Raw genomic sequence first — 142,538 nt, 5'->3', positions numbered from 1 at the left:
CAAAGTAAGGGTTTTTCTCCTGTGGGGTGAGAGCTGTCCCTTGCTTTTGTCCCATCATCATCATCATCATCATCATCATCATCATCATCATCATCATCATCATCGTCATCCCTTCTTTCTTAGCCAAGATGATGTTAATGATGCTTTTTGTTGTTGTTGTTGTTGTTGTGCTGGTTATTTCCTTTCCACTTCCATTTCTTTCGATGTGTATCTGAATAGATCTAGAATAAAGTCTGGTTTTTCCCACCAACAAGGGAAATTAATTCCCACTGGCTTTCTAACATTTAAACTGGATTGTGTTCTGAAGCTCTTTTTATCTGGGTAGCCTTCCTTCCTTCCTTCCTTCCTTCCTTCCTTCCTTCCTTCCTTCCTTCCTTCCTTCCTTCCTTACTTCCTTCCCTCCCTCCCTCCCTCCCTCCCTCCCTTATTTTCTCCCTCCCTCCCTCCCTTCTTTCTTTTCTTCCTCCCTCCCTTCATTTTCTTCCTTCCTTATTTCTTTTCTCCCTCCCTCCCTCCCTTCATTTTCTCCTTCCCTGCTTCCTCCCTCCCTCCCTTCTTTCTTTTCTCCCTCCCTCCCTTCTATTCTCCCTCCCTCTCTTCATTTTCTCCCTCCCTCCCTTATTTCTTTTCTCCCTCCTTCCCTCCCTCCCTTCCGTCCTTCCTTCTTTTCAGAATTTAATTATTGTTTCATGTTTTACTGCAATTGGCAGTGCTGAACAATACAGGCAGACCTCAATTTACAGTCGTTTCTTCACTGAACATTCGGAGTTATGACAACACCAATAAAAGCGACTTACAACCGGTCCTTGCCCTTACAACTGTTGTAGCATTCCCACCGCCACATGTTCAAAATTTGGATGCCTGCCTGGTTACTGGCACGTATTTATAACGGCTGCAGTCTCTCGAGAGCACGAGATCAATGCTTGCAACCTTCCCAACTGGCTTCTGACATACCAGATCAATGAGAGAAGCTGGATTTGCTTAACAGTTGCACGGTTCACTTAAGAACTTCAGTGCTTTGCTTAACAAGCATGGGAAAAAGGTCAACAGCAGCATGTGGTTCCTAGAACTTTCCCTCTCCATCAGTAGTGGGTTTCAATTTTGGCCACTACCAGGGGGGTGCAGGAGGCCAAGTGCTGCTTGTCACACCCCTGGCCACACCCACCATGGACACGCCCACCCAGCCCCGTCATTAGGGCAGAGAACCAGTTGTTAAATTATTTGAATCCCACCACGGCTCTCCCCTCCAGCTGCCCAGGACCACAAACCCACGTGGTTCTCCTTCCTCAATTAAACCATCTTCCCAATCAGCCTCCGTGTTTCCAGTGTCTTTCTCTGCACTTGGAACTGAAACCCAGACAGATGAATATTTCTTTCTTTCTTTTTTTTTTCACGAAACCAGAGGCGATTTTATTTCCCAGACAGCTGCTCGTAGAGTTTGGGCACGTAATCGTCCCACTCGGCTTGGTAGCAGGTGCCCGCGATGGGGGAACCCAGCTTGTATTTCTTGCGGAAGGTCGCTATTTTGAAGTTGCCACGTTTGTCCCCCGAATGGTTGCTCAGGATGGGCTCGTTGCAACTCAGCTGCTGGGGCTGCTCGTAAACCAGCCAGACGTAGCGGTGAAGGCCTGTTCCTTTGGGAGGCCCAGATCCAACATAGTCAGACAAAACCTGCCCACTTGTGATATCATTTCCTCTCATGTTGGTCACCAAAAAGTGGTGCCACTCCCTGAATTTGGGGGTTTTCCTGCTGGGTGCATCAGGATCTGTAAGAGCCAAAGTGTAGAATTTATCCGGGCTGCAATTCTCCCACTCGATCAGGGTCGGCCGATTCTTAACCTGGGTGAGTGTAAGCACTTGACCGAGCTCCTCGATTTCCACCGTCCCGTAGCGGACCCGCAGAGGTTGCATCGGCTTGTCTTCCACCTCGGGGAGGTTTAATGAGCCTCCCCAGCCACTCAAATCTACCGGCATAGTTGCACCAAAGGGACGAACGCCCAAGAGGTTCTTCCCAGCTCGCTGCACCAAGCAAAAACCACAGATGAATATTTCTTCCGACACCAAGAAAGCGATGGGATGATAGTCAAGTCTGCAAACAGGGGAAACGTGAAGGGTACACCGAAGGAAAACAATCCCTCCCTTCTCTCTCTCTCTCTCCCTCCCTCTCTCTCTCTCTCTCTCTCTCTTTTATTTAATATTTTTATTAAACAGTTTAAAAACAAAAAAAAAGATATTAACATTTTCTTCTTTTCAACAGTTTCGCGGCGGTAATCCATACTTATACATTTTCTCTCTCTTATCTTAGTATATCTTTTATACAGTACATATACTTCTAATATATCATATCTATACCATTATAATGTATTATATTATTCTAATTGTTTTATTTACATTTGACAGGAGCCTTGGTAGTACAGTGGTCTAAAGCACCCTGTTATTAAGACCAGCTGCCTGCAATTACTGCAGGTTCGAATCTCGCCAGGCTCAAGGTTGACTCGGCCTTCCATCCTTTCTAAGGTGGGTAAAATGAGGACCCGGTTTGTGGGGGCAATAAGCTGACTTTGTATAAATATACAAAAGGATGAAGGCTATTGCTTAGCACATTGTAAGCAATAGCTGGAGAAGGGCGGCATATAAATCAAATTAAAAAACAAACCAAAAAAAAAAAACCCATAAAGGTGTATCCAATTTCCTTTCCAAAATTTTTATTTCTTCCTATATTTCTCCACCTAATTCAACCGTTATTTAGTCTTCCCTCCCTTCTCTTTTGAGGAAACAATTATGGACGCCTACAGTATCTTTAGAGCTATTGATTAATAAGTAACCATCATAGGAGAAACTCAGCCGTTGTCCAGTATATGGCATCTTTCCAAGGACAGAGAATTCTTCCAATTAAACTCTCTTCTTCCCCCTCCCTCTCTTGGCCCACCCAGACTGTTTATTCTGTCCTTTCTCTGTCCACCCACCCACCCCCTCCTTCAGCACTATTATTTTCTTCAAGGTCTGATGGGCAATTTATTCTGGAGCGCTTGAAAATAATCTCAGGCTATCAAGAGGCCATATCTGTCCATTAGTTCCCATTGATGAAACATCAGCTGACCATTGTGGACCATTACTCGGCAATCAGCTTGTTAAAAAAAAAAGAAGGGAAAAAAAGAGCTGATCTGTCAACAGCCATAAATATATATTTATATTTATATTTATGGTATAAGTGCTTGGGTTGATTGCTGAGAGGCCCAAGAACATGGCAGACGTTTGAAGAAGATTAAAAAAAATAAAAAAAAGCAAGCGACGGAAAGGCCGAGCTAAGCAATTTAGGCTCTATAAATGCATTCCATATTCTCCGATAATGATGGGAAGAGATTCTGAGCTTGTTATGATCAGAACTTCCTGGCAACCATCTTATTTTTAGGAAAAAGCTAGAATTAATTATCTAGACCAGCGATGGCGAACCTTTTAAGCACAGAGTGAACAATCCGGAAGGCGCCTGCATGCGTATGCATATGCCAGAGCACTGAAAACCCAACGACCAGCTGGTTGGTGTGCATGTGTGCCTTGGAAACCCAACGACCAGCTGGTTGGTGTGCATGTGTGCCTTGGAAACCCAACGACCAGCTGGTTGGTGTGCATGTGTGCCTTGGAAACCCAACAACCAGCTGGTTGGTGTGCATGTGTGCCTTGGAAACCCAACAACCAGCTGGCTGAGCTGCGGTGACAGCATGAGTGCCCACAGAGAGGGCTCTGCATGCCACCTCTGGCACACATGCCATAGGTTGGCCATCACAGATCTAGACTAAGAGGCCCATGGAAATAGAGTCACCCTTTCTGTAAAGTCTAAAACAACAGTGGGATCCTTCCCTATTGTTAGCTGTGTTGGAAGAAATATCCATCTGGTTCAATTCAAGCGGGGAGAAAGAAACTGGAAACATGGAGGCTGATTGGAAAGATGGTTTATTGATGAAGTAGAACCACCAAGCATATGGTTCTGGAAAGCTGACCACATGGAGTGGACAGTGAGGGTTATTTATACCCTCTCTTGGGCCTTGCCCTTGAGCTTCCTGTTCCTGTGCAAGAAATGTATTCTATTGGCTGTAGTCAGACTCTCATGGGGCCATGTAGAGGTCATGTTTGTCTGAGCTAAGTTTGGTTGAAGTTTGGAGGGTGATGCAATGTCCCCAGGTGATTGTGCCATGTTGTGAGCTCTGCTGATAGATAATCCTATTATGTCCAGAGTGATGGGATTAAGAGGGTCATGTCTTAATCCCATCACTCTGGAGCTGAAGGTCTTTTGTCTTGTAGATAGGCTGGCCCAGTCCTGCTGGGGCTAGTAAGAAAGGTGGGGGCCTGCTTTCCAACAGCACGTTTCTCCTTTAGGAAAATATAATATTCTGCCTTTTTAATATTTCTCAAATATTTCATTCTTCTAGGCGAGGGGTGGGTGCTAACTTTCTACAGCTGATTGCTATTGATGTCAAATTTGGTTTCCAGTATGTATATAAATTTCCTTCTCACCTTTATGGCTGGTCTGTGTCTTCCTCAATCTCAGGTCCTCTACTAGGAGCCTGGGAGTTTGAGGGTTCTTAGGGCAGGAGCTTAGATGTTCCTAACATCATGTTCTTCTGAAAAACAGAGTCTCGATGTTGCTTCTGGGATCTCCCAGTTTAGGAATCACAACCTTGAGTTCTACTACCATTAGGATCACTTTGGCCTTGACTTTCCACAACCTCTGCAGTTCCTCCTTCCATCTCTGGTCCTTCTCCAGCTTCTCCTCCCCCTTCTTCCTGATGCTGTTGTTTGGCACCGCTACATCTATCCCCACCACTGGCTTCTGGTCATTGTCTATGAATAACTGGCAGGAATCTTGGTAGCGGCTCAAGAGGAAGCCTCTGGCTGTCCACTCACACCCCTGTACGCCATGTTGGGAACTCCACTCCTTGAGTATTGCTTCCATGTAGCTTTAAATACATGGAGAAAATGATGAAGGGTGTCCCCCACCAGGATCTTCTATAATCATACTTTTAGTACCTGTCTCAGGTGTGGGATGAAGGCAGGGGTGGGATTCAAAAATTTTAGCAACTGGTTCTCTGCCCAGTTGCTGGATGGGTGTGGCCATGGGGGGCGTGGCCTACTTGCCTCCTGCACTATGGCGGGGGGGGGGGAGTTTTCACCCTCCCTAAGCTCCAGAGGCCCTGCACTAACCTGGCATCCAAAATGGGCCACATGGAGACTCCTGGGAGGGGAGGGGCGGGGCAGGGTGGGGCAGGCAGGGTCAGCCAGTCCTTGCAATTACCGGTTCAGTGAACCAGATATAAAGTTAGCAAACAGTTCTCCCAAACCATTCTGAACCGGCTGAATCCCACTCCTGGATGAAGGCTCTAAGAGGCATGAGTAGGGAGAGAGGAGAGTTGGATATTGTTTAAACTCCTCGGAGGAAAGATGCGATCTACCTCTAATGTGATAAATAAAAATGTATCGCCAGCTTGTTCTTTACCAACCCAGGGCTATAATTGAGAACATCATGTGCAGGTCATGCTTGGCTTGTATTTGTGTTCCAAGAACAGGGAGTTCAAAAGAAGGAAAGAGTCAACATATATACTATCTGCCAAGAGTATTATTCGAAGACCCTGAATAATTTGAAGAGTCTTGAAGTTTGGTTGATGCTTACTTGGGAGTTCTGGTTCAGAGGAACTCAGCAAAATCTAAATATACAGTAAATAGATGACCGGACTTAAATTTTCTTTGTTGACTCTTCAAGAGTTGACTCTTCAAATTTAATAATAATAATAAAAAAAGATGGAATATCAAGGTCACCCAGTAGGTTCTGTGGGAATGGAAGTGGGAAAGAAGTATAGAAAGCCATGGCTGATTGCAAGAACAAGATCTGACCAACTCTGGAGAGATGATATAATCAAAAGCAAAATGGTTCTGCTGGAGGCTAAAACATATGACGAATGGTTGCAGGAACTGGGTATATCTAGTTTAATGAAGAGAAGGACTAGGGGAGACATGATAGCAGTCTTCCAATATCTCAGGGGCTGCCCCAAAGAAGAGGGAGTCAAGCTATTCTCCAAAGCACCTCAGGGCAGGACAAGAAGCAATGGGTGGAAACTCATCAAAGAGAGAAGCAACTTAGAACTAAGGAGAAAATTCCTGACAGTGAGAACAATTAATCAGTGGAACAACTTGCCTCCAGAAGTTGTGAATGCTCCAACACTGGAGGTTTTTAAGAAGATGTTGGATAACCATTTGTCTGATAATGGTGTAGGGTTTCCTGCCTAAGCAGGGGGTTAGACTAGAAGACCTCCAAGATCCCTTCCATTCTATTGTCTACTTCTCTTCTTCCTCTCCTCTTCAAGAGGGTACTATTATGCATTCCCAGGAAGCTAGAAAAGGGGGGTTGAAAAGGAAGGATATGTTCTTGTTTGCAAACTATGTTTCTGTCACTCTCCTCCTCCTCCTTCTCCTCCTTCCTCTGCTATTGCCCTCATGCCTGAGCTGGAGAAACTCTGCTTGGGGACCCATGAGGTTGGCATGCTCAGTGATTCTCTCCCTCTTTTTGGAGAGAGGAGTGCTCATTACACAACCATCGTCCTTGTGTTTCTGTTTCTTTTGAAGCCAGTCTCTACCTACAATTGGTTGGGAGGACCCAGAGGGATAAGAAAGAGCAGGAACACAGAAATAACAGATCTTTATGTCACGTGTTGAGAAGACAGCCTTCAGTTCACTGCTGCTTTTTCTTCTAGGATGTGGTGGGATCAACAAACGGCAAGGAATAAAACTGGAGATGAAGAGGGGCCATGTGGGGTCATGGGGTCACTTTTTGCAACCTTCCCAGCTAGCTCCCACCAAGCAAAATCAACGGGGGGGAAGCCAGATTCACTTTATAACCAAAAGATTCTCTTAATCTTCGGGGGTGTGATGGCTCAGTGGTTAAAGACACTGACATGGTCAGCTGGAAAGCTGACAGCCCGGGTTTAAGACCCAAGCACTGTGCAACAGGGTTGAGCTCCTGTTCCACGCTCCAGCTCCTGCCCACCTAGCAGTTCAAAAGCATGTAAACGCGAGTAGATAAATAGGTACCACTTTGGTAGGAAGGGAACAGCATTCCATGCACCTTTGGCATATAGCCTTGCTGGCCACATGTCCACTGAAAAGGTCTCTGGACAGCGCTGGCCCCCTCAGCCATGAAACCAAGAGTCAGATACAACCTGGACAGGGAAACTTTTATCTTTACCTCTCTTTTTTTGTTAAACACTTGTAGCAGTAAGTTTAACCACCGTGGCAAAATAAAGAAATATAATGGGACATAAAATCAGGCACAACTCACTTAACAATTGACTTGCTTAGCAATGGAAATTCTGGTCCAATCTATGGTCAAAATTCAAGGACTAACTGTATTTCGCGCTACGGAATCAGGATGCTGTGATGGCATATGTTCAGGTTATGCTCAGGTTACAACTGGAGGGTAGCAAATCAATATTAAATACTAAATCCATTGTCACTGGCGTATATTGTGCCTCGGCAGGAAAACAGGGGCTTGCCAGAAATTATCAGCCTTGCTGGGATGAATAAACCAGTTTTCTAAGGTTGGGAAGGATTAGAAGCAGAATATCATGATCTCTCTCTCTCTCTCTCTCTCTCTCTCTCTCTCTCTCTCTCTCTCTCTCTCTCTCTCTGTGTGTGTGTGTGTGTGTGTGTGTGTGTGTAGCGGGAGAGAAAGCTCAGCAGGGAAGATGGCAAGAAAATCACCAGTAGACAAATCTCTCCAGAATTCCACAGAACAGTAGAAGTATTATGAAAAAATATCCCCTTGATTAACATGTTGATGGAATAAACACTTTCCCGTGAAGGCCAAGCCATAAATCACATCCCATTTTGCCTTTACAAAGGGAAAGAAATAAATCTAAGGGAGGTTTAGCGGCAGCGATGTTCCACAGCTATGAATTCAAACCGTACTGCCTGGGGAAGGGGTGCTAGTCCCCTGTGGATTTTGAAAATAAGGGATGGAGGGAGAGAGGATATAATGTCTAAATACACAGCCGAGAGAGGCTACTCAGGTCCTCCGTCTTATCTCCCAAGTCCCTGAAGAAGAGAATTGCCCCATGACTATGTAGGACAGATGGGGAGGAAGCTAATCATCAAATTGCAAGAACACAAGTGAGAGGTCTGACGAGGAGACCCGAACTCATTGGTAGCCTCACACTGCCATGAACAAGGACATGCATTCAATTTTGCAGTTGCTAAGATTGTTGGATGAGCAGGCACAAAAACAGCCAGGGAATGGATTGAAGCCTGTGAAACAGGAATGCTGATTTACCACCATCTTATCAAGTAATTAAAAGGGACGCGATGGTTCTATGGCTAAGACGCTGAGCTTGTCAATCGAAAGGTCGGCAGTTCAGCGGTTCGAATCCCTAGTGCCGCATAACGGGGTGAGCTCCCATTACTTGTCCCAGCTTCTGCCAACCAAGCAGTTCGAAAACACGTACAAATTGCAAGTAGAAAAATAGGGACCACTTTTGGTGGGAAAGTAAGAGTGTTCCATGCGCCTTTGGCATTGAACCAGTGGCAACCTGCAGAGGATTTCACCACTGGCCCACCTCTCTTCGATTGCGTTCCGATCGAGACTGGCTTCCTCTGCCTTCCACAAACTCAACGCAACAGTCCCACCTAAGGCTTCTTCTCTTCTCCGAAAAGCTTGAGCCCAAATAGAAGTTGAATATCTATGGCTTTTTCTTTTGTTACCTGTTTAGCCTTTTGGCATTTTCCAGGAACCGCTGGCAGACTCTTTCTTTTCCCCCCGCTTGTTATTCTGAACTGCTCTGAAAAGAAGGTTGTTGTTCTTAGCATTCATCTCTAAACTTAGCTCATCCTGACCTTTCGTTTCTCAACACCGTCTCTACAAATCCAAGTTACTCGAATGTACTTACATGTGGCGAGTTAACCTTCTTCCTTCCTCTTCCCCCCCCCCCCCCCCAATATTATTTTCAGGTTTTCGTTGCATTTGTGTTTTTTGCAGGTTCGGTTGACTTCTCCCTACAGACAATTGTTTGCAATTTTTGCTTGGTCTTTCTCCTTTTGAAAGAATTCCTCATAATCCTGAGGTGGTTTTTTTTTTCTTCCCGAGATTGTTCCTATCCACTTTCTCTCCAAAGGACTGGACACATTCTTTTTATCTTGTGTATCAGGGTCAGATTTGAAAGAGGGTGTTTATATATATATATATATCTGAAAGAAAAGGTCTGCCAAGTTTCAAAAGAATCCTTTGCTTGGACTGGCTTTCCATTGATGGATCTTGTTTTGCAAACCGATGCACTCTCTTGATCTGGGTTTTTTCCCCCCCTTTTTTTCTTTTCCAGATTTAAAGGCTGGAGAGAATGTGTAGAAATGAATAAGTTAACACTTGCAATGAAAGGCCACACTTGGAATATGGCAGTGTTTCTCAACCTTGGTAGCTTGAAGATGGGTGGACTTCAACTCCCAGAATCCCCCAGCCAGCAGCGGTCGCCACGATGTTACAATACACTGATAATACTCCCTAGTTAGGTCATGAAACATCTGCAACAAAACAGCCAAGCTCAGAGGATTCCGTAATCCTCCTCCTTCTCTTCCGCCTCCTCCTCCTCCTCTCCACAACCCCATTCCCTTCTACCACTGATGATATTCCCTAGTTGGGTCCTGAAACATCTGGAAAAAAAAAAGAAAAAAAAAACAGCCAAGTTCGGAGACCCCCATAATCGGATCATTCTCCAAGAAGGCTTGCATGAAACCAATGCTATGCAAAACACAGATAATGGAATTTGGAAGACAACAGATTCTTCTTTTCTCACTTTGTTATTGTTATTATTGGTGAATCTTTAGTGAGATTCACAGCCTTTGAGGCTGGTTAATAGCTCAGCAGCTCGAGTCCTAACCAAGGACCTAGGAACTGTTAAGGTATCGTCGGAGGATGTAAACTGTTCCGAGTAAGGTGGTTTTTTGTAGAGTCAAAATGTTCAAGTCCGGCAAATTTAGAATTTCTAAATAGCGGGGTAGCCCTTTGGGTATTGCTCTGAGGGCTCCAATTACAATCGGGACAACACACGATTTCTTTTTCCACAGTCGCTCAACTTCATTATTATTATTATTATTATTATTATTATTATTATTATTATTATTACTATTATTATTTAGAACAGCCTTTCCTCTCTGCTGGATGAATGCTACTAAAGGGAGAGGAAGATGCGTCTGGCATGCATGGCGTTTGCACAACAACTTCCTTTCATTTGGCTCTAACACAAAGCACGTGTAACGTTGGAGTGCAACACGATTCACTTGAGATTCGATGGCATTTGCAGAAAGAATGGCTGAAGCATAATAGCCCTGCCTTAATAGCATCAGGCACAAAAGCGAGAGTTTTTTTTTTTTTTTTTAAGAAAAGATGGGAACAATAATCCCAAATTAACTGCAGGGATTGTGCCTTTGATGAGGTAGAGGTTCTCCTTGAACTGACAGAGAGTAACTAGCAGTCTCATTCCCACACCTCATTTCACTGTGTGCGTATGTGTGTGTTTTTAAAAAGCACCAACCCGTGTAAAAGAGCCATGACATCCGGACAAAAAAATAAAAATAATAGTCCCCACCAGTGGTGGGTTGCCCCCAGTTCGGACCGGTTCACAAGAACAGGTAGTAAAACCGGCAGGAGGCTCCGCCCACTGACCCGTGTTTCATGGTGCATGAAACTCGGTTACCATCCCACTGAAGTGGTACCTATTTATCTACTCGCATTTTCATGCTTTCGAACTGTTAGACTGGCAGCAGCTGAAGCCAAGAACGGGGACTTACCCTGTCGCATGGTGTCAGGTCTCAAACCTGAGCTGCCGGCTTTCCAGCTGAAAAGCTCAGTGTCTTTAACCATTGAGCCATCATGCCCCCTTTTTGATGGGGAATACAAAATAGAAAACACAGAGATTGGCTGGGAGTGATCCCTGAGAAACGGTAGCCCACCCGTACACTTGGCGTGGGGCAAAGTTGGATGAGAAAAATATATTCAAACCCCAGATCAGACTCATCAGTCATTGAGGATGACTTTATTTCTGTGCTATACAGGGAATCCTTGACTTATGACTGATCGCTTAGTGACTGAAGCAGTGGTGGGTTGCCCCCGGTTCGGACCGGTTCGCAAGAACCGGTAGTAAAACCAGCAGGAGGCTCCTCCTACTGACCCAGACGTCATCATAGGTGATCTGCGCGTAGGTGATTGCGGGCACGATGCGAACCAGTAGTAAAGGTAAGTAGCACCCATCCATGACCCAAATGGTTATATAAATTGTATTTAGGGTGCTCAGCCTGCATTTATGACGTTTTGCAACATCTCACAGTCATGAGGCCATGCTTTACGATGTTTATATTCATAAATTGGTGTTTGCTTCCAGTTTCGGTCAAAAAACACCCATTATGGACAATGGATTAACTTAATGACTGCCACAAAAAAACCTGGTAAAATAAGGTAAGGGCATGCAGTGACCCACTTAATGACCAGCATGACTTAATGACTGTAATTCTGGGCTTAATTACAGTCATCAGTTGAGGACTACCTGTATGTGCCAGAGAGAGAGAGAGGGAGGGAGGGAGGGAGGGAGGGAGAGATACTGTATTTTTCAGAGTATAAGACGCACCTTAATTTTTGGGGAGGAAAATAAGAAAAAAGTTGATTGGCAGGTGGATCGGCCTCCCGGAATACCCCCAATCAGCTGTTCCCAGAGGTGAATTTTAGCAACAGGTTTCTTGGTTGTGAGCTCTGTGCCTTGCTTTTTTTTTGCTTTTTTTTCCTGCCTCTGAAAGCCTCGGAAACAGAGCTTCAGGAAAAAAAAAAAGCCTCTGAAACTCTGTTCGGGGGCTTCTCTTCTGAAGCTTCTTTTCTGATGCTTTTTTCAGCCTCTGAAACCTCCGTTTGAGAAGCTGGGCGGGGCTACATTCGGAGTATAAGACGCACCCAGATTTTCACCCTCTTTTTTTGTGGGAGGGGAAAGGTGTGTCTTATACTCTGAAAAATACAGTATTTTTCAATTGATCAGGGTGACCATTGTAGATGGGATAATTTCGGCTTTGCATTGCTTGGTGGCTTGGTCAACAAACCTGAATGAAAGCAGCAAATTCTGGATTTTAAACCCTCATGACTAACATTCACATTTCTTAAATTGGGGGCGGGGAGAAGCACGTTGAAAATCTACACAGTTTGGACCCCTGTAGATTCCAAGCCGAATCACGGTTCTAAGGATCCCTTGGCAGTGAATTACAATATGCTAGATAGTTCCGGTATAAAACTGAAATTTATAGTACACATTTAAAGAGAATTTGGAAAGAGGCTGGGTCCTAATTACGCCACAGGGAGGCCAATTAGACATTTTTACCTTTATTAAAACTCGACTTCCTACGTTTCTTTGTTGGCGAAACAAAATACAAAATACTTCCCTAATGGGACTTGTCACCTGCGAATATTTGTGCTTGAAATGTTGGGAATGTGGCGTTCGGCAGGGGTAAATCTTTTCCACGTGGAGAGAAACTATCAGCACAGGAGTATTAAATCAGAATCATAAATGCAATGCTACAAATGGCAGAAAACTCTTTTTTCTTTTTTTTTCGAACCGTTTTTAGTTTTCTTTAATAGAATCCCTAGATAACATTGTCAACTTGCAAAGCTTTCAAGTTGCCATGAGCAGGAGGGAGGGAGAACTGAAGTGCATTCCATACATTCTTCCTGACCGCAATCAGAAGGAGGGTGTTAGGTTTCACAGCCAGCCAAAGTGGTTAATTGGAGAATGTGATTTATGACATGGCCAGAGAGGAGGGGAGAGACAGGGTCATAGGGGAACGTAAATCTACGTAGGATCAGTCCTAACTGCATCCGAGTATTGCCGGAATGTTGCTCCTAATAAATGAATATATTTCCTTTGAAGTTTGGATCATGGCTCATGAATTAATTAGGGCATCTTTCGGAAACTTGACAAACATATTGAGTACCAAGGTATAAAGTTCCTTTTTTTCTCTTTTACTTCCAGTGTCTATGTTAGATAGCAAAGATATTCCTCCGTTTGGTCAAGTTTACCCATACTTGTTGAGATGTTATAATAGTCCAGAAATTGGATGCATATCATATCATATCCTGAGAAGAAATGATACACAGAGCATCCCTTAGCAAGTAGACTGGCTAATTTTATTATGCATCGGAATCCAGATTGAATTCATATATTGTTTGTAACACATTTATCAGTTGACTGATTGGAAGCCGAGCTCCTAGAATAGAAGTTCATTTTAGTTCAATTTAGAATAAGACACGGTTATTTCCCTTTGGGGCGTAGGTAGGAGGAGCTTAGATATTATTCATCTTTCAGATTTGATTCACAATCTGACAGGGTTCCACCGCTATCAACTAAGGCAGGGGTCTGCAAACTTAAACACTCAAAGAGCCATTTGGACCCATTTCCCTTTGACTGCTGTAGGTAACCCAGGGATACAGCCTTGAGGGAGATAAGCTTGGAATGTGCATCTGTTTTTGGCTGCTGTGCAGTTTCGCCAGTTTCCCATCCCTCCTGGCCTATGGCAACTTGAGAGCAGGCCAGGGAGGGATACTTTGCAAGTTGACACGGAATCCTTATACCATCCCAGACAAATAAATGATTGCCCAATCTTTTTTTGGGGGGGGGGGGGGAAACTTCAAACCCCACCAGATGAGTTCCCTGGTGGTTCTAGTTTTCTCTCTTGATCTCCTTCTCAAGCTTGGATTTTTGTGCTTTTTCTGGAAGCATCTGTTCATCTACCTTCTCCTGGTTTCTTTTTTGTTTCCCCCCCCCTCTCCTCACAGCAGAATGCGACGTTTCATAAAAAAGGCGAGGCAACAATATGGGGGGGGGGGGTGGAAACTGAGAAACACAATACAGCTTGACAAACAGAAGGAAATGAGTGTCTTTATGAAGATGGAACTGGAGAGAAAGAGAGAGATCGAGTCTGCTTGCTAAAGTCGCTAAAAATACTTGGGTTGGATACAAACCTGCCAATCATTCCTTAATAATATCTTTGAATGAGTGTGAGAAGCCGGGCAGTTTTAGCCTGGCAGAAGAGCTCATTTTTGAATGAGTGATAAAATTTCATACTCCCTGAAAGGGCATCTGCTGAGACACATGAAACGAAGAGCGGGGTGTTATTTTGCTCAAGCTTGGAGTAGCTATCCATCATCTACGTGTAAAGCTTAATTTAGAGGAAGGGTTAAATGAAGGGCTGGTGGTCACACACACACACACACAAAATCACTCCAGTCAGTCACTCTCCTTAAATTTCAGAAGGTTTGAAGGGAGCTGAGAAGGGAATGCATTGTTCCAACAGCTGCTAGAAACAGCACTACGGATTCTTTGATGTGGTCTTGGGAGATCACCGTTGATCGTGATTTAGGATGCAACTTAGGATGCAGTTGCGCCAATTTCTTCTTCCTTCCTTCCTTCCTTCCTTCCTTCCTTCCTTCCTTCCTTCCTTCCTTCCTTTCTTTTTCCTTCCTTCCTTCCTTCCTTCCTTCCTTCCTTCCTTACTTACTTACTTACTTACTTACTTACTTACTTACTTACTTACCACATTTCTTTTCATGGTTTAATTAATGTTTCTTGTTTCACTACAGTCAGTAGTAGTGAGTACTACAGACAGACCTTGATCTGCACCCATTTTTAGTGATTGTCTGGAGTTGCAACAGCACTGGAAAAAGTGACTTACAACCACTCCTCCCACTTACAACTGTTACAGCTTTCCCACTGTCAAGTGATCAAATTTGGCTTCCTTCCTTCCCTCCCTCCCTCCCTCCTTCCCTCCTTCCTCCCTCTCTCCCTCTCTCCCTCCCTCTTTCTTTTTTTCCTTCCTTCCTTCCTTCCTTCCTTCCTTCCTTCCTTCCTTCCCTCCCTCCCCCCTCCCTCCCTCTTTCCCTCCCTCCTTCCTTCCTTCCTTCCTTCCTTCCTTCCTTCCTTCCTTCCTTCCTTCCTTCCTTCCTTCCTTCCTTCCCAGTGCATGCATAAAAAGTAAAAGACTGGAAGAATATCCTGAGGCATAGTTTGCTGAATTTCAAAAGTTTCTCACACTGAAGGAGTAGCACAATAACTCTTACTCAGTTCATCAAGTTTGGGGTTTGTTCAAGATACTCAAACAGAAATCAAACAGTGAACACAGCACCCTAAGGAATAAACCAACACTTAGCCAAGATTGACCCAATTAACGTGTTGCATGAACCCAGCTCCATAAGAAAAAAGATGTGCTCTCCAAAACATGACTCCTTTTAATCATTGGGGGTTTCTTCAATCCCCTGAAGGAAGGGGAGAAGAGGACCCCATAAGTTTCTGACCAAGAGGCCCATCACAGAACATCGGTTCATTCTTCTCATATTGCCCTGAAGGCTGAAAGACTCCTGGCTCTGCAGGGCTACACCGTATGGGATTCAGTGTCAGTTTTCTGGCTTCACACTTGTGCTGTCAATTTATGACAGAATCATCAACATGGCTGTTTTTACCCAAGCCCCCAGTTTGAACTATGATGCCTATAAAAAAGTTGGTGCCACTGCAAGGAAACAGGAACAAGGAAAGAAGACGGAGGACACACTTGGTGATGAAGTGCCATAAAGGCAGATGGAAATGTCATTTGTAACAAAAGATTTTATTCTGGTCCACAAATCCCTTTTTTCCCTGCTTTTTCTGGGGGGTCCTTTCCTTTCCTTTCCTTTCCTTTCCTTTCCTTTCCTTTCCTTTCCTTTCCTTTCCTTTCCTAGTTTGCTTTAGTTTCCTGTCCGAAACCAAGATTCATAATTTCTTCGGAACTAGCAATCCACCGAATGACATTATTTTCCAAAACATAATTCATTTATTCTTACCGTAGGATGTATAGATGTTTCAACCCATGCCAGTTCTACATATATGCGTTCACACACCAATCCATACCATCCTTTTATGAAACACTTTGCATTTCCCCCCCCCCTTTTTTTTCCCCTTAAAAAAAGGGACATGACAACATGGTTTAGATGTGTCCCCAGAGGGACAGCTTGTTCTGTTGCAACGCAGAGTTTTGTGGCTCTTTCAAGACTGACAAAATGGTTTCAGCATTCATTTTTTATGCCGTGCAGGCCACTCTTAATGAAGTAGATTTCAGTACATAAAAGCTGACCTTGCAATGCATTTGTGAAGTTTTCCTTTAAAAAAAAAAAATATTTAGTTAGTTAGTTAGTGTAGGAGAAGAGCTGGCAGAGCTGGAAGGTGGAGTTAAAGGTGTCATCAGCTCAGAGTCACACCAGCGCTCCAAATCCAGTCACCCCTTGAATTCTATTGACCCTTATCTGGCGCCATTTTAGTGTTGAACTTTAGTTAACCAGATTCTTGTGTGTAGGTGTGTAAAACTTGTGTGTAAATCTTACATATATTACAACCTTACGAATACTCCTGTTCCTTTCTGCCTTTACAGCCAGAGACTAATTGAGTTTATTCAATTTGCTAAGCCAGAACTATGCCTTTCATGATTAGGGGACTGGAGGCTCAAACATACGATGAACTGTTGCAGGAACTGGGCATGGCTAGTCTAGTGAAGAGAAGGACCAGGGGAGACAGGAGAGCAGTCTTCCAATATTTGAGGAGCTGCCACAGAGAAGAGGCGATCAAGCTATTTTCCAAAGCATCTGAAGGCCAGACAAGGACCAATGGATGGAAACTGAACAAGGAGAGATTCAACCTGGAAATAAGGAGAAATTTTCTGACAGTGGGAACAATCAACCCATGGAACAGATGTTGCCTACGGAAGTTGTGGGAGCTTCATCCCTGGAGGCTTTCAAGAAGAGACTGGACTGCCATCTGTCAGAAATGGTGTAGGGTCTCCTGCTTGGGTGGGGAGATGGACTAGATGACAAATTCCCTTCCAACTCTGCTAATCTAATCTAATCTAATCTAATCTAATCTAATCTAATCCAATCCAATTGAACCCAACTCAACTGAACCCAACTCAACCGAACCCAACCCAGCCCAACCCAACCCAACCCAACCCAACCCAACCCAACCCAACCCAACCCAACCTAATCTAATCTAATCTAATCTAATCTAATCTAATCTAATCTAATCTAATCTAATGTTATGGTTTAGTATGACACCTAAATCTAGACATGCAGTCTAGAACATACCCTGTCTCCACCTTTATAATATCTCCTTTGTTATTATTTTTTTATGCTTACCATTTATTTGCCCTGCTTCTAATTTCACATCTCTGCTTTACAAACCAGATGCTTGTTAGCAATCTTTGCCATTTGAAACCCATTTCCTTTCAATCAGGTCTGTGTGGGACTCATACGGCCCAAACCGAATTTTCTAGCTAACCGAGAGAACCAAGTTGCTATGGGAATAGCAGCAATTACAAATTTGAAGTATTTTGGGGGGTGGGGTGGGGTGGGGGAGAGAGGAAATATTCGTTAGAATAGTGCTGTTGTTCAAGGAAACCCAGTTCCTAGAATACAATCCAAGATAAATAAATTCAACAGGCTGTCGAAGGCTGAGGAAAGCAGATGCCCGTGTAAATATTCTAGCAAATTCCAGAGTTCTGATTAAAACATACCCACCAACGGTTGAAAAGCTTTTTAAAAACTCAATGAAGAGGTTTTAGGGAAGGATCTGTTGCCAAATCAAAAACTGCCAAGTTGTCTCCCATGAGAAAACAGATAAGCCTATGTTAAATAACTGCTAAATGAGAATAATAATATAAAAGGAGATATAAAACTGTCAAATAAGAGAAATTAAATGATTTGTAAATTTTGGATTTGGGATTCAGCACAAAAGAATCTTAACCGATCGACACGCTTTCTGTGATTGTATTGAATGATGGTTGTTTTTATGTTTTGTTATGTTCAAAAATAAAAAAACAAAATTCAAAAAAAAAACCAAAACCAACAACTGCCAAGGTGTCAGGTGCAAGTAATCAGGGCCATACATTAAGTTGCAGCTAAGATTTATTCCTCAAACCGATACATAAGAATCTAATCAACTAATCAAAATGATGGTCGCAGAATTATAAAATGACAATGTCAACAGCATATAAGGAAAATTTGTATAAGATGTTTTACAGGTGGCATTTACCCCTGGCAAGAATAGCCAGAATGTACAAGAATAAATCAGAGAAATGTTGGAAGTGTCATCTGACTCCGGGCTCATATTACCATATGTGGTGGACATGTGCAGAAGCTAAAAGATATTGGACTAAAATCCACAACAAATGGTTGGAAAAAATGACAAAGAAACATATTGACTTTAAACCAGAGATATTTTTATTGGGGATTTTACCAGAAATATACAATAGAGAAATGAGATATTTAATTGTGAATGTTTTAACTGCGGCTAGAATTGTATTTGCTAGAAACTGGAAAGGTGAGAAGATACCCACGGATGACGACGTTATCAGGAAAATTTTGGAGTGTGCTGAAATGAGTAAATTGACATTTGAAATTAGGGAACAAGAAGATAAACAATATTATTTGATATGGGATTTATTTTATCAATGGTTAGACAAGAAAGAATGGAAATGAAATATGAAATGTGAAATGGATAAGTTAAATAATTGGTAAATGAGAATAATAATGTAATAAACTGTTAAATGAGAAAATGTTGGATAGAGGATTAAGCACAAAAGGTACGTAACTGATCAATACACTTTCTGTAATTGTAATGGATGATAATTTTTTTTTATGTTTTAAGTTTTGTTTAAAAATAAAAAAAATTCCCCCCCCCCCAAAAAAAAGAATCTAATCAACCCACGTTCAATACTAAATTGGTGCCAGATATAGATCGACAGAATTCAAGAGAGGCTGGAGTTAGACTGTTTGTGGGAACGTAATGATTCTAGGCTGGTGACTTACTTAACTCCACCACCACCTCAGCTTTATTGGCTCTTCTCTTACGCAACCTGAGACCAAGGTGATGCCACACAGGCTTAAAAATAAAAGCTGGGCGCCTAATTCTAGAGCCGTGTTTCTCAATCTTGGCAATTTTAAGATGGATGGGCTTCATTATGGCTTACCTTCCACCTAGCATCACCTGCCTGAGGCAGTTGCCTTATTTTGTCCAATGGTAAGACGTATTATGGGAAGACCAAGTTCTCTGGAGAAGGCTCTAATGCTGGGAAAGGTGGAAGGAAGTAGAAGAGGATGTCCAGCTTCAAGGGGAATGGAGCCAGTCACAGTGTTAATGGGGGCATCATTGGAAGACCTGAAGAACCAGGTTAGGCACAGATCTTCATGGCGAAGGTCTACCTATGTGGTCACTAAGAGTCAATAACAACTTGATGGCACATACTCAACCGAAGAGATGACCTTGCCTAGCCTGTCTTACAGATCTCACTATCTGACTTCAAGCACTTTTAGTCACTAGATTCATGACAACAGTCACTCCATCGGTCATGATAGGTAGGACTTATCTACTGAACCTATACAGATGGTCCTTGACTTACGACCACAATTGAGCCCACAATTTCTGCTGTTAAGTGAGACATTTGTTAAGTGAGTTTTGCTCCATTTTACGGCCTTTCTTGCCACGGTTGTTAAGCGAATCACTGCGATTGATAAGTTAGTCACCCGGTTGTTAAGCGAATCCGGCTTCCCCGTTGATTTTGCTTGTTCAGATAGTCACTAAAGGGGATCGCATGACCTTGGGACACAGCAATGGTCGTAAGTATGAACCGGTTGCTGGGCATTTGATGGAGATGCTAAAGGTAAGGTAAAGATAAAAGTTCCCCTCTCACATATGTGCTAGTCGTTCCCGACTCTAGGGGACAGTGCTCATCTTCGTTTCAAAGCCGAAGAATCAGCGCTGTCCGAAGACGTCTCCGTGGTCACGTGGCCAGCATGAATAAACGCCAAAGGCACACAGAACGCTGTTCCCTTCCCACCAAAGGTGGTCCCTATTTTTCTACTTGCATTTTTTACGTGCTTTCGAACTTCTAGGTTGGTAGAAGCTGAGACAAATCACGGGAGCTCACCCCGTTATGCGGCACTAGGGATTCTAACCACTGAACTGCTGACCTTTCGATCAACAAGCTCAGTGTCTAAGCCCCTGAGCCACCGCGTCCCTTCTGGAGATGCTATGAAGATCCTAACTGTGAAAAACAGTCCTAAGTCTCTTCTTTCGGTGCTGTTCTAGCTTTGAACAGTCACTAAATAAACTGTTGTAAATCAAGGACTACCTGTAGAAAGGGAAGAAGCCAGGCAACCTTCTTTAGCAGGCCAAACACTTAACGTTGGGCTCCGAGATGAGAAATGAATAAAACGGCCATTCTTTGCACAAGGTGAACATCAGCACAATATGTAGAAGAGAACTTACCTCGCCCTCACCCCCCTCCACCCCACAAAGCAATTAGCTTGGCATCTGATTTATCTCGGGGAGCAGGAGTGCTGTTAGTGCAACTCCCCAAATAATGCTTTGCCAAACGGTGCATGTAGTTATTATTAAAACAATATTGAGCACTAAAAATATACCGTTCCAGGGAGAATCCATGCTGATAGAGACAATCAATCATTTATTGCCCACCCAGGAGTTGTGCCAGTCATCATACCAACTGGAAGGAGAATGGCAAAGGCGGCTGGCGGTTCAGGACAAAGCCATCAGGAGGACAGAAAAGAGGAGGTCGTGGTGGGGGGGTGATTATTCAGAGGAAATGTCCTACCAGTAGAGTTGACAATTAGGTCATAAGACAGGACAGGAGTTGCTGGATAGGGATGATCTATCTCAGCGGTCCCCAACCTTTCCAGCTTGGGGGGGAAGGGATGGTTGTGTGAGAGCGGCAGTTCACGCAAGTGGAACTCAGAGGTGGTATTCAGCAGGTTCTGACAGGTTCTGGTGAACCGGTAGCTGAATTTTTGAGTAGTTCGGAGAACCGGCAAATACCACCTCTGGTTGGCCCTGCCCCTGCCTGCCCCTTCCAGGAGTCCCCACGCACCCTGTTTTGGCTCCCAGGGGACTACAGGGAGGCCTAGCCTGTAAGGCTGGGGCACCCAATCGATCTATACGCTGCTTTCCAGCCTCCCAGCTGATTGCTGTGGTCGGTCTATTGCTGCCTCCCAGCTGATCAGCGTGGTCGGTCTATTGCTGCCCTGCACAGAAGAACGGAGCTGGAAAGCAGGTTAGCGGGGAATGGGGATTTTGCACTATCCTTCCTCCAGGAGTGGGGTGGGAATGGAGATTTTGCAGTATCCTTCCCCTGGAGTGGGGAGGGAATGGGGATTTTGCAGTATCCTTCCCCTGCCACGCCCATCAAGCCAAACCCACCAAGCCATACCCACAGAACCAGTGGTAAAAAAATTTTGGTTCCCACCACTGGTGGAACTGTTGTCAACTCTGAAGCGAACCTGGCTGAGGCCATCTTTGAGGCCTAAGGGCTGCCACAAGGATGAAGAAGGGACAGGGAAGGGGGAGATAAAGAGCTGGGTTTGGGGTTGTAGTCAAAACAAAAAAGCTTTCCTGTGGGAACCAAGGACATTCCAACAGGTGGCTGGGGAGAGGAGGAGTGGAGTAACCAAGCAACCAGCCAGCACCTCCATTGGACCATGTGACAGATAACTTGGGGGAAGGGGAAACTTTCACTTTTAACCTGGTGAAAACTGCGGGAACTTTCAGAGTCGGTTTTCACCAGTTGTGCCAATATGATGCAACCAATAAATCTTGAGGAATCTACCCGCCTCGGAGTTCTGCGTTCTTTGGGTGCATTACTTGGAACGCTGGCAGCTGTGTGCGCACACATGCTCGCCTGCTACTTGCACGGCCTGCTTCCAAATGGCCAATGGACTAGTAGTGGGCCACAGCCTGGGGGTTGGGGATGCCTGGTCTATCTGAAGGACAGTTCCCCCACCACCACCACCATTGTTTCAGCCTGTCTGGTAAGATCCAGCCCAAAGCAGCATGCTTCTGGTCTCATTATCAAAAGTGTATCATCAGATGGCTCCTAAAGGGTGTGATTTTACTGTTGCAACAGCTACCCTCTGGAATTGTACCTCCCCCCCCCCCTGCCACGAGTGTGTGAGTCATCCCGATTCTGCTCTCCTTAAAACGAGCCTTGAATATCTGCCTTTCCCTCCAGTGTGCTCACTGCAGGAATTTTATGAATGTGTCACTATTTTAATCCCTGGGCTATCGCTTCCTTTTGGTTTTACAAGGCTGGAGTTTTCATCTTGCACACCACACAAAGACTTCGACATCAGGGGTCTCCAACCTTAGCGACTTTTAAGACTTGTGGACTTCAACTCCCAGAATTCCTCGGCCAGCAAAGCTGCGTGGTAGTGCCTGTGGTGTACCTGCACACAAAGCATGTGTTTGGCACGCCCTGCACATGCGTGTGTGCAGTGAATCGGTAGCAGACCTCGGAGTATTTCACCCTACTGTAAGAGTAGGTGAATTGGGCATTAGTGAAGGAGAAGGAGGGGGCAGAGTTAAAAGAGCGATCAGCCTAGAATCCCTACGTAGCTACAAGCGGACTAAATCTCTCAAGCAGGGGTGAAATCCAGCAGGTTCTAGCCGGTTCTGGAGAACCGGTAGCGGAAATTTTGAGCAGTTCAGAGAACCAGTAGCAGAAACTTTGAGTAGTTCGGAGAATCGGCAAATACCACCTCTGGCTGGCCCCAGAGTGGGTGGGAATGGGGATTTTGCAGTATCTTTCCCCTGGAGTAGGGTGGGAATGGAGATTTTGCAGTCTCCTTCCCCTGCCACGCCCACCAAACCATGCCCACAGAACCGATCATAAAAAAAAAAATTGGATTTCACTACTGCTCTCAAGTAATGGTTAACACCAGCTTGGAAGTCAAGAGAGTCAACAGAATTCAAAGGGAATTAGACTTGGTCCACTTGTGGCTACGTAGGGATTCTAGGCTGATTCCTGTTTTGATTCTGCCCCCACGTTCTGCCACTTCCCTCTCCTACCATTAATTCTCCTGATCTCTAAAAGATATGAAGGGTGACTCCCTGGGAATTAAGGAAGATTCACCCCACAAGGCAAAACAACGATGAGCTCAGATTAATTGCCTCTTTCTCTGATCTCTTTTTTATTAGCTTGTTCCTCTCACTTTCAAGCGTAATTAACACTTCCCTGATCAAAGACTCAGCATAAGCCAAGAGTGAACAATCCTCGTTTTATTGCATCCACCTATTAAAATGTGAATTGTAGCATTCAGTGCAGGAGAGAAATGGGAACTGATATAATTATGGAACTGGTAGTAGTAGCGGCTCGGGAAAATCAATTATAAAAGGAAGGCCTTTTGGTTTTTTTTAATTTTAGACTCAAGAATAACACGGGCTAGGAGGGGCTGTTTCTTTCAGCCTTGGTCTCTGTCCTCGTAGCTGAACGGAAAGTATCATTAATCACCTACAGTTTCCACATTCGTTTCTTAGATTCAAGTCCAGCTGGGAAATATTTCTCTGTTTTAGAATAAGGACGGTGTAGGACCGTGATGGCACGCATGCCAGAGGTGGCACACAGAGCCCCGTCTTGTTGGCATGTGCCCTGTCGCCAGCTGGTCTTTGGATTTCCGGTGCTCCAGCATGTACATGGACACCAGCCAGCTGGTATTTGAGTTTCCAGTGCTCCGGCATGGGAATGCAGACATACCAACTGGTCTTCGGGTTTCCAGAGCTATGGTGCGTGCAAAGACCAGCTGGTTGGCATGTATGCACACGCCCGAAACCCAAAAACCAGGTGCGTGCCAGCCAGCTAGTTTTTGGGTTTCCGGTGCTCCAACATGCGCATGCAGACCTACCAGCTGATCTTTGGGTTTCCGGAGCTATGGTGCGTGCAAAGACCAGCTGGTCAGCGCGTATGCACACGCCCGAAACCCAAAAACCAGGTGCGTGCCAGCCAGCTAGTTTTTGGATTTCCGGTGCTCCAACATGCGCATGCAGACCTACCAACTGGTCTTCGGGTTTCCGGAGCTATGGTGCATGCAAAGACCAGCTGGTCAGCGCGTATGCACACGCCTGAAACCCAAAGACCAGGTGCGCGCCAGCCAGCTAGTTTTTGGGTTTCCGGTGCTCCAACATGCGCATGCAGACCTACCAGCTGGTCTTCAGGTTTCCCGGGCTCCAGGGCAACATTCCAATTTGGGCCCTCGGTGCCGAAAAGGTTCGCCATCACTGGTGTAGGAGATGAGCAGGCTGAGCCTGAGAGTGGGGTCAAGGATGTTATTAGTTTGGAATCATTATGCCCCTGTAACAAACCCGAAGTCCAGCCCCTCTTAAAGACCTTTGATTTTTATCCGACATCAATTTGCTTCAACCGTCAGTAGATCAGATTCTTGGCACAAGTAGCCTGAAATAAACTTGTAGTGCTTTCGAACTCGATCCCGGCTACTGATTTCTTGCACCTGGCAGCGGTTGCAATGTTAAAACTAAGCAAAGAGTAGCTTTTTGCCTTTTTTTTCTTTTTATCTGCTCAGTTCTTATTTGTGCGACTATCAAACCTACTGTAGTTCTCCCCACAATATTTCGTTTTGCAATAAACCCCCCCTTGTTGAACTCTAAATCTTGCTTTGAACTGCTGGAGTGTTAGGATAAGACCAGGCAGAAAATAATACCCTACACTGCAAGCAGTGCTCAACTTCGATTCCATTTAGTGACCATTCAAACTTAAAATGGCACTTAAGAAAGCAAATTATGGCCGTTTTTCACACTTATGACCATTGCACCATGCCCACGATCACGCGATTAAAATTTTTGGGCGCTTGGCAACTGGCATGCACTTATGACCGTTGCAGAGTCCTCCTGGGGTCAGGCAATCACCATTTGTAACTTTCCCAGCCCGGCTTCCGACAAGCCAAGTCAATGGGGGAAGCCAGATTCATGGAACGACTGCGTGACTCATTTAATGACGTGGCAAAAATGGTCTTAAAATGGGGCAACTGCCTTGTGGTCAGTTCTCCTTTCTTTTGAACGAAAGAGAGTTTGCTTTCCAAATGGCTTTGCGAGGAGAAATGGTGAGATGGCCATGCAAGGAGGGTCATATTCTTATATTTATCGCCCGTGCTTGCATTGCAGCTGGGCTTATTAACTTATTTATTTATTAATCACATTTATACGGCCGCCCATCTCACAGAAGTGACTCTGGGCAGTGTAGAACCATCCATAAAACTGACAAAGATACGCAAACCATCGTTATAAAAAGATATAAAGTCATGATTAAAAATGAAAAAAAAAAACCCACTATAAAGACTTTAAAATATGCAAAGCTCTCGGAAGGGAGTAAAAGATTCACCACAATGGAGACATCTAACAATGACCGGTTCCCTGGACATCAGGGGTGGAATTCTACCGGTTCAGACCAGTTCAGGAGAACTGCTTGTTAAACCGAAGCGTGAAATTACCGAACCAGTTGTTAAACAGGTAGAATCCCACCACTGCTGGACATCCCCCCCCCCTCAGGCTTGATGACCTTATGGTGATGGGCATAGTGGTGATTTAGCAAAATAACAGAGTTGGAAGGGACTTTGGACAGGGGTGAAATGCTCCCGGTTCAGACCGGATCGACTGATCCGGTAGCGATGGTGGCGGGTGGTTCGGAGAACCGGTAGCAAAAATCCTTGCCCCCCCCCCACCCCATGCCCAGCTGAGCCGCGCAATCATCAGAGGCTTTTTTTTTTTTTTTTACTTTTAAAAGCATTTTTTCTACAACCTCTTCGGTCGAAAAAATGCTTTTAAAAGTAAAAAAAAAAAAAGAGCCTTTGATGATCGCGCGGCTCAGTTGGGATCGTCAGAGGCTTCTAAAAGCATTTTTTCTACAACCTCTTTGGCCGAAAAAATGCTTTTAAAAGTAAAAAAAAAAAAAAAAGCCTTTGATGATTGCAGGGCTCAGCTGGGATCGTCAGAGGCTTCTAAAAGCATTTTTTCTACACCTCTTTGGCCGAAAAAATGCTTTTAAAAGTAAAAAAAAAAAGCCTTTGATGATTGCAGGGCTCAGCTGGGATCGTCAGAGGCTTCTAAAAGCATTTTTTTCTGCAACCTAAAAAAAATGCTTTTAAAAGTAAAAAAAAAAAAAGTTGGCCACGCCCCCCCAGTCACATTACCCCACACACACACCAAGCCACGCCCACAGAACTGGTAATAACAAATTTTACATTTCATCCCTGACTTTGGAGGTCTTCTAGTCCAATCCCTTGCTTATGCAGGAAACCATTTCAGACAAATGGTTATCCAATCTCGTCTTCAAAACCTCCAGTGTCGGAGGTTTATAAGAAGAGATTATTAGCGTTTTCTCCAAAAGTGGTACGGTGGCCTAGAGGTGGAGCTCTCACCTCACAATCAGGAGGCTGTGAGTTTGAGCCTAGGTAGAGGCAGATATTTCTGTCTCTGGGCACACTGAGAATATAGGGTATCTGCTGAGCAAAACTCCACATTGGCGACAGCAAGGGCATCCAGCCAGTAAATGCTCTGCTAACTCCATTCAGTTGCCCAGACTCCACCCCGCAAGGGATTATTGTGGTCATTAAAAGACAATGATGAGCGTTTTCTCCAATGATGACTATCATTAAGTGTTGTGATTCTTGATGAATGTATCTTTTCTTTTATGTACACCGAGAGCATATGCACCAAGACAAATTCCTTGTGTGTCCAATCACACTTGGCTAATAAAGAATTCTATTCTATTCTATTCTATTCTATTCTATTCTATTCTATTCTATTCTATTCTATTCTATTCTATTCTATTCTATTCTACTCTACTCTACTCTATTCTATTTCTATTCCATTCCATTCCATTCCATTCCATTCCATTCCATTCTATGATTCTTGATGAACGTATCTTTTCTTTTATGTACACTGAGAGCGTATGCACCAAAGACAAATTCCTTGTGTGTCCAATCACACTTGGCCAATAAAGAATTCTATTCTATTCTATTCTATTCTATTCTATTCTATTCTATTCTATTCTATTCTATTCTATTCTATTCTATTCTATTCTTATCTTTTCTTTTATGTACACTGAGAGCGTATGCACCAAGACAAATTCCTTGTGTGTCCAATCACACTTGGCTAATAAAGAATTCTATTCTATTCTATTGTAGCCAAAACATAGCATTTTCCTGTGGGAACCAAGGCCATTTCAACAGGTGGCTGGAAGAAGGAGGAGTAGAGTAACCAATCAACCAATCAGCACCTCTATAGGACCATGTGATGGATGACTTGGGGGAAAGGGGGAACTTTCACTTTTAACTGGTTGAAAACTGCAGGAACTCTCAGAGTCGGTTTTCACCAGTTGTGCCAATACGATCTATCCAATAAATTGTTCTTTGAGGAATCTACCTGCCTTGGAGTCCTGCTTTCTATGGGTGCATTATTTGGAACACTGACACTGTAGACATTTGGGTTCAGTTGTGGCTGTAAATCAAGGACAACCTATAGCCTACAGCCTACTTGGGACGCGGTGGCTCAGTGGCTAAGATGCTGAGCCTGTTGATCGAAAGTTCGGCAGTTCAGCGGTTCAAATCTCTAGTGCCGCGTAACGGGGTGAGCTCCCGTGACTTGTCCCAGCTTCTGCCAACATAGCAGTTTGAAAGCACATAAAAATTGCAAGTAGGAAAATAGGGACCACCTTTGGTGGGAAAGTAAGAGCGTTCCGTGAGCCTTTGGCATTGAGTCATGCGGGCCACATGACCACGGAGACGTCTTCGGACAGCGCTGGCTCTTCGGCTTTGAAACGGAGATGAGCCCTGCCCCCTAGAGTCGGGAACGATTAGCACATATGTGTGAGGGGAACCTTTACCTTTACCTTCTAGCCTACAGAAAGTCCTCAATTGAAAACTGTAAGGAAGTCTGCCCATTACAGTAGGTGTATGTGCTCTATGAAACCAAAAAAGCTGTCCTCCTGCATCCCAAAAGTAAATAAGCAAACTTTCTATGTCCCAATTAGCCCGTTCCTTCTTGTAGGTCACTGATGGAGATCCTTGACGTTCCACTGAACTGTCTGACTCTGGCCTCAAGGCCAGGGATTAAGGGAGTTGGAGTCCGGCAACCTCTAAAGTTCACAGTTTCTCTAGCCTTTCGATCAGTGGTCAAAACTGACACCGGGATGCCGAGCATAGATGATAATTAAGTGATAAATACGCTGCCGAATCTACCGAAGGTGATACGACGAAATGGAAATTGCCACTGCCTCCTCAGAGAGAAAAAATGGATTTACAGAATGCTCCAAATATGCTCAATTACCCCGTTTAATTGACTTTGAAATGGTACACAGAAAATTAATAATTGTCAGATAAAGTGATCTCTTTCATCCAATATCAGAAGAAGCATCTGGCACTGCCAGGAAGGCCAGTTCAACTGTTTTTTAATTGAATTCTTTGTGCAAAGGAGAGTTTCTCTTTCCCAAGGCGGCGGTGGGGGAATCAAATAAATCTATTCCGACGACAACGAACATATACATTTATTATGTGGCGCTCCGCTCCGCTCTTCAATCACGTTCAGCGGAAGGAAGGACATAACGATGTAAGAGGAACTGCGCTGTACGGAATACAAGTCCATTAGCCAATGTGTTGGTTTCCCAGGCAGGATTTCCAAAACATCCTGGACTCTATTCAAGAACAGTGACTAGTATGTCCATATATAGTAGTGTCCATATATATATATATTTATATATATATATCTTTGGTTATTCGGGTTTTCTCCCGCGTAAAATTGGAGGTTTCTTGGCAATGTTTCGACGAAGTCTCATTCGTTATCTTCAGGCTGGTGTTCTCGGCTTCGTGCTTCACATTGCTCCTAGAAGCACGAAGCCGAGAACACCAGCCTGAAGATGACGAATGAGACTTCGTCGAAACGTTGCCAAGAAACCTCCAATTTTACGCGGGAGAAAACCCGAATAACCAAAGACCTACATACAAACACCCGCGAAAACCTCAGAAAATATATATATATATAAAATTTATATTTATATTTCGTGAATACGACTGCTTGAGGGCTCCTGGATTGGAGCTGAAAGGCGAAAGGGATGCAGTATGCTCCCTCTCACATGGGTAGACCAGGTGTCTCAATTGAAAAACACTATATATATGTGTGTGTTTTCTGAGGTTTTCGCGGGTATGTAGGTCTTTGGTTATTCGGGTTTTCTCCCGTGTAAAATTGGAGGTGTCTTGGCAACGTTTCGATGAAGTCTCATTCGTCATCTTCAGGCTGGTGTTTTCGGCTTCGTGCTCTTGCTCCTAGAAGCACGGCTAGTTCTGTCCGGTTCTTGCAAACCGGTAGTAAAAGCAGTGGAAGGCTCCGCCCACCCGCCCGGATGTCCTAATGGATGATCTGCACATGCGCAGAAGCTTCTGCGCATGCGCAGAAGCGCACAAGCTCCCATTGCGAATAGGTAGTAAAAGTAAGTAGAACCCATCCCTGATATATATATATCAAAGAAGGGTGACTAGTATGTGTATACTCAGGATGTATTCACCCTGAGCCCTGATTTCGGCGAGAATTAAATCAGTTAAAAAATGTTTTCCCTGTGCCCCCAGAATCGCCAAGTAAAATGGTGCCACCTTGTTTTGCTAGCTGATCCATGATCATTTGGTATGCTTTTTTCTGATCTTGATTTAGAAGTGGCTTCTTGTCCGCGATATATGCACTAAGCTGTTGGACATTGTGTGAAGTACGTCATGCTGGTCTTGTAGTGTAGTGGTTCGGCCGAAGAAAAAATGCTTTTAAAAAGCCTCTGATGATCGCGTGCCTCAGCTGGGCATGGGGGGCGGGCAGGGATTGCTACCAGATCAGGTGTTCCGGTCCAAACCGGGAGCATTTCACCCCTGCTCCCAGCCCATTTCCAACCAGCAAAGCCAAGGAGGGAAGCCAGATTCTCTTAATGACCAACAGTTCATTTAACGCAGTGATTCGCTTCAAATCAAACTGTGTCACGAAAATTCGTAAAATGAAGCAAAATTCACTTAACTGTCTTGCTTAACCATTGAACTGTTGGCTCAGTTGGAACTTGTAAGTCAAGTTTACAATACCTGTATTGGGGGAGACCCAGATTACACAGAGGTTTCTGGGAAATTGGAAAGGAGATTTGCTGTGCTTACTGGAATTATCAAGAAACATATGGTCCTCTTATGGGAGGTGCTAAATAACCATCATTAGTAACTACTGATAGGCTTATCACGAAGGCATTTAAATCTATTTTAAAAGCCTTTAAGCTGTCAATGAGGTCTATAAGCCAAGAACATCCGAAGTTAGAACTCTTAGTATAATAAGGCATGTTCTCAACAACCCCGTAGCCATGTTATCAAAATTCGGCACTTGGGATGTATTTACTACCATTCCAAGATCCCGGAGTTGTTTATTACAATTCTAAGATCCCATTTGTGACCTTCCCAGCTGGCTTTCAACGAAGTCAGTGGGGGAAGCTGGATTCCGTGGTGATCCAACTGTGGCCATAAAGGTCATAAAATCAGGAATGACTGACTTTACCCCCACCGTGCTTAGCAATGAAAATTCTGGCCCAAATTGTGGTCTTAAGACCAAGGCTAGCCGTACACAAAAGCAAACGCACTTGAAGCTTAAGATAAATGTATTAATGGCACGGTCAATTCAACAGTAGAAACAATGACCAAGGTGTTAGTAGGGACGCTTGATTGATTGATTGATTGATTGATTGATTGATTGATTGATTGATTCGATTTATATGCCGCCCTTTTCCAGAGACTCAGGGCGGCTTACAATGCGTTAAGCAATAGCCTTCATACTTTTGTATATACCTGCTTAGTAGGGTTTTTGGCCCCCCCTAAGTGGTGTTCTTTTTTATACAAAGTCAGCTTATTGCCCCCACAATCTGGGTCCTCATTTTACCTACCTCAAAGGGGTGGAAGGCTGAGTCAACCTTGAGCCTGGTGAGATTTGAACTCGCAGTAATTGCAGGCAGCTGGTGCTACTTAACAGCACTTTAGTCTGCTGCGCCACCAAGGCTCTTGATCCTTCACTGAACGGTGCAAACAATGGGTTGGATAGGCATTGTTTATGGATGCCTGGAAAAGGGATGCGGTGGCTCAGTGGCTAAGACGCTGAGCTTGTCGATCAAAAAGGTCGGCAGTTCAGTGGTTCAAATCCCTAGTGCCACGTAACGGGGTGAGCTCCTGTGACTTGTCCCAGCTTCTGCCAACCTAGCAGTTTGAAAGCATGTAAAAAATGCAAGTAGAAAAATAGGGGCCACCTCTTGTGGGAAGGTAACAGCGTTCCGTGCGCCTTTGGTGTTGAGTCATGCCGGCCACATGACCACGGAGATGTCTTAGGACAGCGCTGGCTCTTTGGCTTTGAAACGGAGATGAGCACCGCCCCCTAGAGTCAGGAATGACTAGCACATATGTGCGAGGGGAACCTTTACCTTATGGATGCCTGGAAGATGATTATTGCACGGAGCAGAAGGTTGCCTGCAATGGCATCAGTGGTTCCTTCCACCCAGAGATTTGTGCGGGAGAAAGAGGGTTAAGACAGCGCCTGCCTTGTAGTTCCCAGAGTCTATGTGTAAAAGTGGAAGTAGTCTGCTTTAGCTTGGCAAGATTCTGTCTACAGGTGAGGAACAATAGAAACTGCTTAGAATTATCTCCACGTATCTTCCTTAATCTTTGGAACCTGACATCAGCTCTCTGTCTCTGTGAAACAAATAAGTATCTCTGAACCCTGACAATTTCCAGGGTTCAGAAACACTTATATATATATATTCAGAAATTGCAGTTCCAGCTTTCCAGGTTTTTCCCAGGATCAGAGACTAAATCTGGTGACTCCCTCCAAGTATAACAGGTGGTCAGAGCTTGGACTGAGTTACAACGTGCCCCTTGCTGCTAAAATACTCAGGAGTCACTCATGGTAATGTCGAATCCATTTCGACCGCACATAAAACAGTTTATTGTCACTTAAAGCAAGAGTTTATTTTAGGAGGCTCCAGAGAGTTTTTCTACTGCTCTAAAATGGAGGAAATTACTCCCAAACTCTGCCCGAAATTTGGAAAGACTGACCTGTAGCAGGATAGTATCCAAGGGAGATGGGCTGTGAAAAGAGATACAGCTTTCTTTGCATATCTTCCAAGTAAATCTGACGTGAAATTTAATTCAAAGTCTCTAGATTATATTTCACATCCACAATTTGAGGGTTTTTTCACGTAGGGAGTTCATCCTTCAGTCTCGTAGGACCTTGAAAGCGGAGCAGATCTTGAGTTTTGATTCAATCTACGGAAAGTGTAGAGTGTTATGTGTGATTTATACGGTGTTGATTGTCATTCTTGATGTTTATCCATGCTTAAAGCTCAAGAGTGGGTTTTTTTCTCATTTAAAGTGGCACATTCAGTCATTCATGATTTACTAACGGTATCTCCGAACGTCCTTGATGGGTTTTTTTTAGATCACTTGTTTACTCATTTCTGCTTCATTCTTTTAGTTGGTTGATTTCTTTTTGTTTGTTTGTTTTCTGTTTGTGTTTGTACAGTTTGTCCCAAAAATTAAATTGAAGAAAATCGGACTAGCGGTAGTGGTGAAATTCAATTTTTTTAACTACCGGTTGTTTGGGTGTGGCTTGGTGGGTATGGCAGGGGAAGGATACTGCAAAAACTCCATTCCCTCCCCAGTCCAGGGGAAGGATACTGCAAAATCCCCATTCCCTCCCCACTCCAGGGGAAGGATACTGCAAAATCCCCATTCCCTCCCCACTCCAGGGGAAGGATACTGCAAAATCCCCATTCCCTCCCCACTCCAGGGGAAGGATACTGCAAAATCCCCATTCCCTCCCCAGTCCAGGGGAAGGATACTGCAAAATCCCCATTCCCTCCCCACTCCAGGGGAAGGATACTGCAAAATCCCCATTCCCTCCCCAGTCCAGGGGGAAGGATATTACAAAATCTCCATTCCCATCCCACTCTGGGGCCAGCCAGAGGTGGCATTTGCTGGTTCTCTGAACTACTCAAAATTTCCACTACCGGTTCTCCAGAACCTGTTAGAACCTGCTGGATTTCACCCCGACTAGCGGTGACATGATAGCAGTGTTCCAATATGTAAGGAACTGCCACGAAGAAGAGGGGGTCAACCTATCCAAAGCACCTGAAGGCAGGACACATTTCAAACATTTGAACCTGTACCCATGCAACTACCAATCGGTCAACTGTCTTCAGAAACTCTGGTTCCTCTTCGCTGCTTACAGTATACATCTGTTCAATCTTGTCAATCAAACTCTTCACGTATATAATCAGCCCCAACAATAACTAGTTGGAAAAGAAGGACTAGGGATGGCATGATAGCAGTCTTCCAATATCTAAGGGGCTGCCCCAAAGAAGATGGAGTCAAGCTATTCCCCAAAGCACCTGAGGGCAGGACAAGAAGCAATGGGTGGAAATTAAGCAAGGAGAGGAGCAACCTGGAATTAAGGAGAAATTTCATGACAGTGAGAACAATTAATCAGTGGAACGACTTGCCTCCAGAAGTTGTGAATGTTCCAACACTGTAGGTTTTTAAGAAGAGATTGGACAACCATTTGTCTGAAGTGGTGTAGGGTTTCCTGCCTAAGCAGGGGGTTGGACGAGAAGACCTCCAAGATCCCTTCCAACTCTGTTATTCTGATTTGATCCTCAACTGACTTCTGCTTTGTCTACATCCTTGTGTTAATCCTTGTGATAATCCTTGTGATAATCCAAGCAACCTGCTGTTTATCAATTTGCAAATACCCAAAGCTCATCAGGGTCCTTCTGCCCCTGTGAATATTCAGCTCTGCTCACATGAATTAATAAAAACCACTGACAAAAATGCATCTCTTGTCTAGCCATAAAATACTCATCCATCTGACTGTAGTATTTATAGCTTCTCGGGCATTACAGTGTGATTCCAAAATAAAATGATAAAATTAGAGGAGGAGGAGGAGGAGGAAGAGGAGGAAGAGGAAGAGGAGAAAGGAAGGAAAGATTTCAATCGTAGGAGTAGAGCACCATCTACCCAGAGCATGATTTAATCTTCCCCCAGAACATGCTTTGGTTTCAAATATAACCTGAAGTCTCATCTAGGTGGGCTCTTGTTATGAGTCACATACCTGCAGGCTGCTCTCAGCTGAATTCAGATGCCTTCTAGCCTTATTTCTCTCTTTTGCTAAAAAAAAAATGGTAGGAAAACAAAATACTTGGACAAGCCCAGGCTGTTCTTTCTCTATGCAACCTGTTAGAATACAAGAATAATTCCTGGATGAAAAAAAAAACGTAAAGCCGCCATGGAGTTTTCCAGAGTCATGCAGCTGTCCTCTCTAAGGTGCAAAATGAGACAACTCGCCATGGTCCATTCACCCTGGCTGAATCTCCCCAGCCATCTCCTCGTGGTCACCTCACTCCAGCCAATTTGTTCTGGCCAACACACTACAGAAGCAATTCACCATGGGAGAGTTCAATGGGGGGTAACTCAAGAGACAGACAAGTAGAATTGCAACTCACACCATTCTGGAGAACATCTAACTTGAGAAGGTTCAATCCTTAAAGCAAGACAAAGCCCAATGCAATTCACTTGTCAGAGTAGAGTAGAGTAGAGTAGAGTAGAGTAGAGTAGAGTAGAGTAGAGTAGAGTAGAGAAAATAGACTAGACTAGACTAGACTAGACTAGACTAGACTAGACTAGACTAGACTAGACTAGAATAGAATAGAATAACAGAGTTGGAAGGGACCTTGGAGGTCTTCTAGTCCACCCCCCTGCTTAGGTAGGAAACGCTATAACATTTCAGACAAATGATTATCCAACATCTTCTTAAAAACTTCCAGTGTTGGAGCATTCACAACTTCTGGAGGCAAGTTGTTCCACTGATGAATTGTTCTAACTGTCAGGAAATTTCTCCTTAGTTCTAAGTTGCTTCTCTCCTTGATTAGTTTCCACCCATTGCTTCTTGTCCTGCCTTCAGGTGCTTTGGAGAATAGCTTGGCCCCCTCTTCTTTGTGGCAGCTCCTGAGATATTGGAAGACTGCTATCCTGTCTCCCCTGGTCCTTCTCTTCACTAGATTAGACAAACCCAGTTCCTGCAACTGTTCTTCATATGTTTTAGCCTCCAGTCCCCTAATTATCTTGGTGGCTCTTCTCTGCACTCTTTCTAGAGTCTCTACATCTTTTTTTTTACATTGTGGCGACCAAAACTGGATTCAGGATTCCAAGTGTGACCATTTTGGTTGTAACTCCAGGGCTGCCTGCAGTTTTATAGATGGCGGAAATAAAGTCTCTGGGTCTTTACGGATCGAGCTGAGCATGTTTTCGGAGCGCTGCCAATGTATTCCAAGATAATGTTCTTTTGTTTCTTTCCCTGCCTCGTAATCTCTTAAAGTTGAGAGAGAGAGAGGTTGGCACTTCCTTCAGCACTAGGGATGATATCATCTCCTTCAGAGCCCGGGTGATTGATTGACCTGTTTTGTTCAGCCAAGGGAATGAGATGATAATGATGCTTTCGCTTTGCTACTGATGTCGAGGATCAATGGGGAGAATGGGAGGAATAATCAAAGCAGGCCCCCTCTCATTTTCTTCGGGATGGCATCCATTTCATGCTAGCCAGTTGGAAATGAAAGCTCTTAGTAGCAAGAGGGGAGGGGGGCTCCTTTATAAACTGAAAGGAAAGCATTGTGACACTTCTGGATGGAGAAGATCCTGACGCACATCCAAGAATTTGTTGAGTTCCGCGTTCAGAGTTAGTCCAGATAATCATGGATAGATCCTGAAGCTTGGATTGATCTCAAGAATTGGGATAAATGTCAACCTGTCCTTCTGAACTCTCGCTGGGGAGCAGAAGTATGGATTCCCTTTGATGGCATGGTGGTAGGATAGATCATAGTGAGTTACTCCCAGGTAATCATGGATATAGATCTTGAAGCTCTGTTGATCTCAAGAATTGGAATCGGTCATGGTATAAACATCAACCTGCCCTTCTGAATTCTCACTGGGGAGCAGAAATACGGATTCCCTTTGATGGCATGGTGGTAGGGAAGATCATAGTGAGTTGAAGTCCTTCAAAACTTACCAATGCATTCCCAGAAAGAGAAAAATCAGGAGCAGCTCCCTTTGAGTAGAAAGGGCTTCAAAAAGCCCGTGAGCTTTTAATTCACGCCCATGCAGGAATCGCACTTTCCTTACCAAAATGTCTTTGTCTCCCCAGAAACTTTGCTTACTCAGAGTTTAAAATTTATATGCTGAGAGTGATGCTGGTAGAGTCTTTTGTGAATCAGCAGTGGCGCTTCCCAGCTGCTCTCTCTCTCTCCCTCTCCCTCCCTCCCTCCCTCCCTCCCTCCCTCCCTCCCTCTCTCTCTCTCTCTCTCTCTCTCCATGTCCCAAGAGTTTCCTCTTCTTCCCTCCTTGTCTTTGAGTCCCGAGTTTAAAGCCTAGCTTTTGATTGCGGATAGTGAAACTCTGCAAGCTGCTTAAGGATGCACAATCTGGCATGAATGCAGTCTGAGTTACCAAGGGGGGGGGAGGAGGTAGTGGGTGGGGGAAGCAGCATTGGTGCCAAGAAGCTTCCTTCTCCCTAAGAAAATGGAGGACTTAATGGGGCCTGGAAGATCAGTAATGCGTCTTGCAATCTTTCCCTTCCTTGGCTCGGATGGGCATCGGGAGGAGAGTATCGATCCGATCCAGGGATGTGACCGGCTTGGCAATGATCTTCTGGCAAAGTCAGACACGGTGGCTCTCTTGCATTATAACGGAGCTGGACGAGAGTTTGGTCCCAGAGAAACAGTCAGGAAGGAACACAATGCGGGAAATTTGGCTGACGTTGAGCAGCAGGACTCCAATGACAGGTAGTCCCCGATGTATGACCCTAATGGAGCCCAACATTTCTGTCGCTAAGTGAGACCTTGGTTAAGTGAGCTTCATCCCAGTTTATGACCTTTTCTTGCTGCCCTTGTTAAGTGAGTCGTTGCAGCTGTTGAGTTAGGAAGACGGTGGCTAAGTGAATCTGGCTTCCCCATGCCAGATTCCCCATGGTCATAAATAGAGGCCGGTTTTCTAGCAGCCAAATTTTGACCATGTGAATGTGAGGGACGCTGAAACAATGGTTAAGTGGGAGGACCAGTCGTAAGTAATTTGTTGCAGTCACTTTGCCTGTCAAGCCATCCTTAAAGGAGGCTATTTGCAGCTCAGGGTTGACATGAGGGGTCCTTGGTGCTCTCTGAGCTTGCTTGTTTTCATGGAGACGTTTCATCACCAAACTAGGTAACAACATCAGTGCTAGAAGGGAGTGGGATTTGTGGAGATGAGGAGGAGGAGGAGGAGGAAGAGGAGGAAGAGGAGGAGGAGGAAGAGGAGGAAGAGGAGGAGGAGGAGGAGGAGGAGGAGGAGGAGGAGGAGGAGGAGGAGGATGGTGATGACTGTAGGGTCCTTAGGTGCTCTCTGAGCTTGCTTGTTTTCATGGAGACGTTTCATCACCCAACTAGGGAACACCATCAGTGCTAGTAGGGAGTGGGGCAGGGGTGAAATCCAGCAGTTTCTGACAGGTTCTGGAGAACCGGTAGCGGAAATTTTGAGCAGTTTGGAGAACCGACAAATACCACCTCTGGCTGGCCCCAGAATGGGGTGGGAATGGGGATTTTGCAGTATCCTGCCACGCCTACCAAGCCATGCCCACAGAATCAGTAGTAAAAAAAAAATGGATTTCACCACTGGAGTGGGGTTTATGGAGAAGAGGAGGAGGAGGAGGAGGAGGAGGAGGAGGAGGGGGAGGAGGAGAACTGTGGGGTCCTTGGTGTCCTCTGAGCTTGGTTGCTTTCTTACAGATGTTTCATGACCCAAACTAGGTAACCTCATCAGTGCTAATGACTATGCTAGCACTGATGAGGTTACCTAGATGGGTCATGAAACGTCTCCAAGAAAACAACCAAGCTCAGAGAGCACCAAGGACCCCTCAAATCATCGTTTCCAGATTTTTTTCAAAAACCTTAAAATATTTGCAATCTGGCCTAAACCCTGATCAACATTCATTTCTCCCCCTCCCCCTCCCTCTCTTTTACTTGACCTGGGAAGGCGATTCTGTAATTCCACAAGCCATTTTCTAAACCTGCTTTCGGTGCAATCATGGCCTCTCGCCTTAATGCCACTTTCAAATTCCTCTCAGCCTCCTCACAACCCACACCGCAATTCTGCTTTTCATGTTTTACACGCTTTCAACTACAGCCTGGAGGAGAAAAAACAAGCTTGCCGGCAAGAAACTCCCGAAGCCCAATATATTGTGATTTAAACTTATCATAGAGAAGGTTAAGTGATACCATAATTACAGTATGCAGCACTCATCAAATGTAAATGGCTTGGAATATTCCCAGCTTTGGGGGTGGAGTGTGGGGGGGGGCGATGTGGAGACATAGAGTAAAGCTAAAGGAACGCTCAAACGGTAAGGAGAATGGAAATGTCCCCATTTCCTTTTTCATAGAAGCCGTTGAAGTGAGAGAAGAACCAATCTAAGTGAACTCTCTAAGTTCACTTAGCTGAACTTAATTCGCTTGTCATTGTCAACTTGCAAAGCTTTCAAGTTGCCATGAGCAGGAGGGAGGGAGAACTGAAGTGCATTCCATACATTCTTCCTGACTGCAATCAGAAGGAGGGTGTTAGGTTTCACAGCCAGCCAAAGTAGTTAATTGGAGAATGTGATTTATAACATGGCCAGAGAGGAGGGGAGAGACAGGGTCATAGGGGAACATAAATCTATGTACGATTAGTCCTAACTGCATCCGAGTATTGCCGGAATGGTGCTCCTAATAAATGAATATATTTTCTTTGAAGTTTGGATCATGGCTCATGAATTAATTAGGGCATCTTTCGGAAACTTGATAGTCATATTTCGAAGCGCTGCCTGAGTAGGTATCTTCCCGGCATCCCTTCAAGTGAATGTAGACTGAAGCTCCCTTTATTTTGGTGGGAGAAGAAGAAGAGCTGTGTTCCAGTGGTGGACATGGCCAAATTAAAATGGAAAGAGAGCAACCAATAAAGCAGAAAGCGAACCGGTTCGTCCCAATGTTCAGATGGGCCCTCCCGCCCGCGCTATTATCTGACCTTTATCTTCTCAGCTGATTCGCGTGGTAGAGCAGATTGCTGTGTGAATCAGCTGTGTTACTCCTCCGAAGAAACCAGGAAGTGAAGATTTCTTCAAACTGCGCACCCGCACGGAGCGTGCGATCACCGAACCAGTTCTTAAATCGGGAGGATCCCACCAGTGTACCAAGTAGCAGACGTTCTAGAGTGGAAATTACTAAGGATTTCCCTGTCCAGTTGTGTCCAATTCCAGGGGGCAGTGCTGATCTGTTTTTTAGCCGAGGGAGCCAGCATTGTCTGAAGATGCTTCCATAGTTGTGTGGCCAGCATTGACTATTCATCAAAGTGCACAGAACTCTTTATAGCTTCCCTCCAAAGTGGTACCAATTTATCTACTTGCGTTTGCATGTTTTCAAATTGCTAGGTTGGCATGAGCTGGAGCAAGGAACAGGACCTCACCCCATTTCATGGTGCTCGGGTCTTGAACCCAGGCTGTCAGCTTTTTCCCTCTGACAAGCTCAGCATCTTTAACAGCTGAGCCATTGTGCCTCCTGGAAAACACTAAAATAAGCTTAAAAGAGTCATAAAACATAAAGAAGGGGGGGGGAGTCTGTTGTTTCCCCCAGAAAATCCCAGTCTTGCCTGCCTGCAGGACATGTGACTTCATCCATTTTGCATCGTTGACCGATCTGCAGAGGTCTTTCCTCCCCCAACCACTACATCCCCAAAGCTTTCCAAAGATTTCTTCTGCTATATGAATAATACATTTATTCCTGCTATCAATCCCCTTCCAGAGAATCAGATTAAAAAAAAAATTGGACGAGGGGCATTTTCCGAAGCCCTCACCTTGACCAAGAAATCCATTTTGTGCTTTTCTGAGTGGAGGTTTTTTTCCCAAAGGGTTGGAACTGGGAAGGAATGAAATATTTTGAAAAACGGTAGCACTCCTGCCAGGGGTGGGATTAAAAATTTTTAACAACCAGATCTCTGCCTGGTTGCTGGGTGGGTGTGGCCATGGAGGGCATGGCCTACTCGGCCTCCTGCACTATGGCAGCAGTGGGGGGGGGGCTTTTCACCCTCCCCAGGCTCTGGAGGCTATCCTTGAGCCTCTGGTAGGGCGAAAACGGTCTCCCCAGGCTCCAGAGGCCTTCCGGAGGCTGGAAATGGGCCCATTTATGGACTTCCAGAACTTCCGGGAGGCCCATTTTTTCACCCTCCCAGAGCCTCAGCTTGGGTGCTGCACTTACCTGGCATCCAAAACAGGCCGCTTGGAGATTCCTAGGGGGGGTGTGGTGGGTGGGCGCAGTCAGCCAGTCCTTGGAACTATCGGTTCGGTGAACCAGATTAAAATTAACATCCGGTTCACCCAAACCGGTCTGAACTGGCTGAATCCCACCTCTGATTCCTGCTTGAGAAAAGACTCCCACCCTGGGCCGCAAGAAGGGGAAAGTTTAGCTCGCTTTCTGCATCTGTCAAAAGAACCCAATTCATTTCAGGTCACCTGGCTTTCCAAAATCCAGGTCTATTTTTAGAGCCATTTCGACAAGTCCCCAGAAGCAATTTCTGTATTTTATTTTATTTTTTATTTTTTTTGCCTATGCTGGCATAATTTTCCCAAGGGACCTTTCATGCCCTTTCGGTTTGGTTTGGACCAGAATCCAGCCCTGGAAGAGTCAAGAATTCATTGAGGTTCTTTAAAGGAACCATTTAAAAACAACAACAACAACAATAGCCGTGGATAATGAGGACTATAAGGATGGGCCAACAGGTCAAAGCTAATATCAAGAAACCCCCGTCACTCTCAAAGATGTCTATTTCTTGAGGAAGCTGGCATGCGGAGGGGGCAATCTGCGTGTCACTTAAAAAGAAATTGGCCTCCTCACCGAGTCCCTGGAACAAAAATTGTGCTGGCTGCCAGACAACAAGACAATTCGTATCTCCTGACTTTGCACTCCTTGACAGCTGATAACTAAGCTCCCTAACACCCCGGTTGGCATGGGCACTAAGGGGAAAGACAAGGAGGACCACCAGTGAAGATCCAGGCAGCCAGAAGAGAGTCTACATACATTTAGGGTTATCCCAGGTCTCCCTCAGAATTGGATCTGAAGTTACAGAGTCCAAAGTTGGTTTCCCAACCCCTCCCAAGTTCCCTGGGATAGGACCAGGGGTGGGTTTTACTTACCTTTACTACCGGTTTGCAACGGGGCCATGCACGCGCGCTCTTCTGCGCAAGCACAGAAGCTTCTGTGCATATGCAAAAGCATTTTGATGACATCAGGATCAGTGGGCGGAGCCTCCCACCAGTTTTACTACCGGTTCTATAGAACCGGTGCGAACCGGGTGCAACTGGACAGGACCTCTGGGTGAAGCCACAGGTAAGGAGGAAGTAAATAAGTAAGGAGGAACAGAAAAGACCGAGCTTTCTTTCAGAGGTGGGATTCACAAATTTACCTACCGGTTCACCCAGCACTGAAAATGTGAGTGCTCGCATAGGATAGGACAGCATAGAGCTGGGGTGGGCGGGCCCACCTGCGATTTCCGCTACCTGTTCGCTTGAACTGGTCCGAACTGGCTGAATACCATCTCTGCTTTCTTTGCAAAGTAAGCTGAGGTAGATGAGGAGTTTGTTATGTATTTGGGTGCTTCATTCATATTTGGGTGTGAGTATCTAGAAACCCATGGGCCAGGTCTTCCATAATCCATCCTATTCGATGTTTGCACCCTTCTTCATTGAGAGGCAAGAGCACATGTGTTCTCCAATCAGAGAAATGGAATTATACCTGTAAAGAATATAGCCTAAGTGAGTCCATATTTACCCTTCATATAACCTGAGCTAACCCTGAACTATTTAGCTGTGTAAGACACTTAGAAAGGGGAAGTATGTATGTATACTACCTAGTCTGGGAGAGATGGTATGAATGGTTGGAGGAAAAGGGAAAAAAGACAAGGGAAGAGCCTTGGTAGTACAGTGGTCTAAAGCACCCTGTTATTAAGACCAGCTGCCTGCAATTACTGCAGGTTCGAACCTCGCCAGGCTCAAGGTTGACTCAGCTTTCCATCCTTTCTAAGGTAGGTAAATTGAGGACCCAGTTGTGAGGGCAATAAGCTGACTTTGTATAAATATACAAAAGGATGAAGGCTATTGCTTAGCACATTGTAAGCCGCCCTGAGTCTCCAGAGAAGGGCGGCATATAAATCAAATTTTAAAAAAATAAAAATAATAATGGTTGAATTAGAAGGAGAAATACTGTATAGAAACAAATGGGAAGAAATAAAAATAGTGGGTACACGTTTATGTCAAATGTAAATAAAACAATTAGAATAATATAATACATTATAATGGTATATATATATATATATATATATATATATATATATATATATATATATATATATATATATATATATATATATATATACCATTATATATCAATTTTCTAATATATATGATATATTAGAAATATATGTATAAAGGTTGCAACTACCGGTTTACCTGAATTGGTCAAAACTGGCTGAATCACACCACTGGACCAAACGGATTGTTGTTTTCGCCTTCTGCAAATCAGGTGGGAGAAGAGGACACCAGAAGACAGTGCCTTCACGTAACTGAAGCTGCGCCATCAAAACTCACCTCTGCAAAGTCACCTGAGGGCGCAGTGGTGAAAGAACAGTCTCGCAGGCTCACTCTGCCCGCAGCCTGGAGTTCGATCCCGACCAGCTCAAGATTGACTCAGCCTTCCGTCCTTCCGAGGTTGGTAAAATGAGGACCCAGGTTGTTGGGGGGGAGAAGGGGCAATGTGCAAATAATGCTTACATTGTAAACCACTAGACAGTGCTGTAAAATAACCGGTTGCCCCCGATTCGAACCGGTTCGCAAGAACCGGAGGCCCCACCCAACACCCCGGATGTCATCATCAGCAATCTGCGCATGCGCAATCCCATTGCGAACCAGTACTAAAGGTAAGTAGAACCCACTCCTGGTATATACATCTAAATGCGGTTGTGATTGCTATTCCGTCTTTATCAAGAAATCCAAGGGGAGCCATCGTTCCCTGTCACAAAGAATGCCTTTTTAGACCACCCTTCTCGATACACAAACACACCCGCAAGGAGGACCAAGTTGAGAACTACAAAAATAAAGCTCTGGCTTAGAAAATACCTTCTCAACTTCTTCTAGCCCCTGGGCCTCTAGCTTCAAAGGGCAATGAAGAGTTTGGAAACGATCCTTAATTTCATCGGCTGCGAAAAACCCATTAGGAGCCTACTCAAGCCTGTCTAAAATATTCCTCTGCAAAATATTTTTATGCAAAACTGACTCTATCTCCGAAAAGCAACTACTAAATTTTACATCAGCGTTTAAATTCCTTTCCTCCCCCCGCTCCGCCCCACCTACCTTCAACCTTGATACGTATAAAACGGAAGATTTGCAGGGCAAAAAGAAAAAAAAACCCTCAGACAACCTATATTCTACATTTAGAAAGGTGATTATCCTGGATTTGATAACTGGGGGCTTAAATCATCATTGAAGAGGATGCCCATGTTCAACACGAGGACGATTACAGGCACTGCCAGGTTTACAGTCTGCGTGAGACATTTTCCTAACTAAGTAACTGTGAAATCTTCCCATTAGAAAGAGGAATAGCCTTTTTCAAAACTCAGAGTGAGTCACTAGACTAAAACACAGGTGGATATAGATTCCAATCACCAACTAGGGATGACTTTGGGGGGTGGAAGTCTACGACCTTGGGCCCAGCTCTTTTTAACAGATCATGGCTATAATCCCAAAAGTGCTTTTTCCAAAGGCAACTGGACTTTGGGGGTTTTTTCCCCCCTTTGAAGATGTTTTGCTTCTCATCCAAGAAGCTTCTTCAGTTCTGCAGAGAGGCAGTTCTTCAGAACGGAAGAAGCTTCTTGGATGAGAAGCGAAAGGTCTTCAAGAAAAAAAAACAAAGTCCAGTTGCTTTTGGGGGAGAAAAGCACTCTGGGGACAACCCAGGGGTGAAATCCAGCAGGTTCTGACAGGTTCTGGAGAACCGGTAGCAGAAATTTTGAGCAGTTTGGAGAACCGGTAGCGGAAATTTTGAGTAGTTCGGAGAACCGGCAAATACCACCTCTGGCTGGCCCCAGGAGTGGGGTGGGAATGGAGATTTTGCAATATCCTTCCCCAGGAGTGGGGAGGGAATGGGGATTTTGCAGTATCCTTCCCCCGGAGTGGGGTGGGAATGGAGATTTTGCAGGATTTGGATTGGCTAGTCTAGAGAGAGAAGAAGGACTAAGGATGACATGATAGCAGCGTTCCAATTAGGGGTGAGATCCAACAGGTTCTGATCGATTCTAGAGAACTGGTATCAGAAATTTTGAGTAGTTCGGAGAACCAGTAGCAGAAATTTTGAGTAGTTCGGAGAACTGGCAAATATCACCTCTGGCTGGCCCCAAAGTGGGGTGGGAATGGAGATCTTGCAATATCCTTCCCCCTGGAATGGGGAGGGAATGGGGATTTTGCAGAGTCCTTCCCCCAGGAGAATATATGCACCAAGACAAATTCCTTGTGTGTCCAATAACACTTGGCCAATAAAGAATTCTATTCTATTCTATTCTATTCTATTCTATTCTATTCTATTCTATTCTATTCTATTCTATTCTATTCTATTCTATTCTATTCTATTCTATTCTATTCTATTCTACTCTACTCTACTCTACTCTACTCTACTCTACTCTACTCTATTCCTTGTTCTGTTCTACTCTACTCTACTCTACTCTACTCTACTCTACTCTACTCTACTCTACTCTACTCTATTCTATTCTATTCTATTCTATTCTATTCTATTCTATTCTATTCTATTCTATTTTATTCCTAGGTCCCAGATACAGTCATGACTTTGAAAACCCATCAGGTTTAGCTCAATGTTGTCCAGAAGATATTTTTCAACATTTGCATGGGGTAGGAAAAGAAGAATAGTCTCGGGCAACCTTGATTCACTTGCCACATCTATAATTTTTCATGGCTTCTGTGATCCAAAAATCTGCTTCTACCGTGGCAGCTAATGCATACTCCTGGGATAATCTGGAAAAAGGCCTGCAGCCGAAATGTAATTAAATTTAAATTAAATTTAACTTTCTTTTGCTGCGATATTATTTGTACAGTGTGTCCATGTACTATAGCAAGCATTGTGCAGAGAATATAAAGTCTCCAGCTCTGACTGAACAGCTGAAAGATATCAGAGGCATCAAAAGCGTCAAGCATGATTAATAGAGACTCTTTCCTCCTGCGGAAGAGAATCGAGATATTATAGAGTTGGAAGAAAGATGCAGCAGGAGGGCAGAGAACAGCTCCAAAGCACCTGAAGGCAAGAAGCAATGGATGGAAACCTATTAAGGAGAGAACCTAGAACCAAGGAGAAATTCCCTGACAGTGAGAACAATTAACCAGTAGAACAGCTTGCCTCCAGAAATTGTGAAAGCTCCAATCCTGATGGTTTTTAAGAAGAGACTGGACAGTCATTTGTCTGAAATGATACAGGGTCTCCTACTGTTGAACGAGAAGACCTCCAAGGTCCCTTCCGTTATTCTTGCAGGAACTGGGTATGTCTAGTTTAATGAAAAGAAGGAGTAGGGGAGACATGATAGCAGTCTTCCAATATCTCAGGGGCTGCCCCAAAGAAGAAGGGAGTCAACCTATTCTCCAAAGCACCCAAGGGCAGGACAAGAAGCAATGGGTGGAAACTAATCAAGGAGAGAAGCAACCTAGAACTAAGGAGAAATTTCCTGACAGTTAGAACAATTCATCAGTGGAACAACTTGCCACCAGAAGTTGCGAATGCTCCAACACTGGAAGTTTTTAAGAAGATGTTGGATCACCATTTGTCAGAAATGCTATAGGGTTTCCTGCCTAAGCAGGGTGGTGGACTAGAAGACCTCCAAGATCCCTTTCAACTCTGTTTTTCTATTCTATTCTGTTCTGTTCTGTTCTGTTCTTCTGCTTCTCAACTTTTAAAGGTGTGGACTTCAACTCCCAGAATTCTCTTAAAGTTGTCAAGGTTGACAAACATCTACTCTGATCCTGTACTTGCAAGATCAACCAATCTTCTTTGACAGATGACCTGGTAGCCTTGAACTGAAGACCTCTGTCTGAAGGAGATCATTACTGATTCTGTTCTCAGATCGATGCGTTTCCCAAAATGCAACCAAAAAACAGATATAAACCTAGAAATATGGCTATCTTCAGTAATATTAAGGAACAACTGTTGGTGAGCAACCGTCCCAATCAGGAGGAGGAGTCAAATAGGGAATTAGCGTGGATTCATTACGTAAACACAAGTGGGTGAGGTCTGATTCCCTCTGAATTCTTTTGAGTCTTATCTAGACTTTCTCAAGCAAATCTTCCAATCTGGGAAGATTCCTGTGAAATTGGCAGAGAACAATGAAGTAACGAGTCTGAACTCTACACATGTGGGCATCAAATTCTAAGTACACTTAGGCTGTTACAACGATTATCGCTTCTCAGCTTGCCAACGAACCAGAGGGGAGGGGAGGGGGAGATGGAATGTAGGTTTTAGACATCAATAAGACAGTCATGAGAGCCAAGGACACTTCAGCAGGTGTTTGCCAAAGCCAAAGCCTTTTTCTCATAACAGTACAATGAGGCTCAATTGGGCAATGTTGTGAAGTTTCCGAAAGACCTGCTCTAATAGGAGGAGGGAGAATCCTATACTTTGAATACCGTATGTGGGTTTGCGCAGGAATTAGCTAGATCTGGTTTTGCTCTCATCAGTGCCGAAATGATGCACTCAATAAAGTTTTGCATTCAGAGGTTGGATCATCCCGGCTGTGCTTGCTTTGGTTGGATTCATCAGTCGGAACATTGACAGTGTGTTTAATAGTTTGTGTCTGGCAACCACAGCCCTATCCTGCGACTATGACATTCTGTTGAATGGCGTAGAGATGATCATGTTGTCTTCTCGTGTCCTCAAAACCTGGCCAAGGTAGGGATGCTGCCCCAACGCCAACTCCCTGCTGCCCTTCCCCATTCCCCGTGCTGCATAACGCACAAAAATGCACAAATGCTAGGCTGTAACTCTCTTGCTTTGCACCAACTGTCTCTGCCTTCCAACTGTGACAAAACAGCTCCCACACCATCAAAGGCTGGGCAAAGCTGTGATTAGCAAGCATGAGCTGGAGTTTATTGATGTGTTCCAGCTAATGAGGGAATGATGATGATAAATACGTTTGGCACCGGCGGACAGAGGTAGTGGGGGTGGAAAAGATCATACCAGACACTTGTTTTAAAAAAAGAACCAGCAAAACCTGTGGGAAACCACTCAGGGGAAGGGCTGATGTGAGCTAAGTACAGACTCCCTACGCAGAACTTCTAAAGCAGTTATGAGATTGAAGGCAAAGCCAGAAAGCAAGAGCTTCACTTCCGTAGATGTTCTCAGCCCAAAAGTTCTGTTTGCCAAAGAGATGGGCTTTAATTACTCAATTGTTACAGAGTTCAGAACCGGTGTGAACCGGGGGCAACCCACCACTGCTATTGACCTCTTCCTTCTGTGCATCAGATTTAACCAGCATGGTCCTTGAATTGAACTTCTGCTCGTGTCCTTGAGTACAGTGGGAAACAGGAGCAGGCAACCCTATAAGGTAAATTTATCCAGACTAGCTTCTTCTGGCTGCTCTGGTCAGACACCTCAACTCAACTCCTCTGCATGCAGACCAACGTGGGATTCCCTTGACCTTAGACAGCATGTCCTGTACTATCTGAAAGGCCAACCAGGCTCGTATCTGCCTCCAGAGACCCCCTTCGGAGCTGTGCAAGAGTTGTTACATTTTTAACAAGGCGGAAGAGGCCAAAGGACTCAACCCAGCGTCAGACTGCCCGCGTTTTCCATCCTTCATTTTAATTACGTTGGAAATATATCCAAACTGCATGTTGTAGGATTGCTCCTACCCTTGCCCAACTGCCGTAGGAAGGCCAGGCCACTCCAAGGCCATCAGCCCTCTGTTTACCAGCGGCTGGCAAGGAAATCGGTTTCATCTGCCGCCTATCTAGCTTTTTTACATGCTATTAAAACGCTCCTGTCTGTTTGTCACCTTTAATTAGCTGAAACGGAGCATCACAGGACAACAATTTTTTTTGAATCAAGCTACTTCAAATGGTCTCATTTAAAGAACGTGTACAAGCTTCCAGGGCCCACTGCTCCTGTGGAATTGAAATTTCAAGGACTTTCAGTCTAGTTTTATAGGGAAAGTTATGGCCGCTGCACAGGGGTGGGTTCTACTTACCTTTACTACCGGTTTGCAACGGGGCCGCACGCACTTCTGTGCATGCGCAGAAGCTTCCTGAGGATGTCTGGGTCAGTGGGCGGAGACTCCTGCCTGTTTTACTACTGGTTCTTGCGAACCGGTCTGAACCAGGGACAACCCACCACTGCCACTGCAGTGCCACCACACTGCTTTGGTCAACCATGGTTGCACGGTCCAAGTCTCCTTTCCAACTTCCAAGTCTTTCTTCCAATTTCCAAGTCTCCCTTCCAACTTCCCCTAAGCAAAGTCAATAGGGAAGCCAGCAGGAAGTTGGAAATCCCGTCCCTCTGCTCCCGCCCTCTCCCATTCATGGTCATTCTGTTTATCCCTTTGTTGTTGTTTTAGCCATTTAGCTGTGTCTCTCTCTCTCTCTTGGTGACTTTATAGGCAAGTGTTCTCCGTGCTACCTGATCTGTCCCCGTCCACACACACACACAAACACAGCCAGCCAAGGGTTAAGGAAACACTTTGGCACACACCCAGGTCTTTATCTCCAACTTGGCAGCGATATACACACCGTCTGCCAAGTGCATTTATTTCCACAAAACAGAAAGATAAGATACTTAGTGTACAAAAGTCCAATCAGAATAATATTTCTCTCAGCAGTTTCCGGAAGAGGCTTTAGTGACTATCCAAGGTTTACTTTTGTTCGTCACAGGGATCACTGACCACCACCCTCTATTATATAGTCTCTGGGGTGTGGTCCAGTGACTCAGTTCTAATCCCTAGCACGCCTCCTGAGCTGCTGCAATCGTTTATCATGCCTTCGGAGGCGTGTGTCCAGGAATGATGTCTCTCCTTCACTCTCATCCGAGACACCTGTCTCCTCTCCCTCGGCCGGCACCTGAGACAGTGCCAAAGGGGAGGGGCCTGGAGAGGGAGGCCTGGCTGACTCCTCTTCCTCATGCTCGGAGCGTTCTTCCTCCGATGGGACAGGCTCAGAGGGCGGGGCCACAACACTACCCTGTCAATCACAGTGTCTTTCACCCAGCAGTGGGATTCACTTACCTTCCCTACCGGTTTGCAAATGTGAGTGCGCAGGCATCTCCTCATCTGCGCATGTGCATGGCCTTCTGCGCATGCACAGTGCTTGTGCATTACGTCTGGGTATGTGGGTAGAGCCTCTTGCAGTTGCCGCTACACGTTCGCCCGATCTGGAAAGAACCGGCTGAATCCCACCACTGCCAGATTTGGAAACCATATTAGCCCCGGAAGCTTCCACGCTGCCACTTTCTCGTGTGTGGGAAAGTAGGAAGGGGGGGGGGAATTTAGTAGAGGAAGTGTAGTTAGAGAAAATAACATTCTTCCTTTTGGTCAAGGTCAGGACGATCCTGCCTCTGGAGAAGGAGTGGTCGGAGTCAGTGGTGGGTTGCCCCCGGTTCAGACCGGTTCTATAGAACCGGTAGTAAAACCAGCAGGAGGCTCCACCCACTGACCCTGACGTCACCAGAAGCGATCTGTGCATGCGAAGCGAGCACACGTGTGCGATCCCATGGCGAATAAACAACAAATTTTAATATCTGTATTGTGTGTTTTTAATTTTGGCTGTTCACCGCCCCGAGTCCTTCGGGAGATGGGGTGGTATAAAAATTTAAAAAATAAATGAATAAATAAATTTAATAAACAACAATCTGTAGTAAAGGTAAGTAGATGTCTTGAGATGGGATGGATGGCAATGGGAGCATGTGTTCAACTGAGGAGTGAGGGGATGGTTTGGGCGGGTTTTGATTTACTGAAGGAAAACCCAGAACTCTCAGATTCGGGTTTTCCCAGATGTGCCAGTATACCTACTCTAATAAATGGAACTTTGAGAAAATGCCTGCCTCTGAGTTTTTATTTGGAGTTGGGGACTTTCTGGAACGCTGAGAACCACTCCTTTCACCGCTGTTCAACTTCGCATCCGATTTGATGTCCTGAAGCCGGCGAGTTCTTTATTTGCCCCTTCTTCTTGTTCCACTAACCATTCCCAGCATCCCAAAGGTGTTTTTTTCAAAAGGACTTTGGTTTTCCTTGAAGATGTTTCGCTTCTCCTCCGAGAAGCTGAACTGAAGAAGAGAGAACTGAAAACAGCTTCCTGGATGAGAAGCGAAACGTCTTCAAGGAAAACCAACGGAAGTCCAGTTGCCTCTTGGAAATAAAAAAACCACCTTTGGGACAACCATGACCCGGAGGACTGAGAATCTTCAAAGACCTTCCTAGTTCCCTGTTGCCTTCTCCAGTGAATTTGCACGCGGGACGCGGCCAAAGTAAATCCCACATCGCCTTATGATTTTAGCTTCTAGCGATGTGTCTGGTTTTTCCAGTTTATCTCTTTAGGTAAGTAAATATTGACAAGTGATGACCTGATGGGTCGTAGCCTGTCTGGTTTCACTTAAAAATGAACAGATCCCCATGGAGAAGCCGGGAATTTCATTTGCAGAGATGAAGCTGTGAAGCCAGGATGGCCAAGAGGTTGAAAGAGATATGTACGTTGGGTTTAATTTATTTATTTTAATCCAAATTGCCTTCCGGCTAGGACAGGGGTCTGCGACCTTAAACACTCAAAGAGCCATTTTGACCCGTTTCCCACAGAAAAGAAAACACCGGGAGCCACAAAACCCTTCCTGTGCCTGACTATTTCTTGAAACTAGCATATGTCGTTGAATTAAATGTTCTGTTTTCTTCTGAAACTTTTCTTTTCTTGGATTTATCCAGGGTTGGTCTACCGGGGGTTGAAAAGCTCAATAAATCATGTGCCAGTTCGGCGGTTGTGACACATATTTTGAGTGACAGGGAGCCACAGCAGAGGGGTGAAAGAGCCACATGCGGCTCCAGAGCCGCAGATTGCTGACCCCTGAGCTAGGAACTAACTAGTGTTGGCCCAGATACGTTTTTTTCCCCCCTCCATGCCCAGAGTTTTCAAGGACCAAAACTCCATCAAACAAGATCTCTGGCAAGAATTTGAGCTTCACGCAGCGGGGTGATTAATAGAGCTTCTTGCTAAAACAAAAGGCCATTAAGAGCTTTTAATATTTGCTCTCTTTCCTCTCTGCATACTTCATTTCATAGTTCAATGCAAATTCTATGTGTTTTTCCCTCGGTGAAGAATTAATAAGTGAGGGAAAGGGATGTTGATTTTGGATATCGTCCCTTTTGTATTTCGTAATATTAGCATTCCCGGAATTTGGGCTGAGAGTCGCGCAGCTGTAGGAGATGGCAGAAGTCTTGCCTGCTGTCACAGGTGAGACCTCACAGTCACCCTACCGAGTGCCTTTACCTGCTTTGCCAGGTAAAATATTTTCTTTTCTCCTGAGGGGGGAAAAATATCTTTTATCTCAGGATTCAAAGATAGAGAAGCAACCTAGAACGAAGGAGAAATTTCCAGACAGTGAGAACCCATCTTCCCATCTTCCCTCTCTCCCTCCCTTCATCATGCTCTAGCCCTTCCTTCCTTCCTTCCTTCCTTCCTTCCTTCCTTCCTTCCTTCCTTCCTTCCTTCTTTCTTTCTTTCTTTCTTTCCTTCCTTCCTTTCTTCCTTCCTTCCCTCCCTCCCTCCCATATGGAATTTAAAAAGCATTTTTGCCAAAACGAACTTTAATAAATTCTGGGAAGGCAGAACTTCAACAGAAAATTCAGCAAATGGGAAAAGACAAGACAGTAACTACCGTGTCAAGCTTTCCAGTCCCATAAAGCTCAATAGAACTTTGTTCTGATCTGGCAACCTAAAGACACCACTAAGTTTGGGATTGTCACATAAATGTAGGAATTGCTGAACAAGCCCATTCGTATCACGTGGAATTAAGATGCTCAGAGGCCCAGCTGCAGGAATCTGTTGTGCTCCTGAAGCTGAAATTGAAGTAGGTATGTCTACGCTTCCACATTTTTCAAAGATAATCTTCTGGGACTGAAGATTTGACAAATTCACGATAGAGTGACTGGCGTTGAAATATAAAATACGAAAGGGAGAGAGAAAGAGAGCAAAGAAATATATCACTCAACAAATAATTGTGTTTAATTAGAAATTATGCCTACTCTAGTAACAGGTGGCAAAAGAATATGCACAAGATTACACAGTGATGCATCAAGCACCACGAAAAAGGGAACGACAGCTGTGAAAGAAAGAGTACACCAGTATCCATCTTAAAAATACTGCTACTTTCAAGCATCTGTCTATTTTTTACTCTTTGTTGTGGAGATCAGAAGGATTCCTTCTGATCTCCTCATGGCTTTTGAATTAGTGTCCTCTAATGGCTGGAGATCTAAGGTCTAAATCAGGGGTTTCCAAACCTGGCAACTTTAAGACTTGTGGACTTCAATTCCCAGAATTCCTCAGACAGCCATGTTGCCAAGTTCACTAGTCTAAATCAACGTCTCATCAACCAATGGATCAACCAAACGTGGGATGCTTAATGGGACCTCATGAGTGCTTTAGCTTGTCTTCTCCAGTGGTTACCAAGCTCCCAAATTGAGCTCCACCACTACTGGAAATGAAAGGATGGAAGCTAACAACACGTACGAAGGATGGTTGGAGGATCTCGGTATGTTTACCCAACTGACTAGGCAACCAAAAAGAGATGTGCTACCAGTCTTCAAATATTGGAATGGCTGTCATGCTGAAGATGGACTGGACCCAGTTTCTATTTCCTTGGGGAGCACCAGAATGGATGAAAATCACAGGGAAGATGTTTCAGACTCCAGTGAGGAAGCACCCACAGCTTCTGAAGGTGTTGTGGCCCGCCAGCGGCCTGCGCAGATTGTGGCTGATCTCAACAACGAGGAGGCTGGTGTGGGGTCGCGCCAGCAGCCTGTGCAGCCGGCGCTCACATCGGACAGCGAGGAGGCTGAAGAGGATGTGGTGCCAGAAGCAGAGACTCAGCCAGGGCCTTCAGAACCTCCAGAGGCTCCTTCAAGTGGAGAGAGCGAAGTGGAGGAGCCTCTCCTCAATGCTCGAGCACGCAGGGCTGCCAAAAGGCAGGAGTGGCTATTCAGGAGGAGGAGGTCTCCTCGACAGTAAGGTTTGAGGATAATTGGCCACTCCCTTAGCCTATTTAAATCGCATGCAGTTAGTAATTTCTTGCTGGAAACAACGTGTAATTATTACAGAGCATTTTGGAGAGTGAGTATCTTGTTTTCTGGGCTGGTTGCCAACCTTTGCCGGACTTTGTTTATTCTTGGTACGTTATAACTTTGATAAGGACCGTTGGTGTGTGTCACAATCCTTGCGGATCCGGAGCTGGGGCAGAACAGAAGGCAAGTTGTTCCATTGGTTAATCAGTCCTCACTGTTAGGACATTTCTCCTTAATCCGAGGTTGCTTCTCTCCTTGATTAGTTTCCATCCATTGTTTCTTGTCCTGCCTTCAGGTGCTTTGGAAAATAAGTTGACCCCCTATTCTTTGTGGCAGCCCCTCATATATTGGAACCAGTGGTGAAATCCAATTTTTTTTACCACCAGTTCTATTGGCGTGGCTTGGTGGGCATGGCAGGGGAAGGATACTGCAAAATCTTCATTCCCACCCCACTCCAGGGAAAGGATATTGCAAAATCCCCATTCTCTCCCCACTCCTGGGGGAAGGATATTGCAAAATCTCCATTCCCACCCCACTCTGGGGCCAGCCAGAGGTGGTATTTGCCGGTTCTTCGAACTACTCAAAATTTCTGCTACCGGTTCTCTAAACTGCTCAAAATTTCCGCTACCAGTTCTCTAGAACCTGCTGGATCTCACCCCTGATTGGAACGCTGCTATCATGTCATCCTTAGTCTTTCTTCTCTCTAGACTAGCCAAACCCAAATCCTGCAACCGTTCTTCATATGTTTTTGTCTCCAGCCCTTTAATCATCTTAGTTGCTCTTCTTTGCACTACTTCCATGTGGCCCGGTTGACAATAGGCCATGGCCCATACTAGATTGGGGAACCCTGCCGTAAAGTCTCAGTCAACATCTTTTTTGTAATGTGATGACCAAAACTGTGGTGCCTTGGTGGCGCAGCAGATTAAAGTGCTGTTCAGTAACACCAGCTGCCTGCAATTACTGCAAGTTCGAATCTCACCAGGCTCAAGGTTGACTCAGCCTTCCATCCTTCCGAGGCAGGTAAAATGAGGAGCCGAATTGTGGGGGCAATAAGCTGACTTTGTATAAAAAAGAACACCACTTAGGGGGTGGCCGAAAGCCCTACTAAGCAGGTATATACAAAAAAAGTATGAAGGCTATTGCTTAACGCTTTGTAAGCCGCCTGAGTCTCCGGAGAAGGGCGGCATATAAATTGAACCAATAAATAAATAAATAAATAAAGGTGGATGCAGTATTCCAGATGTGGTCTTACTAAAGTTTTACAAGTCAACATAACACAACTGTCTTTGTGCCATAAGGCACTGGTCCCCAACCTTTGTGGCTTGGCAGCCCAGCTGGGGCGGGAAGGGGAGAGGAGAACCAGGCCACGCGAGCCTTCCAAAATTCATGATCTTTAATAGGCTTAGACAGGACAAATTTGGAATCGTATTAGTTGAGTTCTATATGTGTACACAGATACACACTCAAGCAGGCAGGCAAGCATTAATGCTATTGACAGCCATACAAATTGTTCCGTATTTTTGAAGCAAAGTCATTTGCTAATAGTATCCCAGTTCTAAGTCATCAAAAATCACCGGGACTCCATAAATAGCAACAGAATAAGGACACTAACTGAGGTTTCGGGAGGGCTAATTGCCAACTTTCTTTTTTTAACCGACGGAACCCAAGAACAGCTCTCCAGCACAATGCGTTTGAATTACGAGCGGCGTAAGAGTCCTCCCCTTTGCTGAAGACAATGCCATATTAAACAAACAGCTCTGATCAGGAACCCCCTAGAGACGATTTACGTTCCATTTTGGGGATTCTACAATGGAACTCGAGGCAGCTTACAGTCAAAACAGCAGCCAAATAAGCCAAGATAATCTTAGGCGGCATTAACAAAGGGATAGAATCAAGATCACATGAAGTATTATGTGGCCTGGCCTAAATCTTCCCCCTTTTAAATGTGGAAATTTTAAATGTGGAAATTTTAAATTTTAAATTTGTCTTATTTATAGGGTCATGGGGAAGGCGTTTTAAATTGGGGAGCCATTTTGGATTTAATTCTGTTTTAAACGTATTTTAATGTTTATATTGTATGTTTTTAATTTTGGCTGTTCACCACCCCGAGTCCTTCGGGAGAGGGGGCGGTATAAAAATCTAATAAATAAATAAATAAATAAATAAATAAATAAATAAATAAATAAATAAATAAATAAATAAATAAATACCGTTTTATAAAGCTTTAGTGAGACCAAACTTAGAATACTGCATCCAGTTTTGGTCGCCACAATATAAAAAGATGTGGAGACTCTAGAAAGAGTGCAGAGAAGAGCCACAAAGATGATGAGGGGACTGGAGGTTAAAACGTATGAAGAACGGTTGCAGGAACTGGGCAAGTCTCGTTTAATGAAAAGAAGGACCAGGGGAGACATGAGAGCAGGGTTCCGATATCTCAGGGGTTGCGACAAAGAAGACAGGATCTACCAATTCTCCAAAGGACCTGAAGGCAGGACAAGAAGCAATGGATGGAAACTAATCAAGGAGAGAAGCAACCTAGAACTTAGGAGAAGTTTCCTGACAGTGAGAACAATAAACCACTGGGACAGCTTGCTTTCAGAAGTTGTGGATGCTCCATCACTGGAGGATTTTAAGAAGAGATTGGACAGTCATAGGTCCTCCTGCTTAGATTGGACTAAATGACCCCCAATATCCTTTCCATCTCTGTTATTCTGCCTTGCCTTCCATTGGCATGGTTCTTGATAAAATGAGTTGGTTCTGTTCATATTATCCCAGAAAATTTGAACCATCAAATTAACAAAGATGATCAACCATGAATTGTTCATCAGAGGATGTGATTCCTTCCTTCCTTCCTTCCTCCCTCTCTCCCTCCCTTCTTTCCTTCCTTCCTTCCTTCCTTTCTCTCCCTTCCCTCCTTCTTTCCTCTCTCCCTTTCACCCTCTTCCCTCCCTCCCTCCCTCTCTCCCTCCCTCCCTCCCTCCCTCCTTTCTTTCCTTCCTTCCTTCCTTCCTTCCTTCCTTCCTTCCTTCCTTCCTTCCTTCCTTCCTTCCTTCCTTCCTTCCTTCCCAGTGGTTAGAATGCAGTATTCAATAACAGTCTGGAGTTCCTTCCTTCCTTCCTTCCTCCCCTTCCCCTTCCCCTTCCCCTTCCCCTTCCCCTTCCCCTTCCCCTTCCCCTTCCCCTTCCTTCCTTCCTTCCTTCCTTCCTTCCTTCCTTCCTTCCTTCCTTCCTCTCCCTTCCCTCCTTCTTTCCTCTCTCCCTTTCTCCCTCCTCCCTCCCTCCCTCCCTCTCTCCCTTCCTCTCTCCCTCCCTTCTTTCCTTCCTTCCTTCCTTCCTTCCTTGCCTCCTCTCTCCCTTCCTTCCTTCCTCTCCCTTCCCTCCTTCTTTCCTCTCTCCCTTTCTCCCTCCTCCCTCTCTCCCTCCCTTCTTTCCTTCCTTCCTTCCTTCCTTCCTTCTTCCTTCCTTCCTTCTTCTATGCTTTCTTCCTTCCCCCACCTAAGTCTTTTGCAAACGATCAAATTTGGTAACTAAGCACAGAAACTGACATTTAAAAACATCCCCGCTCTGGCATGGATGTTTATTTATTAGACAAAATATAAAGATCACAGCCATTTAGAAACAAAAGGGCATTGAAGAGTCGGTGAACCAATCACACAAAGCCATCTCATCTACCACTCTATTTAGCATAGACGTGGGGTGAGGATTCCGAAAAAGTCCTCTAATGAGTACTCTCCATCAAGTGCTCTGAGTCTCTGAACATGAAATAGTCATGCTGACACCGAACAGAAGAGTGATACGGATATTGCTATACCCCTCTCAGCATTAAACATGTATTACTGAAATGTTTGTTCAAAATGCCTTTGAGAAGACTCCTGTGAGTCCCTTGGACTGCAAGACAATCCAACCAGTCAGTCCTAGAGGAGATCAACCCTGACTGCTCTTTAGAAGGTCAGATCCTGAAGATGAAACTCAAATCCTTTGGCCACCTCATGAGAAGGAAGGGCTCCCTGGAGAAGAGCCTAATGCTGGGAAGGATTGAGGGCAAAAGAAGAATGGGTTGAGGGCAAAAGAAGAGCCTAATACTGGGAAGGATTGAGGGCAAAAGAAAAGAACAAGGTGGCTGGATGGAGTCACTGAAGCAGTCAGTGTGAGTTAAATGGACTCCAGAGGATGGTAGAGGACAGGTGTCAGCGTTTCAACGCTGGCATAGAGAGCAGAGGAGAGCGAGAGATAAACTCTGAAACTTTTGCCTGCTAAATCCCTTTGAAGCCGGGTTGTCGTGGAAATGAGGGGAGGGGGCACATTCCTGGGAGATGACGAGAAAAGGAGTCTGAAGAATGACTTGGAAGATAGCCAATGAGAAGCAGAGATTTGGGGATCGGAAAGGGAGGGATTGGGGGGCAAAAGGTCAGTCTTGTCCGCGCGGAGTCATGATCCGGTGGCTGTGCTCAATTAAAGAAAGATTTCCTTAATGATTGGCAGTTTGGAAATTCATTTAATTTTGAGATAGCATCGTAGTCTGACAACAGGAAGGCCTGGAGGAACATTGTCCATGGGGTCGCAATGGGTTGGACACAACTTCGCAACTAACAACAACAACTGAAATGTGCTCTTATACCTTACACTCTCTGAAACTTCAAGGTTGTAATGGCTCAATTCGAGATAAATTGTAGACAGCTAGGCTGACACACAACCAACGGTGCCTCCACGCTAGATCTAGAGCAGGGGTATCAAACTCAAGGGCCAGGGCCAGGTTCGGCCCACAGGATACTTAGATCTGGCCCACGGGACCACCCTGGAAACAGTGAAGGACTGGCCCGCAGTGCTTCTGCCAGCAAAAACAGGCTCCCCAGCTCCTTTTTCACTGGCAGAGAGCTGTAGGAGGCCATGGCAGCCGAAAACGGAGCCTGTTTTCGCTGGCAGAGCACTTGGGCCACCACAAGCGCCCCCGACAGGAGTGATGTCAAGTTGGCCATGCCCATCCTAGCCATGTTCCACCCCCCCCCAGCCCCCTCTGAGGTCAAACACAACCCTGATGCAGCCCTCAATGAAATCGAGTTTGACACCCCTGATCTAGGGGACAGCTCAGAACTAAGGATTGAACCATCTGATGTGACATTTACCAAGCCACCGTTATGGACCTGGGATGTGTGTGTGTGGGGGGTGGGTGGGCTTCAAGAGAGGCCTTCCAAGCTTCCTACTTCACCAAATGACATCACCAGATGACGACTCCCCCTCCCTCACTGTCACCAGTCGCTCCAAGCAGAATGCAGAAACCAAGGTTGAACTTCAATCCCGCAGGACTGTAGGACTCCGAAGGAAAGGAACTCTGGAAGGACAGCGAAGTTTTCGTTTCCAGCAGCTCCAGTCAGAACAGGAGAGTGGCAGGGGATGGTCAGAATTATTCTTCTCTCACAATATCTGCAGAGCTGTAGCATCCCACCGCAGTCCTCTGTTGCAAATTTTTTTAGTCCTCTTAAAATATTAAAATATTTTAGTCCTCTGTTGCAAAATATTTTAGTCCTCTGTTGCAAAATATTTTAGTCCTCTTAAAATATTAAAATATTTTAGTCCTCTGTACCAAAATATGTTAGTCCTCTGTACCAAAATATTTTAGTTCTCTTAAAATATTAAAATATTTTAGTCCTCTGTTGCAAAATATTCTCAAATACAGCTCATCTGTCTGGAACTCGCACTGCATATCGGACATTAATACAATTGAGCGAGTCCAGAGGTATTTCACGAGAAGAGTCCTCCACTCCTCTGCTCGCAACAGAATCCCTTATGCCACCAGGCTCGAAATTTTGGGCTTAGACAACTTAGAACTACCTCGCCTTCAGTCTGACCTAAGCGTAGTACACAAAATTGTCTGCCACAATGTCCCACCTGTCAATGACTACTTCAGCTTCAACCGCAATAATGCACAAGCACATGATAGATACAAACTCAAGGTAAACCGCTTCAAACTCGATTGCAGAAAATACGACTTCAGCAACAGAGTGGTCAATGCCTGGAATGCACTACCTGACTCTGTGGTTTCATCAGAAACCCCCAAAACTTTAACCTTAGACTGTCTACTGTTTTTTTTTTTGTTTGTTTGTTTGTTTGTTTTTTTAATTTGATTTATATGCCGCCCTTCTCCGGAGACTCAGGGTGGCTTACAATGCGTTAAGCAATAGCCTTCATTCTTTTGTATATTTTATACAAACTCAGCTTATTGCCCCCACAAACTGGGTCCTCATTTCACCTACCTTAGAAAGGATGGAAGGCTGAGTCAACCTTGAGCCTGATGAGATTCGAACTTACAGTAATTGCAGACAGCTGGTGTTAATCACAATGCTTTCAGTCTGCTGAGCCACCAGGCCCTCCCTCTTTCCCTCCCTCCCTCCCTTCTTTCTTTCCTTCTTTCTTTTTCCTCCCTCCCTCCCTTCTTTTTCTTTCTTTCTTTCTTTCTTTCTTTCTTTCTTTCTTTCTTTCTTTCTTTCTTTCTTTCTTTCTTTCTCTCTCTCTCTCTCTTTCTTTCTTTCTTTTTTTTAATTTGATTTATATGCCGCCCTTCTCCGGAGACTCAGGGCGGCTTACAGTGCATTAAGCAATAGCCTTCATTCTTTTGTATATTTTATACAAACTCAGTTTATTGCCCCCACAAACTGGGTCCTCATTTCACCTACCTTAGAAAGGATGGAAGGCTGAGTCAACCTTGAGCCTTGGAGAGATTCGAACCAGCAGTAAATTGCAGGCAGCTGTGTTAATAACAGGGTGCGTAGACCACTGTACTATCAAGGCTCTTGACCTCACCCCATTCCTAAGAGGTCTGTAAGGGGCGTGCATAAGCGCACCAGCGTGCTTACCAACCCTGTCCTAATGTTCCCTTTTATTCGTATCCATCTCATGTATTCATAACTATGTCTATACTTATATCTGTTATCTAATACATGCTTGACAAAATAAAATAAATAAAATAAAATAAAAAGCTGGCCGAACCCGATCCTCTGCATCACACCTTGTTTACAACTGCACCTATATTAAGCAAAGTGACTTCACCTTGATCCACCTGTTACCGTTTTAATGGTTTATACACACAATTAACTGTATCTATCGTTCCTTGTTTTGCACCAGCTGTCACTTTCAATACCCGCTCGGCAGGCAAGAAGCTTTGCTGAATCAAGACAGATGCAATTCCATAATACTTTTTTTTCAAATGTCTCTCTACCCCTCCCCCTTTTACCATCACAGTTTCAATATTGTGGATTTTATTGCTCTTTTTTTTTTTTTTTTCTAGAAGGAGAGACAAAAATAGCAAACTAACAACCAGCTCGCTGCCTTGTCTAAACTCACCTGTAGCTTAGCCTGGCTGAGCAATTAATGGGTCCGATAATTTCATCCTGACACAGCCATCTTCTACTATAGGACTCCCTTTGTTATCTAAAAACGTCCACACCTGTCTTGGCTTCTTCTTTCTTCTTCTTCTTCTTCTTTTTTTTTTTATCGTACTGCATGGCTAAATACCTTGCATGTCTTATTTATTTCTTATTTATTTAAATCAATCGCCGGTTCCCATTTTCATTCATTTCTCATCCGTCAGAATGCTTCCTGTCGGCTCCATTATTTGAAATTAATTTTGCACTCAGCAGATTATCGATTGATTAATTTGCTGCGTGGGTGTTTGGCTATGAAACCTTCAGAGAAGGCAATGGTACTGAATTAAAATAATTAACCATGTTCACAGGTCCCTCAAATTGGTCTGTCTGTCTGTCTGTGTGTCTATATCCATCCATCCATCCATCCATCCTCCATCTATCTATCTATCTATCTATCTATCTATCTATCTATCTATCTATCTATCTTCTATCTATCATCTATCTATCTATCTATCTATCTATCTATCTATCTATCTATCTATCTATCATCTATCTATCGTCTATCTGTGACTGTCTGTCTGTCTGTCTGTCTGTCTATCTATCTATCTATCTATCTATCTATCTATCTATCTATCTATCTATCTATCTACTGTGTTTCCCTGAAAATAAGACCCTGTCTTATATTTTTTTGAACCCTGAAATAAGCGCTTGGCCTTATTGCCATGCGCTCAAAAGCCCGATTGGGCTTATTAACAGGGGATATCTTATTTTGGGGAAAACAGGGTATCTATCTATCTCTATCCATGTGTCTATTAGTCTGTCTATCTATTAGTCTGTCTGTTTGTCTATCTATCTATCTATCATTATGATCATCATGATCATCAACTTAATAATTTTAATTGGGGTATTTTAAATGTTTGGGGTTTTAAATCGGCCAAATCTATGTAATTATTTTAATTTTTAATTATTGTTGTGTCTTGTGTTTTTAAATTGGCTGTACACCGCCCTGAGTCCTTCGGGAGAAGGGCGGTATAGAAATAAAATTATTTATTTATTTATTTATTTATCATCAATCTATTTCTATCTATCCATCTATCCATCCATTCATTCATCTATCTATTCATCCATCCATCCATCCATCCACCCATCTATCCATCATCTCAAATTGATCAAGTAGAATAAACAAATGGTTGCAGGCCAAAGGACTACCTGGGACGTCCCTCTTCTTAGTCCACAAAGGTTAGCTTGATGTTTCTTCAGCAGCTCAAACTTAAGGAAGCAACATCCTGATAGCTGAAGATCTCTTCAAAGGACTTGGGTTGGATGCCATCCTACAGCTTCGGGATTAGGATACCTATATAGGAGAAGGTCAGATGAGTTCTTGAGATTCTGTGGCAGGGAAGCTCTGGAGAGACAGAAAGGAGGGCAAGAATTTATCTCTGCTAACGCTAGAACCTGCCTCTGCTTATCTTCCCTCAAGAGCAAAGTGCCCAATGAATCATATTCTAACAAAAAATAAAATAAAATCATAAACAAACATGGAAAGAAGATAGAGAGGGGGAGAGGAAGAGAGAGTGTGGTGAGAGGACATAGAAATGAAACTCCCCAAACAATTTTGGGTGATTAATCCTTCCGTGGTTCCTAGTCATCAGTTCTGAAAGTGCAGCCTACACTACAGAATAATAAAGACTCAAATCTACTTTTTCAGCACTGCACATTGATGTGATCCTTCTCTTAGGAATACAAATTGGATGAGCACAAATATCAGATTACGGTACCTGTCCTGGTTTTCAGAGCATCTTCTAAGGCCAGACCCAGCCTGGTTTTTCATAACCTCCAGTAACAGATGAAAACTCGGGGGAGGCATATGAACATCACATCCCAAATCCCACCTCCCATAAATTGGTTTTTGAAGGCTGCAGCTCCCTGTTTCCGAATTGATTAATACAGAGACAGCCTTTCCTCATCTGGTCAAGGAGGTGTTGTAACACACAAACACACACACCCAACACACCCAACACACACACACACACACACACACACACACATACTGTCTTACACATTGGCAAAAAAAAAAATCAGAACACAAAATACAAGCTGGAAGGATACGACCTAACAGACGACCCTCACTCTGTCAAAGACCTTGGAGTATTCATCTCAAATGATCTAAGCACCAGAGCTCACTGTAATAGCATTGCTAAAAGAGCATTAAGAGTTGTTAACCTAATCTTGCGTAGCTTCTTCTCCGGTAATATTGAACTGCAAACTAGGGCATACAAAACTTTTGCCAGATCCAATTCTCGAATACAGCTCATCTGTCTGGAATCCGCACTGCATATCGGACATTAATACAATCGAACGAGTCCGGAGATCAGTGGTGGGTTTCAAATTTTTTTACTACCGGTTCTATGGGTGTGTCTTGGTGGGCGTGGCATGGCTTGGTGGGCATAGCTTGGTAGGCGTGGCAGGGGAAGGATACTTATTTATTTTTTATTTATTTTACTTCGAATTTATATACCGCCCTTCTTCCTGGGAACTCAGGGCGGTGTACAGCCAGATAAAAACACATAATATAAACATTAAGAACAAATTAAAAGGAAATATCTCAATTTGGCCAAAAAAATTAAGAAACATATAAATTTAAAATCATATTAAAAGGCATTGTTAGGCCAGCCCGGCTTGTTGGAAAAGGAAAGTTTTAAGGGAACGGCGGAAGGCACGGGGGTCTTGGATTCTCCTGTAAAATCTCCATTCCCTCCCCAATTCAGGGGAAGGTTACTGCAAAATCCCCATTTCCTCCCGATCAGCTGGGACTCAGGAGGCAGAGAATAGATGGGGGCGGGGCCAGTCAGAGGTGGTATTTACCGTTTCTCTGAACTACTCAAAATTTCCGCTACCAGTTCTCCAAACTACTCAAAATTTCTACTACCGGTTCTCCAGAACTCGTCAGTACCTGCTGAAACCCACCTCTGCTGGAGATATTTCACAAGAAGAGTCTTCCTCTCCTCTGCTTGCAACAGAATACCTTATGCCGCCAGACTCAAAATTTTGGGCTTAGACAATTTAGAACTTCGTCATCTTCGGTCTGACCTAAGCATAGTACATAAAATCATCTGTTACAATGTCCTACCAGCCAATGAATACTTCAGCTTCAACCAAAACAATACAAGAGCACACAATAGATACAAACTCAACGTAAACCACTCCAAACTAGGCTGCAGAAAATACGACTTCAGTAACAGAGTGGTCAACGCCTGGAATGCACTACCTGACTCTGTGGTTTCTTCCCCAAATCCCCAAAACTTTCACCTTAGACTGTCTACCGTAGACCTCACCCCATTCCTAAGAGGTCTGTAAGGGGCGTGCATAAGCGCACCAACATACCTACCCTCGCTGTCCTAATGTTTTCTTTTATTCGTATCCATTTCATGTATTTATAATTATGTTTACCCTTGCATCTGTCATAAAATACATGCTTGACGAAATAAATAAATACAAATAATACAAATACTGTCTCCAAATATCCTGTGATCGACAGTTATAAAAAGCAGAAAACCTTCTAGATGTGTTCCTATGGAGTTCCTGTAGGGTTTTTCGGGAGGAGGAAGAGGAAGAGGAAGAAGAGGAGAGTAAAAGGAAGGGAATGAGTGAAAGGTCTTTCATCTCTTCTCTGGCAAATCAATGTCTGCATGGACATCCCAGAATTTCTGACAGGCTGTTATTCCGAGTTCTCCCATTTCTAAAGCAACATGACAAGGAACTGCAATGGTGATAATTACGGGAAATTGGAATCAAATATATAGACAGATAGAATCATATTATTAAGGACAGACACCTTAATCTTTATCGAGCATAAGGCCAAGTATCTCTGGATATTCCAGCAGATGTACAGTAGTGGCCAAAATTGTGGAAACCTTTTGGGGAAAGTGTATTTTTGAGGTTTGATGGCTAATAACCTCCACCCCTTTTTGGGGGGGGTGGGAATCAAGATAAACCTATTCCACTGCTGGAATAGCCTGGGAATAGCCCAGACCTTCACCCAATTGAAAATCTATGGAGCCGGCTAAAGAAAGTTGTTCATCAGAAACGACCCAGCAATAAAACCCAGTTAATAGAAGCTATCATTCAATCTCGGTTTCACATGATAACAGCTGCAGAACTAAAAGATTTGGTTCACTCCATGGGAAGACGTGATAAGGCCGTCATTCATGCTGAAGGTTACCCAACTAAGTATTCACTGACACGGTGATAATTTTTGCCTATCTCGTTTCACTTTTCTTCTTTATACTATAACTGCTATTCTAATAGCAAATCCTTCATAAAAGGTATTGCATTACATTCTGGATTAAATTATCTTTCCATTGATATATAATTTTATGGTGCTAAAAAAAAAAAGAAGTGGTGTTATTAGCTAGTTTCAGAAAATGCACTTTTCCCAAAAGGTATCCACAATTTTGGCCACTACTGTATTCATACCTGAATGAACTTCAGGAATTAGCTTTTTCTTTTTCTTTTCTTCTCTTTTGCTTGACGAGAGCAAAGAAGACAAAAGATTGTATTATATTCCCTTTCCTACTTTTCCGTTCCATCAGTGATATAACGCTAGGATGGATTTGTGGGATTCAGATGTGCCTGAAATCTAAATCCCAAGATTCCTCACCATTGACCATGCTTTCTACGACAGCTAGAGATTCAGCAACATCTGGGGTGCCACCTCCAGGTGCCGGTACCTGGCCTTGCACTCCCACAGGTCTTCCCTCTGCTTGGAAAGCCTATGCTCATAGTCCTCAATGAGTTGCTTCTGCTGAGCCTCCTTCTCCATCAGATCCTATTTGAACTGAGCTATGTTGCCAACTCTTTCTCGTGATGGCTGCTTAGTGCCAACAACTACTTCCTGTTGGGGCCCTAAGGAGCCCGGACGGGCAGGCAAGGAATGGCTGGGAGGGGAGGGGCGAGTAGAGGCCGGTGAGGCGCCCTTCGACATGAGTGACATTAAGTTGGCCACGCCCACCCAGTCACATGACCACCTAGCCACGTCCACCCAGCTGGTCATTAGGCAGATCAATGATGAATTAGTGGTCCGCGTGATTTAAAATTATGAATTTAGTGGTCCCTGAGGTCCGAAAGGTTGGGGACCCCTGCTCTAAGGAAGAAGCTACAAAAAGTGGCCTTGAGTAGGGGGGGCTGGACTAGATGCTCTCCAAAGATTCTCTCCTCCCACCCTTGCAAACTGCAGCTCTACAATTCTATTAGCATACATACCGTTGGCCAGAGATCTATTCCAACTGTACCTTTCCTAGCTACATTTGTAATTAGCTTTTTTTTAAAAAAACAACAACAACAACAAAAACCCAGGGAAGGTTGAGGGGGGAGGGGGTGATTTCCTCTGCTTGCAACTAACAGCTGGGATGCAGGAGATTCTGGCCCTTTAAATCCCCCTGTACCACCAAGGCCCTGCCTCCTTTTCTGACACAGCACCAGCTTAGCATCTCGGAGCTGAGCAATCGCCTTCAAGCTGGCAGACTGTGAGGATGTCAGGAGGGAGGGGGAAAGCCTCCAGTGCAGTTTTTTCCACCGCTCGCTAGCAGGAGAGGAGGAGGAGGAGGAGGAGGAGGAAGAGGAGGAGGAGGAAGAGGAGGAGGAGGAGGGGTGTCGGGCAGCTGCTGGGGCCGAATGCAAGATGCTCAGGCGGACTTCAGGAGACCCGAGTGGGAAGAAGACCAGGGCGAAAGTGGTCAGCATCTGCTTCGTTGCTTTCTAGCTGGCCCTCCAAGCATCGGAATCTGGATGCTGGACTTGCCTGTCACTCAAAGTCTGGGAGCTTTAAAGAAGACGTGTATTCTTTCTCCCTCTCTCTCTCTTTCTCTTTCTCCATCTCTCCATCTCTCCCCCCCTCTCTCTGTCTCTCTGTCTCCCTCTCTCTCCAGCTTTGCTCAAATCCCTTCTTCTTCTTACCATGATGCAAGCCATGGTCTCCAAGAGCATCCATTGAGGGCTCCACAAGAAACATCTCCGTTTCTCCATCCCTTGCTTGGCCCTTCCAAGTTGCTTCCAGTTGCTGTTGGGAGACCCACCCGACCCTTGGCGTCCAACACGTTCAGGACACGAATGGGCTCCGAGACCCTCTTGTCTTGTCCCAAGCTGGGAACCATGGCGGTCACCTGTGGACTCAAGGCCTGGGGTCGCTGAAGTGATGGGATCGCAACCTCCTGCTCTGCAGATGGCACGGCTGCCAAGCCAGAGTTTCTGAATGGGAATAGATTACTTTCTCCAGCTGGTTGCAAAGAGGCAGGGTGAAAATTCTTCACGTCTCCCCACCTTGCTTAAAGGAAAATCAGAAAGCAATAATTCAGATGTGTCCTCAAGAGCCAAAGGGTTAACCTGAGAAACTGTGGGGTAAGGGTTGTTGTCCGTGTTTCTTTTTTTAAAAAAATCTTCTAATTTTTTTTATTGGATGTATCTGATGCCTCACCAGCAACGTCCACGGTCGGCTTGGTCTTGGAGAACAGGAATGGGATCTGAGGATCTGGTTGGCATCCAAAGGTGCTGCTGGAAGGAAGAGCAAGAGATCCATTTGGTAGGAAGTGTGTTCCTGACCAGCTGCTGTGGTTGTAAGTTGCCGCTTTTTAAGTTGTCTTAGTGGAATGAAAAGGGAGCTGATCTTTTCTTGGACTTCTAAAATAAAATAATAAAATAAAATTGGTTGGATTCACAGGACCTCTGCTAGGTCAGGGGGGCCCCAGAGGGAGAGAGGAGGTCTAAAAGTTTCGGTTGGCTGGTGTGTAGAAATCAGCACACTCACAGGTTGGGGGTGGCTGAGTGTTACACATGCAGCTCAGGGTTTCCCGTTCCAGGTGGATCACCTTGGGGATGGTTCTTAGGGAGGAGGACCTCCTGCAGAAGGGATGGCGTTTGGGAGGACCCAAAGAAGGAGACCTCACAACGCAGGAGTATATATATATATATATATTGTACTCGGGGCTGCCTTGAAACACAGAGCTGAACCCCATTGGTGGCTTTTCTGGGTAAGCAGAAGGTAATTCTTCTGTGAAGAAGAACCAGGAGTCACCATGGGAACACCCAGTCAAGTTGAAGTTCAGTGACTTGGGAGGCTGGTGGAGTTCTCCCCAAGGCTGTTTCTGATCATGCTAATTTTCCCCTCCCTTCCCCTCTCTCTCTTTCTCTCACACTGCAGGAAATGGTGTGCAATACTCTGTGCTTCCAGCAACTCCCCAAGGCCCCCTTTGAAGGCTAAACCTCCCCATGTTCCTCATTTTTAAGGAGCTTCCTAAGATCTCAACGAGACACCTCCAAAGCCTAGCCGGGCAGGAATTGCTGCATGACCCTCTTAGTCTTAGACCCTCAAACTGTACGGATGGCCATTAAACCAAACTACCCATGCAGAAGACTCCTGGGCAGCCGAGGTGGAGAAGACCCTGAGAAAGGAATCAAGAGCCGAGATCTTCCAGGGATTCTCCCCAAGAGCAGTGATGAACTAGCTGGAGGCGATGCCCTCTCTGTTGGGAAGGAGAACGTGGCATAGAGACTGGCAGGGATCACTGGCTTCTTTCTGCAGAGCAGAGCACAAATAACACACCTTCACCTTTTTCAAGCTCACGGTCTGTGGCATTCTCTCTCCCAAACCGGTTTGTGGACCAATGGTGATTCTGAACCTTGGCTACCTAGATGGGCTGGTGGCCAAGTTGGAGGAGATGTATGTGTGTTGGACTCATCAACCCCTTGATCCCATCCCATTCTCTCTGGCTTGGTTGGCCCCTTCCAGTGACCCTAGGGAGAACAAAGGATAGGAAGTGAGTGCGCTGCTGGGACTTTCTGGGCAGGGGGGAGCGTTAAGATGTGGAGATCTCCCCACCCAAGAGAGGCTCTGTGGAGGCACAATCTGGTCGGGCAACAGCAGAATGTGCAACGCAACTCTGCCCCAGCTCCCCGGCACCCTGTGAAGAATGAACAACCTGGATTTGCAGGATAGGAAGCCCAGTAACAACACAACAGACGGCTGCAACATCAGTGAGAAGGAGCGCATCCGAGGGCGCATGAAAATGGTGATTGGGCAGCTAGAAGGCATTCTGCAAGAACTCAAGGAGGTGGCCAAGGAACTTCGAGACGTAAGTGTGGTTCTTGATGTGCGTCCGGATTTAGGATGGGGCCAAATGAGCTGGAACAAGGCTCTGAGGGTGCTTTTGTCAAATAGTTGTAGGTAAAGAGGATTAAAGGGCAGAACTTGGGCAGAAATGTGCCAGGAGACAAAAGGGCCCATAGTTGTGTTGAGCTCCATCTTGCTCTTAACCTGCCTGATTTGTCTTATTTTAAGGATCTTGGTTGTTGGGCAGCATGTAAGTTCCATGCCTCAAGATTGTGATCATTCCAAAGTCACTGAAATGTTTTCTTCATGCGCATTTGGTGGTTCTGGGTAATAGTCTGTGTGTTCTTCAAGTTGTGTGAAAATGTTTCTTTGCCAGATGTGAAGTTCTGGAGATCATTCTTGGGTGCATTGACCATTGTGGGCACTACGAGATGGTTTAACTTAAAAATAGACCAGATAAAGAATATAACTGTTAGTTCAGTTGGCGATATCTTGTGCATGGATGGGAGTGAGATGATGGTCAAACGTGGGCCTTCAATGTTTGTAGATTGGTACTCAGAAGTGGCCATACCCACTGTGCTTGGAATATAGTCTTTTTGTGAAATTCTTTGTCAGAAAAACATTGGCTTTTACATCTTGGCTAGAATACAATACATGAAGCTTCCAAGTTAATTGGGCAGCCTCACCAATTTAGCTGGATTATCTTTCTCTCAAGAGATGTTCTCTTGCTTTTCCTTCTGGGATCAACGTGTTCATTGTCCTCGGTTCCTAAGGTTCTTTCCCTTAGCTTGTTTTCTGGAAATAGAAAGGGTACATTAGCCAGGAAGAAGCAAACCAAAGCGATCCAGTCCAGATACTGCTAATGGGTTGATGGGCCTTGCAGATGTCCTACCAGCTCAACTTCTAACCTCATCTCAATTTGGTAGCCTACAAAATAAAGTCCTTCCAGTTTCAAACTGCATTGGGTCTCTTGAAGAACTTGCTTGAAAAAGGATGGGGTTTAATGTGAATTTCATCAACTATGACTCCAAAAACAAATTCCTTGTGTGTCCAATCACACTTGGCCAATAAAGAAATCCCTCCCTCCCTCCCTCTCTCTCTCTCTCTCTCTCTCTCTCTCTCTCTCTCTCTCTCTCTCTCTCTCTCTCCATCCATCCTCTCATCTCTCTTTCTATCTACCTATCATCTCTCATCTATATCATCTATCTATCTATCTATCTATCTATCTATCTATCTATCTATCTATCTATCTATCATCTATCATAATTATATCTATCTATATCTAACTATCACAATTATATCCTATCTATCTATCTATCTATCTATCTATCTATCTATCTATCTATCTATCTATCTATCTATCTATCCAAGTCTTCCCCCACATCTACAGCCCCAAAAAGAACAGGGGACCTTTGCTTGTCATAGCCAACTTGCCATGGTCAATTCAACATGGCCAACTCCCATGGCCAACTCCCTGCAGATCACTTCAACGATTCAATTTAATTATTTCAAATATTTTTTAAAAAATATTATCATGCTTGCTATTCTCATTTCATTTTGTGCCTCCTTTGGCCTCCTTTCTTTAATGATTCTATTCCACTATTTCTTCGACATTAGTGTAACTCTTGTCCCAGTAGAGCTCTCCTGTGTCAAATTGGCCATGGCGAGTTGTCATAGATCCCCCCTTTGCTCATCACTTGTTCAGCCTCAGCCAATATTTACTGGTTATTTTTTTTTTAAAGTTTCCATCCTTTTCTCCCTCCCACTCACTCCAATAGGAGTTCAGCATTAGAAGGAATTGATGGGCATATTGTGGTCTCTTGTGTCATCTTTGGGATTCTCAGTTCAGCCTCTATTCACAAAAAAGCCAGCTGGGTGGAAGAGAGAAAGAGGGAGAGGGAGAAAGGAGGAAGGGAGAGAGAGAGGGAGGGAGAGAGAGAAGGAGAGGAGAGGGAGGGAGGAAGGGAGGCAGAGGGAGGGAGAGAAAGAGAGGGAGAGAGAAGGAATGAGAAGGGAGGGGGAGGGAGGGGGAGGGAGAGAGGGAGGGAGGGAGGGAGGGAGGGAGAGAATGAATGAATGAATGAATGAGTGAGTGAGTGAATATACCCTGTTTCCCCCAAAATAAGACATCCCCTGATAATAAGCCCAATCAGGCTTTTGAGCTCATGGCAATAAGGCCAAGCACTTATTTCAGGGTTCAAAAAAATATAAGACAGGGTCTTATTTTCGGGAAAACACAGTATGTGTAGTTATCAGTATGATTTCACAGTAAATTTTCATCTTATGGAGGAAACTGCTTAGGTCAGGATCCAATAATACTTCCCTTATAGTCCAGGGAAGGAAAATCTTCAAAAGTCCAAAAGTAACTCTTTTGAGTTAGTGTCCTGGCATTGCAATCCTCAAAGTAGAAGAGGCCAGGAGGATAAACATCTGGAATGAGCCAAGGCCAACCCAACCTAAAATCCATAATTTGATGTAATCAAGGATTACAATGGCAAGGGGTTATGCTAATCTTTGGCTGGGAGATTTGATTGCCAGGTGATTCCATTGACCGTTGAGGAAGGAAGGAAAGGAAGGAAGGAAGGAAGGAAGGAAGGAAGGAAGGAAGGAAGGAAGGAAGGAAGGAAGGAAGGAAGGAAGGAAGGAAGGAAATAATAATAGCACTTAGACTTATATACCGCTTTACAGTCCTTTCCAGCCTTCTCTAAGCGGTTTACAGAGTCAGCCTCTTGCCTCCAACAATCTGGGTCCTCCTTTTACCCACCTCAGAAGGATGGAAAGCTGAGTCAACCTTGAGCCTGGTGAGATTCGATCTGCCAAATTTATTTATTTATTTATTTATTGGTTCGATTTATATGCCGCCTTTCTCCGGAGACTCAGGGCGGCTTACAATGCGTTAAGCAATAGCCTTCATACTTTTGTATATACCTGCTTAGTAGGGCTTTCGGCCCCCCCCCAAAGCGGTGTTCTTTTTTATACAAAGTCAACTTATTGCCCTCACAAATCACAAATTGCAGGCAGCCGGTAGTCAGCAGTAGAAGTAGCCTGCAGTACCGCACTCTGACCACTGTGCCACCACAGCTATGTATATACTACATAAACATGACACACACACCCAAAAAAATATGCATATACATACATATATTACAGGACACAGAGAAACAACACAGTCTAATTCAGATGTATACATGTACATGGTGAGTACTAGTACTACCAGTAGCAAGAACTGGCAAGGTCCAACTTTTTCTCCTCGTCTCCTTCTCCTTCTCCTCCTCCTCCTCCTCCTCCTCCTCCTCCTCCTCCTCCTCCTGCCAAAATCCCCCAGTGCTGCCAACTGGCAGGGTGCAGATCACTTTACAACACACTTAAAAAATCAATAGGAAATCTAACTGTTAAGTGGAGCAATATTCACTGGAGGCATCGTCATGATAAGAACTTCAGCCAGAAATAAGACAGAAGGAGCCACTCAAAACTGAAAGACGCAGCTACTAAAATGAACTGCCGTCGTTCAGAAGTACAGGTAGTCCTCGTCTTACAACAGTTCGTTTAGTGACCATTCCAACTTACAACGGCACTGAAAAATGTGACTTAGGACCATTTCCTCCACAGTTACGACATTTGCAGCTTCCCCCTGGGTCATGTGATTGAAATTCAGATGCTCGGCAACTGGACACCGCAGCTGTGTCCCAAGGTCACGCTTTGTGACCTTCTGGCAAGCAAAGTCAACGGGGAAGCCAAGATTCACTTAACAACCGGCTGGCTAACTTGCCAACTGCAGTGATTCATTTAGCGACGGCGGCAAGAAAGGTCGTCAAATGAGGCAAAACCCACTTTAACAAGGGTCTCACTTAACGACAGACATTTTGGGCTCAATGGTGGTCGTAAGGCGAGGACCGCCTGTACTTGAAAGGCTTCCAATGGCCAGGAGACTCCGGAGTTTAATGGGAAAAAAAATAACAAAGGAAATCTTGACTCCCTTTTCTTTATTCAATAATACAGGCATTTAATAAAAGTTGTGATGACTTCATGACCCCATGAGATCATCCTGCCCAGGAAGCAAATTTAGGACATCATCATGGAAAGGACAGAGAGAACTTTGTTGCACACATGACATAGCATGCAGTCTCACATAGATTCCAGAGTTTATCTCATTTGTGGGGTGACGTCATGATGCATGAGATATCATATAGTACCTCCCTTGCATACATGGCCATCTAGGAATGGTGATAACACTACCATTTCTCCAAAGAACTTCTTGTTGTGGTTGACACACCTCCCAACCCTTCCGAAGCAGAATAACAGAGTTGGAAAAAGGGACCTTGGAGGTCTTCTAGTCCAACCCCCTGCTCAGGCAGGAAACCCTACGCAATTTCAGACAAATGGTTGTCCAATCTCTTCTTCAAGTGTTGGAGCACCCATAACTTCTGGAGGGAAGTTGTTCCATTGATTAATTGTTCTCTCACTGTCAGGAAATTTCTCCTTGGTTCTAAGTTGCTTCTCTCCTTGTTTAGTTTCCATCCATCGCTTCTTGTTCTGCCTTCAGGGGCTTTGGAGAATAGGTAGAACCCCCCACCCCCTTCTTTGTGGCAGCCCCTCAAATATTGGAAGACTTGCTATCCTGAGTGTGGTTAACCATTCTAGAGCAATTTTTCTCCCCTTTGTGAATTTGAAGAGGTGTGGACTTCAACTCCATGGCTGGCGGGGGAATTCTGGGAGTTGAAGTCCACACCTCTTCAAATTCCCAAAGGGGAGATACCTTCTCTACCTCTCACCGTTTCAATTCCAGCCTGCAAAAGGAACAGCGTCTCTCTCTCGCTTTTTCTGTTTGCTACCAAAAGCCGCTTGTGTGACAGGAGGGAAGGCCTCCAGTGAAACAAGCCAAGTTTAGCTTCACTGTGATTCAGCAATTAAATTCTTCCAGGGCTTCTTTGTAGCAACAGGTTAAAAGCAGGTAGACAGGATAGATGTTTGGTTGATTGGTTGCCTGGTGACACAGAAATCCTTTCCTTGCTGAGAATTCACATCTGGGCTCTAAGAAAAATGGGCTAGTGCACGTTCAACTTGCCAAGATCTCAACTGTCATCTTCACAGGGTAGAAAATGTGTCCTGTTCCCCCCCAGAGACAGTTTAACACAGGGGTGTGTCCAACCTTGGCAACTTAAAGACTTGTGGACCACAATTTTGTGGGCTTCAAGTCTCAGAATTCCTCAGCCAGCCATGCTGTTGACGTCTACAAGTCTTCAAGTTGACAAGGTTTGACACTCTTGGCTTAATGCCTTTTCACCCAGATGTTTAAGACTCCCTCTCCACCTCTTACGGATCCTAAAATCTTCCCAGAAAATTGGCATTCGCTCTGCCTGCTTCGGGGGCGCAGTCTTCAATGAATCTTCCGAAGCTGGTGTTGATCCTCAAGCCTACTGAAATTAGGCTCCTCTCTGCCAGAAACCATGGTTCACTTGGACCTTGGTGTGCTGGAGACAACCCATCCAGCACTGTGGCTCATGAAGTTGGCTTGGGTCTTCACAATTTGAGCTTCTGACCTCTTTGTAGCTGCTCGTTTTGGCTTGCAGGTTCAGGGGGAAGGGGGACCGATCCTACGGTTGACCAACGGTGGTAACTCATGATTGCCAAATCTATATTTGGCTATCTGCTTTCCAGAAGTCTCACGGATGAAAATGAAGATTGTTCTGTGATCCCTTTGCTGATGAAGTGCAGGTTAACGAAAACATGGCAAGCAGGGGTATCAAGACGACGGCATCAACTGTGCAAATGAAGCTCAGCCCTCCCTTTTTTTAAAAAATTGCAAGGATCATGCAATTGCAGCCAACATCTGGATATTTATGTCTCCCTCTGCAGATGCTCCTTATTACAGGCATTGCCTGCCATCCTTCCTCCACCTGCCGTACATTAAAAGACGTTTAAAAATCACTTTTCCGAACCCCTTTAAGAATAATTAAAGAAACCAGCTAAACTCCCACCGCATCAAGTTTGCTGCCGTTCCGTATATTCCCTTTAAATCCACAAATTATTCATTTAAGGCAGAATCATGCAACAAGCATGTGGTAAACGTCCCTCCTGGCAAGGATTTAGAGAGTTCCAGGTGCTTTCTCTAAAATTGCTGCTAAATTTGAGCAGCTCGTTGATGTATGGCTAAGCTCACCTCTCCCTTGGAGTCGATCTCTCGCTCTCCTGTAGATGTTCGGCTTTCGGAGGCCTAGCTGAGATCAGGGGTTGATTTCTTTCGATCGGAGATCTTTTGTAAAGTCTCCTATAGAAGTGCTCCTGCCATGATAGCCATTACTGGCTAGGTGGCTCAGTGGCTAAGATGCTTGAGCTTGTCGATCAGAAAGGTAGGCAGTTCGGTGGTTCGAATCCCTGGTATAAGTCTCCTGCGTGAGCAGGGGGTTGGACTAGATGACCTCCAAGGTTCCTTTCCAACTCTGTTCCTGTTATAAATGATCTCTCCTTCCTGATACAGGATATGGAATACAGGAGAAGACTCTCTTGTCCTTGATTTTCTTCCCTCCCCTTGTCCTACAACAGAGTTGGAAGGGACCTTGGAGGTCTTCTCGTTCTCCTCCATCCTGCTTCTTGCTTCACCAACCTCCTCCTTTTTCTTTAGGTCCTTTGGAAAGCCATCACGGTGGCGCAGTGGTTAGAGTGCAGTACTGCAGGCTATTTCTGCTGACTGCCGGCTGCCAGCAATTTGGCAGTTTGAATCTCACCAGGGTTAGGGTTAGGGTTAGGCTCAAAGTTGACTCAGTCTTCCATCCTTCTGAGGCCAGTAATATTCTGGTTTTAAGGCATTTGTTTCATATACAGGCAGTCCTCAACTTACAACAGTTCATTTAGTGACCATTCAAAGTTACAATGGCTCCGAAAAAAGTGACAGGACCAGTTTTTCACTCTGATGACCATTGCAGCATCCCCTTGATCATGTAGTCAAACTTCAGACAAGCTTGGCAACTGGTACCTATTTATGACCATCGCTATGTCCCAGGGTCACATGATCCCCCTGTTGTGGCCCCGCCCTCTGAGCCTGTCCCATCGGAGGAAGAACGCTCCGAGCATGAGGAAGAGGAGTCAGCCAGGCCTCCCTCTCCAGGCCCCTCCCCTCTGGCACTGTCTCAGGTGCCGGCCGAGGGAGAGGAGATTAGCAGGGAGACAGGTGGCTCAGATGAAAGCGGAGAAGAAACATCATTCCTGGACGCACGCCTCCGAAGGCGTGATAAACGATTGCAGCAGCTCAGGAGGCGTGCTAGGGATTAGAACTGAGTCACTGGACCACACCCCAGAGACTATATAATAGAGGGTGGTGGTCAGTGATCCTTGTGATGAACAAAACTAACCTTGGATAGTCACTAAAGCCTCGTTCGGAACTGCTGGGAGGAATATTTATTGTTGTTGGACATTTGGAAGCTGAGTATTTATCTTTCTGTTTTTCTGTGGAAATAAATGCACTTGGCAGACGGTGTGTCTATCGCTGCCAAGTTGGAGATAAAGAACTGGGTGTGTTCCAAAGTGTTTCCTTAACCCTCGGCTGGCTGTGTTTGTGTGTGTGTGTGTGGACGGGGACAGATCACCCCCTTTACGACCTGCAAAGTCAGCAAGGAACCCAGATTCCCTTAACAACCCTGTGATTCACTTAACAACTGCAAGGATTCACGGTGGCAAGAAAGGTTGCAAAAACGGGACAAAGCTGACTTAAGAGCTGTCTCATTTAGCAACAGAAATGTTGGGCTCAATTGTGATCGCGCGCGGAGGGCCAGCTGGGTATATTTCTTGCAAAAGGGATGGTGGTTGTTGTGGTCTGCCAGCAGCCTGAGGAGCTGGCAGTGGAGTAGGACAGCGATGAGGCTGAGGAAGAACAGGGGCCAGTCCTGGAGGCTGGGGAAGACCCGGACAAGGGCTCTGCGTTGGAGGCAGAGATGGGGCCAGGGCCATCGGAGAGTGATGTGTGGACTTTAGAGCCTCCAGAGGCTGACAGTAGAGAGACAGAGGAACAGGAGGAGCCTGTTCCTAGTGCATGTATGAGAAGAGCTGCCAGAAGGCAAGAGCAGCTAAAGCAAAGAGGACGACTCGGGAGTAAGGCCAAGAGATGATTGGCCCTTCCCATAAGGCTTAAAAGACCAGCAACGGCTCTTGGTCTCTTTGTCGGAAAACAACGTTGATAGACTTGTTCTTGTCTTGCTGCACTTATCTCTGGTCGGCGTCTTCTGCTTCTGAACTTTTGCCAAGAGAAGCCTTTGGCAGTTTGCCTAATTATACCCAGGTTGGTGATTAGACTGAAGAATTTGTGTTATGAAGAGCTTGTTTTGATTTAGTTTGGATGACGCTGAGAATGAGTTAATTCTCAGCTGTTCTAATAAAGTCTGCTTGTTTTCGAACTGTTTGCATTTAATACTAACTACTTGGGCCTGGGTCACAACAGTAGTCTTGAAAATAGAAAGCATTTATTTATTTATTTTTCTTCCACGGTGGCTTCTTATGGGCTGTTCCCCAAGAAAATGGGACAGAAATGTTCCACCCGAAAGATATTAAAGGACATTTGGGAGGAAACCTAGAGTGAAACATATCAGCAAGGATGTGGGAATGAGATGCAATATTTATTCCCAGCTATGCCGCTTTGGGGCAGTGGTGCCTGTAAGGATCAACCCCGGCTCGTAAATTATCTCCCAGTGTTGCTGACAGCTTGTTCATTGGCCTCGGAGTGTAAATGCAAACTTGGAAGAGAGTTTAGAGCAAGGGGCAAACTCGCTATTCATTAATGGAGCCATGAATCTTGGCTGCCCTGTAAAGTATGTGACCCACAGCTCTTCTGGTGGAAATCCAGAACGGAGTGGACAATTTAATTCTCCAAGGTTACAGGTGATAACACCAAGGTTCCTCACACGCTGGCCAACCTGAGCAGTTAAAAACAGCCTAGCCACACCTGGTTCACCTCTGTAGAAACTGGGGAACCCATAACATATGTTACCTGTCCTGGTTTAAAACAGATGTCCCATTCCCATGAGTCAGGAACTGGTTTATGCTGCATCTCTTGTGGCGAGCTGGAAATCTCTCCGAAGCTCGTTCCAAAGGTGCTTTTTCAAGAGGCCACTGGACTTTCTTGTTTCCCTTGAAGACATTTCGTGTCTCATCCAGGAAGCTTCTACAATTTTGACTGAATGGTGGGGAATGGAAGGATTTATATTTCTTGCAGACAGCTGGTCATTTGCATTCTTTTTTTTTTTTGAGAGTCGTTGAGGCCATTTGGAGGTTTATCTGTGTCCTTGGGGTCACCTGGATAGTGCAAACAGGTGTGGGACCTTCTTGGAACTGCTGAAAGGACTGCATTGTAAGCAGGAGATAGGTGGTGTCATATCCCTCTCACTAATCAAGGAGAGAAGCAACCTAGAACTAAGGAGAAATTTCCCAACAGTTAGAACAATTGATCGGTAGAATGACTTGCCTCCAGAAATTGTGAATGCTCCAACAATGGAAGTCTTTAAGAAGAGATTGGACAACGATTTGTCTGAAATGGTATAGTTTTTCCTGCTTGAGCAGAAGGTTGGACTAGAAGACATCCAAGTTCCCTTCCAACTCTGTTATTCTGTTAAATCTGTCCCATAGACATTCTCTATTTTTCCCCCAAGTTGAGCTGTCCATGGTTTTGAAACATAAAACATCTCTGCAGATTAAATTCTTGTAGCTCAGAACAGCAAGTCAAATGTCTCCCCTACCCAACACCCAGAGAGTAGGAAGGTAAATATATGTGTGTGTGTGTGTGTGTGTGTGTGTGTGTGTGTGTGTGTGTGTGTGTAAAATTTGTGGCTGGATCTTTGTGAGGTTTGTCAAAACCTAACCATGGGCTGAACAGAGTCCTCTTGTGTCCATCCGTAGAAAAATCTACACAAAAATAAGTGATTAGAGGAAGATGTCTATAAAAAGAGCCATATTTACGAATGTGGCATTCAAAAATTGGTCTCTCTAGAGTTATTCTGTCGAAAGAAGGATGAACATTGCCTCTTGAAAAAGCATCTTTGGGACAACCATGGCCTGGATGACTGAGCATCTCCATAGGTAAAGGTAAAGGTTCCCCTCGCACATATGTGCTAGTTGTTCCTGACTCTAGGGGGCGGTGCTCATCTCCGTTTCAAAGCCAAAGAGCCAGCACTGTCTGAAGTCGTCTCCATGTTCATATGGCCGGCATGACTAAACACCAAAGGTGCATGGAACGCTGTTCCCTTCCCACCAAAAGTGGTCTCTATTTTTCTACTTGCATTTTTTACATGCTGTTGAATGGCTAGGTTGGCAGAAGCTGGGACAAGTCACGGGAGCTCACCCTGTTACGCGGCACTAGGGATTCGAACCGCTGAACTGCCGACCTTTCGATCGACAAACTCAACGTCTTAGCCACTGAGCCACTGCATCCCTGAGCATCTCCATAGACATCTCTAAAGCTAGGTTTCCTTCTAGGGTGCTGTAGCTGTTTTTTCCAACTCCTCTGAGCCTCTGGGCTTTGGGCCCTGTAAGAGTAAGGATAACTGGCTGGTTTTGCAGCTGCCTCTCAGTACCCCAGGAAATGGAACAGGTGTTAAACTGAAAAGCTATTGTTAGTTTCCTCCTTCCCTTCAGCAATAGACAGTGCTGTGGAAAGCATCTGTCCACTGGGGGGTTTTTTTTGGTCCTCCCTTGGCTTTGTTAACATTCTTCTATTTTTTTTTTTTAAACGGCGTGAAAGTAAGGGGATTTTTGCTGCTGCAAAACCTGCCTCGGCTTGAGGCAATGATTTTCACTTCTTATTCTCAGCAGTTCACATCAACGGAAGTGAAGATAACCATCGCTTTCCTCCAGCCTAAGGGCTTGGAGGAGAAACAATGGCTGTATGTGAAAATAAACAGAGTCTCCAGATTCAGAGGCAATGCATTTTGGAATTCGGATCCTGGATGTAGCAGAGGAGAAGGGGCTGTTGTCCTCCGATCCTGTATTCAGGAGGATGGAGAGAACTCAGTAGCACCTTTTCAGGCCAACAAATTTTATGGAAAAGCAAAAATATTAGATTTTTTTTGTTTAGGTGTCACCACACTCCTTCAGAGTCTGCAATACCAAAGACTAACGTAGCTCTTCTACAAAACAAAACCTTCGTTGAGATGGATAGATAGCTACTTGGCCGGCTTCAACTGAAGGATCAAGAGATCAGCCCGTGGAAATCAAAGACTATGGATCTCTACTTGGAACGCAGGATAATGGAGTTGGAAGAGTGGTGGTATTCAGCCAGTTCGAATCGGTTCAGGAGAACCGGTAGTGGCGACCACAGGTGGGCCGCTCACCCACCCTGGAGCTATGCCATCCTATTTAGCCATGTTTTCTAAGCCATGTGCATGTGTGCAAGCTGTGCGTGAGAACAAAGTGCAAAGTCCTTTCTCCATCCCGCGCCCTGAAAAAAATGCCATCCAAGCAAGTAAAGTAGGCCAAGGAAAGGTGCAACAGAACAGAATAACAGAGTTGGCAAGAACCTTGGAGGTTTTGTAGTCCAACCCGATGGTCAAGCAGGAAACCCTGTACCATTTCAGACAAATTGGTTGCCCGATCTCTTCTTAAAAACCTCCGGTGTTGGAGCAGCCACAACTTCTGGAGGCAAGCTGTTCCACTGATTAATTGTTCTCACTGTCTGGAAATTTCTCCTTAGTTCTAGGTTGCTTCTCTCCTTGATGAGCTTCCCATCCATCTCTTCTTCTCCTGCCTTCTGGAGTTCTGCAGAATAGGTTGATGTCCTCTTCTTTGGGGCAGCCCCTTAGAGGAAGGGCTGTAGCATCCCCATAGCTTTTCATCCCTAGCCCGGCCTTTCCTCCATTATGAATGGCTTCGGTCTGCAATCTAATCTCTTATCCCTTGTTCTCCTTCAATTCTCCTCCAGCACAGGGTCACTTTGAACAGTGACATTCAGCTTCAGAATGGAAAGCTCATTAATATTAATCTTGTGTTCCTCTGGTGATTAATTTATCCTCTTTGCCACCAGGATCCATTTCCTGCCCTTGCCTGGTTCTTTTTTTTTTTTTCCCCTCTCCCCATCAATTTCTATTTTAGAAAGCCTCTGTACTTATTAGGATAGAGCTTTGTCTCCATCGCTTAATAACTTCTAAACAACTTCTATCACATCCTCATCACTTTATGGCAGTTGAGATAAAAGCCAGCAGAACAGAACAGCTGGGGATGAATTATTGACTGAGAGGCACACCTAACCAGGGTGTTGTTATTCTCCTATGCACTTGTTATGAGAACAAAACACAGGCTTTCCACCAAAAACATCTTTCCACCAAAAACGTCTTCCCAGCCCATAACATGCTTAATAAACATCCAGTCCACACTGCTCAAAGATGGTCTGATCCAGCAGGTTTCCAATAATGAATGAAGGTATATATACCTGTCCCAGGATAATGTTACAGGATCCAATCTGGGTCGGTCACCGGGACCAGAAGTTTAGTCTTCCAAGCGTTCGTACTCATCCTGGAGCCCATCCTCGGGGAATTTCTCTCCAGCAGAGTGTATGCTTTGGGTTACTCTGCGTTGTTGTTATCATCATCATTTAACAACCCCATAATCCAGGGGTGAAATGATCCCGGTTCGGACTGGATCAACTGATCCGGTAGCGATGGCAGCGGGGGGTTTGGAGAACCGGTAGCAAAAATCCCTGCCCCCCCCCCCATACCCAGCTGAGCGACACGATCATTAAAGTCTTTTTTTTTTAAAGCATTTTTTCTACAACCTCTTCGGCCGAAAAAATGCTTTTAAAAGTAAAAAAAAAAAAAAAAAAAAGCCTCTGCCGATTAAGGCAACTCAGCTGGGATCGTCAGAGGCTTTGAAAAGCATTTTTTTTTACAACCTCTTTTTTTTTTTCATTTTCTTTTCTTCTTGAATTTTTATAAGTTTGGTGTATTGAACAATTCTAGCAAAACACCTTAAAAAAATGAATATCATCTCTGTGTGTGCCTAAAAAAGATCATATGGCTTAAAGTTGGAAGGGACCTTGGAGGTCTTCTAGTCCAACCCCCTTCGCAGGCAGGAGACCCTGTATCATTCTATACAAATGGTTGTCCAATCTTTCCTTAAAATCTTCCAGGGTTGGAGCATTCACAACTTCTGGAGGCAAGCTGTTCCACTGATTAATTGTTCTGCCAGGAAATTTCTCCTTAGTTCTAGGTTGCTTCTCTCCTTGATGAGTTTCCATCCGTTGCTTCTTGTCCTGCCCTCAGGTGCTTTGGAAAACAGCTTGACTCCCTCTTCTTTGGGGCAGCCCCTGAGATATTGGAACACCATTATATCTTTTTTTTTTCAAATAAAGTTTTTTTTTAATTTTTTAAGAAAGACAAACATTTAATACATCAATCCTCCCTTCCCTGTGACGTCTCGGTGTTATCTTGTAGGCTTCTTTTCCATCTTCCATAAGTTTCTTCTACCTTCATATTCATCCAAACCATTCTAACAGTTCATTTCTAAATTCAATATTATAATCATCATTTGTACATCATTATAGTACCAATCATTTGTATCTCTTTTCCAACCAACTATAAAAATAGTTCCATGTTTTAAAATATTCTGATTCCTCCTTATCTTTGATCATCAAAGTTAATCTATTCATTTCTGCAGAGTCTAAATTTTTTTTTTATTACTTCTTCTCCCAAAGGTATTTTCTCTGATTTCCAATTTTGAGCATACAACACAGTTATATCTATATCTATAAACAAGTAGCATAATTTAGAAGATCCTTGCTTTTTCAATATCCTTCCCCCTCTCTTTTTTGGGGGGTGTCGTTGTGTTTGAGCAAGAGTTCCAGAAAATACATCCTTTAGTCTTCTTTTAGTGGTCACAATTATCCAGTCAGGAGATCTGCAGTGGACATCTCCAATTTTATGACAGCCCGAGCTGCCCTTTTCCCCGTGTGATGTGCTCTCTCTCTCTCTCTCTCTCTCTCTCCCTCTCTCTCTCTCTCCCTCTCTCTCTCTCTCTCTCTCTCACTCACTCACTCACTCTCTCTCTCTTTTGACAAATGTCTTCCTTCAGGAGACCAAAGTACTCCTGGAAAACCTGGGGAAGAAATTGTGACAAGCTGATCACAGCAGACATACAAGAAAGAAAGAAAGAAAGAAAGAAAGAAAGAAAGAAAGAAAGAAAGAAAGAAAGAAAGAAAGAAAGAAAGAAAGAAAGAAAGAAAAAATAAAAAAAACAAGTCGCAATTTATGCCCCACATTTCAAAAAATATTTGTCAGCTCTTTGGCCTGACAGTTCTCCGGAGCCAACCTGTCAAAGATGTGGGTCATTAAGAGAATACACACAAAATAAAGAAACGAAAAAAAAAAAAGATAAGCGTTATTCCCTCGGTCGATTGTCTCTGGGAGGGCTGGAGAACAGTGCAAGCATTTCTTACGTTATAGGGGTGGGGAAAACAGATGGAAAAGTAGTGTTGGAAGAAATGTCCATCTGGGTCCAGTTCCCCAAAAATGACACTGGATTCATGGTGACTGTTTGGAAAGATGGTTTAATGGTGGACAGTATCACATGGTTTGAGATCCCGGGCAAAAAAGGCACATGGGTGAGAGAGAGAGAGAGAGAGAGAGAGAGAGAGAGATTTATGCCCTCTGTTGGGCTTTGAATTTGAGCTTGTATTCTGACTGGTTGTCAGACTCCCATGGCATGGGGCCATGTAAGGGTAACTTTGTAGGTTGCCTGTGTCCCAAGCTTGGTTGAGCCTTGGTGGGTGATAATGTAATGAAAGGGCTTTGGGCAGTGGTGAAATCCAATTTTTTTTTAGTACCAGTTCTGTGGGCGTGGCTTGGTGGGCGTGGCTTGGTGGGCACTCACTCACCCTTTCTCCCTCTCTCCCGTCCTTCTTTGCTTCCTTGCTCCCTCCCTCTCTCCCTTCCTCCCTCTCTCCCTTCCCTTCTCTTTCTTCCTTCCTTGCTCTCTTCCTTCCTTCTTTCCTCTCTCCCTCTCTCCTTTCCTACCTCCCTCCCTTCCTTCCTCATTCCCTCTCTCCCTTTCTCCCTCTCTCCCTTCCCTTCTCTCCCTTCCTTCCTCGCTCCCCCTCACCCTCTCTCCCTCTTTCCTTTCCTCCTTCTCTCCCTGCCTTCCTCCATTCCTTCCTCGTTTCCTCTCTCCCATCCTCCCTCCCTCTCTCCCTCCCTCCATTCGTTCCTCACTCCCTCTCTCCCTTCCCTTCCCTCCTTTCTTCCTTGTTCTCTTCCATGCGCTTCCTTCCTTCTTTCCTCCGTCCCTCTCTCCTTTCCTCCTTTCCTCCCTTCCCTCATTCCTTCCTCGTTCCCTCTCTCCCTCCCTCCCTCCCTCCCTTCCTAAAAATAGGTCGATCGAGGATGCCAATAAGAACATAAGCAGGCTATCTGATTTCAACACCCATCTGTTTCCAAGCATTTAGCTGCAGAACGCAGACAAATTTCAGAAAGGGAGACGGTTCCCTCCACCTGCCCACCCCCCCACCCCGAATGCAAGAGAGTTGCTCCCCATCCTTTCTTCCTCCTCTCTGGCTTAGAAGCCTGGAGACCCCAAGGCCCCTCTTCACCCACCCACCCCATCCCCTGGCCCTGGAGCCTTGGCGTTCTCGATGGAAGCAGCCTGCTTGACTATGCTCAAGGGAAAGGGCACATCGAGTGCCCGGATGGAGGGCAGGCTCAACATCCCTCTGCCAAGCTGCCTGCACCTTCCTGGGGGGGCTTCAGGCCCGAAGGTTCCCAGCAAAAGGCAGTGACATTAAAGGAGAGAGGAGGGATGACACGAACCGAGGAAGAACAGGGCAAGGTTTTGTTTGAAACGGTCCCCTCCAGCATTTTCCCCTTTGATCTTCTCGGGGAGCAGCCTCCGGCATCGCGTCCTCTGCTGGAAGCGGTGGGAAGCATTCCAGTTTTGCCTGCCCCCCACTCTTCGTCCCCCTCCCACCCCCTCCCACCCCCTTTTCCCCCCAGCAGCTTTTCCACTCCCGACATTGATTCAGTTTCTCCTTTTGCTTTTGTGACAGGCCTCTCTCCCAGCTGTTGCCATAGTGATTGCAGTGACCATGGCGTGGAGCCTAAAGCAAACATCAGTTTTTTCCCGAACCATATGATTTATATTCCCAGTATTTCTCAGATGTGTTAAATACAGGATCTTAATTGACTCTTTCCTCTGAAGTCAAGTCAGATTAATTAAAAAAAAGACATCAAGCTTCCAATTTGGCAAAGGTTTCTGTATTTGAGTTCTGGAACGCTCCTTCCTCCCTTCCTTTCCTCCCTCCCTTTCTTTCTTTCTTTCTTTCTTTCTTTCTTTCTTTCTTTCTTTCTTTCGTCCTTCCTTCCTTCCTTTCTTCCTCCCTCCCTCCCTCCATTCCCATGTATTTCTCCTTCCTTTCCTCCCTTCTCCCTCTTTCCTCCCTCCCTCCATCCCTTCCCACTCCCTATTTCTCCTCCCTCCCCCTCCCGGCTTCCCACCTATTTCTCCTTCCTTCCCTCTTTCGTCTCCTTCCTTCCTTCCTTCCTTTCTTCCTTCCTTCCTTCCTTCCTTCCTTCCTTCCTTCCTTCCTTCTATTTCTCTTTCCTTCCTTCCTCCTTCCTTCCCTCTTTCCTCTCTCCATTCCTTCCTACCCCCTATTTCTCCTCCCTCCCTCCCTCCCTCCCTCCTTCCCTCCCTTCCATTTTCTCCCCATTTTTTTCCCCAAAAGCAGAATATGAAAGATGCTGATTTGCCATCCGATTCAATTTATTCTAAATAGGGTGCATGGCAGATGCATCACCCAGAGGGAGCCTGTGCCATCCCTCTTGTTATAGAGTGCCAATCTGGGAAATTCTTCCCCTTTATGAAAAGGGATCCGATTGGGCCCTTAAGTATTGCCCCGAAGCTGACAATGAAAGGAGTGACGAATTTATTACCCCGATGTGTGTTGTTTTGTGGATAGATGTGTATTAACTCTGTTGCTACTCCTTATAAATAGAAACACAATGTGACTCACCACAGAGGAAGAAATCGTGGCCACTAATGGTCTTCGTGGCTCAGTTGGCATTTTAGATAATGCCGTGCCAACGTCGGCTGCTGAATTTCTCAGGAGGGCTCTTTCCCTGGGAATTAGGCTTCTGTTTTTCTACCTCATTCTCCGGGTGGTTGAGAATTTCTTTCAGGTTTCTCTGGCTCTTGGATTTCAGCCTCCTCTTTCACAAGGAGCTCTTACAGGTGTCGCTGCAGTATTAACAGAATAAGAGAGTTGGAAGGGCTCTTGGAGGTCTTCTAGTCCAAGCAGGAGATCCTAGACCATTTCAGACAAAAGGTTGCCCAATCTCTTCTAGAAAACCTCCACTGATGGAGCATCCACAACTTCTGGAGGGAAGCTGTTCCACTGATTCATTGTTCTCACTCTCAGGAAATTTCTCCTTAGTTCCAGGTTGTCCCAAAGGTGCTTTTTCAGGAGGCAATTGGACTGTCTTGTTTTTTTCTTTTGTGAAGACGTTTTGCTTCTCATCCAAGAAGCTTCTTCAGCTCTGACAGAATGGTGGGGAAGGGAAGGATTTATACTCCTTGCAGACAGCTGGTCATTTGCATCCTTTTAGAGGGTTGTTGAAGCATTTGGAGATTCTTCTGTGTCCTCAGGGTCACCTGAGTGGTGCTTCTGGTTCCTGCAGTCTACAATTTTTTTCCCCTCTGGAAATCCATTCCCACTCCCACACCATTCCAAGGATGTTCATCCCAAATTGTATAGCTAAAGCAGATTACCAAAAGGGGAATCAAATGATCCCCAAGACACTGCAACCGTCATAAATAGAAGTCAGTTGCCATGCGTCTGAATTTGGCCACGGGGAAGCTGCGATGGTCGTTAAGTGTGAAAAACGGTCATGAGTGGGTTTTTTTCAGTGTAACTTTGAATGGTCACTAAATGAACTGTAGTAATTGCTGTTCTGACCCAGGCAAACAATTTCACAGGACAGCTTTGAGCTCACCCAAAATGCAAACATCGCATGTGCTTGGTTCCCAAATCTCTACAAATGAGATCCTTTAGATGAGGGGGTCTCCAACCTTGGCAACTTTAAGCCTGGAGGACCTCAACTCCCAGAATTCCCCAGCCAGCAAAGCTAGCTAGGGAATTCTGGGAGTTTTAACAGATTAACAGAGTTGGAAGGGACCTTATAGGTCATCTAGTCCAACCCCCCGCTCAAGCAGAAGACCCTATAGCATTTCTGACAAATGGCAGTCCAATTTTTTCTTGAAAGTCTCAAGTGATGAAGCTCCCACAACTTTCAAAGGCAACTTCTGTTCCTTGGGTTGATTGTTCTCACTGTCAGAAAGTTCCTCCTCATTTCTAAGTTGAATCTCTCCTTGGTCAGTTTCCATCCATTATTCCTTGTCTGGTCTTCGGGTGCTTTGGAGAATAGGTTTGACCCCCTCTTCTTCTTTGGGGCAGCCCCTCAAATATTGGAAGACTGCTATCATGTCTCCCCTGGTCCTTCTCTTCTCTAGACTAGCCATGCCCAGTTCCTGCAACCGTTCTTCATGTTTTAGCCTCCAGTCCCCTAATCATCCTGGTTGCTGTCCTCTGCACTTTTTCTAGAGTCTCAACATCTTTTTTATAGCGTGGTGACCAAAACTGGATGCAGTTGAAGTCCTCCAGACTTAAAGTTGCCAAGGTTGGAGACCCCTGCTTTAGATAGGTGGCCGTCCTGTTCCTTTGGCCCTCTTTGCTTCTCATTGACCTTGAAGGACAGGTCCTACCTGTCCCAGGATCCCAACCAGCCAAAGTCAACTGGTTTCCCCTTTTCAACCCAGCTCTTTCATCACTTCCTCTTTCATTCTTTGGGGAATTTTAACACACACACACACCCCGTTCTTCCCGATTTCCCTGCAACCGCCTTCTTTGCCTCTGCTGCGTGTGCTTCTGTGTATATAATTAGGTTGGAGGGAACTCGCCGTGCGAGCTGTATTTCAAGGTTTGTGCTGTAGAGCTGTGTGTAGGGTAGCCTACTGATCTCCAACAATGAAGGCTCAGCATTTGCTCCCGACTTCAAATCCAAACCCCCGCCCCCCCCCCCCCAGTTTGTGCGGGAGACGAAGGCAGAAAATTAACCTATTTCCCCACCTGTTTAAAATGTGTTGAATAAATGAGCCATCGTCTTCACTGTCTATTTTTGTCTGGTGTGGGCTAGCAAAAGTGATGCCAGTCTACCAAAAAGGAAGAAAAAAGGAAGGAAGGAAGGAAGGAAGGAAGGAAGGAAGGAAGGAAGGAAGGAAGGAAGGAAGGAAGGAAGGATAGGAAGGAAGGAAGGAAGGAAGGAAGGAAGGAAGGAAGAATGAATAGGAAGGAAGGAAGGAAGAAAAGAAGGAAGGAAGGGAAGGATGGAAGGGAGGAAAGAAAGAGAAAGAAAGAATAGGAAGCAAGGAAGGAAGGAAGGATGAATAGGAAGGAAGGAAGGATGAATAGGAAGGAAGGATGAATAGGAAGGAAGGAAGGAAGGAAGAATGAATAGGAAGGAAGGAAGGAAGAAAAGAAGGAAGGAAGGGAAGGATGGAAGGGAGGAAAGAAAGAGAAAGAAAGAATAGGAAGGAAGGAAGGAAGGAAGGAAGGATGAATAGGAAGGAAGGAAGGATGAATAGGAAGGAAGGATGAATAGGAAGGAAGGAAGGAAGGAAGGATGAATAGGAAGGAAGGAGGGAAGAATGAATAGGAAGGAAGGAAGGAAGAAAAAATGAATGAATAGGAAGGAAAGAAGAATGAATAGGAAGGAAGGAAGGAAAGAAGGAAGGAAGGAAGGAAGGAAGGAAAGAAGGAAGGAAGGAAGGAAGGAAGGAAGGAAGGAAGGAAGGAAGGAAGGCCATTATTCTGACTAAGAATAATCCCAATTTTCATTGAAAGCATGGCTCCTTTCCGTGAAGTGCAACTCCAAACAAGGAAAATATTTTGCATGTCTCTCGTTTGAATTACTCATGAAGGACTCCCGAGCTGTGTTATGCTGCTGTTCTCTTCCCTTGTAGCTAACTAAGGTCTTACGGAAGACAGGTGAAGCTGGGCTTCCTTCCAGATTCCCAGTAGATAAATAAAATCAGAGTATCTTGGATGATCATAAGGCGAGGCGGTCAACCTATTCTCCAAAGCCCCTGAAGGCAAGACAAGAAGCAATGGATGGAGACTAATCAAGGGGAGATCCAACCTGGGAGAAATTACCTGACAATTAGAACAATTAATTAGTGGAACGACTTGCCTCCAGAACTTGTGGATGCTCCAACGCCGGAGGTTTTCAAGAAGAGATTGGACAATCATTTATCCGAAATGGTAGAGGGTTTCCTGCTTGAGCAGGGAGTTGGATTAGAAGGTTTCCAAGATCCCTTCCAACTCAGTTATTCTGTAATTTTGATCAACTCATCGGTTTTTAAAGAAGATTCTAAGAATGTTGCAGAAGTTCTTGGAATCATGGCTTTTTTTCTGCCTCTCACCCATGCTTCAAGATAAATTTGGAGCCAGTGAAATGAAGGTGGCATATCACTTTTAGGTATGAAGATATTTGTTACTAGGTAATGCTAGTCACATGTCTTGTTAAAATATTTAAGGATTCATTGTATGGGTAGAGGCTTCTTACTGCTACAGAATGATTATTTCAACCTATTGTTATGTTACCCTAAGGAAGGCTGAGCACCAAAGAATGGAGGCCTTCGAACTCTGGTCCTGGAGAAGACTCCTGTGAGTCCCTTGGACTGCAAGGTGATCCAACCGGCCAGTCCTAGAGGAGATCAACCCTTGACTGCTCTTTAGAAGGCCAGATCCTGAAGATGAAACTCAAATACTTTGGCCACCTCATGAGAAGGAAGGACTCCCTGGAGAAGAGCCTAATGCTAGGAAAGACTGAGGGCAAAAGAAGAAGGGGACGGCAGAGAATGAGGTGGCTGGATGGAGTCACTGAAGCAGTCGGTGTAAGCTTAAACAGACTCCAGGGAATAGAATAGAATAGAATAGAATAGAATAGAATAGAATAGAATAGAATAGAATAGAATAGAATAGAATAGAATAGAACAGAACAGGAGAGAGAAGAATAGGATAGGATAGGATAGGGATAGGGTAGAGTAGAATAGAATAGAATAGAATAGAATAGAATAGAATAGAATAGAATAGAATAGAATAGAATAGAATAGAATAGAGAAGAATAGGATAGAATAGAATAGAATAGAATAGAGAAGGATAGGATAGGGTAGGGTAGGGTAGAGTAGAGTAGAATAGAATAGAATAGAATAGAATAGAATAGAATAGAATAGAATAGAATAGAATAGAACAGGAGAGAGAAGAATAGGATAGGATAGGGATAGGTAGTGTAGAGTAGAGTAGAGTAGAATAGAATAGAATAGAATAGAATAGAATAGAATAGAATAGAATAGAATAGAATAGAATAGAATAGAATAGAATAGAACAGGAGAGAGAAGGATAGGATAGGGTAGAGTAGAGTAGAGTAGAATAGAATAGAATAGAATAGAATAGAATAGAATAGAATAGAATAGAATAGAATAGAATAGAATAGAATAGAATTCTTTATTGGCCAAGTGATTGGACGCACAAGGAATTTGTCTTTGGTGCATACGCTCTCAGTGTACATAAAAGAAAAGATACATTCATCAAGAATCATAAGGTACAACACTTAATGATAGTCATAGGGTACAAATAAGCAATCAGGAAACAAGCAATATCAATAAAAATCGTAAGGATACAAGCAACAAAGTTACAGTCATGCAGTCATAAGTGGGAGGAGATGGGTGGTAGGAATGATGAGAAGACTAATAGTAATAGTAATGCAGCCTTAGTGAATAGTTTAGGAAATAATGGAAAGGGTCTTATCTTAGTTCCTTTAAGTAAACCATTCTTCTCCCAATTCAAGCTTTGTGAGGAGGAGGAGGAGGGGTGAAGAGACCCTATAGTTGTAGGAGCAGAGATGAGAAAAGCAACAGACATTCCACCTACGAGTAGCAGAGGAAAATTAAGGATCCCACTGAGACCTTGCCTGCAACTCCCATTTTGCTCAATGAAGTCTAATACATTCTGAACAGAATTTCCCACGCAGCCAGGACTGTGTTTTAGTGAAGGGCAGATGGTGACTTAAGGACAATGTGATGTAGACCCGGAGTTAGCAAGGAAGCCACCCGGTTGAGACAATCAGTTTGCCAGCTGCCACATCGGATGGAGGTTTATGGGAAGGAGACACAACCGGAGGGCCAGAAAAGTAGCTGCAAGCCGTATCCCACTGCTTTGGGGTGAGCATCTAGAACTGTGATGGCGAACTTATGGCACGCGTGACGGAAGTGGCATGCAGAGCAGAGGTGGGTTTCAGCAGGTTCTGACCAGTTCTGGAGAACCCGTAGCGGAAATTTTGAGTCGTTCGGACAACTGGTAGTAAAAATTCTGACTGCCCCCCCCCATCTATTCTCTGCCTCCCGAGTCCCAGCTGATGTATGTAGTACATACTGATTTGCAGTATGCTTCCCCTGGAGTGGGGTGGGAATGGAGATTTTACAGTATCCTTCCCCTGCCACGCCCACCAAGCCACACCCACCGAAACGGTAGTAAAAAAATTTGAAACCCAAACGTCTGCAAGCAAACCCACTGGTTTGCTTGCAGACATTTCATTACCCAATGGGGTACCATCATCAGTGCAATCACCTGATAGCACCTTTGTTACTTTATAAATAACTTAAGGCGGCAAAAATACATAATATTCCTTCCTTCTCCTGTTTTCCCCACAATAACAATTATGTGAGGTGGGTTGGGTTGGGCTGACAGAAAGGCACTGGCTCAAAGTCACCCAGACAGCTTTCATACCTAAGGCAGGACTAGAACTCACCGTCTCCTGGTGATTGGCCCAAGCCAACTTTCATGCCTAAAGTGGGACTAGAACTCACCGTCTCCTGGTGATTGGCCCAAGCCAACTTTCATGCTTAAAGTGGGACTAGAACTCACCGTCTCCTGGTGATTGGCCCAAGCCAACTTTCATGCCTAAAGTGGGACTAGAACTCACCGTCTCCTGGTGATTGGCCCAAGCCAACTTTCATGCCTAAAGTGGGACTAGAACTCACCGTCTCCTGGTGATTGGCCCAAGCCAACTTTCATGCCTAAAGTGGGACTAGAACTCACCGTCTCCTGGTGATTGGCCCAAGCCAACTTTCATGCCTAAAGTGGGACTAGAACTCACCGTCTCCTGGTGATTGGCCCAAGCCAACTTTCATGCCTAAAGTGGGACTAGAACTCACCGTCTCCTGGTGATTGGCCCAAGCCAACTTTCATGCCTAAAGTGGGACTAGAACTCACCGTCTCCTGGTGATTGGCCCAAGCCAACTTTCATGCCTAAAGTGGGACTAGAACTCACCGTCTCCTGGTGATTGGCCCAAGCCAACTTTCATGCCTAAAGTGGGACTAGAACTCACCGTCTCCTGGTGATTGGCCCAAGCCAACTTTCATGCCTAAAGTGGGACTAGAACTCACCGTCTCCTGGTGATTGGCCCAAGCCAACTTTCATGCCTAAAGTGGGACTAGAACTCACCGTCTCCTGGTGATTGGCCCAAGCCAACTTTCATGCCTAAAGTGGGACTAGAACTCACCGTCTCCTGGTGATTGGCCCAAGCCAACTTTCATGCCTAAAGTGGGACTAGAACTCACCGTCTCCTGGTGATTGGCCCAAGCCAACTTTCATGCCTAAAGTGGGACTAGAACTCACCGTCTCCTGGTGATTGGCCCAAGCCAACTTTCATGCCTAAAGTGGGACTAGAACTTACCGTCTCCTGGTGATTGGCCCAAGCCAACTTTCATACCTAAGGCAGGACTAGAACTCACTGTCTCCTGGTGATTGGCCCAAGCCAACTTTCATGCCTAAAGTGGGACTAGAACTCACCATCTCCTGGTGATTGGAGCAAAGTCACCCAGCCGGCTTCCATGCCTAAGGCAGGACTAGAACTCACCAGAGGTGGTATTTGCCGGTTCTCTGAACTACTCCGCTACCAGTTCTCCAGAACCTGTCAGAACCTGCTGGATTTCACCCCTGCTGCCCTTAGACAAATGTGAGCTGCAAAAAATGGACCATTGGAGGATTTCTGACCTGACCTCGATCTCGTTAATTCTTGGAGACCTACGGCACGAATCCGTGGCCAACTTGTCCTTCCCTTCTGATGCCTGATGCAGCTACCTTGCTGATGGGATCAACTGAGGAGAGTTTAATTGGGCAGATTAACCGGAGGAAGAACAAACTTAATACGAGATTGTCGGCAATTACCAGCTGCTCTTGTTCTCCGAAGCTGGTTTTGGCAGGTCTCCATGTTACGTCTTGCTACCGTGGCTGCTTCTCCGTTTCGCTAAATGGGTCATATATAGGTAGTAGCACCTGGTGCCTTCAGCCTCTCAAATTACAAACCCTCAGTAGCTCCCTACACACACCCATCAAGCAGGGACCATGAGCGAGGAAAATGGGAGATGTGGTTCCTCAGCATCTCCGAGAAAATTACAGCGGCTTTATTCGATTTTATTTATTTATTTATTTGGGAGGCCCTGCTGTGTTTTTCACACTTTATCCTTTCCCTAGGTGTTTGGCGAAGGTAAAATAACACGAATTTAGCTGTAGCTCAAAAGAAAAAGAACATTTGGAAGAAAAAAAAAAACAGGGACAAACAATCTACCTGTTTTAGTAGTGGGTTCCTCCCGGTTCGGCCCGGTTCTCCCGAGCCGGTAGCAGTGACAATATGATGACACCGAACTGGTTCTGCCCACCTGCCCCACCCCCCCACCCCCTGCACCCTCCCACCCGCGTTATTCTTACCTTTTATTTGGTCCCACCCCCAATCTATTGCTGCCTCCTGAGTCCCAGCTGATGGCTAGAGGAAAAAAAAACTGTTTAAACTCTTGCCACGGGGCTTCAAAGGGCCGCCCTACAGCTGATCAGTGTTAAAAGAAAACAAATGAGTAGACCGGTGCCTGCAAAAATACATGAGTAGATCAGTGCCTGCAAAAATACATAAGTACATCAGTGCCTGCAAAAAATAAATGGGTAGACCAGTGCCTGCAAAAATACATGAGTACATCAGTGCCTGCAAAAAATAAATGGGTAGACCAGTGCCTGCAAAAATACATGAGTACATCAGTGCCTGCAAAAAATAAATGGGTAGACCAGTGCCTGCAAAAATACATGAGTACATCAGTGCCTGCAAAAAATAAATGGGTAGACCAGTGCCTGCAAAAATACATGAGTACATCAGTGCCTGCAAAAAATAAATGGGTAGACCAGTGCCTGCAAAAATACATGAGTAGATCAGTGCCTGCAAAAAATAAATGGGTAGACCAGTGCCTGCAAAAATACATGAGTACATCAGTGCCTGCAAAAATACATGAGTACATCAGTGCCTGCAAAAAATAAATGGGTAGATCAGTACAGCTCTGCAAGCAGTTAAAAGCCGGGTAGACCAGTACCTCTGCTAAATCCTAAATAATTGTCACATGACCATCAAGCCACGCCCACAAAATAAGCCACGCCCACAGAACCGGTAGTAAAAAAATTTAGAACCCACCGCTGACCTGTTTGTCATATTATTATTATTTTTTTAAAAAAAAAGTAGGATCCATTTAAGGCCAACTCGCTCCAAAGGAGAGGAACCAAAATCGAACAACCATAACATTAAAAACAGATGCAAGTAAGCAAGGCGAGATCGGTTTTAATTGGGGTCTTGAAAGGGGTCAAGGTAATTGCTGATCTGTTTGGCCTGCCGGGTGATGTAGAAGCTGGATTTCTGTGGGCAATCTTGAGGCAAGGTTGATTACTCCAAGAATCCAAAAACAAATATTCAGTCGTCTACTTTATATAAGAAAGACCTACAAAAGTCTTATGCATAGAGTAAAAAGTATAGGCCAGTGATGGCTAACCCTTTTGCCATTGCATCCCAGCAGCCAGGGGTGGGGATGCGCGCATGTGTGCCCACACCCATACTTCTATGCGCATGCTCCCATGCTCCTCACGCTCCTGGCACGTGATGGCACGGTAGGCCCATTTTTTGTTCTTCCCAGCCTCCAGAGCCTTTCTAGGAGTCTGGGGAGGGCGAAAATGGCTTCTCCCCCCCCCCCGGGGCCCTCTGGAGGCCGAAAATGGCCCGTTTCCCTACATCATATCGTCACTGTTACCGGCTCGGTGGATACGGGAGGAACCCACCACTGAAATAGGATTTAGAAACTATGACCCATTGGCAAAGTTCGAATCTTACCAGGCTCAAGGTTGACTCAGCCTTCCATCCTTTCTAAGGTAGGTAAAATGAGGACCCAGTTGTGGGGGAATAAGCTGACTTTGTATAAAATATACAAAAGTATGAAGGCTATTGCTTAACGCATTGTAAGCTGCCCTGAGTCTCCGGAGAAGGGCGGCATATAAATCAAATAATAATAATAATAAAAAAAAAAAACATTTCCATCCGCCAGTTGCAAAAAGGCCACAAAGTTTGAGTCTGCAAAGGTACCGCACGTATGCATGATGGCATCCGAAGTTCTCGGGCTGAAGGCAGTGCCAACGAAGACCAACAGCAGTTAACGAACTGGCAGCTGTGACTTCACATGGGGGTGAACAGATAATAATAATAATACCCATGGCTATTAACTAACACATTAAAGCCACTTCCCTAAACACCAACTGCTTATCTAATTATTTTTAAGCAGTCATTACTGTGTAGGGATATGGGCAAAGCTGCCTTAATGGGAGGGCCCAGCAAATGATGTTCTTTAAAAGCTGGGGGAGGGGAGAGGAAAAAACGAAGTAGACTTTGCCATAGCTGAAGTCACACAGCCGGCATTGTCGCATTTTTATTTATTTATTTATTTATTTATTTATTTATTTATTTATTTATTTTTAATTTGATTTATATGCCGCCCTTCTCCGGAGACTCAGGGCGGCTTACAATGCGTTAAGCAATAGCCTTCATCCTTTTGTATATTTTTTATACAAAGTCAGCTTATTGCCCCCACAAACTGGGTCCTCATTTCACCTACCTTAGAAAGGATGGAAGGCTGAGTCAACCTTGAGCCTTGGAGATATTTGAACTAGCAGAAATTGCAGGCAGCTGCGTTAATAACAGGGTGCGTAGACCACTGTACTACCAAGGCTCTGATTTTCTGATTTTAATCAGAAAAGAGCCGGAAGGGACCTTGATGGTCTTGATCAGGGACCCCCTGATCAAGCAGGAGACCCTACACCCATGATGGAGAACCAATGGCACGCGTGCCACGGGTGGCACATGGAGCCATATCTGTGGGCATGTGAGGGTTGCCCTAACTCAGCTCCAGCGCGCATGCGTGCACCGCCCAGCTGATTTTTGGCCCTTCTGGGCCTACTGGAAGTGAGGAAACGGGCCATTTCCAGCCTCCGGGGGGTTGGGGAAGGCTGTTTTCGTCCTCCCCAGACTCCAAGAAAGCCTCTGGAGCCTGGGGAGGGCGAAAAATAGACCTAAGGGGCCACCGGTAACCTTTTTGCTGTCGTGTGCCAAAAGCGGGGAGAGTGTGGGGGGGGGGTTGTGTGCACATGTGTGGGGATGCGGGGTGCAGGGGGGCATTGAATTATGGGTCTGGCCACGTGTGCCTGCCCCCCCCCACCGCACTCCCCCCACTTTTGGCATGCAACGGCAAAAAGGTTCGCCATCACCGCCCTACACCATTTCAGACAAGTGGCTATCCAATCTCTTCTTAAAAACCTCCAGTGTTGGAGCATTCACCACTTCTGGTGGCAAGTCGTTCCACTGGTTAATTGTCTTCACTGTTAGGAAGTTTCTCCTCAATTCCAGGTTGTTTTTCTGGATCTTGGTGATTTGCATTGCATTGGTTTAATAATATTGAGCCTTGCTCTGCTCAAGTCAGATCTGGGCAGATTGTATCCTGTATGGTGTGTGTCTCTGGTTCTTTATTAGCAGAGGGAAGTGAGACACCTTGAGTGAGGAGTCCTTGGAATTGCCTGAACAAACTCAGAGAAACCCCGAAGGTTCTGCGGTTCAGCTCTGAAGCCACGTCTATTCTCTTCTATTGACACCTTGATCACCCCAGAGGGAATCGAGAGAGGCCTTGAAGGAGAGGATTAAGAGCGGTTACCAAGGCAATAGTCAGATAAGAAGGCCTTGAGTCCAAGCCAAGAAAAGCTCTTGGATAGCTCTTCCAAGAAAGGAAAAGAAAGAGAGAGAGAGAGAGAGAGAGAGAAAGAGAGAGAGAGAGAGAGAGAGAGAAAGAAAGAAAGAAAGAAAGAAAGAAAGAAAGAAAGAAAGAAAGAAAGAAAGAAAGAAAGAAAGAAAGAAAGAAAGAAAGAAGTGAGGGAGGGAGGGAAGGGAAGGGAAGAGAAGGGAAGGGAAGGGAAGGGAAAAATGAAAAGGAAGGAAATGAAAAAAGGAAATGAAAATAAAAAGAAAGGGGGAGGGAGAGGGGGAGGGGGAGGGGGAGGGGGAGGGAGGGAGGGAGAAATGAATGGATGGGTGGGTGGGTGGAAGGAAGGAAGAAGGGGAGGGAGGGAGGGAGGAAGGAAGGAAGAAGGGAAGGAAGGGTGATTGAGGGAGTGAGGGAGTGAGTGCGGGAGGAAGGAAGGAAGGAAGGAAGGAAGGAAGGAAGGAGGGAGGGAAGAAAGGGTGATTGAGTGAGTGAGGGAGTGAGTGTGGGAGGAAGGAAGGAAGGAAGGAAGGAAGGAAGGAAGGAAGGAAGAAGGGAAGAAAGGGTGATTGAGTGAGTGAGGGAGTGAGTGCAGGAGGAAGGAAGGAAGGAAGGAAGGAAGGAAGGAAGGAAGGAAGGAGGGAGGGAAGAAAGGGTGAGTGAGGGAGTGAGGGAGTGAGTGCGGGAGGAAGGAAGGAAGGAAGGAAGGAAGGAAGGAAGGAAGGAAGGAAGGAAGGAAGGAAGAAGGGAAGAAAGGGTGATTGAGTGAGTGAGGGAGTGAGTGCGGGAGGAAGGAAGGAAGGAAGGAAGGAAGGAGGGAAGAAAGGGTGAGTGAGTGAGGGAGTGAGGGAGTGAGTGCGGGAGGAAGGAAGGAAGGAAGGAAGGAAGGAAGGAAGGAAGGAAGGAAGGAAGGAGGGAAGGAAGGAGGGAAGAAAGGGTGAGTGAGTGAGGGAGTGAGGGAGTGAGTGCGGGAGGAAGGAAGGAAGGAAGGAAGGAAGGAAGGAAGGAAGGAAGGAAGGAAGGAGGGAAGAAAGGGTGAGGGAGTGAGGGAGTGAGGGAGTGAGGGAGTGAGGGAGTGAGTGCGGGAGGAAGGAAGGAAGGAAGGAAGGAAGGTAGGAAGGAAGGAAGGAAGGAAGGAAGAAGGGAAGAAAGGGTGATTGAGTGAGGGAGTGAGTGTGGGAGGAAGGAAGGAAGGAAGGAAGGAAGGAAGGAAGGAAGGAAGGAAGGAAGGAAGGAAGGAAGGAAGGAAGGAAGGTTCTTCAGACTTGTAAATTTTATTATTGCTACCATTAAGAGTAAAACTCAAAGGGGCTTTTTCAATAGGCAACTGGACTTGGTTTTTGCTTGAAAACATTTCGCTCCTCGTCCAAGAAATGAACTGAAGAAGCTTCTTGGATGAGAAGCGAAACGTCTTCAAGCCAAAAGCAAGAAAGTCCAGTTGCCTTTTGAAAATAAGCACCTTTGGGATGAGAACCAGGAGTGGCATCCACTTACTTTCCCTACTTTCCCAAATATGCTTTCCCCACCTGCATGTGCTTTGCTGGCGCACGAGCGTTCCACGCCCGGCCTCAAAAACGTTACCTAAATAGGATGGCATAGAGACGGGGGTGGGGGAGGGGTGGCCGGGCCCCCCTGCAATTTCCGCTACCGTTTCGGGCAAACCGGTCCGAACCGCCCGAATGCCACCTCTGACAACAGCCGTGACCTGGATGAGAATCTCCATAGGCACATTATAGTAAAAGTGCTCCTGACCAATGAGCAGCCTTTCTTCGTCTGGTTTATTTAGTTGGGTTGACAATTACTTTACAACCAGCTGATTTCTTCAGTTCTAAGACTGGAATCCTGGGGAGAAAGCAGGTCAGCGGAAACTAGAATTTCCCTACTTGCTCTGGAATAAATCTTCACCTAACAAGCCTATTTTTTTATTTATTTATTTATTTATGCTTTAATTTACATGCCGCCCTTCTCCGAAGACTCAGGGCGGCTTACAATGTGCTCAGCAATAGCCTTCATCCTTTTGTATATTTTATACAAAGTCAGCTTATTGCCCCCACAATCTGGATCCTCATTTCACCTACCTTAGAAAGGATGGAAGGCTGAGTCGACCTTGAGCCTGGTGAGATTTGAACTTGCAGTAAGCCTATGACGAACCTAAGAGAGAAAGAGAGAGAGAGAGAAAGATGAAGAGAGAGAGAGAGAGAGAGAGAAAGATGAAGAGAGAGAGAAAGAGAGAGAGAAAGATGAAGAGAGAGAGAGAGAAAGAGAGAAAGAGACAGGGAGAGAGAAAGAGAGAGAGAAAGAGAGAGAAAGAGAGAGAGAAAGAGAGAGATAGAGGGAAAGGGAAAGAGAGGGAGAGATAGACAAAGAGGGAGACAAAGAGACAGAGAGAGAAAGAGAAGGAGAGAGAGAGAGAGAGAGAGAGAGAGAGAGGAACGGAGGGAGGGAGATTCAGATACAGATAGAGAAATCCTAAGAAACGGAGGGGCAATGGCTGCTTATTTGCATTTGCACCTGGATGTTTTGAAGTGCCAGCTCTCTATGCCCAAACCTCCTTCAGAAATCAATGACCCAGTAGCTGTGCCCCTCCCTGCCAGGGCCGGCCTGCCAAAAGCACAGAGAAGGATCAGTTTTGCTGTGCTGAGTGACAGGTTAGCAGAAGGCTGGATGGGATTCCGGTGCCCACGAACCACTGGAAAATAAAACGCCCTGTTGCCAAGTCTTTCGTCAGCATTTCCACCTTGAGGATAGGACCAAGCAAGATACAGGCAGAGGGGGTAGAGTTCAGAGTGCGCTTCAAGGTTTTGGTTATCACCTTTAGAGCGCTCCATGGCTTAGGACCTGGCTATTTGCGAGACCGCCTGCTACCACCAATAGCCTCCCACCGACCAGTACGCTCCCATAGAGAGGGGCTCCTCCGGGTGCCGTTGGCCAAACAATGTCGACTGGCGGCCCCCAGGGGGAGAGCCTTCTCTGTGGGGGCACCTACAATCTGGAACGAGCTCCGCCCCGAGATACGGAGGATTTCGGATCTGCGTACCTTCCGTCGCATGCTTAAGACGTTCCTATTCCAACAAGCTGGCCTGACCTAAACTTTCTCCTCTTTTAAATGGGTATTTTAAATTTGGTTTTAAATTATTTGGGGTTTTAATATGGTCAGCCAAATTTATTTAATCTGTTTTATCTTTTTTTTAAATTTTGTATTTTATATGTTTTATTTTATGGCTGTTCACCGCCCTGAGTCCTTCGGGAGTAGGGCGGTATACAAATTTAATAAGAAAAGAAGAGGCTGATCAGAAGAACCATTCTGATTAGTAGAGCTCTCAGCGGGGAGACCCAAATCCACCACTTAGTCTATGGAGCTGTTTAGAGCCAGTCTGATGGTAGCGGTGAAGGGACTGGGCTGGAAACCAGGAGACGGTGAATTCTAGGCCTCCCTTCAGCATGGAAACCAGCTGAGCGACTTTTAGTCAGTTGTTGTTATTGTGGGGGAAATAGGAGGACGGGATATTATGATATCTACCTTGAGTTGATGGGGGGGGAGGAGGAGGGGAAGGAGAAGCAGAAGGAGGAGGAGGAGGAGGAGGAGGAGGAGGAGGAGGAGGAGGAGGAGGAGGAGGAGGAGGAGGAGAAGGAGAAGGAGAAGAAGAAGAAGAAGAAGAAGAAGAAGAAGAAGAAGAAGAAGAAGAAGAAGAAGAAGAAGAAGAAGAAGAAGAAGAAGAAGAAGAAGAAGAAGAAAGAGGAGGAGGAAGGGAGAAGGGAGAAGGGGAGAAGGAGGAGTCGTTGAGGCCACTTGGAGGTTTAATCTATGTCTTCAGAGGACATAGATGCTTTTTTTTTTCAAGAGGCAACTGGAGGTGCTTTTTTTTTCAAGATGCAACTGGACTTTCTGGTTTTTCTTTGAAGATGTTTCGCTTCTCATCCAAGAAGCTTCTTCAACTCTGACTGGATAGTGAGCAATGGAAGGATTCATACTTTCTTGCTTTTCCTTGAAGACATTTTGCTTCTCACCCTAGAAGCTTCTTCAGCTCTGACTGGATGGTGGGGAAGAGAAGGATTTATACTCCTTGCAGACAGCTGGTCATTTGCATCCTTGTAGAGAGTCGTTGAGGCCACTTGGAGGTTTAATCTGTGTCCTCAGTTGTCCCAGAGGTGCTGTTTTTTTTTCCAAGAGGCAACTGGATTTTTCTGGTTTTTCTTTGAAGACGTTTCGCTTCGCATCCAAGCAGCTTCTTCAGCTCTGTACGTTTTTACGCACGGTACGTTTGTAAGGATTTGGCTCCTTTGGGGCTCGTGGGTGTCTCGGTGTGTCTCTGGGATCTGTACATTGGACACGCTGTTCTCCTGTTTGCATCAGTCCTTCGCTCGGCTGCCTCTAGCACAATTTCCCAGCGCAATTAGCTTGAAAGCTGTTTTCGCAACGCAAATGGGGAGCCTAGAATCCGATTTACACCAGCCGACTGCAGCTCCTCCGTACAGTTGGGGGTTACATTTTTATTGCGTTATTGTCCTTGCTCAAGCTTTGCCCAGCTCACCAGATACAAGACGAAGGGTAGACTGTCTCTTTCATCGAACGGTGCTAATCGAGTTTAGATTTCCCCCGTGGCTTGACTCCGGTTTCTGTTTTCATTCAAGGCCCTTCCGTTGTCATACATAACTTCTCTTTGCCTTGACATTTGGCTGCCAATAATGCTGTGAAAAATGTTTTTTTTTTTTAGGTCCCGCTAGATGGCAACTACAAAGGGAAGGGACCGGAATGTGCCAACACTGTCCAAACTAATAATAATAATAATAAACCCAGATTTTTCTCACGGACAGGCAATGCTGCAAATAATGTGATTCTGTCTAGGGCAGAGATCTTCAAACTTGGCACCTTTAAGACTTGTGGACTTCAACGCCCAGCTGTGCTGGCTGGAGAATTCTGGGAGTTTGAAGTCCACCTATCTTAAAAGCTGCTAAGTATTGAGGAATAGGGATCTAGAACAGGGGTCTCCAACCTTGGCAACTTTAAGACTTGTGGACTTCTCCAGCCAGCTGTGGAATTCTGGGAGTTTGAAGTCCACAAGTCTTAAAGTTGCCAAGGTTGGAGACCCTTAATCTAGGGCATTAAGGGATAATATTCAACATCTTTGTAAGAAAGAGGCTTCTGGGATTTTCTCTTTTCTTTTTTGCCTTACTCTTGTGGGATTTGAGGATTTCTAGATGTCTAGATTTTTTTTAAAAAAAAAAAACCCGTTATTATTATTAATGCTACTACGATTTTGTGCCTTCAAGTCATTCTTGATTTCTGGTGGTTGGCTGGAGAAGTTCTTGCAAGTTTCCTTGGCAATGGACTTCATCCTAGGGTTGAGAGAGAAAGGGACTGGCCCAAAGTCACCCAGCTTGCTAGGTGTCTAAGGCAGAACTAGAACTCCTAGGCTCCTGGTGATTGGCCCAAGGTCACCCAGCTTGCTAGGTGTCTAAGGCGGAACTAGAACTCCCAGTCCCCTGGTGAGTGGCCCAAAGTCAACCAGCTGGTTTTCATGTCTAAGGCGGAACTAGAATTCCCAGTCCCCGATGACTGGCCCAAAGTCAATCAGCTGGCTTTCATGTCTAAGGCCGAACTAGAACTCCCAGTTTCCTGGTGATCGGCCCAAAGTCAACCAGCTGGCTTTCATATCTAAGGCGGAACTAGAACTCCCATTCCACTGGTGATTGGCCCAAAGTCACCCAGACGGCTTTCATGACTAAGGCGGAACTAGAATTCCCAGTCCCTGGTGATTGACCCAAAGTCGATCAGCTGGCTTTCATGTCTAAGGCAGAACTAGAAGTCCCAGTCTCCTGGTGATTGGCCCAAAGTCGCCCAGCTGGCTTTCATGTCTAAGGCGGAACTAGAACTCCCAGTCTCCTGATGATTGGGCCAAAGTCACCCAGCTGTCTTTGGGCTAAAGGCAAGACTAGAACTCACTGTCTCCTGGTTTCTAGCCTGATGCCTTAAACTACTATAGCAAACTGGATCTCGCTAGTGTTATCAGTTGTCTATGCTGGTGGAACTTTTTCTTCTTATCATTCTGCAGCCTCCCTATTCACGATAGAAACGATTACAGGGGGTCCCGGACTTACAACTGGGACTGAGCCTGGTCATAAGCTATGGCAGTTGTTAAGCAGGTCTTCTCATGAAAATAATGTTCAAAACCATACTCTTTTTCATCCGATTGAATTGAGAATTAAACCAGGTTTTTCTTTACAGTGTCCTAATTGGCATTATTAGAAGGCATGTTGTTCTAAATTGATCTCTTTGTTCCGGTGGCCTAGTAGTGTTGCATTAAAAAGTGACAATTCTTCATAAGGGTTTCATAAAGTTTTTTTCTCATCCTATTGAGACTGTCAAAGATGGAAACTGGGATATTCTAATCAGTTTTCTATGACTGAGTCCTTCCTTCCTTCCCTCCCTCCCTCCCTTCTTCCCTTCCTGTTTTTCCCTTCTTCGTTTCCTCCCTCCCCCCTCTTTTCCTTTCCTTTCCTTTCCTTTCCTCCTTCCTTCCTTCTCTCCTACTTTCCCTCTTTTTCTTTCCTCCTCTCTCTCTTTCTCTCTCTCTCTCTCTCTCTCTGATCTCCTTTTGCCTGCTCTGTCGGTTTTTATATAGTGTTGCTTTTAATTTTGTTTTACATTTTATTGCAAACTGCTTTTCCATATATTTTTTTATGAAGAGCAGGATAGAGATTTTATATGACCACCAACAGCCATTAATTACAAGTGATTGGTGCACTGTTATTTTGGCTTGGAAATTGCATACGATTGCATATGTCTGGTACAGAAATACATGAAGGAATGTTTCTTGCTATTCCTTGTTTCATCGCTGAATGATGCAGAAATTTATCTGAATTACGACCAATCCATGTGAAGCTGAAAGACACCAAATTTATATGAGAGAGGGAGGGAGGAAGGGAGGGAGAGAGAGAGAGAGGAGAGAGAGAAAGAGAGAGAGAGAAAGAGAGAGAGAGAGGAGAGAGAGAGAAAGAGAAAGAGAAAGAGAAAGAGAGAGAGAAAGAGAGAGAGAGAAAGAGAGAGAGAAAGAGAGAGGAGAGGGAGAGAAAGAGAGAAAGGGAGAAAGAGAGAAAGAGAAAGAGAAAGAGGGAGAGAGAGAGAAAGAGGAGAAAAAGAGAGAGAGAGAAAGAGAGAGAGAAAGAGGAGAGGGAAAGAGGAGAGAGAGAAAGAGAGAGAGAAAGAGAGGGATGGATGGATGAATGGAAGACACTTTTATATTTCCCCATAAAGGCAATTCCTTCCTGTGCTCCTCTTACTTATCAATTTAGATGACTCTCCTGTGGCTGCTTCTCCTTTTCGTTCCTGGGAAAAGAAAATGGACTGCAACCACAAGTGGGTCTTTAAGAAACCACCAAGAAACCAAGATGTATTTTATGTTTTATGTCTAAAAAAATCAAAAAAAAAATCAAAAAAAAAAAAAGAAAGAAAGAAAGAAAAGAAAGAAACCACCTGGCTCATTCCAGAAAAAGGGGACCTAATTCCCTTGTTCCTCTTTGTAAAGCAAGATTTCATCCAACGGATTCTTCATCTCAGGCCAAGAAGGCATCTGGGTGCCATTCAACAGTCTCTCTGGAGACCTTGCGAGTCCTTAGGCCTCCAAAACGAGACCCCCTGGGTTTCTTTTATTGTTATTATTTTGGTTCGTCACTAAGTCGGCCAGATGTTCAGACCAGATCTGGCATTTTTGTCTACCTATCGAGTCCTTTCCAAGGACCTGGGATAGGCAGATGTGGATGTTGGATGGTGTTACAGGTCTCGTCCCAGGATGTAAGCTGAGGAAAGCAAAGCTGCCTTTTGCAATTGACCGATGGTGAATTTGTCAATGACGATGGTTTGTTCAAGAGGTGCTCCAGTCCTTTTGGGAGTGTACCCAAGGCCCCTATGACTATTGGTACTACCTTCGCTTGCTTTTGCCACAGTCGTTCTATTTCTGTTTGTAGGTCTTTCTATTTTGTGATCTTCTCCCATTCTTTCTCTGATTATTATTATTATTATTATTATTATTATTATTATTATTATTATTATTATTATTTATTGGTTAATCTTTAGTGAGATTCACAGCGTTTGAGGCTGGTTAATAGCTCAGCAGCTCGAGCCCTAACCAAGGACCTAGGAACTGCCAAGGTATCGTCGGAGGATGTAAGCTGTTCCGAGTAAGGTGGTTTTTTGTAAAGTCAAAATGTTCAAGTCCGGCAAATTTAGAATTTCTAAATAGTGGGGTAGCCCTTTGGGTATTGCTCCAAGGGCTCCAATTACAATCGGGACAACACACGATTTCTTTTTCCACAGTCGCTCAACTTCAATTTGTAAGTCCCGGTACTTTGTGATTTTTTCTTGCTGCTTATCTTCAATCCGTGCATCACCAGGTATTGCAATGTCAATGAACCATACTTTTTTCTTTTCAACTATTGTTATGTCAGGTGTGTTGTGGACCAAGGGCCTGTCAGTCTGAATCCTAAAGTCCCACAAGATCTTGAGTTTCTCATTCTCTAAAACTTGCTCAACCTGATGTTCCCTGTGGTTTTTGCTGTACTCAAATCCAAACTTCTGGCACAATTTCCAGTGAATGATCTTAGCAACACGGTCATGGCGTTGTAGGTAGTCAGTTTGTGAAATTTTGCTGCACCCACTGATCAGGTGGTCGACTGTCTCCTCTTTCTCATTGCAGAGGCGGCATTTGCTGTTGGTGGTAACATGTTGAATTTTTGCCTTCATACAGTTTGTGGCTAGGGCTTGTTCTCGAGCTGCCAAAATAAAGCTTTCTGTTTCTTTTTTCAGTACTCCTGATCTTAACCAGTTCCAAGTTAGTTTCTAGTCAGCTTTGCCTTCAATACTTTTCAAGTATTGGCCATGCAGAGCTTTGTGTTTCCAATTTTCAGCTCACTGGTCAATTACTTCTTTCTTATATTCTGCTTTTGTTTTAGTTGCCTTTAAAAGGCCTCCTTTATTTACTTCCTTAATCATTGGTTCTTCACTTTTCTGGATGTAATCATCATCATCATTATTATTATTATTATTATTATTATTATTATTATTATTGTTGTTGTTGTTGTTGTTGTTATTATTTGAAGCACTTGATATTGGGGTTCTGCAAACAGCAGCTAGAGGTGGTTTTTGCAAGCCCTTTAAGTACAACAGGACACTCTGTCGCAGACCCCTGGTTCTTCGGCTCCGAATTCAGAATAGTCCTTGACTTATATAACCATTGGTGGTCATTCAATGGTTGAATGGTCATTCAAAATTACAACGGGGCTGAAAATAAAGGGTCTTCACACTTATGGCTGTCACAGAGTCCCCACGGTCATGTGATCAGAATTTGGCAACCAAAAACACATTTACAATGACTGCAGAGTCTTGGAGTCATGGGATCACCGTTCGGGACCTTCCCAACCAACAAGCAAAGCCAATAGGGAAAGCTGGATTCCTTTAACAACCGCTGTGATTTCACCGGGGTGGAAAAAGCCATAACATTGGGCTCCACTTCCTTAACCACCGTCTCACTTAGCAACGGAAGGTCCCCTTCCGAGTATAGTCATAATTCAAGAACTCCTGTAGTCTTTGGAGTCTTATTAGTTCGTCGGGAGCTCTCCAGGGTCCTGAATTCTGCTTTCAAGAGTTTGGCTTTTGAGTCCTTGAACCAGGCAGAAAGGATAAGCAATGGCTGCATCTCTTTTCGATGTTCAGTCTTAGCATGAGCGATTCACACCCTCTACACAGGGATTTTGTTAGTGTGTGTTTGCTCCAGTCTCTCCATGCCACAAAATCCTCATTTCCACCCCACCCCCCACTTGGGTTACAATGAGGATGCCAATATCCCTTTGTTTCCTTTTCATGTGAATTGCAGCTTCCGCTTTGCAAAATATGCCTCTTTCTCCTCCTCCTTCTCCTCCTCCTCCACTTCTCTTCTTCCTTTTTATATCTTCTTTGACAGGGCTGGCTGCAAATGTTTCTCTTTCCCCCACTCCCACCCCCGCCCCCCCACATCCCCTGCTCCCTGAGTTTTAACAAGGTTTTCTTATTCTGATGTGGCCTTTTTAAAAATAGCTGCATAGTTTTTGGTCTCCTATTTCCCCCCCCCTTACTAGAAACCATTTTATCGACGTTCTTCCTTTCCGTTGCTCTAATGTGTTCCTCTGTAAATTGGTCTCGCCCAGTGGTGAAATCCAGTTTTTTTTTTACTACCGGTTCTGTGGGCATGGCTTGGTGGGTGTAGCAGGGGAAGGATACTGCAAAATCTCCATTCCCTCCCCACTCCTGGGGGAAGGATACTGCAAAATCCCCATTCCCTCCCCACTCCTTGGGGAAGGATACTTCAAAATCCCCATTCTCTCCCCATTCCTGGGAGAAGGATACTGCAAAATCTCCATTCCCACCCCACTCCAGGGGAAGGATACTGCAAAATCCCCATTCCCTCCCCACTCCTGGGGGAAGGACACTGCAAAATCTCCATTCCCGCCCCACTCTAGGGCCAGCCAGAGGTGGTATTTGCCGGTTCTCCAAACTACTCAAAATTTCCACTACCGGTTCTCCAAACTGCTCAAAATTTCTGCTTACTGGTTTTCCAGAACCTGTCAGAACCTGCTGGATTTCACCCCTGGTCTCGCCGATGGAATCAAAGCTAGCATGGAGGGGAGTGCCAACATTTAGACACATTTATTTGAGTCTGGAAACTCTAATCCTTCCATGGCCTCTTTCCTACTTGATTTGACCTTTTTTTTTTCCCCATTTCTGGGCTGGACAAATATTAAGTTGGACGCCTCTCTCCATTCGAAGAAGCCGTGCCGTTTCGATCCAACTTGGCCATCAATATTGGGCCTAGAATTTCTCCTTGGCCTGCGCCGTCAGCCTGCAATTTTCCAACACACAAAATTTCTAATGCAGCTTCTCCAAAGGCACATCTGATTATTATTTTTTTTTAAAGACCCACATCGCCAAAAACTGAAGCGCGGAGGATGCCAAAGGATAAACGGTATTCCAGCTTGCATCGCCGTTCATTTCTCCATTCTGTTCATTCTCCATTCTGATAGATTTCTGTCTGGCCCTTCCTCTTGTAGGTTCCTGGTTATATTGTGACTCTCCTAGGCTTGGCTCGATTCCTCTCTTGGCTTCGGACCATAATTGTATCATGTTAGATTAGAGCATGGAAAAAGGATGGTACACTTGGCGGTGGCTCAAAGTCCAAAACAGGAAACTCGTCTTTGGATGCTTGAATGGAGCCTTCATTGAAAACTTTGGGAGCTGACCGGGTTCTTTTTTTGGGGGGGACGTCACCTGGTTGGGACCTGATGGTTCCAGGTGCTGGGCGTGGGCAGTGCTCAATTGCCTGGACTCATTCTTCAAAGCATATTTCTGCAAGGCAGACGATTTGCTGCCATCTGTTAATGCAGATCATACTGGAGCCTCCTGGGAGTCCTGTAATCCTTTCTAATTACTTCTGACCTCACCGGCTCTTGTGGTCTTGTTTGGCAGCCTCCCTGCAGGATAAGCCTCACCCTTCCTTCCTTCCTTCCTTCCTTCCTTCCTTCCTTCCTTCCTTCCTTCCTTCCTTCCTTCTTTCTTTCTTTCTTTCTTTCCTCCCTTCCTCCCTTCCTCCCTTCCCTTTCCTCCCTTCCTTTCTCTTGATTCCTTCCTTCCTTCCTTTCCCTCCCCTCCTCCCTGCCTTCCTTTCTTTCTGTTTTTTCTTCCTTCCCTCCTTCTTCCTTCCCTCCCTCCCTCGCTTCCCTTCCTCTCTCCTTCCTTCTCTCCCTCTCTTTCCCTTGATTCCCGCTTTCCCTCCCATCCTCCCTGCCGGCCTGCCTTTCTTTCTGTCTTTTTCTTCCTTCCCTCCTTTTTTCCTCCCTCCCTTCCTATCCTCTCTCCCGCCCTCCCTCCTTCTCTTTCCCCTGATTCCTTCCTTCCTTCCCATCCTCTCTCGCTGCCTGCCTGCCTTTCTTTCTGTCTTTTTCTTCCTTCCTTCCTTTTTTCCTCCCTCCCTTCCCATCCTCTCTCCCTCCTTCCCTCCCTCCCTCCCTCCATCTCTCCCTCCCCCCTCTCTTTCCCCTGATTTCTTCCTTCCCTTCCATCCTCCCTCCCTGCCTGCCTGCCTTTCCTTTTTATCTTTTTCTTCCTTCCCTCCCTCCTTCTTCCCTCTCTCCCTCCCTCCCTTGCCTTCCCCCTTCCTCTTTCTTTCTCCTCCCTCCTTCCCTTCCCAATTCCCTCCTGAACAATTGTTCCTAATCATGTTGCACCCTCACAGCTTTCCTAAATAGCAGGGACCATTCTTTCGAGTCGAAAACCCTGAACTAATCCTAAATCCAATGAAACAAACAATCAATCAAACAAGCAAACCCAATTCTAACATGTGGGGGGGGGGGGCTCGTTGGATGAACAAAAATAAATTTAAAAAGCCCAAGCTTTTAGGCTGCTGTACTCTGTGTACCTTGGAGAATGGGGCCCTGCCGGAGAGGCCTTTTTGGCCAATGCAAAATGGGATGGGAAGCTTCCAACTGAAGCAGATGGCTCTGAAGAGAAGGAGAAGCTGAACCACAAAGAGTTTTGTAGGTAGCAACCAGCATTTTGATTAGGATCTGGAAGCCTGATGGATGGCCCCGAGACAGCTCCATCAAACCAGTGTTCTCCTGTTACACCGGCTCACACCAATCAGGAATGGGCAGCTGCTGTGACTTGCACCCATTGCAACTTTTGGAGCATCTAAGGGGGACACACACAGCCACCTCAAAGCCAATAGCAGTGGTCAAAGCACAGGGTGATGAAGACACGACTTACAGCGCATAGAATTGCACTGAAAAGATGCCTTTAGCTCCATGTTTGGGTTCTGGCTTTAAGCATTGTCTAGTTTGATGAAAAGAAGGACTAGGGGTGACAGGATAACAGTGTTCCAATATCTCAGGGGCTGCCCCAAAGAAGAGGGGGTCAAGCTATTCTCCAAAGCACCTGAAGGCAGGACAAGAAGCAACGGATGGAAACTAATCAAAGAGAGAAGCAACCTAGAACTAAGGAGAAATTTCCTGACAGTGAGAACAATTCATCAGTGGAACAACTGGCCTCCAGAAGTTGTAAATGCTCCAACACTGGAGGTTTTTAAGAAGATGTTGGATAACCATTCGTCTGAAGTGGTGTAGGGTTTGCTGTTTGAGTAGGGGTCCTCCAGGGTTCCTTCCAGTTCTATTCTGACTGATTGATTGACTCAAAGAATGAAACAGTATCATGTCTACTTCCTTGTAATTTCCATGTTAATAAAAACCCAAAGATCTAAATGAGTAGGTTAGGTTATGGGGTTAAAAAGAGATTGGACAACCATTTGTCTGAAGTGGTGTAGGGTTTCCTGCCTAAGCAGGGGGTTGGACTAGAAGACCTCCAAGATCCCTTCCAACTCTTCTCTCCTCTCCTCTCCTCTTCTCTTCTCTTCTCTTCTCTTCTCTTCTCTTCTCTTCTCTTCTCTTCTCTTCTCTTCTCTTCTCTTCTCTTCTCTTCTCTTCCCTCCTCTCCTCTCCTCTCCTCTCCTCTCCTCCCCTCCCCTCCTCTCCTCTCCTCTCCTCTCCTTGCCTCTCCTTCTAGTCTAGTCTAGTCTAGTCTACTCCACTCTACTCTACTCGATTCTACTCTACTCTACTCTACTCGATTCTATTCTAATATCTCATCCTCCTGATCAATTTTAATTTTTTTCAAGCAATTTTTTTGGGCAGGATTAAGAAGCTGCTACCCTGGACCATCTGTAGGACTGGCGGTTCCCATCCAAATTAGAAGCTGTTAGGAAGGAGCTGAGGGGAGGGAGGGGAGGGAGGAGAGATGCTGGCATTTCCAGATCTAAATGATGATGAGAGCAAGCTTTTATTTATGCTACATTTGCTTCCTAATGCAATATGGCAAGATAACATTTTGGACGAGACTTGATCGGTCCTGCAATGAAAATGGAGCTGCTAATTGAATAGGATGTGAGTAGTCCTCAACTTACGACCACAGTGGGACCCAACATTTCTGTTATTAAGTGAGACAGTGGTTAAGTGGGTTTTGCCCCATTTTACGACCTTTCTTGCCGGGGTCGTGAAGCAAATCACTGCAATTGTTCAGTTAGTCATCCAGTTGTTAAATGAATCCAGCTTCCCCGTTAACTTTGCTTGTCTGAAGGTTGCAAAGGGAGGTCATGTGACCCCGGGAGCAGCTGAATTTTAATCACGTGATCATGGGGATCTGCAAAGGTCGTAACCGTGAAAAACGATCGTAAATCAAGTCACATTTTTCAGTGCCGTTGTAACATTGGATGGTCACTAAATGAAACTGTTGTAAGTCAAGGACTGTGGACGCGGTGGCTCAGTGGCTAAGACGCTGAGCTTGTCGATCGAAAGGTCGGCAGTTCAGTGGTTCGAATCCCTACTGCTGCATAATGGGGTGAGCTCCCGTGACTTGTCCCAGCTTCTGCCAACCTAGCAGTCTGAAAGCAGGTAAAAAATGCAAGTAGAAAAATAGGGACCACCTTTGGTGGGGAGGTAACCGCGTTCCGTGCACCTTTGGCGTTGAGTCATGCCGGCCACATGACCACGGAGACGTCTTCGGACAGCGCTGGCTCTTCGGCTTTGAAACGGAGATGAGCACCCCCCCTAGAGTCGGGAACGACTAGCACTTATGTGCAAGGGGAACTTTTACCTTTACCTTTAAGTCAAGGACTATCTGCACCCGTTCTGTAACAGGTCCGATATAACGGCGAGGATGCAATCCTAAGGACCAAAAGAGCAAAAGGGTTGAATTTTTCATTTTCTCCCCCAAACTTCTAGCCATTTTCCTTCTTTTCGTGTCCTTGAACCCCCTTATTCGCTTGCTTATTTCTCCCACATTGGGGATTTCTATCTTGAGCAAAGAGGGGACATGAGATGAGCCCAGACCTTTTCCAGGGCTCTGGTTTGTTTTTTCCTTTTGTGTGTGTGTGTGTGTGTGTGTGTGTGAGATATTACGATATCAAAGACTTGCTCCCCGTTGAAAAAAAACCATTGAGCCCATGCCATGTGCAAACTGATCGTGGAGACCTCTTAAGCCTTCCTAATCCGCAGCTATTTTGAAGGATCATGAAGGATATGAGGATGGGGTGGGGTGGGGTGGCCAAATCCGGCGAGATCTATTCAGGATTCGGGTCACCATTTCACATCTGGCCCGGCTTGACGCGCGGGGATCAGCAAAATTCCTTGGCACCGCTCTTCCTTTTCACACAGCATATGGCAAGCAAGGACTGCATTTATGTCTGACGACAGCCGGGGGGAGGGATGGGGGGGGGCAAGAAACTGGTTGGATAATTATGTCCAGGGGACACAAGAGTGGCCGGAGCCAAAATCAAGAGAACTTGGAAGTTCCTGGCACTCGGCGGAGGTTCGGGGTGGTGGTGTGTGTGGCTTGTTCAGAACACAGAGATGTATAAATATCAGGATGAGCTAAACTCAGCACATGCCTGCCTCTCCCTCCCTCCCCACCTCTCTCTTCCTCCCTCCCTCCCTCCCTCTCTGTCTCTGTCTCTCTTCCTCTCTATCTCTTCACTCTCCCTCCCTCCCTCCCACTCTCTCCCCCCCTCCCTCTCTCTCTCCTCCCTCCCATCCTCCCTCCCTCTCTATCTCCCTCCCTCTCTCCCCCTCTCTCCATCTCTCTCTCCCTCCCTCCCACTTCCTCTCTCCCACTCCCTCCATTTCTCTCTCCCTCCCTCCCTCCCTCCCACTCTCTCTCCCTCTCCCACCCTCTCTCGTCCTCCTTCCCTCTTTCCCCCCTCCCTCCCTCCCTCTCTCCCTCTCTATCTCTATCTCTTCTCTCTCTCTCCCTCCCTCCCACTCTCTCTCCCCCTCCCTCTCTCTCTCCTCCCTTCCACCCTCCCCCCCTCTCTCCATCTCTCCCTCCCTCCCACTTCCTCTCTCCCACTCCCTCCATCTCTCTCCCTCCCTCCCACTCTCTCTCCCCCTCCCACCCTCTCTCTCTTCCTCTCTCCCTCTCTCCCCCCTCCCTTCATCTCCCTCTTTCCCTCCCACTCCCTCTCTCCCCCCTCCCTCCCCCTCTCTTTTTCCCCCTCCCACCCTCTCCCTCTCTCCCTCCCTATTCCTACCAACCTCTTTCTCCTTCCCTCTCTCCCCCCTCCCTCTCCCTTCCACTCTTTCTCTCCCCCCTCCCTCTCCCCCCCTCCCTCTCTCTCATGTGTCTATTTCTGAATGGAAAGCAAGCTTGTTGCTGGTACCGAGGCAGGAACAGAAGGGAGAAAGGAAAGGAAAGGAATATCATACTTAATAAGAAGTTACACTTCGGTGCAAGGATACAGCTAGCATATGTCATCCTTAGCTTTAAAAAAGAATCCTTACACGGCGGTGCATTTTTTTTTTTTTAAAGGCATTTCCCAAAATAACTATATTGTATACGGAATAACATTCAGGGGACTTTTTAAAAAATGGATATTATAAATTATCATAAGCATATAAAAGAGTGCTGAATTTTAAAAAATGGTTTATTTGGAGCCCTTGTATTAAAAGCAGCTTCATGGTGAATTTATTCTGATGAAGCATGCAGATCTTTCTTCCTTCCCTCCCTCCCTTCCCCTTCCTTCCTCCCTCCCTCCTTCCTTCCTTCCCTCCCTCCCTTCCTTCCCCTCCCTTCCTTCCCCTTTCTCCTTCCTTCCTTCCTTCCTTCCCTCCCTCCCTCCCTTCCTTCCTCTTCCTTCCTTCCCCTTTCTCCTTTCTTCCTTACCTCTCTCCCTCCCTCCCTCCTTCCTTCCCCTTCCTTCCTTCCTTCCTTTCTTCTTTCCTTCCTTCCTTCCCCTTTCTCCTTCCTTCCTTCCTTCCTCTTCCTTCCTTTCTTCCCCTTTCTCCTTCCTTCCTTCCTTCCTCTTCCTTCCCTTCTTCCCCTTTCTCCTTCCTTCCTTCCTTCCTTCCTTCCCTCCTTCCCTCCCTCCCTTCCTTCTTTCCTCATAGGAAATTTGATAGACTAGAAAAATAAATGAATATGTACAAGACGTTCTATCGGAGCCAGATTTAATTTGATCTGCACTCTGCTATTTACCATTCCTGCAGAGGCTGTCAGATCAATGCTGTTTGAAAATGCACATTTGGCGAACGAAAATGTTTCACAATCTCTATTTGAAACACGAGGTTTTGCGCAAGGATTTCACACACAGAGACACAAACTAAAAACCACACATCGTATTCAGAAAGGATGGGCAAATTCTGATGAATGAACCAATACGAAATTGACAGAGTGGGCCCAACTGTAATGACATCATCCATGAGCAATAGGATGTAAGAATGACCTTGGAAGACAGGGGGATGAGCCACAGTTGGAGGAAGGGTCAGAGATAAGGCAACTTCGCCCTCAAAAAAAAATGTAGGCATGGGAAATATTTCAGAAGAGACCCTCTCTAGTTTCTTGGGTCGTAGAGGTAATTTTGGGCGTACTTTGAGACTTGCAAAATTGTGGTTGCAGGAATTGGTAAATCTAGTTTGATGAAAAGAAGGACCAGGGGAGACATGATAGCAGTCTTCCAATATCTCAAGGGCTGCCCCAAAGAAGAGGGAGCCAAGCTATTCTCCAAAGCCCCTGAGGGCAGGACAAGAAGCAACGGGTGGAAACTCATCAAGGAGAGAAGCAACCTAGAACTAAGGAGGAATTTCCTGACAGTAAGAAGAATTAACCAGTGGAACAACTTGCCTCCAGAAGTTTTGAATACTCCAACACTGGAAGTTTTTACGAAGATGTTGGATAACCATTTGTCTGAAGTGGTCTAGGGTCTCCTGCTTGAGTAGGGGGTTGGACTAGATGACCTTCAAGGTCCCTACCAACTCTGTTATCTGTTATTCTGTTAATGTCACCTTACAATAAAAATAGAATTAGTCCATAGCAGAGGTGGATTTCAGCAGGTTCTGACCAGTTCTGGAGAACCGGTAGCGGAAATTTTGAGTAGTTCAGAGAACCGGTAGTAAAAATTCTGGGACTCGGGAGGCAGAGAATAGATGGGGGCGGGGCCAGTCAGAATTTTTACTACGGGTTCTCCGAACTACTCAAAATTTCCACTACCGGTTCTCCAGAACTGATCAGAACCTGCTGAAGCCCACCTCTGGCACTCGCGCAAGCTCACATTTCCAGTGCTGGGTGAACTAGTTGCTACAGTATGTGAACCCCAACTCTGCCCCCTATGTGGGGCAGCCCGATCTGTCCATTCTTAGGATGAAGGCTATTTCCTGACGAAGAAGAGCATTTAAAGAAATGCAGTTCACCTCTGAAAGCAATGACCAAATAATTGCTTGCTACCTGCTGGGTTTTCTTCTCTCACAAGCTAGAGTTGGGCATAAAGTTACCGCTGGCTCAGCTGCGGTTTTGCCGGGGATATTGGAGAGAGACGTTATTTAGAGTTGGGGTTTGCCTTTCTAATTCCTTCCAGGCCCACAGAGTTGGATAATGCTTGCTTTTCAGAGGCGTTTTCCCCCCCCCTCTTAATCAATGCAAGAGAAATTGGATAATGCCTCCATTGAGACAGGGCAGGGAGAGGCACAATAGCTGAAGCAGAATGCAGCCATCTTCGCCTTTGATAGAGTATAGGGTGGGTGTCAGCAACCTGTGGCCCCAGAGCCACATGTGGCTCATTGGGCCCTCTGCTGTGGCTCCCTGTCTGGTAATCTCACCGCTGGCTGGCAACTTCGCCCTCAAAAAAAAAAATGTAGGCATGGGAAATATTTCAGGAGAGACCCTCTCCAGTTTCTTGGGTCGTAGAGGTCATTTTGGGCATACTTTGAGACTTGCAAAATTGTGGTTGCAGGAATTGGGTATGTCTAGTTTGATGAAAAGAAGGACCAGGAGAGACAGGATAGCAGTGTTCCAATATCTCAGGGGCTGCCACAAAGAAGAGGGAGTCAAGCTATTCTCCAAAGCCCCTGAAGGCAGGACAAGAAGCAATGGGTGGAAACTAATCAAGGAGAGAAGCAGCTTAGAACTAAGGAGAAATTTCCTGACAATTAGAACAATTAATCTGTGGAACAACTTGCCACCAAAGTTGTAAATGCTCCAACACTGGAAGTTTTTAAGAAGATGTTGGATAACCGTTTGTCTGAAGTGGTGTAGGGTTTCCTGCCTGGGCAGGGGGTTGGACTAGAAGACCTCCAAGGTCCCTTCCAACTCTGTTATTCTATTCTATTCTATTCTATTCTATTCTATTCTATTCTATTCTATTCTATTCTATTCTATTCTATTCTATTCTATTCTATTCTATTATGTTTTTTCTCAAAAAAAGGGCCTGGTGGCTCAGCAGACTGATAGCATTGTGATTATCACCAGCTGCCTGCAATTACTGCAAGTTCAAATCTCACCAGGCTCAAGGTTGACTCAGCCTTCCATCCTTTCTAAGGTAGGTGAAATGAGGACCCAGATTGTGGGGGCAATAAGCTGACTTTGTATAAATATACAAAAGTATGACAGCTATTGCTTAACGCATTGTAAGCCGCCCTGAGTCTCCGGAGAAGGGCGGCATATAAATCAATTTTTTTAAAAAAAATTAAAAGAATTGCACTTCTACAAAAAGGAAAACACTCCCAAAGAAGAAAAGAATAAACTACACAAGGGTACACAAGGGAACCAACCCATGCATCTCTCCATCCTTGTACATCCTTTAGCAAAAAAAAAAAAAAATAGTAATAAATACATTGCAGATTGGTTTTGGATCAATTAAAAGAAAAAAGGCACAAAAAGCTTTCCTCGAGGGTTCGATTGAAATTACCCAACAGGAGACATAAAATAGGTCAGAGGGAATCAGGAGTGCCCAGCTGCTAATGTTTAATGCTTTTTTGGATTTGAGACCAGGGTGAGATGTACATGCAATTCTGCAACACAACCAGAACTTGTATTTTATTGTGACAGTTGGAATGGAAACAGCTCAAAGAGAAGGGCTTATATTTCCTCCGCATTCCTTTAATAGATGTCCGCAGGCTTTTTTCCGTGGAGTTTTCGCTATGCGCACGATCGCCTTTTTATCTTCGATATTACTTCTTTGGCCAGGCTACAAGGAACAGACATTTGAAGCAGACGATAGGAATGGATTTTTATTCCAGTTGGATTGATTGGCTTACCTGAGGTCTACGATCGTTGGCTGGTTGACTTTTAACCCTAATCCCAACACATTTTAGCCAGTGGTGGGATTCAAGTAATTTAACAATCGGTTCTCTGCCCGAATGATTTCTTCCAACAATCAGTTTGCCAAACTGCTCAGAAAGTTAACAGCCGGTTCTCCCGAACTGGCTGAATCCCACCACTGATCTTAGCAGGATTTCAGCAAGGATGGTGTCCTGACCCAGCTCCCCAAACACGACAAACCCTCTGAGGCAGGGGTGAAATGCTACAGGTTCGGTGGCACGTGGTTTGGAGAACCGGTAGTGGTGGATGTGCAAGGCTCCACCCACCCTCCCGGACGTCGTTACTTCCTTGTCTTAACCAGGAAGTAACCTGTTTTTGATCCTCTGTGGATGCGCAGAAGGCTTTGCGCATAGGGTCCAAGCGTGCACATGCCCACGTTATGGCAAGTCCCAGAGCAAAGTGATCTATCTCTCTCTCTCTCCCTCTCTCTCTCTCTCTCTCTCTCTCTCTCTCTCTCTCTCTCTAACACACACACACACACACACATACACACCCCTCCAGCAGCTTGTGTCTGCAAGTAGTTCATCAAAATGCTGTAAGCACAATGGCTGCAAAGCAGGGCAAGGGAATAAGTCCATGAGTCCAGGAAGCAAAGGAACAAGGTGATTAATCCAGGAAGCAAGAAATAAAGGAAGAAATCCAAGAAACTCCAAATGTCGGCAACAGCACACAAAATTCCAGGAATTCATCATTTGTTCCCGACAAATACCCTCACCACAGCGTCTCCTTAAAGCTCAGTCCCCAGTTGTGCTTTGTGAAGAGGGGCGGGGCGCTCTCTTCCTGAGTTGTTGGGTCAGCCTGCGCTGTTCCCGCCTTCTCTCCACTCTCCGTGCTCGGGGATCAGGAGGGGGTGGTCCTTGCTTATGGCCTGAGCTCTGTTGCTCCTCATGTTCACTGCTTGCCCTCTCTTGGTCATCCTGCCCCCGTTCCTCCCTGCCTACAAGCCATCCCAATCCTGAAAGGCCCTGGCCTGACTCGGCCTGCTCCTCCCCATATTCCTCTGAAGCCAATAAAGCCGCCCCCTCGATCTTCATCAGCTCCAGCTCCGGCTCGTCTACCTCCACAGATTCAGGCTCCGATGGGGGCATGACACTTACTTCTCAATGTTTTATAAATTCTAGTATTATTTATGTCCTCTTATAGTTATCTTGAGCCAGGTTCATGTGTTGGTTAAGGCGCCAGGCTAGAAACTGGGAGACGGTGAATTCTAGTACTGTCTTGGATACAAAGCCAGCTGTGTGACCTTGGGCCAGTCACTTTCTCTCAGCCCTAGGAAGGAGTGAATGGCAAACCACTTCTGAAAAAAAAAAAAACCTTGCCAAGAAAACTGCAGGAACTTATCAGGGCAGCCTCCGATAATTGGACACAACCGAACAGAAGGAGGGGGAGAAAAAAGAATTATCTATGCTAGTTATTTATAGAATTACGATTATTCATTATAAAATTCATTTTATAGGATTCTTTTGCAGCTTTAACTCCTGCCCTCTGTAATTTTACCTTAATAATTTTATCTCTACCGTCTTTTTATTCTGTCGAAATGACTCTTTTATTTGTATTTCTATTTTAGAGTAATTGCGGCGTTATTAATTCTCGGCTGGTCTGTGGCCAAAATAAAATGGATTGATGGACGGTCTACTGAAAAAAAGACACCGTGTATTTTCTGAGGGAGATCCATATCCTCTCAATCAAAACCTTCATTGCAACATTGGGCAAAGCTAGAATTAAGCGGCCCAAAAGAGGCCAATTTTGCAACACGGACTGTGATCTAAGTCCTTTTTTAGGCTTAGCTGATTGGCAGCTGAAATCCAGGGTGGTGGTATGTAGATGCTCCATTCTTTTCTTTCGCGGACCATCCGATGTCCGTCATGCCCACCCACCCACCCACCCACTTCCACCCTTTAGCCTGACCCCCCCTATTTTTTTGAGATTGCACACAATTGCAATAATGGCATAAACGGTCAGTCTTCTTTTGTGTGGGGACACAATAACCAGAATTACAAGCTGGTCTCACAGCTGCAAATGTTCTTTGGCTGCCAATTTTTGAACCAGATTTCTCGTGCGGCCAAAGGCCTCCAGCAGCTGGAGGCGATGACTTCTACATGGATCCAGAATTGTATTTTGTGATCTTCGTCGTACCAACCTTACCTGTACCAAGTGCGGCTCAGCTTGGCATGGGAGGGCAGGGATTTCTGCTACCGGTTCTCCGAACCACCCGCCACCATCGCTACCGGATCGGGCGATCCGGTCCAAACCGGGAGCATTTCACCCCTGCTATTGACTCTTGCAGTACTAGTAAAAATTAAAGTCTGTAGCATTAAAGTTCAGGAAAATTGCAACTTCAGTCTACTCTGAACAGCTTTAGAGACCCAGGCAGTGAAAGATCTCTATCCAGGTTTCATGGAGACACCAGGGATGAATCTGGGATCTCTGGAGAGCCATGCAGGTGCTCTGCTGAGCCATGATCCCTCTCCAAAGACGACAACCTAGGAGGTGCGTTCCCATTAGCAGGAACCATGTTTCAAAGGCCAAAAGGCTTCCAAACTGTCAATGTTGGTTCAACTTTTAAATTTGTTACCCCAGACATCCTGGCTCCTGGCACCTACCCAAGGTAGCAATTTTTAGACGCAAACAGACATTCTCCATCCCTCAAGTAAGGAAATGGAAACCGGAAGGAACTCGACATTCACATATACACACATCCCACTTAAACCTTCACCACGTCAGGTCAAGCCCTTGATGAAGTGCTTTTCTGAATTCAGGAAGAAAAAAACCCACCGAGAATTTTGAAATCGTGTGACTCACTCACCGAGTGGGAGAGCAGACCCAGCATATCAGAACGTTTGGCAATTAAATAAGATAAGAAGGAAGAAGTTATGTCACAGCAGTCCTTTTTCTAGGTCTGTTTGGAAAGAGCAGAAAATGCCTACTGTATTTTTCGGAGTATAAGATGCACCTTTTTCCCCCCTAAAAGAGGGTGAAAATTTAGGTGCGTCTTATACACCGAATGTAGCCCCGCCCACCCTCTGCCCCCCACCCACACCTTTGGCGTCTGCCTCCCAGCAGTTTACCTCCTTGCAAGCAAACAGCGAGAAGAAACAGCTCCTTTCAGCTTCAGCACAGCCTAATTAGCACAAGTTGATTGGATCGGCCTCCCAACTCCCAACAATGCGAAGAGAAACCTCCTTATAGGAAAGCTACAAGACGAAAGTGGCCACAGTTAGGCCAGCTTCAGGGTTGACATCAGCACTAAATTGGGGCTAGATAAGAGTTAACGGAATTCAAGAGAGTTGGACTGGGGTCGCTTGTGGGAACATCATTAGTGGTGGGATTCAAATAATTTAACAACAGGTTCGCTGCCCTAATGACCAGCTGGGTGGGCGTGGCCATGGTGGGCATGGCCAGGGGGTGTGGCCTCCTGCACCCTCCTGGGAGCAAAAACAGGCCACAGGGGGGGCACCGCACCTCCCTATGCCCCGTTTTAGACCTAGTGGGCCTCCCTGCACATACCTGGGAGCCAAAATACCTGCCCTACTAAGCAGGTATATACAAAAGTATGAAGGCTATTGCTTAATGCATTGTAAGACGACCCTGAGTCTCCGGAGAAGGGCGGCATATATAAATCGAACTAATGAATAAATAAATAAATAAATAAATAAATAAATAAATAAATAAATAAATAAATAAATAAATAAAATGGGGTGTGTGGGGACTCCTGGAAGGTGCAGGGCAGGGCAGGGCCAGCCAGAAATTTAACTACTGGTTCTCCCAAACCGGCTGAATCCCACCACTAAACATCATGATTCTAGGCTGATTCCTCTCTTGACTCCACCTCCAGTCTCTGCCTCTTCTTTTCCTACCTGTCTGGAATTACAGCCACGGGTTCTGAAATCCCTGTGGCATTATCAAGAGTCAATCCACCGCCGTGCTGTACGTCTATAATTACATTGCATTTCCAAAAGTGGTTCCATATCGCTCCTGCTCATCAGCGAGGGCTAAAAATGTGTCAAACATGTGTAATTGTCCTGTGGATGATTTTTCATATTACCAACCACCTGACTGCAACTTTTAACAGCCCCAGGCAGGCGAACGTGTTCAATTTCCCCAAGGAAATCATTCTTTCAGTTCCAAGTTCAACCTGCTTATTTTCATACCCCTAATGAGTTTCATCTTGCCTTTGAGCAGAAATGAATATTCAACGCCACCATTGGATGCGATGAATTTCCTGCAGATGCTTGGCAGGGGGTGGGGGGGCGCTGAATGCAAATGCCAGGTCTTTAGGGGTGGGGGTCACTGGTGAGGGAGCTGGAGAATTGTAGAGGGAGTGCCAAATATTTGAGAATCTATGTTCCTAGGGGGCTTTGTTTCACACATGTTTTTTATTTATTTATTTATTTATATGCCGCTCTTCTCCGGAGACTCAGGGCGGCTTACAATGCGTTAAGCAATAGCCTTCATACTTTTGTATATTTATACAAAGTCAGCTTATTGCCCCCACAATCTGGGTCTTCATTTCACCTACCTTTGAAAGGATGGAAGGCTGAGTCAACCTTGAGCCTGGTGACATTTGAACTTGCAGTAATTGCAGGCAGTTGGTATTAATAACAGTGCTTTAGTCTGCTGTGCCACCAGGATGGAATTAATGGAATCTCCTGGGGCAAGAGTTGAAGGTTAGCCATGGAACAGATTTGCCCATTCCTTTCTCTGTCCAACCTGCTTGGCAGGGTTGGCATGAGAATAAAACAGGAGGAAGGAAGACTGAATGCTGCCTTGAGTTCTTGGAGATAAAAAAAAAAAATCAGAATCAGAATAGAGCTGGACGGCACCTTGGAGGTCATCTAGTCCGACCCCCTGTTCAAGCAGGAGACCCTACACCCGTGACAGTGAACCTATGGCACGCGTGCCACAGGTGGCACGCGGAGCCATATCTGTGGGCATGCGAGTGTTGCCTTAGGTCAGCTCCAGTCCGCATGTGCGCGCCGGCCAGCTAATTTTCAGGCCTTCCGGGCTCACCGGAAGTCAGGAAATGGGCCGTTTCCGGCCTCCGGAGGGCCTCCGGTGGAGTGGGGAAGGCTGTTTTCGCCCTCCCCGGGCTCCAAGAAAGCCTCTGGAACCTGGGGAGGGCGAAAACCAGAAAACAAGGGCGGCATATAAATTAAAAGCAAAAAAAACAAACAAACAAAAAAACAGCTCTTTAGTCCGCTGCACCACCGAGGCTCTTGCATAACCACCTCCTCCTCCACCACCTCCTCCTCCTCCTCTTCCTCCTCCTCCTCCACCTCCTCCATCATCTTCATCATCATCATCCAGATTCTAGAAGAAAACAAAAGCTGCTAAATCCATTCATACCAATCTAATCCTTCCCCTTACACAGGCATCCTTACTGGTTCATTCACCTTTTCTAACTAAAATATTGATAGCATGCAGTTCTTTCGGTTCAATCTTAGATGGAAAAACAAAACAAAACATATACATAATATTTTTCCATCTTTTCTCCGGCCCCTGCCCCTGCCAATTCATCGTATTTTATCTCTCTCCTCTCTCTTTTGCACATTCCTACGTCCCAACAAGCTATCTTGTTAAAAACAATGGGTAGTCCGCATTTAGTCGTTTTCCAGGGTTTTTAGCTCCTTTGCCAGCATCTCTCAAAGTGGGATCTTGGAGAGTGGGAAATCCCCAGAAGATCAACAAAGCCATCTAGATGCTACCACCTAGCCAGATTCCCTATTTATTTAATTTTTTTTTTACATCCTTCTGCCTGTTTGGGGAAAGCCCCTTTCTATTTCATTTCCCGTTCCCGAAGCAGGATCCTGCCCTCAGCTCCGTGGTCAAGCCACCATTCCTCTCCAGCTAACGTTCGAGAGAGAGGCCCTTCTCTCCTGATGCTCGTAGTGCCATTGCAGGGAACGCATGAATATTTATTAACCCAACCAAATGTGTAAGGACATAAGTAGGCATTCATTATTCAACATGACAAGGGCAGCTAAATGTGTTTGTATTCAGAGACCTGAGTTGGAAAGCTGGGCAACTTTGGAGATACGGAGGCGACTCAGAAGGTTCGGTGATCAAAGGCTGATTTTTGAAAAGCTGCAGAGGTTGGACAGCTGTCGTTTGCTGGGAGAAAAAGCAGCGAAGGCCAGCAGTAACGGAGAACAGGATCCTGCCAGATCAAGGCAAAGGCGAAGCAGAACAGAAAAGCGACGCTTTCTGCTCTGCAAATGATATTCAGTGGTAGGGTGCCTCAGAACGTGGAAGATTCACAAGACTGTATGTCAAGGAGGTGATTCCGTCGTACCCTGGAAGACCTCTTTGTGCTTGACTAATCTGAGACAGAGAGACTGGATGCGTTCACCCGACACAGTATGTGAAGCGTGTTAGTGTTCATTTAGTTTGTTTGTGTATGTGTGAGTTAGTGTGTAAGATACAAATTAGATACAGATACAGATTAATGGAAGGGACTTTGTAGGTCATCTAGTCCAACCCCCCACCCAAGCAGGAGACTCTACACCATTTCTGACAGATGGCAGACCAGTCTCTTCTTGAAAACTTCTACTGATTGAAGCTCCCACAACTTCCGAAGGCAACTTCTGTTCCATTGGTTGATTGCTCTCACTGTTAGAAAATTTCTCCTTATTTCCACTCCCCTCCAGCTGCTGTAGGTAACCCTGGGATACAGCCTTGAGAGAGGTAAGCATGGAATGTGCATCTGTCTTTGGCTGTGGTGCCGTTTTGCTAGTTTCCCATCCCCTATGGCAACTCGAGAGCAGGCCAGGAATGCTTTGCGAGTTGACATTCGGCTCCCCTCACTTCCTGAAGGCAACCTGTGCAAAGCAAAAACAATTTGAGTACAGGTATATATTTTAAGGTTGTAAACCCACCCACCCACCCAAGTTGAATCTCTCCTTGGTCAGTTTCCATCCATTATTCCGTGTCTGGCCTTCAAGTGCTTTGGAAAATAGCTTGACCCACCCCTTCTTTGTGGCAGCCCCACAAATATTATCATGTCCCCCCAGTCCTTCTTTTCACTAGGGATTCAGACCGCTGAACTGCTGACCTTTTGATTGACAAGCTCAGCATCTTAGCCACTGAGCCACCGCGTTCCCAATCAAATCATAGGCAAGGGGAAAAAACATGGTGCTATTGACTACAATCGCACTGAACCTACTTAAGGGATCAACTCATTTCTATCTTTGCTCAATAGAATCACACAACTGTCAGATCACCCAAAAAATTCCGGAAAGCCCAGCCAACAAAACCCAAGATTAACAGTAACCATGATTTGGCATCTTGTTAAGCTGCCAGATTTCAGCTGACCTGCTCAAGCGTTCTGTGTGAATAAACTCAAAGGGGTGGATGTGATGTCCTTCTGATGTCCATAGCCCAGTGATGAAATCCTACCGGTTCGCACCAGTTCAGGCGAACCGGTAGTGATAAAAAGCTACCGGTTCAGCGAACCGGTAGTAAAAAAAAAAGCTACCGGTTGGTCCGAACCGGTATTTCTGATGATCAGTTGTGCCGCACGATTTAAAATTGTTAGAAAGGAGGAAATCCTGCTTTCTAGTGAATCTAAATCATGCGGCACAGCTGTTTTCCCCCCCTCACTGTTCTACTTACCTTCTCAAGTGTCCTTTTTCCACGTGCAGCACACGTTTGGCATGTACCATACATGCATGTGCAGTAAACCAGTGGCAAACCGGGGAGGATTTCACCACTGCCATAGCCTTTTGTAAAGATAGCCCAAATGCTTTGTTCACCAACTCCATTTTTAATATTCTTAACGGGCAACCCTTACCTTCAAAACAGGCCTCTTGTCTTTGCAGATCTTCTCAATTTCCTTGTAGGATTTGGGTCAAGACCGTCCTTTGTTATTCAGATCTTTTTTTTCTTTTTCTTTTTCTTTTTCTTTTTCTTTTTCTTTTTCTTTTTCTTTTTTTTTTTTTTTGTGGAATTATTTCATGCCTTTGAGTTGATCTATACTTTTAACAGACTGACATTTGGTTAATTTTTATCTGCCATCTGCTGTTTCAGTGCTGCAGAAACAACCAAGATGACTGCGGCACTAAAAAGAGATTTATTCTACCAGAAGATTTTTGAAGTCTCCTCCAATCCCATGCAGGAAATATCATCCTGCATTGACATGGAAGTGAGAATGAAATTGTGTCTGAAACCGCTTCTCTGGTTGTTTGCATCCTGGTTTACCTAGAGGTTCCTTCTAACTTGGGCTGACGGTTGTGGCTTTTATGGAATGAATTCTCCCCGTGATTGTTTTTAAGATTCATTAAAATAATCTGTCATTTCTGACCTTCTCTAATAGGCAGACACATTTGTGTGTGTCTATTGGTAGGTAAGGGAAGGTGGCTAAGACGCTGAGCTTGTCGATCGAAAGGTCAGCGGTTCGAATCCCTAGTGCCGCGTAACGGGGTGAGCTCCTGTTACTTGTCCCAGCTTCTGCCAACCTAGCAGTTCGGAAGCATGTAAAAAATGCAAGTAGAAAAATAGGGGCCACCTTTGGTGGGAAGGGAACAGCGTTCCGTGCGCCTTTGGCGTTGAGTCATGCTGGCCACATGACCACGGAGACATCTTCGGACAGCGCTGGCTCTTCAGCTTTGAAACGGAGATGAGCACTGCCCCCTAGAGTCAGGAAAAACTAGCACATACGTGCGAGGGGAATCTTTACCTTTACCTTATTGGTAGGTAATCTGAATTACTATGAGAACCCTTTTTAAACAGCCTTTTTAAAAGGTACTTCCTGCTTTAAATAAATTCCTCTAAGATATGCAGTATTAAAATGCAAGGGCCTCCAGAGAGTCCTATTTTTGAATGCCACGTTCAGAAATATGGCTCTTTTTATGGACATCTTCCTCTAATCACTTCTTTTTGTGTAGATTTCTCTACGGATGGACACAAGAGGACTCAGTTCAGTCCATGGTTAGGTTTTGACAAACCTCACATATATATAGATTTCCTTTTACCTTCCTACTCTCTGGGTGTTGGGTAGGGGAGACATTTGACTTGCTGTTCTGATTCACAAGAATGTAATCTGCAGAGACGTTTGATGTTTCAGAACCATGGACAGCTCAACTTGCGGTGGGGGAGAATAGAGAATGTCTTTGGGACAGATTTAACAGAATAGTTAAAGTTGGAAGGGACCTTGGAGGTCTTCTAGTCCAACCCCCTGCTTAGGCAGGAAGCCTTACACCACGTCAGACAAATGGTTATCCAACATCTTCTTTAAAACTTCCAGTGTTGGAGCATTGACAGCTTCTGGAGGCAAGTTGTTCCACTGATGAATTGTTCTCACTGTCAGGAAATTTCTCCTTAGTTCTAAGTTGCTTCTCCCCTTGATTAGTTTCCATCCATTGTTTCTTCTCATGTCCATCTGTTAAAGGTAATCTTACAAATCCTGCACTGAGGAGGTGGTGGACTAGACAGTGTCTATGGGACTAGGTGGCCTGTCTAGGACTATGATCCTATGAATGACTCATAACCCCATAACCTAACCTATTCATTTAGATCTTTGGGTTTTTATTAACAAGGAAATTACAAGGAAGTAGACATGGTACTGTTTCATTCTTTGAGTCAATCAATCAGTCAGAATAGAACTGGAAGGAACCCTGGAGGACACCTACTCAAACAGGAAACCCTATATCACTTTAGACAAATGGCTGTCCAGTCCCTTTTTAAAAGCCTCCAGTGTTGAAGTACCCACAACATCTGGAGGCAAGTTGTTCCACTGATTAATTGTTCTAACTGTCAGGAAATTTCTCCTTAGTTCTAAGTTGCTTCTTTCCTTGATTAGTTTCCATCAGTTGCTTCTTGTCTTGCCTTCAGGTGCTTTGGAGAATAGCTTGACCCCCTCTTCTTTGTGGCAGCCCTTCAGATATTATCATGTCCTCCCTAGTCCTTCTTTTCACTAGACCAGAATACCCAGTTCCTGCAACCGTTCTTCCTATGTTTTAGCCTTCAGTCCCCTAATCATCTTTCTTGCTCTTCTCTGCACTTTTTCCAGAATCAACTTTTGCTTTAATATTTGAACCCGAAGATACGACTGAGATCTACCTTAACATACGAGTATATGAATATATAAAGAGGATCCTCTTCTCTTGGTAATAGATGATCCTTTCCTTGCCAATAACAATGATGATTAGGTCATCCCCTCTTTGCAAAATCTTTCAGCTCCATCTTAGAGAAGAGCTGCATTCTGTCTCTTGTGTAGCTTGTCTTGAACTTGCGTAGCCATCATTTAAATTCTCTCTGATGGTTCGGTTAATTGCATTAACGATATTCTCCATGGTGGAGCAGAAAATGATTAGCTGTGACTTTTTCGTTTCATCTCTTTTTCTTTTTTTCCCCTTTTGTAGCAACCCACAGCACCTTTAAAAAAAACAAACAAATAGAAAGTAGAAAAGGAATCCGTTATTGGAAGCTTGGCATTCTATGTTGACAACTGTTAACGTCAAGATTGATCTTCCCTCCCCCCACCCTTCATTTAAAAAAAAAAGATTCTCTTGATGAAGAGACATTGCTTCTTAAAGCATCATGTCCTAATAGGTAAAGGTAAAGGTTCCCCTCGCATATATGTGCTAGTCGTTCCTGACTCTAGGGGGCAGTGCTCATCTCTGTTCCAAAGCCGAAGAGCCAGCGCTGTCCGAAGACGTCTCCGTGGTCATGTGGCCGGCATGACTCAATGCCAAAGGCGCACGGAACGCTGTTCCCTTCCCACCAAAGGGGGTCCCTATTTTTCTACTTGCATTTTTTACATGCTTTCGAACTGCTAGGTTGGCAGAAGCTGGGACAAGTCATGGGAGCTCACCCCGTTACGCGGCACTAGGGATTCGAACCGCTGAACTGCCGACCTTTCGATCGACAAGCTCAGCGTCTTAGCCACTGAGCCACCACCTCCCTCTTTCGTGTCCAAATATATTGCTTTTGTTCCCGTCCTTCTGCTGAAAACCTTTGCCACGTCCATTCCTCCGTGCCAGCATGGTGCCAGCCTTCCCTTTCACTTCGTTAAGAAGAGAGCCAAGCTGTGATGTTGAGGTTGGAGGAATATTTTCTGCTCTCCTCTTGAAAGTGTACAAGATTTTCCCAAAAAGAAAATTCTTCACGGTCAAAATGAATTTGGTCTGGGTAGGCTCAAAGCGATTGTCGAAAGCTTTAACTCCTGCTCTGAAAAGCAATCAGCTCTGCATGACTTCGCATCTCCCATGGTCACCAGATGCTGGCGGGAGAGCAGAAGAAGGATGGTGAGAAAACCCCAAGGTTGGTGTGGCTTTAAGTCATCCCTCATAAAGGGGATTCTTGCCCCATCCTGGGAGTGAAAGGGGATAGGGAATAAGTGACGGAATAACTATCGTGGATCAAGGCTGGGAAGGTGAGTGGTGCGATGGGCTAGAGGTAGAGCTCTCACCTCACAATCAGGAGGCTGTGAGTTCAATCCTAGGTAGGGGCAGATATTTCTCTCTCTGGGCACAATGAGAATATATCTGCTAAACAAAACTCTGCATTGGTGACAGGAAGGGCATTTGGCCACTAATCATTCTGCTCCATTCAGTTGCCCGGACTCCACCCAGCAAGGGATTATGGGGCCATAAAAAGGAGATGATGATCAAGGCTGGGAAGGTCATGCTTTTTGAGAGGCGCTCTAGATGTCCTCAGATATGAAAGGACTGCAGTGCCATGCTGTCTAGTAAAACTGGGCGTTGTGATCCCAACATACTTAAAGGAATTTTGTTTTATTTATTGATATTTTTATTTAATTTTTATCTGGCCTTTATTACTGTAAAAGGAACTTAAGGCAGTGAACGTATTCCTTCCTCTTCTTATTTTTCCTGCATGATGGGTTGGGCAAAGAGAGAGGGACTGTTCCCAAGGTCACCCAGCCAATGTTTATGCCTAAGGTGGGACTAGAACTCTCCATCTCCTGGTGATTGACCCAAAGTCACCCAGCCAGCTTTCATGCCTAAGGCTGGACTAGAACTCTCAATCTCCTGGTGATTGGCCCAAAGTCACCCAGCCAATGTTTATGCCTAAGGCATTGACTAGAACTCCCTATCTCCTGGTGATTGACCCAAAGTCACCCAGCCAGCTTTCATGCCTAAGGCAGGACTAGAATTCACCATCTCCTGGTGATTGGCCCAGTCACCCAGCTGTCTTTCATGCCTAAGGCAGGACTAGAACTCTCAATCTCCTGGTGATTGGCCCAAAGTCACCCAGCCCTACACCAAACTAAATAGTTTAAACGGAGGAAATAGAGAAAGAGCGGGATGCTTTTTCTTGAGGCCTTATTAGTGCTTACGTTGAAGACTTCATTTGATTATTAACCTTGAAGGTGGGTCTTCTTTAATTAAATGAGCTTTCTCCAACCTGGTGCCCCTTCCCTTTGAACAAATTGAACTACAGGTCCTGTGACACCTGGCCAAAAGGGCTATTAGCCAGTTGGCTGGCAACGAGAAGAATTTTGGGCCAAAGCTCCTGGCGGTTGTTTGGAATTACGTGGCACCCAGTGGTGGGATTCTAATGGTTTGGACCAGTTCGGGCGAACTGTTAGCTCGATCAGCCATGAGCAAACCGGTTCGCTCCAATTTTGAAGTGGCCCGTCCACCCACCCCTGTGTTATACTCACCTATAATTCCATTTCCGAAGCCCAGCTGATGGGTGCGGCAAAGTGGATTGCTGCGCCTCAGCTGTTTTCCTTGCTGGCAGCAATGCGTAAGGTGAGTTTTCTCCAAACTGCGAACATGCGCAAAGCGCATGTCTGGCGCGCACGTGTTTAGCAAACCGGTTGGATCCCACCCCTGGTGGCACCTACGTTGAATACATGACATTAAATTGATTTGAAGTCCCAGCCTTTTCAGAAGGTCGTTGAGGAACCTGTCCGTTGAGTTTGCCCGACGTGGAGGCCGCGTTGAAATGGATTTAGAGCAGGTGAAAATGTCGTTTATGGAGCCACCCCGTGATATTCTGAGGGTCTTTAACAAACTCCCCTTTCTCTCTGCCCTCTAGGTGGTCAGCCAGATTGACAAGTTGACCTCAGACTTTGAGTTTGAGCTGGAGCCCGACGATTGGACGACCACCACGGTGAGCAGCACCTCCAGCAGCGAGAAAGGTGGAGGCATATTTGACCTTGGGCACCTGGATTTCATGACCTCAGACATCCTTTCGGACAGCTGGGAATTCTGCTCTTTCCTCGAGGCCTCCACCCCTTCGGATTCGGGCGACGGTTCGGAGCAGCAGCAGCAGTCACAGCCACAACAGCCACCGGGGCATCAACCCGATTACCAGCTGATGAATGGTGGGGTGTTGCTCTACAACGGACCCCGGATTGAAACCCCAGACTCTTCCAGCGAGGAAGCGTTCAGCTCCATACCAAGTCACAAACCTCACCATCCGAGGACGCCGGGCACCAGGGAGCGGGTGCGTTTTAGTGACAAAGTCCTCTACCATGCTTTGTGCTGCGATGATGACGATGAGGAGGCGGACAGTGGGCCCCTTCCGGATGATCCTCCGGAAGAACCCAACGAGACCACTCCGAAGGGGGCGTTAGTGGCCAAGACGTCAATGCGACGGTCCCCTCACCTTGATAGTGGCCAAATGCGGAAGTTGACAAGGAATAGCAGCACCCAGACGGTGTCAGACAAAAGTACTCAGACGATACTCCCTTATATTTCGAACAAGCAGAAAATCAACCAGAAGAACTGAGGAACAGCAGGGGGGAAAGGGTGGGCTGGGCTGAAGAGGAAGAAGGAGCTGCAGCGGGAGAGAGAGAGATCTATAAACAGATAGATAGATAAATTTCTCTCTATATTTAAGTCAATAAATAATCATGATATGATGAAAAAAAAATATATGGAAATGGGATATCCTCTGACTACCTAACCGTCATGTCAAGACTCAGGGAATTTAAACTGTTTTGTTTGTCGAATGTCGTATTTCTCCCAGTTGGTGCATTGCTTATTTATACATGAAAGGAAACACACCTTGTGCCATTTCACGTCACAAAGCAGGCGGGGGGGGGATCTATTGAGGATGAGGAAGAGTAAGATTTACAGACTCCCCCAAAGTTTTTCAGAATAGCATGTTTTGACATACTAGCTTATTCCCCCCATCCTGCTCCCTGGTTAATGATTGTGTGATTTTGATTGAGGAGTTGGCTAATGGGGAGAGAGAGAGAGAGACAGACAGACAGACAGAGACAGATGGATAGAAGTAGATTATGGATGGAGATGGATGGATGGATGGATGGATGATATAAATATATATATTATGGGGATGGATGGATGGAGAGACAGAGGTAGATAGTGGTATATTATGGATGGAGGTGGATGGTGATGGATGGATGGATGGAGAGAGAGAGAGAGAGAGATTATGGAGATGGAGGGAGGGAGGGAGGGAGGGAGGGAGGGAAGGATGGAGAGAGAGAGGTGGATAGAGGTATATTATGGATGGAGATGGATGGTGATGGATGGATGGATGGAGAGAGAGAGGTGGATAGAAGTATATTATGGCTGGAGATGGATAGTGGAGATGGAGATGGATGGATGGATGGATGGATGGATGAATGGATGGATGGATGGAGAGATTATGGAGATGGATGGATGGATGGAGAGATTATGGAGATGGATGGATGGATGGAGAGAGAGATTATGGAGATGGATGGATGGATACAAATGGAGAGGGAGGGAGGGAGAGAGAGGGGGGGGAACCTAGATCACACCATTTTAGCCTCTATTTTAATTTTTGGGACTTCCTAAGTCTCCCCACTCCTCTGCAGCCCCAGAATTCACAATCCAAAAGTATTGTCGTCACCCTAAACTCTTGTTAGGTAGTCCTTTATTTTTAAGATGTGGGGGGGGGGGGGATAAAGGAACATCTGGTGCTCATTCCTATTTTTAAAGTAAGCAGAAATTTTGAAAGCAGCACAGGTTCGTGTAGAAATAAAGTTCCCAATGCAGAAAGAATTCTCCTTTAACCTTCTGCAGGGCCAAATGGTTTCCTCCTTCTGAGTTCTTCTTACCTCTCACGAAGTGAGGTGGGGCTGAGAGATTCAAAGGGAGGAGAATTAAAAGGGAAGTCACAAATTGGGTCTGTAAGTGACAAGCTTTCCCGCTTTGAACTTTTTCAACAACAACAACAAAGAATTCTAGGATGATAAACTGTCACCGCCAAGACCTCCTGTGCTTATTTGCCGCCTCCCCTCTTCAAAGAGCTTTTTCTGAACTGTGTTTATTTAAGACTGGAACCTCAAAGTCAGAGAGAGATGCCTCCTGGCACCTGTTTAGCATTACTTATTTCCCGATGTCTGGTTTATTATTTATTTCCTTTCCCTCCGATTCCTCTGCAGCAGCCTCAAAACCAGGAGTGGGATGCAGAAATTTTAGCAACCGGTTCTCTGCCCAGTTGCTGGACGAGCGTGGCCATGGTGGGCGTGGCCTACTCGGCCTCCTGCACCATGGGGATGTGTTTTTGCCCTCCCCAGACTCCGGTGGCTTTCCTTGAGCCTCCAGGAGGGTGAAAATGGCCTCCCCTATGCTCTGGAGACCTTCCGGAGGCTGGAAATGGGCCCGTTTTTGGACTTCCGGTATTTCCGGTAGGCCCATTTTTTGCCCTCCCCAGGATGCCTCCTTTCCTTTCCTTTCCTTTCCTTTCCTTTCCTTTCCTTTCCTTTCCTTTCCTGTCCTGTCCTGTCCTGTCCTGTCCTGTCCTGTCCTGTCCTGTCCTTTCCTTTCCTTTCCTTTCCTTTCCTTTCCTTTCCTTTCCTTTCCTGTCCTGTCCTGTCCTGTCCTGTCCTGTCCTGTCCTGTCCTTTCCTTTCCTTTCCTTTCCTTTCCTTTCCTTTCCTTTCCTTTCCTTTCCTTTCCTGTCCTGTCCTGTCCTGTCCTGTCCTGTCCTGTCCTGTCCTGTCCTTTCCTTTCCTTTCCCTTCTCTTCCTTCTATCTTTCCTTTCCTTTCCTTTCCTTTCCTTTCCTTTCCTTTCCTTTCCTTTCCTTTCCTTTCCTTTCCTTTCCTTTCCTTTCCTTTCCTTTCCTTTCCTGTCCTGTCCTGTCCTGTCCTTTCCTGTCCTGTCCTGTCCTGTCCTTTCCTTTCCTTTCCTTTCCCTTCTCTTCCTTCTATCTTTCCTTTCCTTTCCTTTCCTTTCCTTTCCTTTCCTTTCCTTTCCTTTCCTTTCCTTTCCTTTCCTGTCCTTTCCTTTCCTTTCCTTTCCTTTCCTGTCCTTTCCCTTCTCTTCCTTCTATCTTTCCTTTCCTTTCCTTTCCTTTCCTTTCCTTTCCTTTCCTTTCCTTTCCTTTCCTTTCCTGTCCTGTCCTTTCCTTTCCTTTCCTTTCCTTTCCTTTCCTTTCCTTTCCTTTCCTTTCCCTTCTCTTCCTTCTATCTTTCCTTTCCTTTCCTTTCCTTTCCTTTCCTTTCCTTTCCTTTCCTTTCCTTTCCTTTCCTTTCCTTTCCTGTCCTTTCCTGTCCTGTCCTGTCCTTCCCTTCCCTTCCCTTCCCATCCCATCCCATCCCATCCCATCCCATCCCATCCCATCCCATCCCATCCCATCCCATCCCATCCCATCCCATCCCATCCCATCCTATCCTATCCTATCCTATCCTTCCAATAAAATCCATGTCAACCACTCTCGTTCATGGATTTTTAAAGATGTACATTGAATAAGGACCTAACTTCCTGCTGTGCCTATTTTTAAGTTCTTAGCCTTGTTAGCCAAGTAGCAATGATTGTGTTTCGAGGTAGAAAAAAAAAAAATTGCCACTCAGGCCTTTTATCCCTTACATGTTATACTGTTTATTGACGGCAGGTGATTTCTTGCAAAGTCTTACTTACTTTTCTTATCCAGCTTATCTAAATGGTCAGAAATCACTTATTTAATGACAACAAAGCAATATCTCATCTTCAAGCAGTCACCAGATCTGGAAAGAAACGCAGAAGAATTGAATCTTTCTTTGCCTGCAGGTTGAAGAAATTTGAAAAGAATCTCATATATAAAAGCCGTGTTGACAAGGAGGCTGATGGAGAAAAAATTGGAGCTGCAGCTTTTTAAGAACAAATAAACAACATATCAAACCACAATCTCTAGCAGGCTACAATGTCAAAAACAAAAATAAAAATAAACTGGGAGAATTTTCTCTTCCCGGCACTTAGAAAATAAGCTTTGGGAACGGCGTTTCTCCGCTTCGGAAAACAAATTAACTAGGACATCCTTGTTTAAAAGAGAATATTTGTAGCTCAGGGATGAAAGGAGGGGTCCTTATGGCTCTCATCACCCAACTAGATAACATCAGCAGTGCTAGAAGTGGGTGGGGCAAGCCACCTGTATTTAAATAGAGATCAAACCCCACTCCCTTCTAACACTGATGATGTTATCTAGTTGGGTGATGAGATGTCTGCAAGAAAACAAACAAGCTCAGAGAGCATCAAGGACCCCACAGTCCTCCTCTTCCTCCACTCTGCAAACCCCACTCCCTTCAAGCACTGATGATGCTACCTAGACATGAAGCAACGGATGGAAACTAGTCAAGGAGAGAAGCAACCTGGAACTAAGGAGGAATTTCCTGACAGTGAGATCAATTAACCAGTGGAACAACTTGCCTGCAGAAGTTCTGAATGCTCCAACACTGGAAGTTTTTAAGAAGAGGTTGGATAACCATTTGACTGAAGTGGTGTAGGGTTTCCTGCCTAAGCAGGGGGTTGGACTAGAAGACCTCCAAGGTCCCTTCCAACTCTGCTATTCTATTCTATTCTATTCTATTCTATTCTATTCTATTCTATTCTATTCTATTCTATTCTATTCTATTCTATTCTATTCTACTCTACTCTATTCTACTCTACCCTACTCTACTCTATCCCTTATTCTATTCTATTCTATTCTATTCTATTCTATTCTATTCTATTCTACTCTACTCTATTCTACTCTACTCTACTCTACTCTATCCCTTATTCTATTCTATTCTATTCTATTCTGTTCTGTTCTGTTCTGTTCTGTTCTGTTCTGTTCTGTTCTACTCTACTCTACTCTACTCTACTCTACTCTACTCTACTCTACTCTACTCTACTCTATCCCTTATTCTATTCTATTCTATTCTGTTCTGTTCTGTTCTGTTCTACTCTACTCTACTCTACTCTACTCTACTCTACTCTACTCTACTCTACTCTACTCTACTCTACTCTATTCTATCTTGCAAAAGTCCCCCCCAAAAAAGCAATCTGCTACAGGGCAGGAATGTAAACAGAATAACAATTGAGAATAACAAATGAACAATTAAGCTGACTTCGGCACAGAAACATCTTTTCATTCATCAGTTGACATCCAAAGACACAAAATACGGTAGGTTGATCCATGATGTTAAGCTGTGGTTTTATTCAACCATGCTTTGCTAAATATTATAAACTGCCAATTTTTTTGCAGGGGGGGAGCATGCCCTACATCTTCAGCTGGAAAACACGTCCACACGCTACAGCGGCTGTCTTTACCCATGATGTATGAATCCATCCATCCGTGACAGAGACATACTGTCATTTTCTTTTTAAAAAAAAAAAAATTATTTTTTTTGCTTATGGGGATGAATGAAACCATTATCTGGTCTTATAACTACTGTTCTGCCCGGCAATAAAGCTGATCTATAGATCTGGCTTTGCCATTTGCATGGATTTTATCTTGAAAGAGCAAATAAAACATTTGCGGCCTGCCCGAAAACATGAGAGAGAAAGGAATAATTGGAGAACATCAACCCCCCGAGTTCAAAATTTTATACCGAATTAAGCTGTTATGGGTCCTAGAAAAGAGCCTCCTTTGCAGCTGAGAGCAGCTTCGCGAACGGAACAATGAATCTAAGTGACATTGTTCGGATCGATACTTTTATCAGCTCCTCCGCTGCTTTTTCATCCAAACGAATGTACAATCCTAGATGGCTATCTCTATCTTTTTTTTTTTTTAAAGCAAAAAAATTCCCCATAAAATTGACTGCCCTCCAACCAAACCTTACATGTTTATTTCCTCCGAGTTCTGAAGGACTTTGTTTAGGGAAGGCACAGCCTTGAAATCCAACAGATGTCTCCTAACATCTGGTTAGCTCTTATTTTCTCCTTTATGGCCGATCATTCATACATACACAGACATTGCATGCCCATCTTTATTTTATTATTCATTTATTATTTATCCAATTTATGTAAGGCTGCCGGGTCCGTAATGTATAACACTAAAAAACAGCAAGGAACAATATAAAAATGAAAAGAACGATGAATATCTAGAGGAGAATAAAACATCTCGACCAGAACTGAAGAAGCTACTTGGATGAGAAGCAAAATATTTGCCAAAAAAAAAATAAAATAAATAAATCTCCCAAGAAAGTCCAGCTGGCTTTTGGAAGAAAAACAACATCTTTGGGACAACTGTAGCCTGAATAATTGAGAATCTCCATAGACATCTAGATCAGTGTTGTTGTTGTTTTTAAAAAAAAGTTGGACACTTTAAGATGTGTAGACTTCAACTCCCGGAATTCCCCAACCAGCCTGCTGTCTAGGGAATTCTGGAAGTTGAAGTCTACATATCTTAAAGTTTGAAAAACCCTATCTTGATCAAACATTCAAGATCCTGTAAGAAGTTCATCGCCCCAACCTAGCTCAAGGCAAGTGAGTTTTTGGTCAAGGTTCACGCGGATCTCTAGAAAAGACCTTCTCAGTTGTAGAATCTGGAAAAGCATCATCCCATCAGATGATACTTCAATTGATAGGACCTGGAGTATATCAATTCCATCAGATAGAAAAATTTGGCAGATGCCAAAGAAGACAAGATAGCCCCTCAGATAACCCAGGCCACCCAAGATGGTGACGGTGATGGAGATAGAACACCATCATTTTTGGGTAAGGATAGCAAGAACACCTCATCTGAAGGTCTTACAGAATTACAGAAAAACAGAGTTGGAAGAGACGTTGGAGGTCTTCTCGTCCAACTCCCTGCTCAAGCAAGAAACCCTTCACCATTCTGGACAATTCTCTTCTTGAAAGCCTCCAGTGATGGAACTCTCATAACTTCTAAAGCAAGCTCTTCCACGGATTAATTGTTCTCACTGTCAGGAAATCTCTCCTTCGTTCTAGGCTGGATCTCTCTTTGATAAGCTTGAAGCAGGGGTGAAATCAAGCAGGTTCTGACAGGTTCTGGAGAACCGGTAGCAGAAATTTTGAGCAGTTCGGAGAACCAGCAAATACCACCTCTGGCTGGCCCCAGAGTGGGGTGGGAGTGGAGATTATGCAATATCCTTCCCCCAGGAGTGGGGAAGGAATGGGGCAGTGGTGAAATCCAAATTTTTATACTACTGGTTCTGTGGGCATGGCTTGGTGGGCGTGGTGTGGCTTGGTGGGCATGGCAGGGGAAGGATCCTGCAAAATCCCCATTCCGTCCCCATTCCAGGGGAAGGATACTGCAAAATCCCCATTCCCTCCCCAATCCAGGGGAAGGATATTTCAAAACCTCCATTCCCACCCCATTCTGGGGCCAGCCAGAGGTGGTATTTGCCAGTTCTCTGAACTACTCACAATTTCCGCTACCGGTTCTCCATCTCCTGCTGGATTTCACCCCTGGAATGGGGATTTTGCAGTATCCTTCCCCTGCCACACCCACCAAGCCATGCCCACCAACCAACACCACGCCCACCAAGCCACGCCCACAGAACCGGTAGTAAAAAAATTTGGATTTCAGCACTGGCTTGAAGTATTACTTCCTACAAACTCTGGATAACAGTGGTCAGTGATAAGGGATTTTGAAAAGTTGTATTCCCCAAAATCTAGAGGTTAACTTTTTTCCAGTTGCCTACCCTTGTTTTACAAAGAGAGGCTTGGTGGCCGTGGCAGGGGAAGGATACTGTAATATCTCCATTCCAACCCCACTCTGGGAGAAGGATACTGCAAAATCCCCATTCCCTCCTGATCAGCTGGGACTCAGGAGGCAGAGAACAGATGGGGGTGGGCCCAGTCAGAATTTTTACTACCGGTTCTCCGAACTACTCGAAATTTCCGCTACCGGTTAGTACCTCTTGTCAGGGCGTTGATTAATCCCAAAAGCAGAATGGGATTAATCAATGCCCTGACAGTATGTATTGACTCTAAAATACACTAAAATACTCTAGTGTAGACTCTAAAATACACTAAACACATGAAGTTATTGTTAGAATCAACACATACTGACTATGCAGAATTATGTTGTTATGCAGATTCTGATTGGGCAAGTGATAAGAAATCACGTAAAAGTACTTCAGGTTATATGATGTTCTTAAATGGATGTCCTGTTTATTGGAACTTTTGCCTACTAAATCCCTTTGAAGATTCTGTCTCCTCGGAGATGGGAGAGGGGGGAGACATTCCTGTGATCTGACGAAGAAGAGATCAGGAAAGTGACTTGGAAGATAGCCAATGAGAAGCAGAGAATTGGGGATCGGAAAGGGAGGGATTGGGGGGCAAAGGTCAGTACTGACCGCAAAAGAGCCAGGGTCAGATCGCTGTGCTCAAATAAAGAGAAAATTTCCTTAAAGATCGGCAGTTTGGAAATTCATTTATTTTGAGATAGCATCGAAACCTGACAACCCTTACTATTACTACTACTACTACGTAGTTCTAACGTCCCCAACTTAGTTATAATAGCAGCCACAGGCTGACCTTTTCTTTTTAAAAAAACCCCAAACCATTAAAAAGAGCTTCAGGAAGGATCATAAAGTACATCTTTATGAGCTCATAGTCTTGGTAAAAAAAAAAAAAAAATCATTCATACACCGAAGGGCTAAACACATCATAAAAGATCTCCAGAAGCTACCGAGAGACCCCCAATTTGGAGCAGGACTTTCCTCTTTTCCAGGCAGGGTACAAATTAAAATCTCCATGTTACAGGATTGTTGGTTTTTGTTTTTTTTTTTGAGTTAATCACGGCTTGTTTGGCGGCACAGCCCTGTAGATCCGTGATGGCGAATCTATGGCATGCATGCCAGAGGTGGCACCCAGTGGCTTCTCTGATGGCATGAGAGTTGTCGCCCCACTTCAGCTCTACTGCGCATTTTTTTAAATTTATTTATTATTTTATTTTATCATATTTGTATACCGCCCTACTCCCGGAGGACTCAGGGCGGTGAACAGCCAAGATAAAAATACAAATAACATACAAAAGTTAAAAGCTATTAAAAATAGATTAAATAATTTGGGCTCAAAAAACAAATTTAAAAACATCCAGTTTATGTAAAACATTTAAAACCCAATTTAAAGGGGAGAGTTAGGCCAGACCAGTTAGGCATGGGTCTCTGCTGCGCATGTGTGGACCAGGGGGCATGCGTGGGGGCCGTCTGTGCCTTGCATTTGGGGGGTTCGGGCACATGCGCATGGATTTGCGCGCGCACACTTTGGGCAGTCGGTTCAGAAAAGGTTAGCCATCACTGCTCTAGACACTGTAGAATAGTCCCAGCACTGCATTGATCACCCAGGGAAACAAAACAGGCCATCTCAAAAGGATGGCAAGCTATTTCCCCACCCACCCCACTCCCAATATCCGCAAAAAAAAAAAAAGAACCCAACAAGGGTCAAAAATAACTCATCATGGAAAATGGATTGTTTGGCATTGTGGTTAAATATGAAGGCTCTCGTCAACACTTTTAATCCGTCATATAATTATCTTCAAACAAGCATATATGTGTATGTGTGTGTTTATGTATGTGTGTATATGTATTTGTGTGTGTGTATACACACACACGTATACACATACACACACATATGCAGAGTATCTTTCTATCTATCTATCTATCTATCTATCTATCTATCTATCTATCTACTCATCCATCCATCCATCCAATCATCCATCCATCCACCTACCTACTTACCTACCTATTATCTCTATCTATCTATTCATCCATCCATCTATCCATCCATCCAATCATCCATCCATCCATCCACCTGCCTACCTACCTATTATCTATCTATCCATCCATCCATCCATCCATCCATCCATCCATCCAATCATCCAATCATCCACCTACCTACCTACCTACCTATTATCTATCTATATATATATATATCCATCCATCCATCCAATCACCCAATCATCCACCTAACTACCTACCTATTATCTATCTATCTATCTATCTATCTATCTATCTATCTATCTATCTATCTATCCATTCATCCATCCAATCATCCATCCATCCATCCAATCATCCAATCATCCACCTACCTACCTACCTACCTATTTCTATCTATCTATCCACCCATCCATCCAATCATCCAATCATCCACCTACCTACCAACCTACCTACCTATTATCTATCTATCTATCTATCTATCTATCTATCTATCTATCTATCTGTCTGTCTGTCTGTCTGTCTATCCATCCATCCAGAGAAAAAGAGAGGGGGGGAGGGAGAGGGAGAGGGAGAGGGAGAGGGAGAGAGGGAGAGTGTATATGTGTGTGTGTATTTCCACTTCCTGATCTGTTGGTGGTGAATTGTTGCCTGCAGCAAAACTTTTTTTTCCCCATTTGCCACTTGTGAAAATTAATATTTAAATTGATTTAAAGCTTTATCCTCATTTAATCTATTTGCCTTTGCCTTCTAATTTCCTGCTTTCCTTTTAGCTTTGCATTCTGTCTGCATTATTAGCTTCTTCTTTTTTTTTTAACCACTTTCCTATGACTGCCGTTAATAGCAAGAACATGATATTTAAGTAGTCCTGGATCCTACAAATAGATTCGTCTCAAGTGTTTATTTCTGGGGAAAGACGAGAGGGGACGCAAAAAGAACGGAGACCGAATTATTATTGATTTTTTTTTCCAGGGACAAAGCACACAAACAAAACCTTCTGAAGTTCTGCAGCAAAAGATGCTCAGTTGGGGTTCTCCTGAAGCGAACGTTGGGAATTGTAGTACAAGGAGGCTGGGGAACATTGTAATGTATAGTGTTCCTTTTAGCATTAACTTGCATGAAAGGCTGCCCAGAGTCAGTTGGAATCAGCCAGCATCCAAATTAAATATAACATCAACCTTCCAGCAACTCTTCAATGAGACTAGGTGGATATATGGAAGCAGGAAAGGACAACACCCAAAAACATTTTTTGAGGCCCTAGAAAGAGTGCAGAGAAGAGTAACGAAAACGATAAACGATCTGGAGGCTAAAACATATGATGAACAATTGAGGGAACTAGATCTGCCTAGTCCAGGGGTGTCAAACTTGATTTGATTGAAGGACCGCATCAGGGTTGTGTTTGAGCTCCGTGGGCTGGGGTGGGCGTGGCCAGGATGGGTGTGGCCAGTTCAACATCACTCGTGTCAGGAGCGCCTATAGGGGCCCGAGGACTCTGCCAGCGAAAACAGGCTCCTGAGCTCCATTTTTGCCTGCCATGGCCTCCTGCAACCCTATGCCAGCGAAAACGAAGCTCTGGAAGGCTGCACATGGAACCTCCCAAGCTCCATTTTCACTGGCAGGGGCACCGCGGACTGGTCCTTTGCTGTTTCCAGGGCGGCCCCTTGGGCCAGATCTAAGTACCCCGTGGGCCACATCCGCCCCTGGGGCCTTGATTTCGACACCCCTGGTCTAGTCTAGTGAAGAGACGGACTAGGGCCGTGATGGCAAACCTATGGCACGCGTGCCACAGGTGACACACATAGCCATATCGGTGGGCACGCAAGCTCAGCTCCGGCACGTATGCGCATGCTGGCCAGCTGATTTTCGGGCCTTCTGGGCTCACCAGAAGTAGGGAAACAGGTTGTTTCTGGCCTCCGGAGGGCCTCGAGGGGTGGTGGGAAAGACCCGTTTTTCTCTCTCCCCAGGCTCCAGAGCCTTTCTAGGAGTCCGGGGAGGGCAAAAACAGCCTTCCCCAGTCCCCTGGAAGCCCTCCGGAGGCCAGAAACAGCCTGTTTGGCAGTTGGTGACCGCTGGACTAGAAGATCTCCAAGGTTCCTTCCAGTCCTCTGAGTCTAAGACAGAGAAGGACAGAGAAGAACAAGTCTGCAGCAGTGGTGGGTTTCTCCCGGTTCGGCCGAGCCGGTAGCGGTGACGATATGATGTCACCGAACCGGTTCTCTTTATTTGGGAGCTGGGCCCTCCCGCCCCCCCCCCCACGTTATTCTTATCTTTTATTTGGCCTGGTAGTCTAGTATGTCTGCTAAATCCTAAAGAATTGTCACATGACCATCAAACCATGCCCACAAAATAAGCCCCGCCCACAGAACTGGTAGTAAAAATTTTTAGAACCCACCCCTGGTCCTCAGGCCACATTCCAGGGCTTTCCTTGTCCAATGACCTCAGTTGATCTTCATTTGACATCTATCAGAAAGAGGAGAAGGTGGTGGAGTTTTATATTTAAAGTTATCTCTTCTCTGGAATGACCTGCCCTTGAAATAAAACCAGAGTTGATTCACCACGCTGCAGTGTTTGGGTATGCGGAGAGCATTCCTGGCCTTTGAGAGCCCATTATGGTTCTGCCAGACT

At 45.1% G+C, this 142,538-nt stretch overlaps 1 protein-coding gene, 1 long non-coding RNA gene and 1 pseudogene across 3 annotated transcripts in view; 2 read left to right on the top strand and 1 right to left on the bottom strand.

The window, feature by feature from the left end:
* LOC148112176 (uncharacterized) overlaps positions 1–11,261 on the top strand; it is an 11,572-nt gene extending 311 nt beyond the window's left edge. Inside the window, exons 2-3 of the long non-coding RNA XR_015729817.1 lie at positions 2,401–2,517; positions 11,089–11,261. This is a non-coding gene — a long non-coding RNA (uncharacterized LOC148112176). The remainder of the gene's footprint in view (positions 1–2,400; positions 2,518–11,088) is intronic.
* LOC148112177 (phosphatidylethanolamine-binding protein 1 pseudogene) lies at positions 1,396–2,031 on the bottom strand (annotated as a pseudogene). Its single transcript, XR_015729741.1, has one exon. The product of XR_015729741.1 is annotated as a phosphatidylethanolamine-binding protein 1 pseudogene (transcript).
* Positions 11,262–66,164: 54,903 nt separating the features above from the next.
* INSYN1 (inhibitory synaptic factor 1) lies at positions 66,165–130,932 on the top strand. Its single transcript, XM_034409570.3, has 3 exons — positions 66,165–67,307; positions 67,892–68,822; positions 130,093–130,932. The coding sequence occupies exons 2-3, from the start codon at positions 68,661–68,663 to the stop codon at positions 130,786–130,788; spliced, it is 858 nt and encodes a 285-aa protein (XP_034265461.2). The 5' UTR covers positions 66,165–67,307; positions 67,892–68,660; the 3' UTR covers positions 130,789–130,932.
* Positions 130,933–142,538: the final 11,606 nt, after the last annotated feature.

Source organism: Pantherophis guttatus, chromosome 13, assembly GCF_059756535.1.
Source record: "Pantherophis guttatus breed Tessera chromosome 13, ASM5975653v1, whole genome shotgun sequence".
Taxonomy (NCBI): Eukaryota; Metazoa; Chordata; class Lepidosauria; order Squamata; family Colubridae; genus Pantherophis; species Pantherophis guttatus.
The sequence above is the reverse complement of the archived record's forward strand: the minus strand, read 5'-3'. Positions and strand labels throughout refer to the sequence as shown.

Coding starts and splice junctions, on each gene's coding strand:
- INSYN1 (XM_034409570.3), top strand. CDS start 68,661: ATGAACAACCTGGATTTGCAGGATAGGAAGCCCAGTAACAACACAACA. Junction 68,823..130,092: donor TGGCCAAGGAACTTCGAGAC/GTAAGTGTGGTT, acceptor TCTGCCCTCTAG/GTGGTCAGCCAGATTGACAA.